Raw genomic sequence first — 144,179 nt, forward strand, 5'->3', positions numbered from 1 at the left:
ATCTGATATCCCTCAAAAATAAAATGATCACTTTCTATTTTCTTACATAGTCAAAGAGTTGCAAAAGACTTTAAGTGGTCATGTAACTCCTTTTTTATGGATAATAATACATTTCATCTATCCTCCTTTCTTTCCCTCTGACCATAATTTGACTTACACTGACATTTCATCTTATCTTCCCAATACTTATCCACACAAAGCCTCCACATCAATTCAATGCCTCTACTCTATATTCCTTCAATATCTTTTGTGCTTTCATGCCTACATGATTTGGCTCAAGGCTTTCCATCTATTTATCCATATTCTACTCAGTCTATCTTACAAAATCCAGTTCATCTCTAATCTTCAGCAAGAGCCCTCAAAGATCCTCCAGATAGTCTTACTCACTTCCAGAATATAATGAGTCTTTTATCTTTTCTGATGACAATTCTCCAAATTACAGAATCAACAAGATATAAAAGACTTTCAAATTCATTTAGTTTAATCCTTTTGTTTTATAAATAAAAAGCTTGAAGCATAAGAGCATTAAGAAATTTGTACAAGTCACATAGCTAAAAAGTTACAAAAAAGAATGTAGGTCTCCTGCCTATTAATGATGGCTTCTTCTACTACACCATGATCTCTTTGTATAGTCACTAATTATGAATAGTGCTTTGTAATATCTATTTTATGACTGTCTTCAATAAATAAATGGAATTTTAAAACATTTATTAAATGTCTACTGGGTATTAAATTTGTCTTCTACACTAAAAGCAAATTAAATGCTTAATGATCTCAGCAATTGACATCTTGTTCAAAACACTGTAATCTACAATGTCAATAACTTTCAAGACCTTAATGAATATTGAAGACCAAGTTGCATGCCTATTGATTTCAATTGGTTCAGAACTACAATTATAAACACTTTTCTGAAAGAAATGCCAGTTAGATTCATTCAAGCATTGGATCCTGTAATGGAATAAAAAGTAATATAATATTTCCTTAGAACCTATTAAAATATAATAATATAATACTCCTCTTCTCCAACAGAGAAGAACATATACTATTTAGAGGAATTGATATAAGATTCCATGAAGAAAACAAAAATGAGATACCATATATTGTGCATTTGATGAGAATAAGGTTAAATGATGAAGAACTGAATCATGGGGTGAGGGGAAAGTATTATTTCTCTGGCAAATTTAATTTGAAGATATAGTCTATGCTATCAAAATCATAATTTATGTAATTCTGGTTTCTCCATTGAAATTTTCAGTTCCAGATATCCAATAAGGAGTTGGCATTATAATATTGTATTCAAGGGGGAAAAAAGAGATTAAAGTTCTCTGTATATAAAGATCTAGAAATCATATGCATAAAGAGGATAGTTAAACCAATAGGAATTAATGAGATCATCAAAAGTGATAATGCAGAGGGAAAAGAGAAAAGGGGTCTATGATTGAGTCATAAAGAAAACCCATAGTTTGGATGAGTAACATAGATGAAGCAAAATAGGAATAATTAGACAAAAAGAACAACTTTTAAAGCAGTGTCATTAAAAACCTAGACAGGAATGTCTAGAAGGAGGCAAGCAACAGTTTCAAATATATAAAGACTTCAAGAATGAGGACTCAGGAAAAAAATCAGTAGATTTGACTATTAAGAGAGAGTTTGTGATGCATGATGAAACTGAAACTAGATCATAGAGGGTTTCAAAAAGAATTAGAGGAAATGAATGAATGGAAATGACTAGAGATAATATTTTTTTCAAATTCAACTTCAAAAGGGAATTGAGATATGGGATGAAAGTTGAATGGAAAGTTAATTCCAAGCAAGTGTTATTAAAGGATAAAGTAATTAGCAGTAACATGTAGAAGAGAAGCCAGTAGATAGGAAGAGAAAAAGCAGAGAGCAAGAATAATAGTATAGACAGATCTGAGTATTTTAATCCTTTTAGGAAATGATCATATAGCTCCGATTCAATTATATTCAATGAAGTTTTATTAATCATTTACTATGCAAAGTACCAGGAAAGCAAAGACAAAACCAAAATATAGTGTGCCCGTAGTCAAGTAATTTACATTGTGCTTAAAGTACATAGGTCAGTCAATGGACAGGTAACTCACAGATATTCCCCAAAGTAGTTTTACCTAGTGTTCCCTTACCAACAAGGCTATAGTTAAAACTGTCTTTGCTTTTTCTGTTTCTTCCCACTCTTAAAAATGTGCTCATTAAGTGATAAATTTGCCTAAATTAAAGCAGCAGGAAGAAAAAAGAAAACTGAAGTATTGAATAATGAAAAAATAGATTATCAGTTCCTGAATATTTGATAGTTGCCTGTGTTTTCATTTCAAAATGCATTCAGACAGTGTGCTTTCTATAATTACAAAAAGGTTTGGTTAGAAAAAATAAGTAATCATAACATGCCTAACTGTGAATTTTGCTCCAAATAAAACTTTGAAATAATAAACAAAAGGCATCTGAGTTTAGGTACTAAATAACAAGATAAAACAGTTTGGTTTCTACTAGTCTTTTTAAGATATGTATCAAATAGATAACAAAAAGTAGGTTTCTGAAGAAGTCTTAAAGCCTTCCAAAGTGGAAGAAGCTAGAAGAATCACCAAAGATGAATAAAAAATGTTTAGGTAGGCTTGAAAAGAGAGAAAAAGAGTCAAAGGCTGTGCCTATGCAGTGCCAAAACAAACAGTTGAAAAGTGAAACCTTTAGTCAATCAACTGGTTGTTTTGTCTACTTTAAACCAAATAACTGGTTTGACCTTATTTTTTCCCACTCAATTGACTGAATGGAGTAATTGTTTTCAAATTGTATTGACACAGCCATAGTGAAGAAAAGAGTAAAGGAAGGAAAGTCAAGAAGATATTTGGCCTCAAAAAAATTATTACATCCTCCAAGCAAGACTAGAGAGATGAGATAACAGTGAGTCATGGATGAAAATAGGAACAAATTTTATAGAAAGAAAAATATCATAAATAAAAAATGAATAAAAATTAAAGATTAAAATAGTAATTGGAGAAAAAGTCAAATAAAATTTTTCCCTAGATTTTGAGAAGCTTTTATTTGACAGAAGAGATTGCTATTAGAGACCTAAGTTGGAAAAAGTTGAATTTTTAAAAATATAAAGCCAAGTTGAAGGGTGAGGATTGAAAGGATCTGTTTCTTGTCTTCTGTACTTTGAAATAAAGACTGAATTTATTCTTGCTTGTCTTACTTACAATGATATCCTAGTGTACTATAGTAATAATCAGTTGCTCATCAGTTGGCCAACAAGACCCCCTCTAGAAAGAAGTGCATTACAATCAGAACATGTAAATAAAGTAATCATGTCTTTTATGACTTAAGTTATTCTTTTTCAGAAGGATGTGCAAGACCTACACAAAAGCACTAAGATAATACATTAATCAGGAAGGTAAAGAATCAGGAAAGCCAGCTTTTATAATATAACTACTTTAAAGAAAACTAATCTGAAGGCATTCTGAGTTCTTTGTCCACTGATCAACAAATACATGTAATTTTAGAGTCAATAAACTATATTAATCTTGACATTGTCTTCATAAATGAAACCAGATAACAAAAAGTAATTACAGCTAAAAAAATTTGATTCCCCCTTGATAAGAATCCAAAAAAAAGTTTATATAGTTGGTTATCATATCTAAATTAAACTAGAAACATAAATACATGTGAGTTGGTTATCTTACATTACATTGTTTGTATTAATTGTGGTTTATAAAGAACATGTACATAGTTATAAGTTTAATTCAGATAATAGGAGGTAAGGGAGTTATATATGAAGAATTTAAACTATGAAAAACAAATAACTTAATAATTCAATATTCAAATACATCAAAAAATAGACATGAAGAGAATAGCAAAAAGTGTTTTGTAAGTAGTTCATGAGTGACAGGTAAAATGTTTGTAGTATATATAGAAGTTTCACACCTATATAATACTTACTTTGAGGAAATAGTAGGGAAGTTTTCAACTTGGCAGTACCAAAGAGCAACTCATCAAAAACAAATTAAAAAAAAACAACAATATTTTAATAGAGAGTAAATGATCGATTATTGAAGTATGAATCTACAATATACAGTCAGAACATCAACTTTTTACAGTAAAAAACACAATTAATACCAAACTAGAGGAAATGTTAAAAAGATACAGTGTGCAATTGATGGAATTCTAATCTGACCTTTTTAAACAAAGTTTTGATTCCTCGAAATGGGAAATGGATAAAATCACAAACAGATTTTGCAGGAAAGTATCCTTGTTTCTACAAAAGTATAACCAATATAAATCAATTGCCACAATAAAGAAAAGAAGAACCTAAAAATCACTTTTAGCTAAATACATTAACACTTGTCAAGTGAAAAGATGAAGCAGTCAAAGACAGCATGTTGAGACTATAAATTGTAAAATACTATAGTGCATTATTATAAGCAGTATTACCTCATAAAATAGCAAGAAGCAGATGGTAAATGACTTTGCAGTATGTTTGGCAAGTATAAAAGGGGTGTAAAGTTTCCCCAGGAATATATTTCTCTATTATTTCTGAAAGACAATTTAATTTACACAATCCCAAAAAAATGAAGTTCTTATTTCCCCATCAATTTAACTATTAACTAATCACTTAGACTTTCTATCATGAATGGATTTGTAAAAAGTTATTTATATATATGTGTGTGTGTGTGTGTGTGTGTGTGTGTGTGTGTGTGTGTGTGTATGCTTATCAGGCACTGTACTTACTAGCATAACAGGAAATATAAATAATTTATTTAAAATATCAATCATTGTGATATGAAGAAAATTCATGGAGGGTAGGGTAGAAAGCAAGATGAATTCATGGAGGGTAGGGTAGAGGCAAGATGATAAAGTAAAAACAGGAACTCAAACTCCCTTCCAAACAACTTAAAAACAACACCTCTAAATAAATTTTGGAGATGTAGGTCTCCTCCATCCCAAGAGCTGAACCAAACATTAAAAATCAAGAAATAGATTGGGAAAAATGAGTAAACAATGACAAAAAACAAAAAAAACAAAAAACCCTGATCATGGAAAAGTAACTATGGTGACAAGAAAGATCAAAAACACAAATGCAGAAAAAGACAATAGTCTGAAAAGCTACAATTAAAAATATGGATTGTTTCAGGCCTAAAAGAAGTCCTAGAAGAGTTCAAATAATATTTTAAATAAAAAAAGGAATAAAAATTGGTGGAAGACATGAGAATATTGTAAAAAATCATGATAAGAAGAGTGGATAGATTGGTCAAGGAGGCACTCCTCCAAAAAAATACTGAGTGAAAAAAACACTTAAAAAATATAATTGGCTAAATGGTAAGAGAGGCACAAAAATGTGAACTCCTTAAAAAGAGAACTCCTTAAAAAGCCAAATTGGTCAAATAGGAAAATGAATGAATGAATAGATAGATAAATAGATGAATAAATGCAAAAAATTCACTGAAGAAAATAGTTTCTTGAAAATTAGAATCAGGTAAGTAGCAATTACTGATTACATAAGAAATCATCAATACATTAAACTAAAAATGAAAAATAGAGAAAAAATGTGAAATATCTCATTGGAAATGCGATTGACCTTTAAAATAAATTGGGGAGAGACAATTTATGAATTATTGGACTATTGAAGCCATAATTAAAACAAACAAACAAAACAAAACAAAAAAAAAAAAACAACTAGACATCATTTTTCAAGAAATTATGAAGGAAAACAGCTCTGATATCCTAGAACCAGAGGGTAAAACACAATTTTTTTTTTTAAATACATTCATCACTTCCTGAAAGAGATGCCAAAATGAAAACTCTTAGGAATATTATAGCCAAATTACAAAACTTCAAGTCAAGAAGAAAATATTGCAAGCGGTAAAAGAAGCAATTCAAATGTCATGAAGACACGCTTGGTATAATACAAGATTTAGCAGCTTCTACTTTAAAGAATCAGAGACTATTTAAAGAAATATGATGTTCTGGAGGGCAAAAGAGCTACAATTACATCTACAAATCACCTAACCAACAAAACTGAGTATACTCCTTCAAGGGGGGGTGGGGAGGATAGATATTTAATGAAATAGAGGACTTCAAGTATTGCTTATTAAAAGACCAGAAGTCAACCTTTGGGATAAGAGAGGCTTTTTTTTTTTTTTTTTTTTTAATTTCAGTATTTTCCTCTAAAGTTGAAAATTGGTCTTATTTATTCCTACAGTAACTTTCTATTGTTGTATTCTTTCTCCTTTGCTTGCTCATTTTGTAGCAGATTGTTAGTATGACCATTTCTTGTCTTGGAGTATAAAAAAAATGCCTCTGGTTTAAAGTCCTCCTTTAATTGTCCTCTCTGGCCTGGAACCAAAAACCAGAAATTCTACTCTCCTGAAATTGTCCTGAAACCAACAACCTTTCTACCCAATTATTTTTACACTGCCTACTTGTGAGCTATCTCCTCCTCATCCAGGATCATGTTTGGCAGCACAGCTGTGCCTGATGTTGCTTATCAGCAGAGTTTCCCTCAATCTTTTCCAAGTCCCAACACTGCAAAGGAGGTGAAAAATTATTCTGGCTATCTGCTTGCTGTTTGTTTGGAATTAACCTTCAGATGTATAGACTTCATAGAGTTCAAATCTTATCCTACCTAGTATTTTTCTTCAGATTTCCTCCAGAAGGATCATTGTTTTGTTAAAACTCTTGTTTATTTTTGTCATTTTACATTAGCCCTGAGATGCTCTTTTTCTTGCTTGGTGGGAAGGATCTGAAGAGTTTGGGATTTCCTGACTTACTCCTCCATTTTCTCAGGATCCCCTCCTCCAAAGGCTATTTTAAAATTAAACCTAACAAATGCAACAGGAATCATATGATGCAGAATTATCTGTTACTTCTGGCCAAACTCATGTGTGTGACCGAGTGCTATGGGAGCTTGATATAATTTAGCTACTGACTCTGTGATGTATTAAAAGGAAGCTATCCCACTCTTGGTTTCTCTTCTCTGTTGTGACCTCATTAGTATCCTGGATATCTTAGAATTAGCAGTAGTCAGGATAAGCAAAAGCCTTTATTCTTGGTCTTTTGGGGTCATTGTTAGGGGATTAGATATAGGAATCTCCACACTTCCTTTCTCTCTCTCCACCTCCAAAGAATGATCCTGTTTGTCCTACTCCACCCTCTGATCTCTCTTCCCCTTCTTTGTCCACACCCATAGATCTAGCCAGCACAGAGTTAAGTAGGGTCATTCTCCAAGCATATGTTAATAGAGAATTGTCCATTGGTAATTAGCTTTAAGTGCTAGGTTATCTTATATTAAGTGCATCTGCTCAGTTCTAGCCCTTTACATCTCCCACTTTCTTTTGTTTTAGAATACAGGTGGTCACACCATCCATGACTTCTCAGAGAGGTGAGAACCCCAAAAAGGAGGTGATCACATCCTCCCGACTTCTCAGGAATGGAGGTGAAAACAATGAAAAGGAGGTGATCACCACTCTTCCTCCCCACCCCACCCCACCCCCGACTTCTCAGGAAGAGAGATGAAAGCACTAGAAGGGAAATAATCACACCCTCCCTGACATCTCAGGAAGGGAGATGAAAACCATCAAAGGGAATTTGGGATTGTTAGCGGGTTTCTGGGCTGAAGGGTCTTATTAGGGACAGGTGTACACAAACCCATCAGCATGGGAGATATTACACAACCACATAGCAATAACACACAGGCTATTAGTGCACAGGCTATTACTGATGACTCTCCCCACAGTCAGTGCATGCTCGATGAGGTGTAACAAACATGAATTGTACATGCAAGTAGTGATATAACAAACAATATAAATCAACATGTTCTTGTAAATGATTTCCAGAAATCCTAAAAGGAGGGTATGCAAACATCAGTCACATATATGCCTTCTTCAACAGCCAAGAGATAGTCCAAAATCAATCTATTGTCCATTGCTTCATGTGTCAGGGAATCCAATGATCCCCACAAGCTTTTGAAGTTCTGTACTTGTCTTACAAATCTTTCTTTGTGTCAGGGATGTTATAAGATCCTTCCTGAGAGGAGCTGGTGAAGTAACTCAATATATCCAACAGCCATCATGAGGACAAAAGAATATGACAAGTTAACACTCATAGCCTGCCTCAGAGACCTTGATCCTCAGTTTTAAGCTCTCTCCTTTGTTTCCTTTTTATCTTGAGTGAATCAGCATCAATTTTAAGATGGACTTAGCCAATCTGGAAGGGCAGAATGAATGTTAGAGGTCTAACATTCAAAACTGAGAAGACTGGATATAAGTTAACATCCCTTGTGGGTTACTGCCTCTTATGCCAGGCTTATCTAATACTATCATTTAGCTAATGATTTGCTTTGTATTTTCATATTTCTCTTATTTATTTGTCAGTGTATATGTTTTTTCTCCTAGGAAAATTTCCTGGGAGAATATTTTTCTCTATTTGGGTCTTCTAGCTCATTCTCTATTTACCCATTTATTGATACATGTTATACCTTCACAGAAGTCATAAGTACTAATTGAATATGGAATAAATGAATAGGTATTTTGTAAAAACCAAAGAAAAAATTCAACTTTCTAATAAAAACAAATAGATATTTGTTAATCATTTGATATATGTCATTGTGCCAGATGTGGGAATATTTGATTCTTGAATATATTGGAACTATGATCTCTATATCAGTGTAAGTATCTTTCCACAATTGCTGATAACCCATCCTGAACTACCTATAAAATGAAACTTTTGCACATAATCACCTGGAAATCCTTCAAAATTTGTTCACTATTATCCAGGGAAACTTCTTCTGGTTTTCTTGATGCTATATGGATGAATATCTGCTTGTCTTTTTTTTTTCTTTTTTGGTTATATATCACTGTTGACTTTTTATACTGCTTTTCTTGCATTTTTTTCTTCTGAAATGTGTTATACCCCCTATGTGACTCTTCATTGCAATTATAAAATATTATAAAACAGCAACATCAATCAACCTCAAAGTTTTGATAAATTCTGTTTTCCACACTTATAAATCCCTCCTCTGCCCCAATCTACATCTACAAAGTAGTGGCAATGGAATCTCCTCATACCTTTCTTCCCCTAATACCCAGCTATCATCCATTTTTTCTTCATTATCTCTGAAATTCCCTGTTTCCAGTTTAACCTTAACCTTGTTCCTTTTCAAATATGCATTATCTGCATAAATCAGTATTGTAAAAAAAATTAATCATTCTCGATAACAAAGATATGCCACTTAAAAGTCCACTGGTTTTTAAGACAAAAAAAAAAAAAAAAAACCCCACCAGGTAATTAAAATGTCAAAAAAACTTAAAAATTAATTTAACTTCCCTTATCTTTAAAAGAAAAAGTTTGTACATGTCATTTTATTTTTTTATTTTTTTATTATAGCTTTTTATTTACAAGATAGATGCATGGATAATTTTTTCAGCATTGACCCTTGCAAAACCTTCCATTCCAGCTTTTCCCCTTCTTCCCCTTACCTCCTCCCCTAGATGGCAGGTATACCAATACATGTTAAATATGTTAAAGTATATGTTAAACACAATATATGTATACCTATTCATTCAGTTATTTTGCTGCACAAGAAAAATCAGACTTAGAAATAAGGTAAAAATAACCTAAGAAGGAAAACAAAAATGCAAGCAGACAAAAATAGAAGTGGAAATGCTATGTTGTAGCTCAAACTCATTTCTCATAGTTCTTTTGCTGAGTGTAACTGGTTCTTCTTCATTATTGAACAAATGGAACTGATTTGATTCATCTCATTGTTGAAGATGGCCACATCCATCAGAATTGATCACCATATAGTATTGTTGTTGAAGTATATAATGATGTCTTGGTTCTGCTCATTTGACTCAGCATCAGTTCATGTAAGTCTCTCCAGGCCTTTCTGAAATTATCCTGTTGGTCATTTCTTACAGAACAATAATATTCCATAACATTCATATACTACAACTTATTTAGCCATTCTCCAATTGATGGGCATCCATTCAATTTCCAGTTTCTAGCCATTACAAAAAGGGCTGCCGCAAACATTCTTGCACATACAGGTCCCTTTCCCTTCTTTAAGATCTCTTTGGAATAAGCCCAATAATAACACTGTTGGATCAAAGAGTATGTACAGTTTGATAACTTTTTAAGCATAGTTCCAAATTGCTCTCCAGAATGGTTAAATGCATTCACAATTCCACCAACAATGTATCAGTGTCCCAGTTTTCCCACATCCCCTCCAACTTCAGCATTATCTTTTCCTGTCATCCTAACCAATTTGAGAACTGTGTAATGATATCTCAGAGCTGTTTTAATTTTAATTTCTCTGATTAATAATGATTTGGAGCATCTTTTCATATGGCTAGAAATAGTTTCCTTTTCTTCATTCAAAAACTGTCTATATCCTTTGACCATTTATCAATTGGAGAATGGCTTGATTTCTCATAAATTAGAAGCATTTGTCTATATATTTTGGAAATGCTGCCTTTATCAGAATCTTTGATTGTAAAAATGTTTTCCCAGTTATAGCTTCCTTTCTAATCTTGTCTGCATAATTTTTGTTTGTACAATTTTTTTAATTTGATATAATCAAAATTTTCTATTTGTGATAAATAATTATCTCTAGTTCTTCTTTGGTCATAAATTCCTTCCTCCTCAACAGGTCTGAGAGGTAAACTCGCCTATGTTCTTCTAATTTATTTATAATCTCATTCTTTATGCCTGGATCATGAACCTATTTTGACCTTACCTTGGTTTACACTGTTAAGTGTGGATCAATGCCTAGTTTCTGCCATACTAATTTCCAATTTTTACAGCAGCTTTTGTCAAACAGTGAAGACCCCCAAAACTGGGGTCTTTGGATTTGTCAAACACTAGAGTATTAGGATTACTAGGTGAGAACTCAGGTTGTCTGGACAGTGACAAGGTGAGAATTCAGGTTGTCTGGACAATTACAAGGTGAGAACTCAGGTTGACTTGATAGAAGGAGCAAGCTCATTGGCTGAAGCGGTTCTTCCCAGAAGCCCTTGCATTATCCCACGCCCATTCTCTGGGAGGATAAAAGAGAGGACAGCCAGAGATAGAAGAAGACTCTGCATTGCATCAGGCTTGACGGGGCTCTCTGCAGGAAGGGAAGTCACTTCTCTGGACAAGAGTTAACAGCAACTGCCTGGAGACAATGGTTCGTTACAGGAAGAAGAATCTGTCGGAGAGATTTGAGTAGAAGACACAGCAGATCTCTTCCCAGAGAGTGATACAGCAGCTTCTGGAGACGACAGCTCGCTACAATTGGCGTCCACACGTGGGGCAAGGACTTTTGCTTATCCTGACAAGAGGAGCTAGACCAGACCTTTGCAATTTGGCGCCCAATGTGGGGCTGTTTTTCATTCCCTGTGGCAAAACTGTCCATTCATATCTTTTATAAGGCTCGGCCAAATTAACACTAGGCACTGAAAAAGCAAATCTTTTCATATCCTCCTTATCTAGAGGAATAGAATAGAAACAATCCTTAATGTCTATAACCCATAGAGGCCATTCTCTTGGCAACTGAGTAGGAGATGGAAGTCCAGGCTGAAGAGTTCCCATAGTTTCCATCTGTTCATTTACTCTTCTTAGATCAGTTATCATCCTCCATTTTCCAGATTTCTTTTTCACCACAAATACTGGGGAATTCCAAGGACTTAGAGAAGGCCACAAGTGTCCTTGGTCAAGTTGTTCTTGCACTATGTCTAATAAGGCCTGAATTTTATCACTTCTTAAGGGCCACTGTTCTACCCACACTGGTGAATCAGTCTTCCACTGAATAGGCTATCTGCCTTTGAATTTCCATCAAAAATGGGACCTGGAAGTCCACTATGTGAGTGGACATGCAAGATATAAATCTTGCCTGGATGTAACCTCGGCTGCCATCATGCCCCACTTGGGGGGCTGAAGCTGGGACCCATCTGTCATTTCCCTGGGTCAATCTACATTCGGAGGCCCAGTGGAGGCCCTTGTGACATTTTGGACATGGAATTTTAGGTCTTATGCTTACTATTTATATAAACCTATGCTTTATATAGGACCTATGCTTTGAGGGGTAAGACAAAGGTATCACTTAAATTTAAAAATCATTTCAATAGCTCAACAATATTTAGGAGATATTGTACATCATTTTATCCCAGTACTCTCTCTGAGAAGTGTTGAGTAGCTGTATGGATGAATATCTACTTGTCTTTTTTTTTCTTCTTTGGTTATACATCATGGGTGACATGTTTTATACTGCTTTTCTTACAATTATTTTTTTCCTTTGAAATGGGCTTATAGTCACTACGTGACTCTTCACTGCATTTATAATATAAAATATTATAAAACAGCAACATCTATCAACCTCAAAATTTTGATAAGTTCTGTTTTCCACACAGGTAAATCCCTCCCTTGCTCCAATGTACATCTGAAATGCAATGGCAATGGAACATTTCTCCTCTTAACTTTCTTCCCTTTATAGCCAGCTACCATCTAATTTTTTTTTTCCTCCATTACTTCTGAAATTACCTGTTCCCAATTTAACCTTGTTCCATTTAAAATATCCATTATCTGCATAAATCAATATTGTGAAAAATTAATCATTCTCAGTAACAAAGATATGCCACTTAAAAATCCACTGGTTTAAAAAAATAGATGTCCTCTGTGGTTCTTTTCAACAATAAGGTAATTCAGACCAATTCCAATGATTTTGGGATAAAAAGAGCCAATTGCACCCAGAGAGAGGACCATGGATGACAATATAGTATTTTCAGTTTTTTTTTCTTGTAGTTTGTTTGCATTTTATTTTCTTTCTCATTTTTTTCTTTTTGATTTGATTTTTCTTGTGCAGCATGATAATTATGGAAATTTGTATAGAAGAATCACACATGTTCAACATGTATTGGGTGATTTGCCATCTAGCGGAGGGATGGGGGAAAGGAAGGGAGGAAAAAAATTGGAACACATATTTTTTCAAGAGTGAATGTTGAAAATTATCTATGCATGTTTTGAAAATTAAAAAGATTTAATAAAAAGAAAAGGAAGGAAAGAAGGAAGGAAGGAAGGAAGGAAGGAAGGAAGGAAGGAAGGAAGGAAGGAAGGAAGGAAGGAAGGAAGGAAGGAAGGAAGGAAGGAAGGAAGGAAGGAAAAAACAATAAAATAAATTAGGTGTCCTCAGAGTGTTGGGCTCTCTTCTTTCCTCTACAATATCTAACTTGATGATTTTATCAGCTTCTTAGGATTTAGTTAACACCTTAATGCAAATTAGGGTTAGATCTATACATTAAGCCCTAATCTCTCTCTTCTATACAGTTATGCATTATCAATTGCCTTATGAACATATCAAAATGGGTGCTTCATTGGTATGTAAAATTCAACTTGTCCAAAACTGTAAACATTATTTTTCATCCTAGCTTCTCCTTCTTACAATTTTTTTGATTGTTGTCAAGGACACCATGTAGTTACTGGGCCTGTAACTTTGTCTTCATTCTTCACTCCTTATTTTTATTCACCTTACATATCCAGAGCAATGCTAAATCTTATCTTTTCTACCTTCACAACATTTCACATATACCTCCCTTTCTGTTCATGAAGTCAATAATAGAAGATATATCAAGGTACTTCTTACCTTGGTTATTACAATGGCCTTCTATTTATTTTCTGTGAATCCAGTCTCTTCTGACTTGAATACATACTCTTCTCAGCTGTCAATATTTGTTCAATGATCTCCAGCAGTATCCTGTTGTTTCAAGGATCCAACCAATATCTTTTATTTGAGATCCTTTTTGTTTGATATTCTTATTTGTCTCCACAAACTTATCTCTTTCTACCATTTCAGTTTTCCTACACTTTGTTCCCCTTGCCTTCCATTCCATTTAGTATGTATGCACACTAACCTACTCCTTGGTTCTAGAACAAGACACTCCATTTCCTATATTCCCATGCCTTTAAATATCCTCTATGCCTAATAATAGCAGTCCTGTCACCTCGGTTTCTTAGTTTTCCTAGGTTCTTTTGAAATTTACCTCAAATCCCACTTTCTTAGGAAATTTTCCCTGGCCATCCTCCAGCTGCCAATGGTGTTCTTCTCTCAGATTACTTTCCACCTAATGTATATACATGGCCACATGAACATATGTATGTATAAATCTGTTTATATATGTGCATATATGTGGGGGATTGCCATTTATATGCTGCTTCTTTCAGAATGTAAGTTATTTTAAGGAGAAAGAAACCATTTTTTCCTTTATATACTCAGCATTCAGTAGAGTACAAATTAAATATATATACTATTGTATATATGTATAATAAATATTTAATTAAAGCCTCTTGACTAACTGATGAATTATTGTTTACAAAAAATCCAGAATATTTGCAATTTTTGCAAATTTTGCAAAATTTGCAAAAAAAAAAAAAAAAAAACCCAACCCTGCAACTTATACCATTTTATGCAGTTATGAATTTCTGAAGACTCCCTAGATATTGTTATATCACTAATTTATACTAAAAAATGCTAGAATCTGGGAACAGTGATTTTTGCTGACATGAGAAATGTTTTTAAGATTCTCTCTGTTCCTACAAAGGCAATAAACTAGATATCAACCAAATCAGTTCTACCAACCTAATGTCTATTGAATAACAAACATTTTTGCTATTGACTGCTAATATCAGTCTTTTTTTCTTGTTAATATTTTCAAATGGATTATGAGAACAAAAAAAATTGAAGAGACCTTAGTAATTACTTAATTAAGACCTTTCATTTTATAGTTGAAGAAAATAAGGCCGAAATAGGTTAAGTGAGTTTACCTGTGATTGTATAGCCCCTATGTGTTAGGAAAATTAAAATCAGAGACTTTGAGTACAAATTTAGAACTCTCTCCACCATACTGAATCATACTGGGTTTCCGTGGGCACCTAATGGATATAAAAGAGTATATTGGTTGATATTTAACAATCAGCTTTCTAGACAAATGTGTGTATGACATAAATTACCTTAAAGTACATTATTAATATTTTCTTCCTAATTTTTTTAGTCAAGAAACAATCAACAAAACAATAAATCAAATGATAAATAGTTGTTGTTGTTCAGTCATTCAGTCGTGTACAACTCCTCATGACCCCATGGACCATATTCTAACTTTAACTGAGTGATGACCCTGTCATCTCTGGATTTAGATGACTTACCATGGCTATTTACTTCCTACTTTCACCCATATTGAAAATTATTTACAATTGTAGAATCACTGAATTGGAGATTTAGAAGAGCTGTCAGTGGTCATCTGGCCCAAACCATACATAAAAGGAATCCTCAATATAAAACAAACAAGTGATTGTGCAGCCTCTAATTGAAGATTTTCAAGGAATGATATGTCTATTTCATTAAAATCACTACATTTCAAATCTACCTCAAGATAACCCATTCCATTTTTAATATTACTATGATTTTTACTTAGTCTTTGAAAGAGATTAGAAATTGCAATTAGAATGACTGGAGGTATGTATGCTCTAGACTTCAGAAATGATCAAATACAGCATTAATCAGATATGAGAATATGAAAGTGATATAATACAGATTCAATGGATTTTCATGGGTAGAAAAATAATATTATTAGTTCATATTTATTGCATTATAGATTATAAAAATAAACTTACTTATAACCATTTTCTCTAGTAAATATTATTTTCTTTACATAGGTAAGAAAACCAAAATATAAAGTGATTCTGGAGATCACACAATTTAAAGCTGGAATGTTGTTATATTACAAATAGAATTAACTGGGGCCCCTAGAAGTGAAATAATTTGCCCCAGGTCATATACAGAAGGTATATGGGATCTTTCCCATATGTCCTAAACTGAGTATATGAGTCCTTTTTAGGACTGCTCATCTACCTTTCATTTCACCCTTACCCAACTCTCATCTGTGGCTTCAATAAGTACCATGACCACAGCCTAGTAAACCATACTAGCAGCTAGACTGAATTAGGTTGAGCATAACAGACAAGCCTCAAAGTTGTTGGTGAGTTGGAAGGATATCTAACCCAGAAATATAAAAGCTGATGAAAGAGGGCTTTTGAAGAGTTTAGAGTTTGGTGAGGCATCAAAGATGACAAGGCCATCCTGGGAAATTGCCAGTAATTTTGACTTTCATCCTGCCACTGGACTTTAATGACTCAGGACAAATAAGGCTTGTGACTTTGCACAACTCTGCCTCTCTTAAATCTATTTCATCTACAAGTCATAACTCATGATATAATTGGTTCTCTTCAAAATGAAGAATGAATAACAATAAAACTAGAATCAAAGTCATTCATCAATGATCATAAGTCTTAATCCCCTCCTTCTGACTTGATTTCAAGGGCTATTTCCATTTGAGCAGAGTAAAATTATCCATCTAAAAGAATTAATGCAGAATTAGTAAGAAGGAAAATTGCACAAAGATATAAGAATATGAGATAATAATGAAAATTTTTCAATGGCTTTCAAATGAGTAGTTTTTTAAAAACACATTCAATTTATAGAACACTCTATTAACCTACCAATTTATCACCATATTTTCCTATATCAGAGTTACAATTATGCACCTTGTAAGTCACCATAAGTGAGTATATGAAGAAAAACAGGGTTAATGGAGTAGGTAATACTCAATATCCCTACTGAAATCATTACTTATTACCTTCTTGTATGGCAGAGGTCTTTAGAGCCTTTTGTCTTCCTGATTCAAAGAGAAAATGGTTAAAATCAATGAAAGAAAAAGGGTTTTAAAGATATCTTTAGAATCTGTATTTAAGATATATTCTAGAAAACTGATGCAGTAGGCAAGATGAGTGAAGACAATCTAACCCAACAATGATCAAGGTCTAAACTAAGATGAGGTTAAAGGAAAAGAGAATAATAGACATTTGTCTTTTTTGTTTTTCAATATGATGCATAATATAGACATTCAATGTCCATTTATCATAATTTTCTTCAAAAATGTTTACTCAATACAGTGAATTAATTTGGCCTGACTTCATTTATTTACTTAGAATTATGTGCTGCCATCTGCCCCTAAGGAGATTGCTTCCTAAACCACAGAAGCCCCTAACCAGGCTATAATGATGAAACAGTCTATGTCTTCAGATCCATATTTGAAGAAAGATCATACAAAAAGGGCCATGAAACAGAATTTATTAACCAGAATGGCCTTTCTGTTCTCAAGACACTTACTTATGAAGTGTGTATAAAAGCTGGGAGAAACAGGACTAGACGGTGATGATACCACATACGGAGACAAAATGACCTACTGGGTTATTTAATAAGATCCCTTTCAACTCCAGTATTACAGAATGATGTTTCATAAAGAAAAAGAATTGCACCAAAGCCAACATTAATTTAATTATTGCCATTTGTTTCTTAAGCATTAATAAATTTATGTAAAAGTACACTCTAATGTTGAAAATTCCAATTCATAACTAAGCTGTTAAAATAAGACCTACCAATACTACAAACAGCACAAAATATAAATATTAACTTACTGATAAGTGGTTTTTTTATCATTCCATAAAGTAAGAACATAATTTGTTGTACTTAATCTAAAAAGGTCCTACTCTCCTATAACAAATTAATAAATAAATAACATTGTAATAATAAATAACATTTGTAATGACCTATATTTATTCATCTTTTAGTGGAGTAGATGGAGTTTCAATGAAGTAAGAGACTCTCAATGATTTCTATTGAAAAATTCAAACTAAACAGAAAATTTTAATCTACAAACATAGGACTCAAGAGAAGTATAGAAAGGTAAACAGGGGAAAATATATATTAAAGGTTAAATTGTTTACATCCCTATATGGGGAAATGATATTTATACTTCTTGAGAACTGTATCTAAAACTAGAGCACACTGAGGGGGGGCATCACTTGGATAGAGGGTATGGTTGTGAATGAATTCTGATGTGATGACATCAGAGAAAAAGACATTAAGATATAGAAAAAATTCTGTATTGGAAAAAGAGCAAAGGGGAGGTATAATGTGATAATTACATCACTTGAAGAAGCAAAAAGACTTATTACAATTGAGGGAAAGCAGGGAAGGGGATAAGCATTACTTGAGTACATGGCATCTATACAAAAATTGATCATGTATTAAGCATAAAAATCTCACAATCAAATGCAGAAAGGCAGCTATAATGAATACTTCCTTTTCAGGCCATAATGCAATAAAAATTATATTAAATAAAGGGGCAGGGAAAGACACAATAAAACTAATTGGAAATTAAATAATTTAATTCTTTAAAAATGACTGAGTCAACAACAAATCACAGAAACAATCCTTAATTTCATCCAAGAGAATGAGCCAATATACCAAAACCTATGGGATGTAGCCAAAGCAGTTCTGGGGGAAATTTTTATCTCTGAATAACTATATGAATAAAATAGAGAAAGAGAAGAGCAATGAATTTGGCATGCAATTTAAAAAGCTAGAAAAAGAACAAATTAAAAACCCCCAATTAAATACCCAACTAGAAATTCTGAAACTCAAAGGAGAGATTAATAAAAGTGAAACTATAAAAAAAAAAAAACTGTTGAACTAATAAATAAAACTAAGAATTGGTTTTATAAAAAAAAATAGATAAGTTTTTGGTATGTTTGATTAGAAAAAGGAAAGAAAAAATCAAATCATTAGCATTAAAAATGGAAAAGGTGAACTTACCACCAATGACAAAGGAATTAAAGCTATTTTGCCCAACTATATGGCAGCAAGTCTGAAAATCTAACCAAAATGGATGAATATTTACAAAAATATAAATTTCCAAAATTAAAAGAAAAGGAAATAAATTATTTAAATAGCCCCATTAAAAAAGAAAAGAAAAGAAAAGAAATTGGAAAAGCCATTAATGAAATCCCTAAAAACAAAACAAAACAAAATCTCCAAGGCCAGAAGGATTTGCAAATGAATTCTAGCAAACATTTAAAAACAATTCCAATACTATGTAACCTATTTGGAAAAATAAATAATAAGGAATACTGCCAAATTCTTTCTATGACACAAACATGGTACTGACACCTACACCAGAAGAGCCAAAATAGAGAAAGAAAATTACAAACCAATCTCCCTAATGAATATTGATGCAAAAATTTTAAATAAAATAATAACAAAGAGACTACAACAACTTATCAGCAGTATAATACACTGTGGCCAACTGGAATTTATACCAGGAATGCAGGGCTGGGTCAATATCAAGAAAACTATTACCATAATTGACCATATCAATAATAAAATCAACATATAATCTCAATAGATGCAGAAAAATCTATTGATAAAACATAGTACCTATTCTTATTAAAAACACTAGAAAGCACAGGGATAAAAAAGAGCTTTTCTCATCTATCTAAAACCAACAGCAAGTATTATTTGGAATGGCAAGAAGCTGAACTCACTCCAAATAAAATCAGGTGAAACAAGGATGCCCATTATTACCACTATTATTCAACATTGTCCTAGAAATGTTGGCTTTAGCTATAAAAAAAAGAAAAAAAAGTAAAGAAATTATAATATGCAATGAGGAAAAAAGCTATCAATCTTTGTAGTGATTCTTAGAGAATCTTAGAAAATTGTCCAAAAATATATTGGAAACAATTAACAGCTTTAGCAAAATTGCAGAATATAAAATAAACCTATACAAATAATCAGCCTTTATATATATTATTTACAAAGCCCATCAGCAAGAAATAGAAAGAGAAATTCCATTTAAAGTTACTATAGACAAAATAAAATATTTGGGGGTCTACCTGCCAAGAAAAACCCAAGTACTACATGAAAACATTTACAAAATACTTCTTACACAAATAAAATTAGATTTAGGCAATTGTAATTTGGAAAATGTCAGTTGCTCATGGGTAGGAAAAGCTAATATAATAAAAATGACAATTCTGTTCAGTGTCATACCAATCAAATTGCCAAAAATAATTTTATATAAGTAGAAAAAAATAATAAAATTCATCTGGAAGAACAAAAGGTGAAGAATATCAAGGGAACTAATGGGGAAAAAAAAACAACAAAGGATGGTGGTTTAGCAGTACTAAACTTAAAACTATTATAAAGCAATGATCATCAAAACCATTTGCTATTGGCTAAGAAGTAAAATGGTAGATCACTGAAATAGATTGGATACATACAATTCTATAATCATGGCATATAGTAATCTAGCATTTGATAAAATTGATGGGAAAACTGGAAAATAATAAGTCAGAAACTCAGCATAGACCTACACTTCACACTTCTTATCAAAATAAGGTCAAAACAGGTACATAATTTGGGCATAAAGGATGATACCATAAACAAATCAGGAAAATAAGGGATAATTTACCTATCAGATCTTTGGAGAAATAAAAAACTCATGACTAAAGAAGGACTAGAGAAAATTATGACAGGCAAAGTAGACAACTTTGATTACATTAAATTAAAAATGTTTTGCAAAAAAAAAAAAAAACAGAAACAAGATTAAAAGGGAAGTACAAAGTTGGAAAAATAATCTTTACAGCCAGTATTTCTGATAAATGTCTCATTTCTAAAATATATAAATAATTGTGTCAGATTCCTCAATTGATAAATAGTCAAGGATATGAACAGACAATTTTTAGATGATATTAAAGTCATTTATAATTATATGAAAAAATGCTGATTAAAAGGCCAGGTAACCAGGGTGGAGCTAAGATGGTGCAGAGGACACATACTTCTTTCTGAGCTCTTTTACTACCCTCACACTAATTATGAAATTCAGCCTCTGAAATAGTGCTGGACTGGTAGAATCCATGAATATTGGGAGTGCAGCAAATTACCAGCAAATGATAATTTCAAAGATCAGCAGAAAAGGTCTGTTTGGGAGGCCAGGTACAGGCAGAGAGGCAGAGAACAGAGGCCAGTGCACACTGAGCAGACTGATGCAGGGTGTGGTCTCCATGGGGTGAAGCTTCTACAGGGAGGACTCTACCACAATGTTGTATACTCTGCTCTGATTGCAAGTCAGTAGATCAGTAGATAATTTATAAAACATACAACACAAATGCAAAAGGTAAAGAGGGTACCCCCAAGCACCAGAGTCTCACGGGACCCAGTCATACCCACTTAGCACCAGGATTGACTCAGCTCAATCCCAACACAGCTGTTGCCACTTACAGGTGTCTGTAGAGAAAGCTTGGAACTTGCCCCAAAAGCAGATCAAAACTTAAAAAAAAATGAGTAAAAAGGCAAAGTGAGCTCTAACTGAAGAAGAATAGATTTCAAACCCTGAAGAGAATAAAAGCAGATTATCTCTATATGAAGCCCCAAAGATGAATATAATCTGGTCCCTACCACACAAGGCTCTCCTAGAAAAAATTAAAAAGGATCTTTAAAGAGAGCTAGAAGAAAAATGGGAAAAAAAATGAAAACTTTGCAAGAGAGTTTGGAAAAGGCATATAACTCATTAAAAGACATATTATAAAAAAAATAAAACAACTCCCTGAAAAACAGAATGTGTGAATTGGAAAAGATAAAGAGCTCCCAGCAAAACAGAATTTGTAAATTGGAAAAAGGAAATAACTCCTTAAAAATTGTGAAATGAAAAAAATTCCATACAACAAAACAACTCATTTAAAATTCAATTGGAGAACTACAAAAAGAAGTGAAAAAAGTAAATGAAGAAAATAATTCATAAAAATCAGAACTGAATAAATGGAAATAAATGACTCAATGAGACATCAAGAATCAGTCAAGCAAAACCAAAAAAATGAAAAAATAGGAAAAAAACTTAAATAACCACTTGGGAAAACTGCAGACCTAGAAAATAAATCTAAGAGAAATAATCTAAGGATTATTGGACTCCTTGAAATTCATGATGAAAAAAAAAAAGCCTAGAAACTATTTCTCAGGAAATCATCAAAGAGAACTGACCTGATGGCATAGAATCAGAAGGTAAAATAGCCATTGAAAGAATTCATCAAACATCTTCTGAAAGAGACCCTAAAATTAAAATTCCAAGAAATATTGTGGCTAAATTTCAGAAATATCAGACCAAGGAAAAATATTAAAAACAGCCAGAAAAAAATTCATATCCTGAGGAGCCACAATAAGGATTACTCAGGATCTAGAGCTTCCATATTAAAGGATCAAAGATTCTTGAATTTGATATTCTGAAAGGCAAAGGAATTTAGAATGCAAATAAGAATAAACTACCCCACTAAAGTGCGCATTTTCTTCCAGGAAAGAAGAGGGGCACTCAATGAAACATGTAAATTCCATTTATTTCTGATGAGAAAACCACAGCTTAACAAAAAAATGTGAACTCCAAATATAGGACTCAAGAAAAGCATAACAAGGTAAAAAGAACTCTTGAGAACATTATTTCTGTTAGGAGTATACATACAGAGTTTATGTATAATTTGATTTTATTGTTATATTATAAAAAAGGGACTAGAAGTAGGAAATGAATTGTACCAGAAAAAGGGAAAAATGGAGGTAAAAAGAGGAAAATTACATCTCATGAAGAGGCAATGGAAAGCTATTGTATCTGAGGGAAAGAAGGGAGGGAGATGAACCTTGTGTGAATATTACTCTCATCAGGTTTGGCTCAAAGAGAAAATATTGGGGGGGGGGGGCGGGGGGAGAGAGCCAAGATGGCAGAGAAGGCATATACGACTTTCTGAGTCTCTCTCATATCCTCACTACCTATTATCAAATTCAGCCTCAAAAATAGTGCTGACTGGTAAAATTCACAAAGATTGGAAGTGCAACAACTTACAAGCTTAAGATAATCTGGAAGATTGCCAGAAAAGATTTGTCCTGAGTCACAGGAACATACCAGCACAGGCAGGGATAGAACGAGAGGCTAGCATTTGGAGAGAACTAGAGGCAGGGGCAGCCTCCTTGGTTGGAAGGTTTACAGAGAATTCTCTGCCATAGGCTGACTGCTTTCCTTTGGTTGCAGAGTAGTGGACCAGCAGAGAAATTAGAGCCTAGGGTAGAGGGTACTCTGAAGGATGCCAAAGCCTAACAGGATCTGGCTGTTCCCACCTAGGACTAGAAGTGACTCAGCACAGACCATAGCACAGCTGTACAGCACCATTCTGCACTAGGGATTTTCACAGGAACAGTCACAAATCTGCAAGGCAGGGAGCACAGCCTGGGGCAATGCGAAGGTCCAGTCTAGCTCTCAGGATAAGCAAAAGTCCTTGCCCCACATTGGGCACCAATATGTAATGTTTTGTTGTCTCCAGAGACTGCTGATTGCTCTCTGGGAGGAAATCTGCTATCTCAATTCAATCTCTCAGCCACCAACTCTGACTAGAGTAGAGACTCTTCTCTATCTCTTGAGTGCCACCCTCTTTTATCCTCCCAGAGAATGGGCATGGGATAATGCAAGGGCTTCTGGGAAAAAATACTTCAACCGATGAACTTGCTCCTCCTAAGCATGCAAGCTGCTCCCCAGAAGTTCAAAGGGGTAAAACTCCCAGTAAAGGACAGAACTAGAGAATTGTTAAGTACCGACTTAGCACTTAGTAAGAACCTAATATCTCATTAGCACTTAGTAAGAATATAACAGGGCAGCCTCTAATCTGCACAGGGGGAGGGATCAGCCTGGGGCAGTGGAATTTTCCCAGCTATGCTCCCCAGGCAGAAAAACTTCCAGTACTATGAGGGATAGGGCAATTGCTAACACCCAAAGCAGGCTTTTGCAAGGGGGGGGGGGTGTGCAGTGATACTTTTTCTGCTCAACCTCTAGCCCCAAGGCAGTCACTAATCCTAACAGAGGGGCTCCTCAAAGGGCACTTCCACAGCTTGACCCATGATAACCCAGGCCTAGTCACTTCCAGTGTGGAGCTTTTCCCAGAGCACTCCTGCAGCTTGGCTGCTCTTTGCAGCCCACTGACAGAAAAGCTACTGTCCATATACCTATCCCTGCTTTGCAGAGGGAGCTGGTAACCTCTTTGCCTTGAAGACAGACCCTAAAGGCTTTAAAAATGAGTAAAAAAAAAAACAAAAGGATGATCAATAGTTTCTATACAGAAAGAGAGCAGATTTTCAATCCTGAGGAGACTAATAGCAGACAGTCTCCAGATAATACCCCAAGGGGGATGTAACCTGGTCCCCAGCACAAAAGGTTCTCCTAGAAGAAACTATAAAAAATCTTAAAAGAGAACTAGAAAAAAATGGGGAAAGGAAAGAGAAACTATGCAAGAGAGTAACAACTTCCTGAAATGTGAATAATTACTTAACTTATATGAATAATAAAATACCTCAATTAAAAAAATTTGGTGAAATGGAAAAAAAATTCCATACAGCAAAACAACTCATTTAAAAACTCAATTGGGACTATACACAAAGAAGTTTAATTAAAAAAAAAAAGCTAATGAAGAAAATAATACATTAAAAATCAGAACTGAACAAATAGAAATGGATGATTCATTGAGACATCAAGAATCAGTCAAGCAAAACCAAAAAAAAATGAAAAACTAAAAAAAAAAAGTTAAATATCTACTTGGAAAAACAACAGACACAGAAAATAGATCTAGGAGGGATAATCTGAGGATAATTGGACTTCCTGAAAATTATGATGAAAAAAAGATCCTCGATACTATTTTACAGGAAATCATCAGAGAGAACTGCCCAGAGGTAATAGAATCAAAAGGTAAAATAGGCATTGAAAGATTCATCAAAAACCTTCTGAAAAAGACCCTAAAATAAAAACTCCAAGGAATAGTATGGCTAAATTTCAGAACTGTCAAACTAAGGAAAAAATATTATAAGCAGCCAGAAAAAACAATTCAAATACTGTGGTGCCACAATAAAGATCACTCAAGATCTGGCTGCTTCCACATTAAAGGATCAAAGGGCCTGGAATCTGATATTCCAAAAGGCAAAAGAACTTGGAATGTAGGCAAGAATAAACTATCCAGCTAAGCTGATCATTTTCTTCCATGGAAGAAGATGGACATTCAATGAAACAGATGAATTCCATTTCTTTCTAAGGAAAAAAAACAGATCTAAACAAAAAATTTTATCTCCAACCATAGGACTTGAGACAAGCAGAAAAAGGTAAAAAGAACTCTTGAGAACTGTACTTATGTTGTGGATATACATAAAGAATACATGTATATATTGATTTTACTGATATAAGATAAAAAAGGGAAATAGAAATGGAAAGGGGTTAGTGTCAGAAAAAGGGAAGAGGGGAGATAAAAAGAAGGAAACTACATCCCATGAAGAGGCAAAGGAAACCTCTCATATCTGAGGGAATTTAGAGAGGGGGAGGAACATTGTGTGAATCTTACTCTCATCAGAGTTGGCTCAAAGAGAAAATTAATGACATATTGGTTTTACAGAGAAACTTCTCTCACTCCATTAAAATTGGGAGAGGAAAAGGGAAAAGGAAAAGAGTAATAAGAGAGTGGTACAACAAAGAGGAAGGGATTCAAAGGGGGGAGGGAGGGATCCTAAAGAGAGCTGCATGATATAAGTGGTGCCCATAAGTTTAATACTAGGAAAGGGGGAAAGGGCGGGGGCAAGAAAAAGAAAAGCATAATCTGGGGATAATAAGATGGCAGGAAATACAGAATTAGTAATTTTAATGGTAAATGTGAATGGGATGAACTCTCCCATAAAGCTGAGGCAGATTGCAGACTGGATCAAAAGTCAGAAATCTACAATATGTTGTTTACAAGAAACACATTTAAAGCAGGGAGATACATACAGCATAAAGATAAAAGGCTGGAGCAGAATCTATTATGCTTCAGGCAAAGTCAAAAAAGCAGGAGTAGCCATACTTATCTTAGGTCAAGCAAAAGCAAAAATTGATCTAATTAAAAGTGATAAGGAATGAAGCTATATTTTGCTAAAGGGTAGCATAGACAATGAAGCAATATCAATACTAAACAAATATGCACCAAGTGGCATAGCATCTAACTTCCTAAAGGAGAAGTTAAGAGAGTTCAAGAAGAAATAGATAGCAAAATTATAATAGTGGGAGATCTCAACCATGCACTGTCAGAATTAGATAAATCAAACCACAAAACAAATAAGATAGAAATTAAAGAGAAAATTGAATATTAGGAAAATTAGGTATGATAGATATTTGGAGAAAACTGAATGGTGACAAAAAAGAATATACTTTCTCTTCAGCAGTTCATGGAACCTACATAAAAATTGACCATATATTAGGACATAAAGATCTCAAAATTAAATGCAGGAAGGAAGAAATAGCAAATGCTTTCTTTTCAGATCATGATGTAATAAAAACTACATTCAACAAAAAGTTAGGGGTAAATAAACCAAAAAGTAATTGGAAACTAAATAATCTCATCTTAAAGAATGATTGGGTGAAACAGCAAATTATAGACACAATTAATAATTTCAGTTAAGATAATGACAACAATGAGATATTATATCAAAATTTGTGGGATACAGCCAAAGCGATAATAAGGGGAAAATTTATATCTTTAGAGGCTTACTTGAATAAAATAGAGAAAGAGAAGATCAATGAATAGGGCTTGCAACTAAAAAGGCTAGGGGAAAAAAAATTAAAAACTACCAATCAAATATTAAACTTGAAGTTCTAAAAATAAAAGGAGAGATTAATAATATTGAAAGTAAAAAAAATTATTGAGTTAATAAATAAACTAAGAATTGGTTTTATGAAAAAAGCAACAACATAGATAAACCTTTGGTAAATTTGATTAGAAAAAGGAAAGAGGAAAATCAAATTGTTAGTCTTAAAAATGAAAAGGGAAAACTTGCCACTAATGAAGAGGAAATTAGAGCAATAATTAATTACTTTGCCCAACTTTATGCCAATAAATTTGATAACCTAAGTGAAATGGATGAATACCTACAAAAATATAGGTTCCCAAATTAACAGAAGAGGAAGTAAATTGCTTAAATAGCTCCATATTAGAAAAAAGAAATAGAACAAGCTATTTATCAACTCCCTAATAAAAAATCCCCAGGGCCACATGGATTTGCATTTGAATTCTATCAAACATTTAAAGAACAATTAACCCAAATACTATTTAAACTATTTGAAAAAATAGGGAAAGAACGAGTCCTACAAAATTCCTTTTATGACACAGACATGATACTGATACCTAAACCAGGTAGGAGCAAAACAGAAAAAGAAAATTATAGACAAATCTCCCTAATGAATATTGATTCAAAAAGCCTAAATAAAATATTAGCAAAGAGATTACAGAAAATCCTCCCCAAGATAATACACCATGACCAAGTAGGTTTTATACCAGGAATGGAGGGCTGGCTCAATATTAAGAAAACTATTAGCATAATTGAATATATCACTTACCAAATTAACAAAAATCATATGATCATCTCAACAGATGCAGAAAAATCATTTGATAAAATCCAACACCCCTTCTTATTAAAAAACACTAGAGAGTATAGGAATAAATGGACTTTTCCTTAAAATAATCATTAGCATCTATTTAAAACTATTATTGAGCATTATATATAATGAGGATCAACTAATTAGATCAGGAGTAAAAAAACTAGGTTGCCCACTATCATCATTACTATTCAATATTGTATTAGAAATGCAAGCTTTGGCAATAAGGAAAGAAAAAAGATTAAAGGAATTAGAGTAGATAATGAGGAAACCAAATTATCACTCTTTGCAGATGATATGATGGTATATTCAGAGAACCCCAGAGAATTCATTAAAAAGCTATTAGAAATAATGCACAATTTTAAGCAAAGTTACAGGATACAAAATAAATCCATATGAGTCATTAGCATTTTTATACATCACTAACAAAATCCAACAGCAAAATATATAAATGCCATTTAAAATAACTGTTGATAGTATAAAATATTTGGGAATTTATCTGCCAAGGGAAAGTCAGGAACTATGTGAGCAAAAGTAGAAAACATTTTTCATACAAATAAAATCAGATCTAAACAACTGGAAAAATGTTAAGTGCTCTTGGATACTTCAAGTGAATATAACAAAGATGACAATAATATCCCAAACTAACTTATTTATTTAGTGCTATACCAATCAAACTCCCAAGAAACTATTTTACTGACCTAGAAAAAAATAACAAAATTCATCTTAAAGAACAAAAGTTCAAAAATTTCAAGTGAATTAATGGAAAAAAATCAAATGAAAGTGGCCTAGCTTTACCAGATCTAAAACTATATTTTAAAGCAGTGGTCATAAAAACTATTTGGTACTGGCTAATAGAAAAGTTGATCTTTGGAAGAGGTTAGGTTCACAGGACAAATTAATGAATAAATATAGCAATCTAGTGTTTGACAAACCCAAAGACCCTAACTTTTGGCTTATGAATTCACTATTTAATAAAGACTGCTGGGAAAATTAGAAACTAGTTTGGCAGAAAGTAGGCATTGACCCACACTTAACAGCATATACCAAAATAAGGTCAAAATAGGTTCATGATTTAGACATAAAGAATGAGCTTCTAAATAAATTCAAAAAACAGGTTAGTTTACCTCTCAGATCTATGGAGGAGGAAGGAATTTGTGACCAAATAAGAACTAGATATTATTATTGATTACAAAATAGAAAATTTTGATTAATTTTTTTTTGTACAAATAATGCACTAATGTAGAAAAGATTAGAAGGGAAGCAATAAACTGGGAAAACATTTTTATATTCAAAGGTTCTGAAAAAGGCCTCATTTCCAAAATATGTAGAGAATTGAATCTAATTTACAAGAAATCAAGCCATTCTCCAATTGATAAATGGTCAAAGGATATGAACAGACAATTTTCACATGAAGGAATTTGAAACTATTTCTAGTCATATGAAAAGGTGCTCCAAATAATTTTTGATCAGAGAAATGCAAATTAAGACAACTCTGAGATACCACTATACATCTCTCAGATTGGCTAAAATAACAGAAAAAGATAATGACAAATGTTGGAAGGGATGTAGGAAAACTGGGAAACTGATACATTGTTGGTGGAATTGTGAATGAATCCAACCATTCTGGAGAAAAATTTGGAACTGCACTTGAAAAGTTATCAAACTGTGCACATGTTCATTAGCATTTTCCTTAGCAAGTTGTTTGATCATTATTCCTTTTGCTGGATTTTTACCAATTGTTCGTATGATAGCAGTTTGCAGACATCCCACAAAATCATCAAAGGATTCATTTGGACCTTGCTCTATTTTCACGAAGGCTTCCTCTTCCTAAGAGATTATTCCATGCTTTTATAGCAACGGCAGCAGCAATTTGCTCATATGCTATCAAATGGTAATTCATCTGTGCTAAAGTGTCTGCATACTGACCTCTACCTGCTAATTGGTCAAAAGTGATTTATATACTAATTCCATTAGTTTCATTAGGCTTGTATCCTACATTGTTCACTATACTCCAAAAGCCACAACAAGTTTTGTCCAGGTTCTAAACATTCTTTACTATAAATTTCCAATCACTAGTGGTTAAAAATGTCATAATTCAAATTCTCTAATATTATCTTAATATAAGACGATGTAGCCCCATAAAGACTGCAACCCTTTTTCAAATCCTTGCTTGTTTCCAGATTAAAAGGGATGTATCTTCTCCTCCCTTGATCAGAAGAATCAAATTCTTCAATCACAGGGTATGCATTTATTTGTAAATCAGATATATTTTGTCCTTTTTTTTAGCTTTAACTAATGCCTTTTATAATGTTGTCACAGGCTGCTTCATAGGTGATGCTGATTGTGTCACTGTCCCTCCTCCTTCTCCCTCCACCCATGAAGGGTTAATTGATGGGGAGGGGTCGGGAGGTGGGGAATGCCCTAATGGCTCCTGCTGTGAAGCACTACACTTTAATTTTATTAGAATTGTACTTAACTTCATACTTGTCTAATTCTTCATCCTTTTCACCTAGTTTGGAAGTATCCTCCCTTTCTTCTTTTTTTCTTATTCTAATATTTATATAATTCCTTAAAGCCAATTGTATTACGTTATATGTATAAATTGTTTCTTTAGGAATTGAATTAGGATCATTATCATTGTAATATTCACATAGTTGGTCTCCTACTAATTTCCAATCATCTGGATCTAATTCTTTTTCCTTAGAGAACCAAAGAGATGTGTATTATAATGCTTGTTTTTTTTTTACTTTATTTTAAAATTAATTTTATATTTATAACTTTTTTTTTTTTTTACAATATATATGCATGGGTAATTTTTTACAACATTATCCCTTGCACTCACTTCTGTTCCGAATTTTTCCCTTGTTCCCTCTACCCCCTCCTCTAGATGGCAGGCAATCCTATACATGTTAAATATGTTATAGTATATCCTAGATACAATATATGTGTGCAGAACCGAATTTCTTATTGCACAGGAAGAATTACATTCAGAAGGTAAAAATAACGGAAGAAAAACAAAAATGCAAACAGTTTACACTTATTTCCCAGTGATCCTTCTCTGGGTATAGCTTATTTGGTCCATCATTAATCAATTGGAACTGAATTAGATCTTCTCTTTGTTGAAGATATCCACTTGCATCAGAATACACCCTCATACAGTATCATTGTTGTGTATAATGATCTCCTGGCTCTGCTCATTTCACTCAGCATCAGTTCATGTAAGTCTCTCCAAGCCTCTCTGTATTCATCCTGCTGGTCATTTCTTACAGAACAATAATATTCCATAACATTCATATACCACAATTTACCCAACCATCCTCCAATTGATGGGCATCCATTCATTTTCCAGTTTCTAGCCACTACAAAAAGGGCTGCCACAAACACTTTGGCACATACAGATCCTTTTCCGTTCTTTAGTATTTCTTTGGGATATAATCCCAGTAGTAGCACTGCTGGATCAAAGGATATGCACAGTTTGATAATTTTTTGGGCATAATTCCAGATTGCTCTTCAGAATGGTTGGATTCTTTCACAACTCCACCAACAATGCATCAGTGTCCCTGTTTTCTCACATCCCCTCCAACATTCATCATTATTTGTTCCTGTCATCTTAGCCAATCTAACAGGTGTGTAGTGGTATCTCAGAGTTGTCTTAATTTGCATTTCTCTGATCAATAGTGATTTGGAAGACTTTCATATGAGTGGAAATAGTTTCAATTTCATCATCTAAAAATTGTCTGTTCATATCCTTTGACCATTTATCAATTGGAGAATGGCTTGATTTTTTATAAATTAGAGTCAGCTCTCTAATATTTTGGAAATGAGGCCTTTATCAGAACCTTTAACTGTAAAAATGTTTTCCCAGTTCATTACTTCCCTTCTAATCTTCCTTGCATTAGTTTTGTTTGTACAAAAGCTTTTTAATTTGATGTAATCAAAATCTTCTATTTTGTGATCAATAATAATCTCTAGTTCTCTTTTGGTCACAAATTCCTTCGTCCTCCACAGGTCTGAGAGGTAAGCTACCCTATGTTCCTCCAATTTATTTATGATCTCGTTCTTTATGCCTAAATCATGGACACATTTTGATCATATCTTCTTATATGGTGTTAAGTGTGGATCCATATCTAATTTCTGCCATACTAATTTCTAGTTTTCCCAGCAGTTTTTGTCAAATAATGAATTCTCATCCCAAAAGTTGGAATCTTTGTGTTTGTCAAAAGATTGCTATAGTTGTTCATTATTTTGTCCTGTGAACCTAACCTATTCCACTTATCTATGGTCTATGGTTTTGGTGACTTCTGCTTTATAATAGTTTTAGATCAGGTACAGGTAGGCCACCTTCAGATTTTTTTTTTCACTAATTCCCTTGAAATTCTCGACCTTTTGTTCTTCCATATGAATTTTGTCGTTATGTTTTCTAGGTCATTAAAATAGTTTCTTGGGAGTCTGACTGGTATAGCACTAAATAAATAGATTAGTTTAGGGAGTAGTGTCATCTTAATTATATTTGCTCGGCCTATCCAAGAGCACTGAATGTCTTTCCAGTTATTTAAATCTGACTTTATTTTTGTGGCAAGTATTTTGTAATTTTACTCATATAATTTCTGACTTTCCTTTGGTAGATATATTCCCAAATTTTTTATACTATCAACCATTATTTTGAATGGAATTTCTCTTTGTATCTCTTGCTGTTGGATTGTGTTGGTAATGTAGAAAAATGCTGATGATTTATGTGGATTTATTTTGTATCCTGCAACTTTGCTAAAATTCTGAATTATTTCTAATAGCTTTTTAGCAGAGTCTTTAGGGTTCTCTAAGTATACCATCATGTCGGGAGTATTGTCATCTTTATTATATTCACTCAGCCTATGCATGAGCACTTAATGTCTTTCCAATTATTTAAATTTGACTTTATTTTTGTGGCAAGTGTTTTGTAATTTTGCTCACATAATTCTTTGACTTTCGTTTGGTATAGAGATTCCCAAATATTTTTATACCATTGACAGTTATTTTGAATGGAATTTCTCTTTGTATCTCTTGCTGTTGGATTTTGTTGGTGATGTATAAAAATGCTGAGGATTTATATGGATTTATTTTGTATCCTGCAACCTTGCTAAAGTTGTGGATTATTTCTAGTAGTTTTTTAGTTGATTATCTAGGGTCTGCCTTCAGGGCCAGGAGGTTACTAGCTTTCTCTGCAGAACAGGGATAAATGTATGGACTGTCTGCCAACAGGCTACAAAGAGTGGCCAGATGTGTGAGTGCTCTGGGAAATAGTTCCCCAAGGAAGTGACTTAGGCCTACAGGGCAGAGCTTCAGAGTTTCCCTATGAAGAACCCTACTGTGCAGATTAACAACTGCCCTGAGGCAAGAGGCTGAGCAGTGAAAGTGTCACTACCCCAATCCAAAACCTGTGTGCTGTGGGTATTAGCAGCTGACCAGTGAATAGTGCAGCAGGGCACTGGAAGTGGCTCTGCCCAGGGAAGCATACTCATGCAGATTAGAGTCTGTTCTGGGCTGCACCCCACCTCCGTATAGATTTGCAGCTGCCCTGGCCATGCTTCAGAGTATAGCAGCTGCAGAGTTGTGCTGGTTTTTGCTGAGTTACTTCCAGTTTGGTGTGGGTATGCCAGATCCTATTAGGTTCTGGCATTTTTAGAGCATTCTATACCTCTGGCTCTAATCTCTCTGCTCCTCCACTACTTTACAATCAAGGCAAAGCAGTCAGCCTATGGCAGAGTCATTTCCACTATTCTTCTAGCCACAGAGGCTACCCATGTCACTGGTACACTCAGAATGCCAGTCTCTCCTATCTCTCTGGCGGTGCAGGTCTGTTCCTGCCCCTCAGGACAAATCAGCTCTGGCACTCCTCCAGATTATTTTCATTGTGCCAATAATCTTCATGAATTTCACTAGTCATGTGCTGTTTTTGAGGCTGAATTCCAAGATTGGTCCTGAGGTATGAGAGGAGCTTAGAATGTCATGTGTGCCTTCTCCACCATCTTGGCTCCACCTCCCCTGTAATGTTTCTAAAAGTAGAATGATCTGCTCTTAAGTTACAATCAAACCTTGGTTTTTTATGAGATTGATTATGTCTTTGACACATTTTCCTTGAGGTGGAAAAGAAAGCTGTTTTCTAAACATTTGTCTCATTTCAGCTGAAACACTATTTTACCCTTAACAAAGTTTCCTTCTTGTCTATGTTTATACTTATTCTAATTTCTGGGTCATAGAGACTTTTCCACTGAACTCAGGATGTGTCAGTCTGGACTACTGATTGTAAATCCTTAGTCCCATGTTCAGGCACCAAAATGTAGTGCTCTTTGTTAGTTTTCTGGAAGTCTTGGGAGCAGTCTTCATTTCAGTAGAGTAATAACTACAACAATAGCCAGGTATTAAAGTCCAAATCTGTAGCGAGCTGTTGTCTCCAGAAGCTGCCGATCGCTCTCTGGGAAGAGATCTGCTGTGTCTACTCAAATCTCTCAGACAGATTCTTCTTCCTGTAGTGAACCGTTGTCTCCAGGCAGTTGCTGTTAACTCTTGTCCAGAGAAGTGACTTCCCTTCCTTCAGAGAGCCGACTTCCCTTCCTGCAGAGAGCTGCATCAAGCCAGATGTAGTGCAGAGTCTTCTTCTCTTCCTGGAGTGCTGTCCTCTTTTATCCTCCCAGAGAATGGGCGTGAGATAATGCAAGGGCTTCTGGGAAGAACCACTTCAGCCAATGAGCTTGCTCCTTCTATCAAGTCAACCTGAGTTCTCACCTTGTAATTGTCCAGACAACCTGAATTCTCACCCTGTCACTGTCCAGACAACCTGAGTTCTCACCTAGTAATCCTAACATCTCCCCCTTTCTTTTGATTTAGAACATAGGACAGTCATGACCTTGAAACATAAATCCATCAATACGGGAATTACATAAGCACATAGTAACATAGTAACATAACACATGCTAGAAGTATATAACAATCAAATAATCATAAATTGAAAATTTATAAATGTCCATAAGTCCATTGTCCATTAGTCTCATCTTGTGTGAGGAAGTCCAATGATTCCTGCTGGTTTTAAAGTTCTTTAACAGTCTTTTTATTAGCCATGCTCTTTCGGTGTAAGATGTTTCTTAGATCTTCTCCTTTATTTTGAGGTCTTTCTCTTTTTCTGTCTCTCTCTGATGGACAAGGCGAATATGACTTGTTGGCACCCATCTGATTCCTTCTCCTGCTGAAGAAATACAAGCAAACCCTCTCCTTCAGGCAGTTAACCTATCTGGTCCCTTCCATTCACCACTTTCTGGATCTCTCCACATCACCTGGCGATTATCTAAGGACAGTGGAGCTGCTCGCACTGGACACTGCCCTTCTGGTGGGTTATAAAACCTCTCTGCCGGAGCCAGTGCATCTTTGTCAAAAATTAGAAAATTAATGGTATAGAGAACTAAATTTAGAAGTTCCCTAGGGCTACCTGTGGCTCCCCCTTTCTTTTGTTTTTGGAGGAGTGTCTTAATATCTCTGTTTCTTCTCTCTACTATTGCCTGCCCTTGAGGATTAAAGAGTATGCCAGTGGTATGTAAAATCTTATACTGTGCACAAAAGTGTGTAAAATATTTGGACGTATATGCAGGTCCATTGTCTGTTTTTATTGCTTGTGGCACACCAATAATTGCAAATGCTTGTATAAGGAATTCAGTGACCACTCGGGCTGTCTCTTTTGCTGCTGGCACTGCAAATGTGAATCCTGAAAAGGTGTCTACCACGACATGAATAAAAGATAGACGACCAAAAGATTTATAATGGGTCACATCCATTTGCCAGATTTCATTGGGTCTCAAACCACGAGGATTCTTCCCTGGAGGGAGTGTAGGAGCGTGGAAAGGAAGACAAGCTGTACAGCTTTTTACTATGCTCCTAGCTTCCTCTCTTGTGATTCCAAATTGTAAACGTAAAGCTTAAGCAGCCTGATGATATTTAGAATGAGATTCTTGTGCTTCCTGAAATAAAGGACTACTGGCTAACATGGTTAGAAGGTTATCTGCCTTTGAATTTCCATCAAAAATGGGACCTGGAAGTCCACTATGTGAGTGGACATGCAAGATATAAATCTTGCCTGGATGTTTTCTCACTTGCTCTTGAAGTTCCTTAAAGAGCTGATAAATATTGGAGGCTGCAAATTTTATTTGGGCTGTGGCAATTTTTTGTACTACATGTACAGAATAAGCTGAATCAGTAATTATATTTACGTCTCCTGGGTAATAAGTAAGAGCTAGCATGATAGCAAATAATTCATTCTGTTGAGTGGATTGAAAAGGAGTCCTGATTACTCTCTTTATGGTTAAATCATGAGAGTATATGGCACAAATATTTTCTTTGGAGGCATCTGTAAAGATTGTTGGTCCTTTAAGAGGAACCTTAGAAACCTTTTCTTCAAAAATCCATCGCCAATTATGTAGTAGCCGGGTAATCTTTAATGGAGATCCATGTGCAAAATTTGGAGCGGTGGCCAATAAAATTTGCGATTCTGGGATGGTCTCACAGCATACATTAATTTGTGCGTTAGTATAGAATGTGTATATTTTTTCAGGACTTATTCCAGATAATTGTGTTACTCTCTTAATAGCCTTTAATAAAATCCTAGCCACAAGCACTGGGTAAGGTGTAAGGCTTTGTTCTAGTTGTGCTGGGAGGTTCACCCACTCAATCACTCTGTCTCCTTGATGAAGGACTGCTGTGGGTGCCTCTTTTGTAGCAAAAACTGATATTTCCAAGGGTTTTTGAGTGACTCTTTCAACCACATTGGATAAAGCCAGTTCAACTTCTCTCAAAGCCTCTTGTGCTTCTTTTGTAAGCTTGCGTGGTGAATTTAAAGCACTGTCTCCCCTTAAAATGTCATATAGAGGTTGTAGTTGATTGGTAGTTAAGCCTAACACTGGACGCATCCATTGGATATCTCCTATTAATTTTTGAAAGTCATTTAAGGTGTTCAACTTCTCTGTTCTTAAAGAAAGCTTTTGTACTTTTGTACAACCTGAATTCTCACCTTGTCACTGTCCAGACAACCTGAGTTCTCACCTAGTAATCCTAACACAAATCTTTTATTACTTCCTTCACAATCTAGTTTCCTTGCCTGCGGCCTGAGCCAGCTTTCTGGAGAGCCTTTCAGACCAGCCTTGGTCTCAGTTGGGGAGGCCAGCCACCAAGGTGGTGTGAGTTGAAGTGAATAAATCTGGCTCTGACTTTGGCTGAGTTTGTCCCAGCTTATATGCTCTGCACTGAGTATAAAGCAATCATCATATTATTAGGAAACCATTATTTGTTGTAAGATTAAATCAATCATACTGAATTTAAAGAACTATTAATCACCATACTAAACTAGATAACCATTATATTATTAATCCCACTGATTTAACACCTTGTAGGAATCCTTGTTTCAAGTTCAGAGTTCTGGCCCATAACATGCACACTCTTTGATCCAGATGTTACTACTGGGCTTATATCCCAAAGAGATCTTAAAAAAAGGAAAGGAACCTACATGTGCAAAAATGTTTGTGGCAGCCCTTTTTTTAGTGGCTAGAAAGTGGACATTAAGTGGATACCCATCAACTGGAGAATGGCTGAATAAATTGTGGTATATGAATGTTATGAATATTATTTTTCTATAAAAATGACCAGCAGGATGATTTCAGAGAGGCTTGGAGAGACTTACATGAATTGATGCTAAGTGAAATAAGCAGAACCAAGAGATCATACACGGCAAGAACAAGATTATACAATGATCGACTCTGATGGATGGGGCTCTCTTCAGTAATGAGAAGATTCAAACAAGTGTTAGTTATTTGGTAATGAAGAGATCAGCTATACCCAGAGAGAGAGAGAACTATGAGAAATGAGTACAGACCACAACATAGCATTTCCATCCTTTCTGTTATTGTTTGCTTGAATTTTTGTTTTCCTTCCCCTGTTTTTTTTTCTTTCTTTCTAGATCTGATTTTTCTTGTGCAGTAAGATAATTGCATAAATATGTATACATATGTTGAACTTAACATATATTTTAACATATTTAATATGTATGGGACTACTTGTCATCTAAGGGAGGGGGGGTCGGGGAAAAGAGGGGAAAAGTTGGAATAGAAGTTTTTCCAAGGATCAATGTTGAAAAATTACCCATGCATATTTTTTTTTTTGTAAATAAGAAATTAAAAAATGCTATAAATCATTCTTGATTAGAGAAATGCAAATTAAAATAACTTTGAGGCACCACCTCACACCTCTTGGATTGACTAAAATGACAAGAAAATATAATGATAAATGTTGGAAAGGATGTGGGAAAACTGGGACACTAATTCATTGTTGGTGGAGTTGAGAAATGATTCAACCATTCTGTAGAGCAATCTGAACTATGCCAAGAAGGCTATAAAACTGTGCATGCTCTTTGACACAGCAGGGCCATTACTGGTTCTTTATGAAATCATAAAGTAGGGAGAAGGATCTACATGGGTAAACACATTTAAGTAGCTCTTTTTGTGGTGTAAAATAATTGGGAAATGAGTAGATGCCCATCAATTGGAAAATTACTGAACAAGTTGTGGTATATGAAGGTAATGGCACATTATTATTCTTTAAAAAATGATGAACAAGCTTATTATATAAAGGTCTGGAAAATTTGCATGAACTGATGCTGAGCAAAACAAACAGAACCAGGAACACATTGTACACAATAACAGAAGGAATCTATGATGATCAACTATGAAAGACAGTTCTTCTCCATAGTTCAATCCAAAGCAATCCCAATAGACTTTCAACAGAAAATTTCACCTGCATCCAGAAAAAGAACTAAGGAGACTGAATGTAAATCAATATATACTAAATTCACTTATTTTTTTCTCTTTTTTTAATCTCTCTTATGTTTTTTTTCCCTTTTGCCCTGATTTTACTCTCCCAACATGATTAATAAAGCAATGTGTATTAAAATAAAATTAAAAATTAAAAAAATGAAGAGAACTAACAAATAAAAATAATAAATTATACTATAAAACTAACCAGCAAAAGTATTTATCTCTGTTTTAAAAAATACAAAAGTATAACTTTGGAACAGACTAGTTAAGAAAGGATCAGAAATAATTAAACATAGTAAGCCAGAGAATATAAAATATTTGGGAAAGAACTCCTTATATGCCAAGATTTCTAAGTAAATTTGAAAGCAGCTTGGAAAAAAAATTGGACAGAGTCCAACATTTTACCAAGGTTAGCTCACAATAGATCTATAATTAGATTAATAAAGATTTTATAATAATAAATATTAAGAATGAATAGAAATCCAAATTAAAGACTTTTCAAGGCAATGGCTAAAGGGAGAATTCTTAACCACATAAGAAATAGGATTTATCAGAAAAGATAAAATACTATACTTTAATTGTAATTAAACTTATGTTTAACTTTTTTGTGTATATACATACACAAAGATATACATACACACACTATTCTGCACTTCTAAATTTAAATGTCATATAAGAAATCATTGAATTAATTAGAAATACATATAGTCTTCTTATTAATGAAAACCAGAGTCAGAGAAATCTAAGTCTTGGTCCCAGTGATATGGCACGTGCTTCCATGTGCAATTAGTCCCTGAATCATTGGCTCTCTTCTATTTTACTGACATTATACTTCATATATATATATTTACATTTGAACCTAATCTTCAACATATTTATTTCTCCTTTCTTTATAATTACATTGCCTTTCTTCCGTGAAAAGTTGTTATGAAGCCTTTCCTCTATATGCTTAAATATTAAAGACTTATTTTTTTCTTGCTAAATTATGGCATCAGAGACTTAGAGTTGGAAGGGACCTCAACAACCATTTAAACTAATTCCCTCATTTTATAGTTAAGGAAACTGAGATAAAAATAATTAATTATCTTGCCCAAATTACACAGCTAACCAGTATCTGAGGCAGTATTTAAATCAAGGTCTTTCTAGGTCTACTATCTAGATTTTTATCCTATTTTCACATCTTGACCAGCTGTTTTGCATGAGTGAGCCAGATGAAGAAATAAATATAAGTTCTTTGAGGGCAGGAATTGCTTCATTTTTGTCTGTGTTTCCCTAATACTAGTTTATGAATAATAGCTGTTGGCTAGATGTCAAGCATGACTGTTGCAGTTTTGAGAAACAGTATTTTGGCCAACAGCTATTATTCATCAATTATGATCTTTGCATACACTTGGGGTTTTGGAATTTTTTGCAGAAGAATTAATGTTTGCATTTCCTGAGACCCCTATAAGTAATCAATCTAGAAGTATCTTTTAAGCACTCATATATGCAAAGCCATTATTTCTGGTATTAGGGATACTGCCTCAGATACTAACTAGCTCTGTAACCTGAGTAAGCCACTTAACCACTTTTTACCTCAGTTTCCTTATCTATAAAATGAGGAGTCTGGTTTGCATGGCCTTTGAGGTCCCTTCCAATTCTAAGTCTCTGATCCTATAATTTAGCAAGAACAAAATAAGTCTTTGTTATTCAGGCATACAGAGCAAAGGGATTATAACTTAGTCTCTTAGAGAAGAAGGGCAGGATATTTATAAACAAAGACAAAATAAATCTGAGTAAATAAATGTACTAAAAATGTCTACTAAATTTGTTTCATAATGAAAATGTTCACACCAATATAGTTATATCCTCAGTACACATATAGAATGTGCATACATGTATGCACACATACAAGCACATCTATAAATATTTCAACACCTCATCATTTTGTAGACTAGGTGCCAAAATATCTTGAGTCTTGATTCTCATGTGATTTCCAACTGTTTTTTGTAAACTTGCAAAGTTTCCTTAAACTGGATCAAGTTCAAACCACCATCCAGACTTTCAGATACCTATCCAAAGTTTTTGAGATCTTCCAACCACTAATAATCATTCAAGCTAAATAAATATGATATAATCCAGCACAATGGATCCCAGTGATAGACTTGTACACAGACAGCTTAGACAGAGTTGGCAAGGATTCTGAATGTCAGAGAAACTACTCCAAACATTGACTTGGTTTTGGATTTTCTGGTCAGAGCAGATGAATTTTCATTTTCATTTCCAGAGAGTAATAAGCAAAGCAGTAGGGTGATTATTTGGCCTATTGGCATTAATGAACTATTTCTGCTTTTATCTTCCCATGTCCCACGGCAAAGATCAATGACATATGAATATGCAAATTTTAAAGTAGAATCTAGTACAGAACATATTACAATTTTATTCCTTTTTTGTCATATTATTTAGTGTGCTGAGTAATTCATAAAGTCATATTTTCAATAGTCCATTAAATAATTTCAGTTGCAAAAGTAATGTGGGCAAATACAACATGTAATGCCAAGAATGGAAAGGAAACTAATGATGAGATAATAAATAATTAATAAACTGTAAAAATGGAGCCCATAGAAAATAATGATTTTCACCCACAAAAATGAGAAATTTTGCTTTGTGAAACACCTAGAGCAGCAGCAACAAAAAATCAACAAGAAAACAAACTTATTTAAGAAATGCTGAGCCACTTTTAGAGCAAAATGCACATGGCTAATCTTAAATTTCATATTTAATGAGAAGGTAATGAGCATTTTATTTTCATTTTTAGACTTAACCTTCTTTCCTAAGGTCTAGTCCCACACAAGATCCAAGTTAAATATATATAAAGGATTTTAGCAATGATTTAGTTCAATTGCTTCAACTGAAAAAATTTAAATTAGTAAAATGAAATGATTTTTTACCCAAAGACTTTCAATGAGAAACAAATCTGGGATTTGATCTGTCTGGCAGATTCTTGTTGTTTGTCCTTCACTTTCCAAGACCATAATATCAGGGAGGTGATAACATACAAGTGAATGGGATTTTAGTGAAAAAGGTTGTGCAAGGTCCAGTGGTCAAATAGATCAGAATGACTGGATGCAATGGGAGACACTGACCTTTTAAAACGCAGGTCTTTAATAGATCTCAGTTTGACAGAGGCAAAGGTAGCAACTGATACAAAGAATAGCCTCTTTTACATAATCAAAAAAAAAAAAAAAAAAACCTAAATATGTAAATCTAGAAGGGGAATCCCCTCAGGGTTTCTGGCCAAACCAGAAATAATTGCCATTTATGTTCTCTCTGAGTCAATCAAGATCCAAACAATGACCTTTTAACCTGCTTTCTTTCCTTCCCTTTTTTCCCTCCTTGCCTCTTTCCTTTCCCTCTTTTTCTCCCTCTGTCCACATAGAGTATCATACCCTTACCTAAACACGTTCTTAAAAACTTTATTTTTGGGCTGTTGAACCCTCCCAAGGTATTTTGAGGTTTACTGGCTAGATTTCTTTTTTAAGGACTATGCCTTAAACCAAAGCCATCCTTATTTTCATTGATTACCCAACAATAGGTCCCAGGCCAAGCCCCACATGATCATTCTTTGAGTCCTGATTGACTCAAAATAAATGTAAATAGCAATCATTTCTCTGGTGGGTAGAAATACCTATCAAGAAAGATAATACAGAAGGAGTGTGGTCAACAGTGACAAATAGATAAAAAATTAAAACTCTTTATTCTACCTTTCTGAGCCCTCCATGATTTAGTACCAAACTATTTTTCCTAGATTCACATAATCTATAATCCTATAAATTGGTTTCCTTTCCTTTCCTCAAATTCGTTCTGCACTTTCACGCTTCTTCCTTTTTATGTCATCACCTATATATGAAATTTCTCCCATCATTCTACACTATCCCTATTTTTATATTTTATAATTTTACCAATACTGAATTGGCAGTATTCAATGCCAATTCTTTCATGAAACTTTCCCTTCTCCTCTCTCATATTAGTACCTTACTCTTCTCAAATTTTCCATGCCATTTTGCTTTTATTTCCCATATAAAATTACCTGCTCATCATTTATATTATGTTTATCTTATATTTCTCATCTCCCCTATACTTTTGTTAGAATGGTGAGAAAAAAACCTTTGTCATTCATTTTATGAATCCTTCAGCACCTAGTATACAGTGTCTCACATATGCCTCTTATCTGATATTTTTTTTAATTGAACTAAACCTAAAAAAGAAAAATTTACTAGATGCCTACTGGGCACTAGAGTAGGTGTTAAATATATTAATATAAAGAATGTCACAATACCTACCTACATGGAGCTTAGATTTTAAGTCAACTAAAACTGCATTTCTGAAGAACAAATGGGTTTTTATATTTACCTAAAAACACAATCTCATCATCCACCAATGAAACTAAAACCAGGTCAAAAATTGCTTTTAAGAAAAGTTGTCTTGCTTAACATTGAAAAACAGTGACTGAAAAAACAGAGATAATGCTTGGGAAAGCAGATTAAAGATAGGGAAAGTAAACCAAGAAAGAAGTATCAGCTCTGGGAGTCCAGAATTCAAGAGTCAAGATAAACTAAAGAATTAAAGCTGAACAAGTAGCAAAGAACCAGTACAGGTTAAGACATGATAGGAAAGTCAACTTGAGGCAAATTATGAAAGAAGCTAGAGCTTCCTCTGATCATTTTGTAGCAAGCACAATATACTTTTCAGTGCCAAATCAGACAAGAACAATTCTGAGAGCAATCATTTTAAAACAAATAATATATGCTCTTTTGATTGATTTAAAAAAATAATTATAGAAAAAAGTAGTATGATATAGAGAGAAGAAAACAGGAAATAGAAACAGAATTGTTATGGGTCCACTGATTACATTGTTTGTGTTTTGGAGATAAAGTTAATACTTTCTAGATTTATCCTTTCCTTATCTTTCAAACAAGAATGATAATACTTGCATATTTTGTTAATAAACCTTGGGATTGAAAAAAATAATTCTTAATTTGAATTCCAAATGAGTACTCCTAGGACAAACAAATAGTAGCTTGGTATATACATATATGTGAATGTATATAAACATAAGGGGCAGCTAGGTGGAACAGTGGATAGAGCACCTCATCTGGAATCAACAAGATCTGCATTTAAATCTGACCTCAAACACTTATTAACTCTGTGATTCTTGGCAAGTTACTTAACTCAATTTGCCTTCTGTGAAATGGGAACATATTAGAGAAGTAAAAGGCAAACCAAATCTAGTACTTGTGTTCAAGAATACCCTATGGACTTCTGTCAAATAGGTTCAGAAAAGACACACACACACACACACACACACACACACACACACAAGTATATGCACATATATAGGCTTTATATATAAACACATGCATATATATTTATACTACTTCAAAGTTACAAAGTATTTTTTAAAATATCACATTTTATATTCACAATAAACCTAGTGGGTAAGTGCCATCATTAATCTCAGTTTACAAAAGAGGCATATAGGATACAAATACATTAAGTAATTTGCCCACTGTAACATAGCAATTGGCTGAGATCACGTTTGAGTTCAGGATTTTTTGACACTAAGCCTGACACTCTACCTTATATCATCTCTTTTATTTGAATTCTTCCATATTTTATCTCTCTGAGGAAGTAAATTTCAAAAATGTAACCTGAGAAAATGGTGCTTTTTCTATTTTTAGATAAAATCAAGAAATAAAACAAGCTATTAATCAACTCCCTAAGAAAGAAAAAAAAATGACCAAGTAGGATTCATACCAGGAATGCATTGCTGGTTCAATATCAGGAAAACTATTAGCATAATTGACTATATCAATGACCAAATTAACAAAAACCATATGATCATCTCAACAGATGCAGAAAAAGCATTTGATAAAAATCAAACATCCATTCCTAATAAAAAAAAAAACACAAGAGTATAGGAATAAATGGTCTTTTCCTTAAAATAGGCAGAAGCATATATATAAAACCATCAGATAGCATCATATGTAATGGGGATAAACTGGAACCATTCCCTGTAAGATCAGGAGTGAAACAAGGTTGCCCACTATCTTCATTATTATTCAATATTGTATTAGAAATGCTAGCCTTGGCAATAAGAGTTGAGAAAGATAAAGGGATTAGAGTAGGTAATAAGGAAGTAAAATTATCACTCTTTGTAGATGATATGATGGTATACTTAGAGAAGCCCAGAGATTCTACTAAAAAGCTATTAGAAATAAGTCACAACTTTAGCAAAGTTGCAGGATACAAATAAATCCTCAGCATTTTTATTACATCACCAACAAATCTAACAGCAAGAAATACAAAGAGAAATTACATTCAAAATTACTGTCAATAGCATAAAATATTTGGAAATCTATCTACCAAAGGAAAGTCAGGAATTATATGAGCAAAATTACAAAACACTTTCCACACAAATAAAAGAAATTTAAATAATTGGAAAAATATTAAGTGCTCTTGGATAGGCCAAGCAAATATAATAAAGATGACAATACTTCCTAATCTAATCTATTTATTTAGTGCTATATCAATCAGACTCCCAGGAAACTATTTTAATGACCTAGAAAAAATAACAAGAAAATTCATATGGAAGAAAAAAGGTCGAGAATTTCAAGGGAATTAATAAAAAAAATCAAATGAAGGTGGCCTAGCTGTATGTGATCTAAAACTATATTATAAAGCAGCAGTCACCAAAACTATTTGATATTGGCTAAGAAACAGATTACTTGATCAGTGGAATAGCTAAAAATCACAGGACAAAATAGTCAATAACTATAGTAATCTAGTGTTTGACAAACCCAAAGATCCCAACTTTGAGGATAAGAATTCACTATTTGGAAAAAAAACAACTGCTGGGAAAACTGGAAATTAGTAAGGCAGAAACTAGTCATGGACCCATTCTTAACAACATACACCAAGATAAGATCAAATTAAAAAGTCTTTGTACAAACAAAATTAATGCAAACAAGATTAGAAGGGAAGCAACAAACTGGGGAAACATTTTTATAGATAAAGGTTCTAATAAAGGCCTTATTTCCAAAATATAGAGAGAATTGACTATAATTTATAAGAAATCAATCCATTCTCCAATTGATAAGTGGTCAAAGGATATGAACAGGCAATTTTCAGATGATGAAATTCAAACTATTTTTACTCATATGAAAGGGTATTCCAAATCACTATTGATCAGAGAAATGCAAATTAAGACAACTCTGAGATATCATTACACACCTGTCAGATTTCCTAAGATGACAGCAAAAAATAATGATGAAGTTGGAGGGGATGTGGGAAAACTGGGAGACTGATACATTGTTGGGGGAGTTGTGAATGAATCCAACCATTCTGAAGAGCAATCTGGAATTATGGCCAAAAAGTTATCAAACTGTGCATACCCTTTGATCCAGCAGTGCTACTACTGGGATTATATCGCAAAGAAATACTAAAGAAGGGAAAGGGACCTGTACATGCCAAAATGTCTGTGGCATCCCTTTTTGTAGTGGCTAGAAACTGGAAAATGAATGGATGCCCATCAATTGGAGAATGGTTGGGTAAATTATGGTATATGAATGTTACAGAATATTATTGTTCTGTAAGAAATGACCAGCAGGATGAATACAGAGAGGCTTGGAGAGACTTACATGAACTGATGCTGAGTGAAATGAGCACAACCAGGAGATCATTATATATTTCAATAACAATACTGTATAAGGATGTATTCTGATGGAAATGGATATCTTCAACAAAGAGAAGAACTATTTCAGTTCCAATTGATCAATGGTGGACAGAGTCAGCTACATCCAGAGAAGGAACACTGGGAAATGAATTTGGACTATTTGCATTTTTGTTTTTCCTTCCAGGTTATTTTTACCTTCTGAATCCAATTCTTCTTGTGCAACAAGAGAACTGTACAGTTCTTCACATATATATTGTATGTAGGATATACTATAACATATTAAACATGTATAAGACTGCCTGCCATCTAGGGGAGAGGGTGAAGGAAAGGAAAGGAAAAGTCGGGACAGAGGTGAATGCAAAGGATAATGTAAAAAGTTACCCATGCATATGTTCCATCAATAAAAAGTTATAATAAAGCATAAATAATAAATAAAATAATTGTAAGATTCCATTCATACATGAAAACTTCTTCAGTCCCAGGTTCTAGATTTTGGATAGTAATAAATCATTAAATTCAAGAAATTAATTGCATTCTAATTTGTAGAATATCATTGCATAATGATATTCTTATAATGACATTGACATTGTTTTAAAAAATTAAAAATTATTTACAAACTAAGAATAGAATGGATATGATCATATCTCATGCTTGTTGTAGAAATGAGGGAAGAGGGAAAAATGTATCATAAAAGGAGCATAACATATTTCAATTTTGCAAAGACAGCTGGCATTCACTGTTATTGATCCTTGGCTCTATTTCTCTCTTTTTTTGTGTTATTGTTTTTTAATTATACTTTTTTTTATTGAAAGAACAGTAATTTTTCAACATTGTCCCTTGAACTCACTTCTGTTCCATCTTTTCCCCTCCCTCCCTCTACCATCTCCCCTAGATGGCAGGCAGTCTCATACAGGTTAAACATGTTAAAGTATATCTTAAATAAAATATATATATACAAGTCCATACAGTTCTCTTGTGGCACAAGAAGAATTGGATTCAGAGGGTAAAAATAACCTGAGAAGAGAAACAAAAATGGAAGTAGTCCACATTCATTTCCCAATGTTCTTTCTCTGGGTGTAGCTGATTCTGTCCATCATTGATCCATTGGAACTGAAATGGATCTGCTCATTGTTGAAGATATCCACTTCCATCAGAATGTATCCTCATATAGTATTGTTGTTGAAGTGTTTAACTATCTACTGGTTCTGCTCATTTCACTTAGCATTAGTTCTCTCCAAGCCTCTCTGTATTCATCCTATGTAGAGGGCTAAAACTCCAAAAAGATATGCTTGAATCAGACAACCAGAGAATTCAAGGCTAATTACCTATTCAATATGAGATAATGATTCTATCACCATATTTGGATAATAGTTCTTCTCACCACTGGTGCTTGCTGAATGTTTGGTGTTAATATGATTGTAAGCAAGGATTGGGGTGGGGAGGGCAGGTGGGGGGGAAGGGAGAGGCCAAAGACACTTGGCAGTGGGATGAGGTGGAGAGAGGTTGGTAACTCAGGACTCCAGAATCCAGGATTTTGCTTGCCTACCTCTTTCACTTCTCCCCCTAGAGACCAAGGACTTTACTTTATACTGACTCTGGCTGATCCCCAGGCCCTCTAGGGAATTAGCCCATACTTTACATTTGGGGCCCAACGTGTAGACCAAGGAACCTAATTTCACTGAAGAAGTCCCTTCCCGGAGGGGATGTGGGAAAACTGGGACAGTGATGCATTGTTGATGGAGTTGTAAAAGAATCCAACCATTCTGGAGAGCAATAAGGGAACCATGCCCCAAAAGTTATCAAACTGTGCATACCCTTTGAACCAGCAGTGCTACTACTTGACTCATATCACAAAGAAATACTAAAGAAGGGAAAGGACCTGTATGTGCCAAAATGTTTGTGGCAGCCCTTTTCCTAGTGGCTAGAAACTGGAAAATGAATGGATGTCCATCAATTGGAGAATGGTTGGGTAAATTATGGTATATAAATGTTATGGAATATTATTATTCTGTAAGAAATGACCAACAGGAGGAATACAGAGAGGTTTGGATGAGACTTACATGAACTGATGCTGAGTGAAACGAGCAGAGCTAGAGGATCATTATACACTTCAACAATGATACTGTATGAGGATGTATTCTGATGGAAGTGGATATCTTCAACACAGAGAAGAGCTAATCCAATTCCAATTGATCAATGATGGACAGAATCAGCTACACACAGAGAAGAAACACTGGGAAATGAGTGTAAACTGTTTGCATTTCTGTTTTTCTTTCCAGGTTATTTTTACTTTCTGAATCCAATTCTTCCTGTGCAACAACAATATCAACAACAACAACAACAAAAATTCTGTTCTGCACACATATATTGTATATAGGATATACTACAACATATTTAACATATATGGGAATACATATACATCTAGGGGAGTAGGTGGAGAGGAGGGGAGAATTCAAAACAGAAGGGAGTGCAAGGGATAATTTTGTAAAAAATTACCCATGCATATGTAATATCAAAAAATGTTATAATTATAAAATTAATTTTAAAAATCAATAAAATAAAATAAACTTAAGAAAAAAGAAGAAGAAGAAGAAGGAGGAGGAGGAGAAGAAGAAGAAGAAGAAGAACAAGAACAAGAAGAAGAAGAAGAAGAAGAAGAACAAGAACAAGAAGAAGAAGAAGAAGAAGAAGAAGAAGAAGAAGAAGAAGTCGCATACTTTACAATTTTGCAGGTCATTTCTTACAGAACAAAAATATTTCATAACATTCATATACCACAATTTACCCAACCATTCAACAATTGTGTATTTTAAGGAAAGTCCATTTATTCCTATAGTCTCAAGTGTTTGTTTTTTTTCCATAGGAATGGATGTTGGATTTTATCAAATTTTTTTCTGCATCTATTGAGATGATCATATGGTTTTTGTTAATTTGGTTATTGATATAATCAATTATGCTAATAGTTTTCCTAATATTGAACCAGCCCTACATTCCTGGTATAAATCCTACTTGGTAATGGTGTATTATCCTGGGGACGATTTTCTGTAGTCATTTTGCTAATATTTTATTTAAGATTTTAGCTTCAATATTCATTAAGGAGATTGGTCTATAATTTTCTTTCTCAGTTTTCAACCTACCTGATTTAGGTATCAGTGCCATATCTGTATCATAAATGGAATTTGGTATAGAACTTCTTCAATCCCTATTTTGTCAAATAGTTTATATAGCATTGGAATTAATTGTTCCTTAAATGTTTGGTAGAATTCACAAGTAAATTCAACTGGTCCTATGTGAAGACAGAGTTAGCACCCTGGATACCATAGAATCAGCCGTAGTCAGGATAAGCAAAAATCCTTGATCTTTATTGTTGGTCTTTTGGGGTTGCCATCAGGGGAATAGATATAGGAATCTCCACACCTTCTTTCTCTCTTTCCACCACCAAAGAGAGATTCCCGCTTAACCTATTCCACTCTTCAATTCCTCTTTCCATTCACTGTATACACCCACAGATCAAGCCAACACAGGATAATGGGCCAGTCCATTCTCCAAGCAAATGCTAATAGAGTATTGTCCAATTGGTAATTAGCCTAAAGTGCTTGATTATTCAAGTGCCTCTCACTTACAGCCCTTTACATCTCCCAGTTTCTTTTGTTTTAGAACACAAGTGGTCCTTCCATCCCTGACTTCTCAGGGATATGAGAACCCCAAAAAGGAGGTGACAATGCCCCCCCATACTTCTCAGGAAGGGAGGTGAAAGCACTAAAAAGAAGATGATCACACCCTCCCTGACATCTCAGGAAGGGAGATGAAAAGCACTAAAGGGAAGTGCAGATTGCTAGTGGGTTTCTGGGCTGAAGGGTCTTAAACAACCACATAGCAATAACGCATAGGCTATTAGTGATGACTCTCCCCATGGCCAGTGCAAGCTCAATGTGGTTTAACAAACATGAATTGTACATGCAAGTAGTGACATAACAAACAATATAAATCAACATGGCCTAGTAAAAGACTTCCAAAAGTCCTAGAAGGAGGATATATAAACATCAATCCCATATACACCTTCTTCAGCAGCCAAAAGATAGTCCAAAACCAATCTATTGTCCATTGCTTTATATGTCAGGGAATCCAATGATCCCCACAATTTTTGAAGTCCTGCAACAGTCTTTTTATATGTTAGGGAATCCAATGGTTTCTTCAGATTTTGAAGTCCTGCAACAGTCTTATTATTTCTCAGAAAATCCAATGATTTCTGAAGGTTTTCAAGTCCTACAACAGTCTTACCATGTCTCAGAGAATCCAATGATTCCTGAGGATTTTGAAGTACAATTTTTGATGTTCATGAGTCAAACGCCATAACTTCCAATGCTCTTTCAATGGTGGGCACAATCAGCATGAAACTATACTGATGTTTCTTGGGTCTTCTCCTTTGTTTCAAGGGTCTGCTCCATCTCTCTCTGATGGACAAGGCGAATACAGCTTTTTGGCACCTATCTGATCCCTTTTCCATCTGTACAGATACAAGCAAACTCTGTCTCCCAAGCAGTCTCTTCCATTCACCATTTTCTGGGTCTCTCCACATCATTTGGAGATTATCTAAAGATAGTGGCACTGGACACACTGGATACTGCCCTTCTGGTAGGTTATAAAACCTGTCTGTCAAGAGCCATGCATCTTTGTCAAAGATCAAAAAGTTAATGGTATAAAGGGCTAGATTTAGAAGTTCTCTAGGGTTACCTGTGGCTACCCCTTTCTTTTGTTTTTGGAGGAGTATCTTACTATCTCTGTTTCTTCTCTCTACTATTGCCTGACCTTGAGGATTAAAAGGTATTCAGGGGTATATGAAATCTTATACTGTGCACAAAAATGTGCAAAATGTCTAGAAATATATGCAGGTCCATTGTCTGTTTTTATTGCTTGTGACACACCCATAATTGCAAATGGTTGCATAAGGAATTCAGTGACCACTCAGGCTGTCTATTTTGCTGTTGGTATTGCAAAAGAGAATCCTGAAAAGGTGTCTACCAAAACATGGATAAAAAACAGACAACCAAAAGATTTATAATGGGTCACATCCATTTGCCAAATTTTGTTAGTTCTCAGACCACAAAGGTTCTTCCCTGGAGGGAGTGTAAGAGCATGAAAAGGAACCCAAGCTGGACAGGCTTTTACTATGCTCCTAGCTTCCTCTCTTGTTATTCCAAATTGTAAATGTAAAGCTTGAGCAGCCTGGTGATATTTAAAATGAGATTCTTGGGCTTCTTGAAATAAAGGAGTATTGCCTAACATGGTTAGAAGGCTATCTGCCTTTGAATTACTATAAAAAATAGGACCTGGAAGTCCACTATGAGAGTGGACATGCAAGATATAAGTCTTACCTGGATGCTTTCTCACTTGCTCTTGAAGTTCCTTAAAGAGCTGATATTTATTGGAGGCTACACATTTTATTTGGGCTGTGGAAATTCTTTGTACTACCCTACTGAACAGGCCAATTCAGATTTATATCTCCTGGATAATAAGCAAGAGCCACAATGATTGCATATGATTCATTCTGCTGAGTAGACTGAAAAGGAGTTCTGAGTACTCTATAATTAAGTCACAAGAGTAAACAGTGCAAATATTATGTTTGGATGTATCTGTAAAGATAGTTGGTCCTTTAAGAGGAACTTTAGAAACTTTTCCTTTACCAATCCATCACCGAGATGGGTGGAGCCAAGATGGTGGAGAAGCCACACTTGACTTTCTAAGCTCTCTCATACCCTCAATACCAACTATTTAACTTGACTGGTAAAACCCATGAAGAGTAGAAGTACAACAACTTACCAGCTAAAGAGAATCTGGAAATTCATCAGAAAAGATCTGTCCTGAGGGGCATAGAAAGACTGGTGCACACAGTGATAGAACGAGGCTAGCATATTGGGCAGATTGGGCTGGGGAGGCTTCTGGGGTTAGAAAAGCTACAGAGACAGATGACTCTGGCATAGACTGATTGTTCTACTCTGCTTGCAAAACAGCAGATCAGTAGAGAAATCAAAGCCACTTTAAAAAACGCCAGAAACTATTGTCTGCCTATAGCTACCCCCAACATGAAGTGACTCAGCACAGATCATGGCACTGCTATGCAGCCCTATTCTGCAGTACAAGAATTTTCCTTGGGGCAGTTAAGAATCTGCAAGGCAGAGGGACACAGCCTGGAACTGCCTCTAATATGCACAGTGAGGGGCTTGGCCTGAGGTATTGGAACTTCCACAGCAGCAAAACTTCTGCAGTAGCAACTGTGCTTCCTGGGGCAGAGACACATCCAGTCTGTGTGCTGGGGCTATTTGCTAATATCCACAGCCCCACGGGGCTTTGACCTGGAGTTTTTTTTTTATTTTATTTATAATTTTTTGACATTATATATGCATGAGTAATTTTTTTATAACATTATCCCTTGTATTCATTTTTTCCAAATTATCCCCCCTCCCTCCACTCCCTTCCCCCCATGACAGGCAATCCCATACATTTGACATGTGTTACAATATAACCTAGATACAATATATGTGTGTAAATACCATTTTCTTGTTGCACATTAAGTATTAGATTCCAAAGGTATAAGTAACCTGGGTAGATAGACAGTAGTGCTAACAATTTACATTCACTTCCCAGTGTTCCTTCTCTGGGTATAGTTATTTCTGTCCATCATTGATCAACTGGAAGTGAGTTGGATCTTCTTTATGTTGAAGATATCCACTTCCATCAGAATACATCTTCATACAACATTGAAGTGTACAGCGATTTTCTGATTCTATTCATTTCACTCAGCATCAGTTGATGTAAGTCTCTCCAAGCCTCTCTGTATTCCTCCTGCTGGTCATTTCTTACAGAGCAATAATATTCCATAACCTTCATATACCATAATTTACCCAACCATTCTCCAATTGATGGACATCCATTCATCTTCCAGTTTCTAGTCACTACAAAAAGAGCTGCCACAAACATTTTGGCACATACAGGTCCCTTTCCCCTCCTCAGTATTTCTTTGGGATATAAGCCCAATAGCAGCAATGCTGGATCAAAGGGTATGCACAGTTTGATAACTTTTTGAGCATAGTTCCAAATTGCTCTCCAGAATGGCTGGATTCTTTCACAGCTTCCAGACCTTGTGGTTTCTATCAGTCCAGCGTTATTTTTGAGGCTGATTTAACTAATTGGTATCTTCTTCGCCGTCTTGGCTCCACCCCCTTTGACCTGGAGTTGTGACACTTTCACTGTTCAGCCTCTAGTCCCAGAGCAGTTGCTAGGCCATACAGCAAGGGTTCTTCACTGGGCACTTCCCCAGTTATCACAGGCCTGTGAGAACCAGCTCTGAATCACTTCTGGTTGGGAGATGGGGAACTCTCTTTCAGAGCACACTCATACCTTTGCAGTCCTTTCACAAGACAGCTGCTGTCCATATACCTATCCCTGTTCTGCAGAGGAAGTTGGTAACCTCCTTAACATGAAGGCAGACCCTATAGGTTTCTAAAACTGAGTAAAAAAATTAAAAGAATGATTGATAGCTTCTATACAGAAAGAGAGCAGGTTTGCAACCCCAAAGAGACTAATAGCAAACAGTCTCCATATAGTAACCTGAAGGGGAAAGTTACCTGGTCACCATCACATAACTCTCTCCTAGATGAGTCTATTAAAAATCTCAAAAGAGTTAGAAGAAAAATGGGGAAAAGAAAGAGGAGCTATGCAAGAGAATAACAACATCTTGCAATGTGAATTAGAAAAGATAAATAATTCACAAGAAGTGCAGGGAAAGAGTATTTGTGAACTGAAAAAGGTTAAAAATGCCTGAAAAGTAGGATTTGTGAATTGGAAAAGATAAAGAATTCCCAAGAAAGTAGGATTTGTGAATTGGAAAAAGAAAATAACTCAATTAAAAAAAAAAAAACCCTTCATACAGCAAAACAACTCTTTTAAAAACTCAATTGGACATATACAAAAAGAAGTTAAAAAAAGCTAATGAAAAAAATAACTCATTAAAAATCAGGACTGAACAAATGAAAATGAATGATTCATTGAGACACCAAGAATCAGTCAAGCAAAACCAAAAAAATGAAAAGCTTGAGAAAAATATCAAATATTTACTTGGAAAATTGGCAGACCTGGAAAATTGATCTAGGAGAAATAATCTAAGGATTATTGAACTTCCTGAAAATTATGATGAAAAAAAGAGCCTGGATTCTATTTTACAGGAAATCAAAGAGAACTGACCAGAGGTAATAGAACCAGAAGGTAAAATAAGCATTGAAAGAATTCAACAAAAACTTTCTGGAAAGCACCCTAAAAACAAAAAACAAAAAAACAAAAAACAAAAAAAAAAAAAAAAAATCAAAAACTCCACGGAATATTGTGGCCAAACTTCAGAACTATCAGACTAAGGAAAAAATATTACAAACAGCCAGGAAAAACAATTCAAACACCAAGGAGCCACAATAAGGGTAACTCAAGATCTGGCTGCCTCCACATTAAAGGATAGAAGGGCCTGGAATCTGATATTCCAAAAGGCAAAAGAACTTGGAATGCTGCCAAGAATAAACCAACCATATAAGTTGAGGATTTTCTTCAGTGGAAGAAGATGGACATTTAATGAAACAGATGAATTCCATATATTTCTAAGGAAAAAGCCAGATTTAATAAAAAAATTTGATCTACAATCATAGGACTCAAGAAAAGCAGAAAAAGGTGAAAGGAACTCTTGAGAATTGTATTTCTGTTGTGGATATACATTAAGACTACATGTATAATTTGATTTTACTCATATAACATAAAAAAGGGAAGTAAAAATGGAAAGGGGATAGTGTAAGAAAACAGGAAAAGGGAAGATAAAAAGAGGGAAACTACATCTCAGGAAGAGGCAAAGAAAACTTATAATATCTGAGAGAATTTAGAGAGGGGGAGGAACATTGTGTGAATCGTACTCTCATCAAATTGGCTCAAAGAGAAAATAATTGACATATTTGTTTTACAAAGAATTCTCTCTCATCTCATTAAAAAGGAGGAGGGGAAAAGGGAAAAGGAAAAGAGCAATAAGGGAAGGGTGCAAGAAAGGGGAAGGGATTTAAAGGCGGGGGAGGGATACCAAAAAGGGAAAGCTGTGTGACGCAAGTGGGGCCCATAAGTTTAATACTGGGAAAGGGGTTTGGGGGGTGGAAAGGAAAAAAAAAAACATAATCTGGGGATAATATGATGACAGGAAATACAGAATTAGTCATTTTAACTGTAAATGTGAATGGGATGGAGGCAAAGAGCAGATTGGTTTAAAAGTCAGAACCCTACAATATGTTGTTTACAGAAAACACATTTAAAGCAGGGAGATACATCAAATTAAAGGTAAAAGGCTGGAGCAGAATCTATTATGCTTCAAGTAAAGTCAAAAAGTTGCCATCCTTACCTCAGGTCAAGCAAAAGCAAAAATTTTTCTAATTAAAAAATATAAGGAAGGAAACTACATCTTGCTAAAGGGTAGCACAGACAATGAAACAATATCAAAACTAAACAAATATGCACCAAGTTGTGTAGCATCTAACTTCCTAAAGGAGAAGTTAAGAGACTTGCAAGAAGAAATAGACAGCAAAATTATAATATTGGGAGATCTCAACCTAGCACTCTCAGAATCAGATAAATCAAACCACAAAACAAATAAGAAAGAAATTAAAGAGACAAATAGAATGTTAGAAAAATTAGGTATGATAAATCTTTGGAGTAAAATGGTAACAGAAAGGAGTATATTTTATTGTCAGTAGTTCATGGAACCTATACAAAAATTAACCATATATTAGGACATAAAGATCTCAAAATTAAATGCAGGAAGGCAGAAATAGTAAAGACTCTTTTCAGATCATGAGGCAGTAAAAATTATATTCAACAAAAAGTTAGGGGTAAATAGACCAAAAAGTAATTGTAAACTAAATAATCTCATCTTCAACAATGGTTGCATAAAACAGCAAATTATAGAAACAATAATTTCATTCAAGATAATGACAATGACGAGACGTGATACCAAAATTTGTGGGATGCAGCTAAAGTGACAATAAGTGGAAATTTTATATCGTTCAAGGCTTACTTGAAAAAAATAGAGAAAGAGATCAATGAATTAGGCGTACAACTTAAAAAGCTAGAAAAAGAAAAAATCAAAAGCCCCCAATCAAATCTTATACTTGAAATTCTAAAATTACAAGGAGAAATTAATAATATTGAAAATAAAAAAACTATTGAATTAATAAATAAAACTAATAGTTGGTTTTATGAAAAAAACCAATAAAAATAGATAAACCTTTGGTAAATCTGATCAGAAAAAGGAGAGAGGAAAATCAAATTGTTAGTCTTAAAAATGAAAAGGGGGAACTTTCCACCAAGGAAGAGGAAATTAGAGCAATAAAAAAAGAATTACTTTGCTCAACTTTATGCCAATAAATTTGATAACCTAATGAAATGGAAAATTACCTCCAAAAATATAGGCTTCCCAGATTAACAGAGGAGGTAGTAAATTGCTTAAATAGTCCAATTTCAGAAAAAGTAATACAACAAGCTATTAATCAATTCCCTGAGAAAAAATCTCCAGTACCAGATGGATTTACAGGTGAATTCTACCAAATATTTAAAGAACAATTAGCCCCAATGTTATATAAACTATTTGAAAAAATAGGGAATGAAGGAGTTCTACCAAATTCCTTTTATGACACAGATATGGCACTGATCCCTAAACCAGGTAGGTTGAAAACTGAGAAAGAAAATTATAGACCAATCTCTTTAATGAATACTGAAGCTAAAATCTTAAATAAGATATTAGCAAAAAGACTATAGAAAATCATCTCCAGGATAATACACCATGATCAAATAAGATTTATACCAGGAATATAGGGCTGGTTTAATATTAGGAAAACTATTAGCACAATTGACCATATTTATAACCAAATTAACAAAAACCATATGATCATCTCAATAGATGCAGAAAAAGCATTTGATAAAATCCAATATCCATTCTTACTAAAAAACACTTGGGATTATAGGAATAAATGAACTATTCCTTAAAATAGTCATGAGCATGAATTTAAAACCGTCAGTAAGCATTATATGTAATGGGGATAAACTGGAACCTTTCCCAGTAAAATCGGGAGAGAAACAAGGTTGTTCACTATCACCATTATTATTCAATATTGCATTAGAAACACTAACCTCGGCAATAAGAGTCGAGAAAGAGATTAAAGAAATTAGAATAGGTAATGAGGAAACCAAACTATAATTCTTTGCAGATAATATGATGATATGATTGGCAAACCCCAGAAATACTAATAAATAGCTACTAGAAATAATCTACAACTTTAGCAAAGTTGCAGGATATAAAATAAATCCACATAAATCCTCAGCATTTTTATACATCACCAACAAAATCCAACAGCAAGAGTTACAAAGATAAATTCCATTCAAAATAACTGTCGATAGTATAAAGTATTTGGGAATCTCTATACCAAAGGAAAGTAAGAAATTATATGAGCAAAATTACAAAAAACTTGCCAGAAAAATAAAGTCAGATTTAAATAATTGGAAAGACATTAAGTGCTCGTGGATAGGCCAAGTGAATATAATAAATATGATAATACTCCTGAAACTAATCTATTTATTAAGTGCTATACCAATCAGACTCTCAAGAAACTATTTTAATGACCTAGAAAAATAACAATAAAATTATATGGAAGAACAAAAGGTTGAGAATTTCAAGGGAATTAATAAAAAAAAAAAATCAAATGAAGGTGGCCTAGCTGTACCTGATCTAAAACTATATTATAAAATAGCAGTCACCAAAACCATTTGATATTGGCTAAGAAATGGAGTAGTTGATCAGTAGAATAGATTAGGTTCACAGGATAAAATAGTGTACAACTATAGCAATCTAGTGTTTGACAAACACAAAGATCCCAACTTTTGGGATAAGAATTCATTATTTGACAAAAACTGCTGGGAAACCTAGAAATTAGTATGGAAGAAATTAGATATGGACCCACACTTAACACCATATACCAAGATAAGATCAAAATGGGTCTACGATTTAGGCATAAAGAATGAGATTATAAATAAATTAGAGGAACATAGGATAGTTTACCTCTCAGACTTGTGGAGGAGGAAGGAACTGTGACCAAAGAAAAACTAGAGATTATTACTGATCACAAAAGAGAAAATTTTGATTATATCAAATTAAAAAGCCTTTGTATAAACAAAACTAATGCAAACAAGATTAGAAGGAAAGCAACAAAATTGGGAAATTTTTTTTTACACTTAAAGGCTCTGATAAAGGCCTCATTTACAAAATATATAGAGAACTGACTCTAATTTATAAAAAAAATCAAGCTATTCTCCAATTGATAAATGGTCAAAGCATATGAACAATTTTCAGATGATAAAATTAGAACTATTTCTGCTCATATGAAAGAGTGTTCCAAATCACTATTGATCAGAGAAATGCTCATTAAGACAACTCTGAGATACCACTACACACCTGTCAGATTGCCTAAGATGACAAGAAAAAGTAATGATGAATGTTGGAGGGGCTGTTAGAAAACTGGTACACTGATACATTGTTGGTGGAGTTGTGAAAGAATCCAACCATTCTGGAGAGCAATCTGGAATTATGCCCAAGAAGTTATCAAACTGTGAATACCCTTTGGTCCAGCAGTGCTGCTCCTGGGCTTATATCCCAAAAAAATACTAAAGAAGAGAAAGGGACCTGTATGTGCCAAAATGTTTGTGGCAGCCCTCTTTGTAGTGGCTAGAAACTGGAAAATGAATGGATGCCCATCAATTGGAGAATGGTTGAGTAAATTATGGTATATGAGTATTATGGAATATTATTTTTCTCTAAGAAATAACCAGCAGAGAGGCTTGGCATGATTTACATGAACTGATGCTAAGTGAAATGAGCAGAAGCAGGAGATCATCAAACAATACTGTATGAGGATGTGTTCTGATTGAAGTGGATATCTTCAACAAAAAGAAGATCTAATTCAGTTCCAATTGATCAATGATGGACAGAATCAGCTACACACAGAGAAGGAACACTGGGAAATGAGTGTAAACTGCTTGCATTTTTGTCTTTCTTCCCAGATTATTTTTATGTTATGAATCCAATTCTTCCGGTACAACAAGAAATTCGGTTCTGCACACATATATTGTATCTAGGATATACTATAACATATTTCATATGTATAGGACTCCCTGCCATCTAGGGGAGGGGGTAGAGGGAAGGAGAGGAAATTCAGAACAGAAATGAGTACAAGGAATAATATTTTAAAAATTTACCCATGCATATATACTGTCAAAAATTATAATTATAAAATTAATTTTAAAAATTCATCGCCAACTATGTAATAGTTTGGTTATCTTTAAAGAACTATATGTAAAATTTGAAGCCATGGCTAATAAAATTTGCCTCTCTCAGATGGTTTCACAACACACATTAACTTGTATTATTAGTATAAAAGGTGTATATCTTGTTGGGTCTTATCCCAGATAATTGTACTGCTCATTTAATGGCCTTTAATAAAGTTTTAGCCACTAGCACTGGGTAAGGAATAAGGCATTGTTATGGTTGTACTGGGAGGTTCACCCACTCTATCACACTGTCTTCTTGATGAATGACTTCTGTGGGTGCCTCTGTGTAGCAAAAAATGATTCCAAGGGTTTTTGAGTGAATCTTTCAACCACATTGGATAAAGCCAGTTCAACTTCTCTCAAAGCCTCTTGAGCTTGTTTTGTAAGCTGGCATAGTGAGTTTAAAGCAATGTCTCCTCTTAAAATGTCATATAATGGTTGCAATTGATAGGTAGTCAAGACTAACACAGGACGCATCCATTGGATATCTCCTATCAATTTCTGGAAGTCATTTAAGGTGTTCTTAAGGAGAGTTTTTATACTGTAAGCACCTTAGAGTATATTTCATATCCTAAATATTGAAAAGGAACATGTCTTTGAATTTTTTCTGGAGCTATGTGCAATTTATAATTCCTTAGTGGTCTTTTGTAGTCCACATCCCAATATATCATCCACGTAATTTAATAACATTACTTTTGGAAATTACTTTTCTTATTGGAGTAAGAGCAGCAGCAACATACATTTGGCACATAGTAGAGCTATTTTTCATTCCTTGTGGCAAAACTGTCCATTTATATCTTTTATAAGGCTCAGCTAAGTTAACGCTAGGCACTAAAAAGGCAAATCTTTTTATCTCCTACTTATTTAGACGGATAGAATAGAAACGATCTTTAATGTCTATAACCCAAAGAGGCAATTGTGTAGGAGATGGAAGTCCAGGTTGAAGAGTTCCCATAGTTTCCATCTGTTCATTTATCTTTCTTAAATCAGTCAACATCCTCCATTTTCCAGATTTCTTTCTTACAACAAATACTGGGGAATTTCAAGGGCTTAGAGAAGGTTGTAAGTGTCCTTGGTCAAGTTGCTCCTGTACTATATCTAATAAGGACTAAATTTTATTGCTACATAAAGGCCATTGTTCATTGGTGTATCAGTTTTCCATTGGATAGGAGCAGGTGAAAGTGTTGGCAGGCCTTCAACAGCAGCCCTGCCTAAAAAAACAAAGTACTCATTTTTAATCCTAATTGTTGTAAAATGTCTCTTCCCCACAGATTAATGGAAATTTTTTTCAACTATAAAAGGAGTAAAAACTCCTGTTTCACCTTCAAAAGTTCATCTCAAAGGGGTAGCGCTAACTTCAGCTGCTATTGATCCTCCTATGCCAGACATATACGTGTCTGTCTTAATCTTTGGCCAGTGACTTGGCCAGTTGGCACCTCTGATGACTGTGCAATCTGCACTTGTGTCTACCAGTCCTTTTAATGGTATGCCATTTATATAGATGGTAAGCATAGGTCAATCAGCTGTCACAGCTGCTGTCCAGTATATTCCTGGGTTTTTCTGCTTGAAGTCAGAACGTGGGTGACTGTCAGCAGGTTGCTTATCAGGGGTCTGTATCAATAAACCCAATGCTACTACTTCCCCTGGTTGATAAGTCACACATTGTCTATCTGTGTTAGTGACTGGGATATTATCTACACATTTCCCAGTTTTCCACATCAGTGTATGAATGAACACTGTTTTGTAAGTACTCTCAGGAGGTGAAATGGTCAAGCCTACTGTGCCTGGAGTCAAGATATCCAGAAGCTGGAGAAGAACAGATTTCACCTCTCCAGGGGGTATCTCAGTTGTCCTGGCTACATACAACTCTATTCTTCCCAACTGTAATTCCTTTCTCCCATCAGGTTGCTTCCTTACTGATGGATTGTGTAATCCCTTTCTCCCATCAGATGGCTTCCTGACTGATTGTTCATGTCTGGGTACTGGACTTCTAGGCACTCTTTGGGTGTAGCATTGGCTACCATCATGCTCCAAATTTTTTTTGCCTGGGGCCCTGGAGCTGGGCCCCTCATCCTATTTCCCTAAAGCAGTCTACATTCTGGTGCCCAATGTAAGGCTCTGTTGCATTTTGGACATGGTGTATTGGATATTGGGTCTTGTTCTCCCACCCTGTTTTCTCATTCTATCTCTATTCCAACATTCAGCTTTCAGATGCTATACTTTACCACACTGAAAGCATTGATGAGTCTCTCTGTAAGTCCCTTGCCAAAAGGGACCCTGTCTTCCCATGTGGGGATCTTGGGAAGTTTGCATCATAGTCTGGCTATAAAAGGCATTTGTTCCCACTGTGGCACAGCATCTTATGATCTCCTCTAAAGAAACATCCTTGTGTAATCCTAGTATAATTCTTCTGCAAACCTCATTAGCATTTTCTTTAGCAAGTTGCCTTATGAAAAAGCCTGTTACTACATTTTCACCATTAGTCCATATGATAGCTTTCTGCAAATATCCCACAAAATCAGCAAAGGGTTCATTTGGTCTTGTGCAATTTTTGTGAAGGTCTTACCCATGTTGTTTTTATTGGGGAGAGAAGCACATGCTTTCATCACAGCAGCAGCAATTTGCTCATATGCTGCTATGAGGTAATTAATTTGTACTGAAATGTCTACATAAGAACCTACACCTATTAATTGGTCACAGGTGATTGAAATATTAACTCCACTTTGACTATTTTGTTGGGCTTGTATCCTTCAGAGCTCACTATATTCAGAAGTTTTGTCCAGGTTCTAAGCATACCCTTGGTATAGATTTCCACTCACTATGGGTTAAGACTTCATAAGCCAGGGGCAGCTAGGTAGCACAGTGGATAGAGAACCAGCCTTGAATTCAGGAGGACCCGAGTTCAAATCTGGTCTCAGACACTTCCTAGCTGTTTGACCCTGGGCAAGTCACTTAACCCTAGCCTCAGGGGAAAAAAAAGATTTCATAAGCCAAATTCTGTAATAACATCTTAACATAAGAGTGCAAGCCTTTTTCAATTCTTTAAGGATGTCTATATCAAAAGGAGTGTATCTTCTACTTTTTTGACCTGAAGAGTTAAACTGTTGAATCACAGGATACATTTGTAGTTCTCAGCTATATCCTTCCCTTCCTCTGTGGCTTTAAGTACTGCCTTTTGCAATGTACTCATAGGAGGGGGTGATTGCTGTGGGGGAGATGCTGGTGGTGTCACTATCCCTCCCACTACTCCTGGCTCCATCCTGGAACTTGGAGTTGATGGGGGCATGTTAATAATCTGCTCCCTAGACAGGGTTGAATCTGCCTCATGGGAGTGAGAATCACCATGCCCTTGAACCTCATTTAAGTCTTTATGCCCTCTGGCTATATGGTCTTTGTCTTCCTTTTTGTCCTCACACTTCTTGCTAAAACTTTTCCTTTTTCTATAACTTGCAGGATTCTTTAAGGCCAATTGTATTCTGTTGTATATATAGAATGCTTCTGTGGAAATTGAAAGGGGATGTTTATCCTAATGTACCCAAGAGTCTAGCAATCTGTTCCCAAGTTATAATTAAGCCTTGTCTCTCAATCAGCTTAACCATGCTTTCTACAGTGCCCCTTCAGGGTGGGGGTGGGGATGGGGCTAGAAACAGGGAAGAATCTTTTCCTAACATCTGCCCCATTTCAGCTAGCAAAGGTTACTAGTTTAGCCCTTAACAAAGTAAATTCCCTGTTTGTGTATTAAAATAGTCATCTAATTTCCTGGTCACCAGGGGACTTCTTCAGTGAAAGTAGGATCCTTGGTCCACACCTTGGGCACCAAATGTGAAGATAGAATTAGCACCCTGGATACCTTAAAATCAGCTGGAGTCAGGATAAGCAAAAGTCCTTGATCTTTATTGTTGGTCTTTTGGGGTCACCCTCAGGGGACTAGATATAGGAATCTCCACACCTTCTCTCTCTCCACCTCCAAAGAGAGATTCCAGCTTGTACCACTCCATTCTCCTATGCCTCTTTCCAATCACTGTATATACCCATAGATTGAGCCAGCACAGGATAGTGCGCCCAGCCATTCTCCAAACATATGCTAATAGAGTATTGTCCATTTAGTAATTAGCCTTAAGTGCTTGATAATATAAGTGCATCTCAGTTTCAGCCATTTACAATCCTGGGGATTTTTTCTTAGGGAGGTTATTCTATTTAGAGTTCAATTCTATTTAGGGAACTTGTTCTATTTCTTTTTCTAAAAGAATTTACTTCTTCCTCTGTTAATCTGGGTAAGTTTATTTTTGAAGGTATTCTTCCATTTCATTTAAGTTATCAAATTTGTTGGCATAAAGTTGGGCAAAGGCACTCCTAATTATTGCTCTAATTTCTTCTTCATTAGTGGCAAGTTCTCCCTTTTCAATTTTAAGAATAACAATTTGATTTTCCTCTTTTCTTTTTCTCATCAAATTTACTAAGAATTTATCTTTGTTAGTTTTTTTCATAGAAACAGGAGATCAGGGTGGCTACCCCTGCTTTTTTGACTTTACCTGAAGCATAGTAGATTCTGTTCTAGCCTTTGACCTTTATTCCGTATGTATTGCCCTGCTTCAGGTGTGTTTCCTATAAACAACATATTGTAGGATTCTGGCTTTTAATCCAGTCTGCTAACTGCTTCTGCTTTATGGGGGCGTTTACCCCATTCACATTTATTGTTAAATTACTAATTATGTTTTACCTGCCATCTTGTTAACCCCAACTTATGCTTTTCTCCTTTCTTTCCCCCTTACTCCCCTCCCCAGTATTACACCTGTGAGCACCACTTGCTTCTCACAGTTGTCCCTTTTCAGGTACCCTCCCCCACCTTAGAATTCCTCCCCTTTTCTTACTCCTTTTCCTCATAATTTTTGTATTCCCTTTTATTTAGCTTACTCCTTCCCTTTTCACTTTTCCCCTCCTACATTTCAATGAGGTGATAGAAGTTTCTCTGTAAATCAAACATGTCTAATATTTTTCTCTTTAAGCCAATTCTGATGAGAGTAAGATACACACTATCTTCATCCCCCTCCCTTCTTTCCCTCAGATATAATAGGTTTCTTTTGCCTCTTCATGAGATGTAGTACCCCCACTTTACCTTTCTCTGGTATAATATCCTTTTCACTTCAATTTTTTTTTTATATTATAACAATAGAACCAAATTATACATGTATTCTTTATGTATACTCATACCAGAAATATAATTCCCAAGACTTCTTTTTACCTTTTTATGTTTCTCTTGAGTCCTATATTTGGAGATCAAACTTTTTGTTAGTTTTTTTCTTTTCTTTTTTTTAATTAATTTTATAATTATAATTTTTTGACAGTACATATGCATGTGTAATTTTTTTATTACATTATACCTTGTATTTATTTTTCCAAATTTTCCCCTCACTCCCTCTACTCCCTCACCTAGATGACATGAAATCCCATACATATTAAATGTGTTACAGTATAAGCTAGATACACTATATGTGTATAATTCCAATTTTCTTGTTGCACGGTAAGAATTGGATTTCAAAGGGAAAGAAATCTGGGTAGAAAGACAGTAGTGCAAACAGTTTACATTCAATTCCCAGTGTTCCTTCTCTGGGTGTAGCTGTTTCTGTCCATCATTGATCAACTGGAAGTAAATTAGATCTTCTTTATGTTGAAGATATCCACTTTAATCAGAATATATGTTCATACAGCCTTATTGTTGAAGTGTATATTGATCTCCTGGTTCTGCTCATTTCAGTCAGCATCAGATCATGTAAGTCTCTCCAAACCTCTCTGTATTAATCCTGCTGGTCATTTCTTACAGAACAATAATATTCGATAACATTCATATACCACAATTTACCCAACCATCCTCCAACTGATGGGCATCCATTCATTTTCCAGTTTCAAGCTGCCACAAACATTTTGGCACATACAGGTCCCTTTCCATCTTTGGTATTTCTTTGGGATATAAGCCTAGTACTAGCACTGCTGGATCAAAGGATATGCACAGTTTGATAACTTTTTGGGCATAGTTCCAAATCGTTTTCCAGAATGACTGGATTCTTTCATAATACCACCAACAGTGTATTAGTGTCTCAGTTTTCCCACATCCCCTCCAACATTCACCATTATTTGTTCCTGTCATCTTAGCCAATCTGACAGGTGTGTAGTGGTATCTCAGAGTTGTTTTAATTTTCATTTCTCTGATCAATAGTAATTTGGAACACTTTCATATGAGTAGATATAGTTTCAATTTCATCATCTGAAAATTGTCTGTTCATATCCTTTGACCATTTATCAATTGGAGAATGGTTTAATTTCTTATAAATTAGAGTCAGTTCTCTATATATTTTGGAAATGAGGCCTTTATCAGAACCTTTAACTGTAAAAATATTTCCCCAATTTGTTACTTTCATTCTAATCTTGTTTCATTAGTTTTACTCATACAAAAGCTTTTTAATTTGATGTAATCAAAGTCTTCTATTTTGTGATGAATAAGGATCTCTAGTTCTCCTTTGGTCATAAATTCCTTCCTCCTCCACAGGTCTCAAAGGTAGACTATCCTCTGTTTCTCTAATCTATTTATGATCTCATTCTTTATGCCTAAATCATGGACCCATTTTGATCTTATCTTGGTATATGGTGTTAAGTGTGGGTCCATATCTAATTTCTGTCATACTAATTTCTAGTTTTCCCAACAGTTTTTTCAAATAATGAATTCTTATCCCAAATGTTGGTATCTTTGAGTTTGTCAAACACTAGATTGCTATAGTTGTACCCTATTTTGTCCTGTGTACCTCATCTGTTCCACTGATCGACTAGTCTATTTCTTAGCCAATACCAAATGGCTTTGGTGACTGCTGCTTTATAATATTGCTTTAGATCAGGTACAGCTAGAACACCTTCATCTGACTTTTTTTTCATTAATTCCCTTTAAATTCTCGACCTTTTATTCTTCTATATGAATTTTGTTGTTATTTTTTCTAGGTCATTAAAATAGTCTCTTGGGAGTCTGATTGGTATAGCACTTAATAAATAGATTAGTTTCAGGAGTATTATCATATTTATTATATTCACTCGGCCTATCTAAGACTACTTAATGTCTTTCCAATTATTTAAATCTGCCTTTATTTTTGTGGCAAGTGTTTTGTAATATTGCTCATATAATTCCTGACTTTTCTTTGGTAGATGGAACCCCAAATATTTTATACTCTCAACAGTTGTTTTGAATGGAATTTCTCTTTGTATCTCTTGTTGTTCCATATTGTTGGTGATGTATAAAAATGCTGAGGATTTATGTGGATTTATTTTGTATCCTGCAACTTTGCTAAAGTTGTAAATTATTTCTAATAACTTTTTATTAGAATCTCTGGGGTTCTCTAAGTATATCATCATATCATCTGCAAAGAGTGATAGTTTGATTTCATCATTACCTACTCTTATTCCTTTAATCTCTTTCTTGACTCTTATTGACAAGGTTAGCATTTGTAATACAATATTGAATAGTAATGGTGATAGTGGGCAACATTGTTTCACTCCTGATCTTATTGGGAAAAGTTCTAGTTTATCTCCATTATATATGATGCGTACTGATGGTCTTAAATATATGCTCCTGACTATTTTAAGGAATAGTCCATTTATTCCTATACTCTCAAGTGTTTTTAGTAGGAATGGATGTTGGATTTTATCAAATGCTTTTTCTGAATCTATTGAGATGATCATATGGTTTTTATTAATTTGATTATTAATATGGTCAATTATACTAATAGTTTTCCTAATATTAAACCAGCCCTGCATTCTGATATAAATCCTACTTGATTATAGTGTATTATCCTGGGGATCAATATTCATTAAGAAGATTGGTCTATAGTTTTCTTTCTGAGTTTTTAACCTACCTGGTTTAGGTACCAATACCATGTCTGTGTCATAAAAGGAGTTTGGTAGGACTCCTTCATCCCCTATTTTTTCAAATAGTTTATATAACACTGGGGCTAATTGTTCTTTAAATGTTTGGTAGAATTCCCATGTAAATCCATCTGGTCCTGGGGATTTTTTCCTAGGGAGTTGATTAATAGCTTGTTCTATTTCTTTTTTCTGGAATTGGGCTATTTAAGCAGTTTACCTCCTCCTCTGTTAATCTAGGAAGCCTATTTTTGGAGGTAATCATCCATTTCACTTAAGTTATCAAATTTATTGGCATAAAGTTGGGCAAAGTAACTCATTATTTCTCTAATTTCCTCTTCATTGGTGGAAAGATGCCCCTTTTCATTTTTAAGACTAACAATTTGATTTTCCTCTTTCCTTTTTCTGATCAGATTTACCAAAGGTTTAGCTACTTTATTGGATTTTTCATAAAGCCAACTCTTAGTTTTATTTATTAATTCAATAGTTTTTTTTTGTTATTGTTATTGTTTTGGTTTTTTTTACTTTCAATATTATTGATTTCTCCTTTTAATTTTAGCATTTCAAGTTTAGTTTTTGGTTGGAGGTTTTTAATTTGGTCTTTTTCTAACTTTTAAAGTTTCAAGCACAATTCATTGATCTCCTCTTTCTCTATTTTATTCAAGTAAGCCTCTAATGATATAAATTCTCCTTATTACCACTTTAGCTGCATCCCACAAATTTTGGTATGATGACTCATCTTTGTCATTATCTTGGGTGAAATTATTAATTGTTTCTATAATTTGCTGTTTTACGCAATCATTCTTGAAAATGAGATTATTTAGTTTCCAATTACTTTTTGGTCTATTTACCCCTAACTTCTTATTGAATATAGTTTTTATTGCATTGTGATCTTAGAAGAAGGCTTTATGACCCAATATATGGTCAATTTTTGTAAAGGTTCCATGAACTGCTGAGAAGGAAGTATACTCCTTTCTATCACCATTCAGTTTTCTCCAAAGATCTATCATACCTAATTTTTCTAATGTTCTATTTACCTTTTTAATTTCTTTCTTATTTTTTTTTGTGGTTTGATTTATCTAATTTCGAGAGTGCAAGGTTGAGATCTCCCACTATTATAGTTTTGCTGTCTATTTCTTCTTGCAACTCACTTAAATTCTCCTTTAGGAAGTTAGATGCTATACCACTTGGTAAACATATATATGTTTAGTATTCATATGGGTTCATTGCCTATGCTATCTTTTAGCAAGATATAGTTTCCTTCCTTATCTCTTTTAATTAGATCAATTTCTGCTTTTGCTTGATCTGAGATAAGGATGGCTACCCCTACTTTTATGGCTTTACCTGAAGCATAATAGATTCTGCTCCAACTTTTTATCTTTACTCTGTATGTATCTCCTTCCTTTAAATGTGTTTCTTGCAAACAACATATTTTAGGGTTCTGACTTTTGATCCAGACTGCTATCCACCTTTGCTTAATGGGAGAGTTCATCCCATTCACATTTACAGTTAAAATTACTAATTCTGTATTTCCTGCCATCATATTATCCCTTGATTATGCTTTTTTCTCTTGTCCCACCGAACCCCTTCCACAGTATTGAATTTATGGACCCCACTTGTGATGCATAGCCCTTCCTTTTTAGTATTCCTCCTCCCTCCTTTCTTGTCCCCTCCCCTTTCTTGTACCCTTCCCTTATTCCTCTTTTCCTCTCTCCCCTCATAATGAGAATTCTCTAAAAAACAAATATGTCAATTATTTACTCTTTGAGCCTACTCTGATGAGAATAAGATTCACACAATGTTTCTTCCCCTCTCTAAATTCCCTCGGATGTGGTAAATGTGGTAAATTTTCTATGCCTCTTGCTGGGATGTAGTTTCCCTCTTTTAAATCTCTCCTTTCCCCTTTTCTGATACTATCCCCTTCCCTTTACTATTTCCCTTTTTTATGTTATATCAGTAAAATCAAATTGTCCATGTGGACTTTCTGTATATCCACAACAGAGATACAGTTCTCAAGAGTTCTTTTTACCTTTTTCTGCTTCTCTTGAGTCTTGTGGATATAGATCAAATTTTTTGTTTAAGTCTGGTTTTTTTCTTAGAAACAAATGGAATGTCTCTGTTTCATTAAATGGCCATCTTCTTCCATGGAAGAAAATGCTAAACTTAGCTGGGTAGTTAATTCTTGGTTGCAATCCTAGTTCTTTTGCCTTTCGGAATATCAGGTGCTAGGCCCTTTGATCCTTTAATGTGGAGGCAGCCAGATCTTGAGTGACCCTTATTGTGGCACCTTGATATTTGAATTGTTTTTTCCTAGCTGCTTGCAATATTTTTTCCTTAGTTTGGTTAGTTCTGCAACTTAGCCACAATGCTCCGCTGAGTTCTTTTTTTAGGATCTTTTTCAGAAGGTGATCGATGAATTTTTTCAACGCCTATTTTCCCTTCTGTTTCTATCATCTTTGGACAGTTCACTTTGATGATTTCCTATAAAATAGAATCTAGGCTCTTCTTTTCATCATAATTTTCGGAAAGTCCAATGATCCTCAGATTATCTCTCCTAGATCTATTTTCCAGGTCTATAGATTTTCCCAGTAAATATTTGATATTATTCTCCACCTTTTCATTTTTTTTTTGTTTGACTGATTTTTGGTTCCTCAATGAATCATTCATTTCTATTTGTTCAGTCCTGAGTTATTTTAATGAGTTATTTTCTTCATTCACATTTTTTAGTTCTTTTTGTATATATTCAATTGAGTTTTTAAAAGAATTATTTTGCTCTGTTGAATTTTTTTTTTCCATTTCACTGTTTGTTTGGTTTTTTTTTTTTTTTTTTTTTTTTTTTTTTAGTGAATTATCTTCTTTTTCCAAATCACAAATCCTACTTTCTTGGGAATTTTTTATCTTTTCCAATTCAGAAATCCTACTTTCCTGTGATTTTTTACCTTTTTTAATTCACAAATTTTATTTTCCTGCACCTTCTGTGAATTCTTTATTTTTTCCAACTCAAATTTCAGTACATTGTTATTCTCTATCATAGCTTCTCTTTCTTTTCCCCATCTTTCTTCAAACTCTCTTAACTTTTTAATAGTCTCTTCTAGAAAAGAGTTATCTGATGAGGGACAGGTATCATTCCCCTTTAGGGTGTTATCTGGATTCTCTGCTGTTAGCCTCCTCGGGGTTGGATACCCACTCTTTCTCTGTATAGAAGGTGTCAATCATTCTCTTCAGTTTCTTAATAATTGTTAAAACTCCATTGGAGGGGTCTGCCCTTGGGTAGGAAATTTACCAGCTTCCTCCCAGACCAGGGATACGATGCAGCAATCCTGTGACTAAGCTAAGAGAGTGCTCTGGGAGAGAGTTCCCCTCCCCCCCCACAGAAATAACTTAGAAGTGTTTAGCACAGCTGCATTGGGAGGAGTGCCCAGTGAAGGACCCCTACTGTGTGTTGTAGTGACTGCTCTGATGCTAGGGGCTGAACAGTAAAAGCATCACAAACCCCAGCCAAAGCCTCCCATGGGGCCCTGGATATTAGCAGCTGGTGTGAAAAGCCCCTGTGCTCAAACTGGAAGTCTCTTCCCAGAAAGCACAGTCGCTGTTGCAGGGGTTCTGCTGCTGTGGGAGTTCTGCTGCTGCTGGAGTTTCACTAATGTGAGAATTCTACTGCCTCAGGCTGAGCCCTGCCTTATGTGGATTAGGGGCTGCCCCGGGCTGTGTCCCCTGCTCTTTAGGTTCTTAACTGCCCCAAGGAAAAGCCCTGGCCAGCAGAAGGTGGCTGCACTGCCATGCCAAGATAGGTGTTAGGTCACTTCTGGTTTGGGGTGATTATATTTTCTGGCTTTTCATTTTAAAGTGGCTTTGATTTATCTCTGCTGTTTTACAAGCAGAGTAGAGCTATCAGCCTATGCCAGATTCCTCTATCTCAGTGGCTTCTCTGATCCTAGAGTTCTCCCCAGCCCATTTGGCACAATGTCCCTAGCTAGCCCCTAGTCCAACCCTGTCTGTTCCGGGTTTTTTTTTCCCTCCCTTTGGAATCGACCTTTTCTGTCGAAATTCCAGATTCTCTTTTGCTGGTAAATTGTGCTTCTAATCCTTGTGATTGCTATCAGTCCAGCATTATTTTTGAGGCTGATTTAACTAGTTTGTATTGAGAGTAGAAAGGAGCTTAGAAATGTGTGTGTATCTTCTCTGCCATCTTGGCTCTGCCTAGTTCCAGTTCTTTTTTTTTTTCATCAGAAATAGATTAAATTCACCTATTTCATTCAATGTCCATCTTCTTCCCTGGGGGGGGGGGAAATTCTCATTTTGGCTGAGTAAGTTATTCTTGTCTGCATACCAAGTTCCTTAGCCTTTCAGATATTAGATTCCAGGCCCTTTGACCCTTTAATGTGGACACTGCTAGATCCTGAGTAATCCTTATTGTGGTTTCTCTGTATTTGAATTTTTTTTCTTTCTGTTTGTAGTATTCTTTCCTTGGTCTGATAGTTCTGGAATTTAGCCACAATGTTTCTTAAAGTTTGGATTTTGGATTTTCCTTCAGTAGGTGAGCGATTAAATCTTTCAATGTCTATTTTACTATCTGTTTCTATAACATCTGGGCAGTTCTCTTTGATGATTTCCTGAAAAATAGTGTCTAGGCTCTTTTTTTTTCATCATAATTTTCAGGAAGTTCAATAATTCCCAGATTATCTCTCATAGATCTATTTTCCAGGTCTGCTGTTTTCCCAAGTAGGTATTTAATTTTTTTTTTCAATTTTTTCATTTTTTTTGGTTTTGCTTGACTGATTTTTGGTGTCTCCTCAAGTCATTCATTTCCATTTATTCAATTCTGATTTTTTATTATTATTTTCTTCATTTAAATTGTTTTTGTAATTGTTCATTTGAGTTTTTAAATGAGTTATTTTGTTCTATGGAATTTTTTTTTCCCATTTCACCAATTTTATTTTTTAGAGAGCTATTTTCTTTTTCCAATTCACTAATTCTATTTTCCAGGGATTTGATTTCTTTATCCACTCATCTTTTAATGAGTGGGATGACTTATCCAGGCCCTCTTGCCAAACTTCCCTTTCCTTTCCCAATTTTTCTTCTAGCTCTTTTGTAAGAGTCTTTTTAATTTCTTCTATGAGAGCCTTGTGTGGTAGGGATCAGATCAGATCCCCTTTTGGGGATTCATCTAGAGACAGTATGTTTTTAGTCTCCTCAGGGTTTGAAGTCCCCTTTTTTTCAGTATAGACGCTATGGATAGTTACAGCCTGCTTTAACTTTTTACTGATTTTGACAAAAAAAAATGAAAACAAACAAACAAACCAACAAAAAAGCAAGTTTTGTCTGCTTTTTGGGCAATATGGTATTACCAAGCTTCCTCTACAGACTATAGGAAGTAGCAGTGAAGCAGCAGCAGGACAGCAATGGCTAGGCTGTGTCTACACAGCAGTTGTGCTTTAAGATTCTGAGAATGTACTGAGTCACTCCCAGTGCTGGGTAGGTGTGGCCAGGTCTGGATAGACCCTAGCACAGTGGTCCTCAAACTTTTAAAATAGGGGGTCAGTTTACTATCCCTTAGACTGTTGGAGGACTGGACTATAGTAAAAACAAAAACTATGAACAAATTCCTATGCACGCTGCATATATCTTATTTTGAAGTGAAGAAACAAAACAGGAACAAATACAATATTTAAAATGAAGTAAAGTTAAATCAACAAACTTACTAGTATTTCAATGGGAACTATGGGCCTGTTTTTGGCTAATGAGATGGTCAATGTCTGGTTCCATATTTGTCACTGCTAATCGTAACAAGTGATGAAAATATGCATCCGTTATTCTGATCTGGTTGGAGAGTTCAAATGTTTCATTCTAGAAAAAGTCTGTTTACAGACATAAGTGCTGCCAAAGATGGTTGCCATTTTGAGTGCATGGTTCCTGATATGAGGATATGTCTCAGTGGGGAGAGATGCATAGAAATTATGAAGGCTGCTTGACTTGAATGAGTCTTTCAGAGAGTTACAATTCTGCAGTTCAGCCAGTTCCATTTGGTAAATTGTATCCACATTTTCAATGGCAATAGAAATTGGGTTATGGAAAAACTGTATGTCCTGTTCATGGAGATGAAGCTCTTTAAATCTTTATTGGAACTCCTTTTGCAATTTTTCCAATTAATTCACACATGTTTTGTTTTGTAATGCAATCAGCTGTTTTTCTGCTAACACATTTTGAGTTGCGGGGAGATGGCTGAAGTTTTCCTCCTTCACTTGTTTGATGAGGAAGCCTAATTTTACTTCAAATGCTTTGCCATGTGATTGCATAGCACAGATGAGCTTTCCCTTTCCTTGAAGTTGCATATTGGAATTGTTGAGTTGCTCTGTTACATCTGTCAGAAAGGCAAGGTGCCATTTCCATTCTGCATCACTGAGCTCTGGTACTTCTTTGTTTCTTGAAAGCAGAAAAGTTAAAATCTGTGGAAGTAAGTCATAGAAATATTTCAAAATTCCCCCTCAACTCAGCCAACAGACTTCTATGTGATATAGAACATCTTCATACTCAACATTTAGCTCAGACAGAAATTCCTGAAACTGTCTGTGATTTATTGCATTAGCTCTAATGAAGTTAACACAAGATACCACAATTTTCAGAACAGAGTCCCACTTCAGTGATTTACTACACAGTGCTTGTTGGTGGATTAGGCAGTGTATGTCTATTGGATGATAATGGTTATGTTTGTCCATCTCTTGGTTAATGCGAGCAATTACTCTTTTCTTAGACCCCATCATGCTAGGGGCACCATCAGTTGTCACACTGGCTAGTTTAGCCCAGCCCAGATCCAAATGATTCATAGTTTGGCAAACCTTTTCATAGACATCCTCTCCTTTAGTTATTCCTTTGATGCTTTGCAGCTCAGCAAGTTCTTCTATGACTTCAAAATAATCATTCATCCCACTAATAAAAATTAGAAGTTGTACAAAATCATGAACATCATTGCTTTTGTTGAATGCCAAGGAAAAATATGATTTTTTTTTTTTTGTGGAGTTTTGCAAATGCTGATGCAGATCGTCTCCCATTTCCTCAATCCTCAGTGTAATTGTAGGTCCTGAAAGACTCACTGTACTAAATAAATCAGCCTTCTCTGGACACATCTCTTTGGCAACAGAAAGAAGGCATTCTTTAACAAAGTCTCCCTCCACGAATGATATGTCAGTGCATGTTATTAGCTTGGCAACTTGAAAACTTGATGAAATATTTAGCTGCTTCTGCTTCACAAAAATATTTTGCTGAGTTGTCAATATATTTTTCAGTTTTAATATTTTATCTTTTCTCACTTCTCCAACCAAACGATCATATTTATCTTTATGTTGAGTTTCATAGTGTCGCCACAAATTATATTCTTTGAACACAGACACTATATTCTGGCATATCAGACATACAGCTCTTTCCTTGTACTGCATGAAAAAGTAATCATAAGTCCACTATTCTTTGAATATCCTACACTCCAAGTCAATTTTTCTTTTTCTTGACATCATTATTTCTAAGGGATTCCAAATTGCTATTAGTAAAATACCTATATACACACACACACACACACACACACACATATATGTATATCATGTATATATATATATATATATATATATATATATATATACACACACACACACATATATATATATATATATATATATATATATATATATATATATATATATATATATATATATATATATATATATGTGTGTGTGTGTGTGTGTGTGTGTAGTGCTACAAAAACAATATACCAGCAATAACTTTGCCCACACAGAGACATACAGACTGCAATGCCCAACTTCCTCCAAGGTGCCTCTGTGCTGTGATGCCTCCGTTTCCCACTCTCTTTCTCCCACTTCAGACCTTTACTGCACACAAGTCACTGCTCAGGCAGCCCTCCCAAATTCCTCTGAATCCAGAGATCAATTCTCATGATCCAGCGCTGCATGATTGTACGTGCTACACTCAGAATTTATCATAATTGCAGGCAAGACTGTGCATATATGTATATAACAGTGTGATGTATTGTATGTGCAGAATGAGCTTCAGTGAGAAATTGTACATTGGGGCTTGCAGGGGAGGTCATCATGTGACTTGAAGCTGCACAAGTGTAGGGGACCTTAAGAATCTAGAGGGGGATGAAGCAGTATACCAGCTCTGCACCCTCTTATACTCAGGATAAGTTGGGGGGCATTAAGGTCAGACCCGCAGTGATTATAAGGTGATGACATATGTTAGCAATATTCTATATCTTTTTGAAACTACAGAACATACGCACAATGATAAAAATGGTGACCACAACAGCCAGACATGAGGTCACTATGGATACAGGGCCACGGCCTGATTCCAGGAGCCTCATTCTGGGCAACAATAGCAGTCAGTACCACAACATGCACTAGAGAGGAAGCCATTACATTGTCATCACAGCATAATGACAATGACAGAGTCAAGCTGGGACTTGTAGTACTAACTGTTACTATACTTGCTCCATGTACTGCACATCCCTCGAGCCTGGCTGTTATGGTGGCTTCTGTTACTTTACAAGGCCGCGGGTCATCAGTTCTCCCTCTTCTGCATTTCTCTCCCTTCCCCACACCATACACCCCGACCTGGGAACTCACCTCACCTAGGTATTGCCTCACACTCTGTCTCTGCTGCCTCAGCCCAATGCTAGAAGTGTATGCTGCTAATGGGAGTTTAGGTCAAATGTCACTTCTGGTCTGATTTTGCCATAACCCAACAGGCTGCATAAACATCCTCAGTGGTCCACATCTCTGGCCCGCGCAGTAGTTTGAGGACCCCTGCCTTAGCATTTTGGGGTTAGTCTTTACCCCCTGTATTTATAGCTTCTCTGTTGATCTACTGGCTTGCTCCCAGGGCAAAGTAGCTCACATTATGGTAAAGTTCTCCATGTATATTTTCCACCTATTGAGACCATACCCCGCCCCAACCCCCCAGCCCGGTGTTCAGCATTAGCTGCCTTCCATGCTCCCGTTGCCTGCCTGAGGTCTGCACCTGGTCTAATTGTCCTGCCCATGAGCAAAAACAGACCTTTTCTGGTGAATTTCGAGGATATCTTCTGTTGGTAATGTGTTGTACTCCCAATATTTGTGGGTTTTTTCAGTCAAGCACTAATTCTAAGGCTGTATCATGAAAGAAGTAATCTGAGGGCAAGGAAGAGTTTACATAGAAGCACATGTCCTCTCCACCATCTTGGCTCCTCTTTCTCTCTCTCTCTCTCTCTCTCTCTCTCTCTCTCTCTCTCTCTCTCTCTCTCTCTCTCTCTCTCTTCTTAACATTCTACTTGTTTTCACAATTACTTAAAGAGGATTAATCTATAGTTTAGACCTAATAATTTCAGGTCCTTTGATCTCTTTGCTTAAGTTCTATACTTCCTATTACTCTTAAAGTCATTTATCTAGGAAAGCTATACATTTTTAATCCCGTGTTTTCTCCAGTGAATATTAAAAAAAAAAAAAAAAAAAAAAAAAAAAAAAACAAAAACAAAAACACAGGTGAACTAATTTATTTCTTGTTGGGCAAGAGGAACTACAAAAATCAAATCAAGCAGCAGTCAACTTTCACACTCTAAAATAGTGAAGATGCTCAAAAACTTTTAAAATATGTTTTCAAGTGAAAATGTCTTTGATTCAGTTAGCTTTTACTATCATCAGACCAATTTCTGTCACTTCCTTATATATCTTAATCCCCACATTCAATAATCTTTTATTGGTCTTGAACCTCCTTGACTACTTCAAAGTATATGATATAATTAATACCATTCATCCATTCTAGATACATTTTCCCCCTTTATCTCTAATTTTTCCTTTCTATTTTTTTCCCTGACTTCTCTTTTCTATAATATAAACAGTCCCAAAAGTTTAGTGTTTGGGCTTTTACTTCTCTAGATATACTCCCTTTCTTAACATATCATTAATTCCTATACATTTAACAATTGTTATAAATCATATAACTGAAACTATTATATTCAGTCTTTATAATTCTCCAATTCAGTTACATATACTCTCCTTCCTTCTTCCACATTCCCAACACTATCTACTATTCAACTCTACCTGGATGACTTAAAGACAACTCAAACCCAAACAAATGATAGTGCCCTCAAAAATCTATTCTCATTGTTTCAAGAATCAACTAGCCAAATCATTTGAGACCTAAACCTCATTATTTCATCATGTTATATTACTTTGCCAAATATAACCCATTAATGCTTTATCATTTAATAAAACTCATCTCTGTATTTCCATAAAAGTCTTGTAATATTGCAAAAGACCATAATCCAATTAGCAAAGTAAATAGTTTAGAATTTACTATGAAAAGCTATTACTGGGCGATTCAAAGGATCCCAAAGTGTCAATAAATATACTAGCATAGATAGGCTATTAAAGACATATTCAAGCTAACTCAGTAGTGAGAATTTAACAGAGTCTACTGAATTAAGAGAGTTTCAAGGACATTTTTGGTGCTCACCAAAGGTCCACTAGGTTTGAGAAGGAGAATGGAACAAAATTATATAATGCAGCTGCACAGATGAGATAAGGACACCTGTGAGTCTGTATGTAGGGGAACAAATCTGAGAGGGAGAAAGTCATGTCTGACAGATAGGTTCAAGTTATCTATGAGAATTCAATTAAAAGACAGACAATGTCCTTGGGCATTTGAGAAAACCTGTTCTGCCAGTTTTGCAAGTTTTCATATAATAATTTATTTGTCTTTATTATAAAGTAAACCAAATAAACTCTCATTTCTAATGTAGGGAAAACAATTTAAGTTAAACTATGGTCAATATTTACAATCCTAAACAATAAATACAATGAGAAAATAGATGTCAAATTTTAAATAAGATTTTATCATTCTCCCCTACAAATCCTCCACTGTGTTAAGAAAATTTTTGTTTCTGCCTTTGCTACTTCATAATAAAGAGACCTAGAAAAAAATTCTTACTTAGCATTTTGGGTGGGCTTCATGTAATGGATTTATGGGAAGATGTGGGATGAAAATTTTATAGAAAGAGGACTGCAAAAGCTGTAGTCTATTTGTGACTATCATTTCCCTTTGAGGGCTCTTTGATTTTTATTTTTTTGAAGATGAGCGTATTCTATGATTAATATACATATAGCATCTCTCAAAGAATACTGGTATTAAGATGATTTTATGTTTCCAAATGAAATTTCTTCCATTCTTTTTCTTCTTTTTAATTTCAGGCCCTCATTGTCCTTAGGCTGTACCCATTCAAGATCTATGTACTAACAGGCCAACTGCATAAGCTGTGCACCCAACTTCATATTAGTCAAGAAAACAAGCAATCTCCATCCAACTTTTTTGTATAGATTCTCAGGACAAACTATTTTGAACAATTGTATGTCATTTAGTTTTGAATATAAAGAATTAAGTAGTTCTCTAACGATCTATGATTAGTTTGTCAGAACAATGTCTTCTACAAATAGGAGCATCTGGAAGAACTAAATATCTCTATGTAATTTTGCAAAGAACAGTGATAAACACATGTAGTATAAGTAAACCCAGGTTTTCTTTTTATATGCTTCATTTGATATTCATTTTCAGAGTCATTGAACAAAGGCATGTCTGTTTTGCCTCTTCTGTATTCAGCAAATATAAGGAAGAAATCATGGTGTGAGGAGTTCTTATAGTTAAATTATTTTGTCAAAGAGACAGAGAGACAAAGAGAGAACATTCAAAGCAGGATCATATTCTCTATTTTCCAGTTATTTTTGTGATTGTTGAGTTGTGGTCAGCTTATATCTTTTTAAAGCATGGCCTTAATAGTTCATGATTCTCATTGAGAAGTCTTTAGATATGAGAAAGTTGGTCACTACAGATAATTATGCTTTTTTTTAATCCCTTGGTATCAATCCTTTTAAAATATCTTGAGAGAGAATGCTTCAATGTTTTAAAAAATCTGTTGCCAAATGCATGAATTTTCTCTATGTATCCTTACCTTTATCCATCTTGGGTTTTTTTTAGTGTTGTTCTGGCTTATGTACCACATTGAAAACCATGATGTTTGAGTCCAAATTTGATAAGTTTATTGTAATGAATATATAAGGTAGTTTATTTATTAATATGATAAAAGTTTTTTTTCATTTGTAAATTGTCTTTCTTACAGATTCATTATTAAATACATTGGGGTTTATATGTTCTTTATACCAAACTTTTGGGAAATTCCTTTTTGGTTAATATAGTGAGTTTCTTTCTGCAATAATACAAGAATCAAAATTTTTATGTACTAGACAAAGCTTTTAAATAACATTTATATTTCTCTCCTTCCATCATCTTTGTTTCACTCCATGAAAGTACAAGATTTGAAGTCAGAGAGCTTGAACTCAAGTTCCACCCACTATCTAAGGAGCTAAGAGGAGAATAAAATGGATGACAGTGAATTGAAGGGAAGAGCATACTAGAGCTGATGAGACAATTGTGGTCTGGCCCACAATTCCTCCTCATTCCTATATTATTTGAAATTACCAACAGAGGGTATGGGCATTTACCACAATTATAGACCAAAATGGCACATAGAGATTAAAAGATGGAAGCCTATGCAAAAAAGAGGAAATATTTTCCTCAGTTCAAGATTAAATAGAAGAAAGTCAGAGAATGAACTTCTGAAATTTAAAAAAAATTGAGATATCTATATTCCAGACTGCTTTTGAACCCAGAAATAACTTTAATAAGGAATGAGCCAAGAGCAGGGAGAAGTGGATATTGGCAGGTTTATTTAAATAATAACAAATCTTGATTGACCATAGCAGAGTCAAATGTTACTTGGCTGCAAATAGATGAAAATATCAGTTCAGTGGTGATAGGATTACAACTGTTTCAATATCTTCAAAGTCTTATACTATATCATCAAAATTAATGGATTTTTTAAGGATTCCATTCAAATGAAAGTAAACTAAAATTTGACAATTAATCAACATTTCACCTTGTTTCTCAGATCATAGAATCTCAAAATTGGTAGATAATTCAAAAGTCATCTAATGCAATATTTAATTGAGTATAAATCTTAAAAATTATGTTTCCATCATCATAACCTGACTCAAGTAAAATTATTTCAATTTCATGTATGGGTGGAGGTTTGTTTGGAATGGTTTGGTTTTATTTTTGGAGGCAATGGATTTAAATGACTTGCTTAAGTTCACACAACTAGTAAGTTCTTAGGCAGGATTTGAACTTAGGTCCACCTGCTTCCAGGACCAGTATATTATTCACTGAACCACCTAGTTGCCCCAGTTATTTCAATTTTGAACAACTCTAATTATTAATATTTTTTCCTAAGAAGCTTACTTTATGACTTCTTTCCTTGAACATGTCCAATACCTCTTTCACATGACAGAGCATCAAATACTGGTACAGCCCTATCATGAAAGGAAGCCTGGTAAAGAAGGAACACTGATTCTAGAAATCAGAACACTGACTCTGGGTTCAATATAGCAAATTAAAGTGTCAATAATTGCTTATTAATAACTTCCCCATATGTTAATGAGAGGGTTGTTCAGTCCCCTCTAGGTTCCAAATGTCCAGTTTCTCTAACGATTCTCTTTTATTATTGTTTCTAATTTTCTTACTGTTTTGCTCGTCCCCATCCAGAAACATTCTGTTCAGTCAGAATATTTTCTAAGTTGTGGTATCCAGAATTAAACACAATATTACAGATGTGGTAAAGTCTAGATAAGAGTACAAAAAAAGTCATTCCTTGTTTAAAATGTAATGATATGATTGATATGCCTGAAAATCTCATTGATTCATGAAATATTATCATTTTGTGTTATTTTATTCACTGTGATATGAAGCTACACTAAAGGCCTTTAGATATTTTTCACACATATCCCATATCCAATATCTGTGCAAATGATTTTTAAATAGTAAAACATTTATTGTTTCTAGGTGAAAATAGCAACATTTTTATAATTTTTTAGATTTTTCTTTTCATTTTTTCAATTTAAATTTATTTTATTTGAAAAAAAGTAGAGTAAGAAAAGCAAGAAAAACCAAAAAGGAATACAAAACAAATAAAACAAAACAAAGAGAACATTATCATGTGTCTAGCAGAACATCAGAGAAGATTCAAAATATATAACAATAAATTACTATATGAAGAAAATATATATGCTTATAGAAGAAATTATATTCATGTATGTCTAGTTTTTCTTTACTTCCTTGTAAACTGTTCTTTTGTTCTCTGCTATGCATCTTATTTACTTTATTCTTTTTTCCCCCTTTCATTTTCCCCTATCAACCCCAAACAAGCTACAATTAAGAATAGATATATTGAGGTAGCTAAATGGCACAATGGAGAGAGCACTGGCCCTGAAGTCAGGAGAACTTGAGTTCAAACTGGGTCTCAGGCACTTAACACTCCCTAGTATTGTGACCCTGGGCAAGTCACTTAACCCCAATTGTCTCAGCAAAATGTGTGTGTGTGTGTGTGTGTGTGTGTGTGTTTGTATTTATGTGTGTGTATATATGTATACACACACACAAATACACAAACATCTTTCCTATCCCTGCTGACTCATAACTTGCCTTGCTATTACTTAAACCTCATTCCATTCAAGGATCCCTCCCTTATCTTATTCCTTCAACCTTTGGCTCCTCATACACTCATCCCTCTCCTCTTATTTAATTTATAGATTTTGTAAGGTACTATACCCTTCATAGTATATCTGCAGTGTTGCCTGTTGAACCTGATGTATGTTTTCAGAACTACAAGTTTTTCCCCCCTCTAATGCCTCTGTGACCATTCTTCTTCTGCTCCTCATTTTATAACATGATTACTAACATTACCTTAACTCTGCCAGTCTTTTTTTGAACTACCCTATTGTTGATGAGAATTTTAAAGATAAAGTATAGATTTCTAATGTAAAAAAGGCATAAACAATTGTCCATGTTGGAAAAGTTTGTCCATGTTTAGTTCTTTAAAATTGATCTTTGATATTGGCTCTCATATGTTAAATTTTCTGTTAAGTTCAGGTTTGGTTGATAGAAAGTCCTGAAAAATCTTCAAGTTCATTGAAGGTACATCTTTTCCTCATTTAAAATTAAAGAGAATTTTGCTGGATATAATATTTTTGGCCACAGGCTTAGTTATTTTGATCATCAGTAGATATGATTCCAGGACCTGTGGTCTTTCATTATGGCTGCTGATATGTTTTGTACAATTCAAATTGTTGCTTAAGCAATTTTATTTTTTATTTATTTTTTGTGAGGGTGAGGCAATTAGTCTTAAGTAACTTGCCCAAGGTCACATATCTAGTAACTGTTAAATATCTGAGGCCAAATTTGAACACAGGTCCTTCTGACTCCAGGGCTGGTGGTCTATTCACTGTGTTATTTAGCTGCCCCAAAATGTAGTAATTTTGTGATAGATGTTTTATAGATATGGGATATCTTGTCACTTGGCCACTTTCTTTTAGCAACTTCAACTATCACAACTGCTAAGCTATATCCAATATCTAAGTGTCCAACCTTCATTTTTCCTCAAAACATATACTGCAATTCAAATGGCCTATAAGACATCTCCCTTAGATATTTCAATAGCAGCTACAACTAATCGTATCCAAAATTGAGATGACAAGGTATTAGGTAATGTTTTGTTTTTCTGCCAAAGAGTAGTTTATATTTTATCCTAAAGGTATTAAGGAGTCCTTGGAGTTTATTGAATGATGTATTAAATTGGATCTATAGATCTATATCAAAGGTAGAAAGAATTGGGTACAAATTTGAATCAGGAAAACCATTTAGGAGCCATTGCAATAATACAAGCAAAAGTGACAAGCACCTTAACTAGGGAAGTGACCATTTTAGTTAAAAAAAAATGGATGAATGAAGATTTTTTTGGTGGCATAAATGATGTTTGGCAACTAAATAAGATTATTGTCAAAGCTGTTATAGCTGGTATTCAGGAAAATGATGGTAGCTTCAAAAGAAATAAATAATGGAAGTAAGTTTGGAGAAAAATGGAAAAACTGTTTTGGCTTCAGTTTTTTAACAGGATAATTTTGAGATTTTGTATCAGCCAGTTTTAAATGTCCAATAGTCAATTGTTAAGATGACAAAATAGCAACAAATAAACTTGTTCTGTATATATATAAATCTTACATCATCTACTTAAAGATAAGAATTAAACTCATGTGGGCTAAATAAGCCACCAGTGAGAGAATATACAGAAATGGAATAAAAGGATTTATTATATGCATGAGATGGATAATGAACTAGCAAAGAAGACTAAAAGGAAATGAAGCAATGAATATAGATAGACTTTGTTAGAAGAGTAAGCTTTGGAAATGAGGAGATATATAGTAAAATAGTTTAAGGGGATTGTAGACTCTAGTGAATTTGTTTGTTTGTTTGTTTGTTTTCTTTTGTTTTGTTAAATATGGCCAAGATTTAGACATGTGTAGGTAGATTTCATGTTGAGGATTACCTACTGAAAAAGATGGGGAATGGAATCAAAGTTACAAAAGTATAAATTGTCTAAACAATCAAAACAAGTAATAGAAATCTTATATTGATATATATATATATATACATATGTATAATACATATGTATATATATACATATACATATGAATATATGTATATATATATATATTATTTCTAACTGTCTTGGGGAAAAAAGGAAATGATCAAAATTACTAAGGAAAAGAAATTGCATGGGTGTTTTGGAAATGTTTAAATTAATAAAGAAGTTCAAATATTAAATGTGGGAGAAATTTGGAGAATCAGAGAAAATTTCTAGAAGAACAATATCCATATTCAGGCCTTTTATTATTTTTTAGTTTCTTCTAACTGAGCTGGTTTTCCCTTGTCCAATTCTAATTTTCAAGGAGTTGTTTTCTTCCTTAAGATTTTGAATGTCCATTTTCAGATAAAGAAAGTAAAACCATTTCTAGTCATTTGAAAAGGTGATCTCCATCACCATTGATCAGAAAAATGCAGATGGAGACAACTCTGAGATACCACTATATAACTTTCAGATTGGCAAAAGATAATGACAAATGCCTCGGCAATAAGAGCCAAGAAAGAGATTTAAGGAATTAGAGTAGGAAATCAAATTATCACTCTTTGCAGATGACATGATGGTATACTTAGAGAACCCCAAAGACTCTGCTAAAAAGCTATTAGAAATAATTCAGAATTTTAGCAAAGTGTCAGGATACAAAATAAATCCACATAAATCCTCAGCATTTTTGTACATTACCAACACAATCCAACAGCAAGAGATACAAAGAGAAATTCCATTCAAAATAACGGTCGATAGTATAAAATATTTGGGAATATATCTACCAAAGGAGAGTCAGGAATTATATGAGCAAAATTACAAAACACTTGCCACAAAAATAAAGTCAGATTTAAATAATTGGAAAGACATTCAGTGCTTTTGGATAGGCCGAGCGAATATAATTAAGATGGCAATACTCCCTAAACTAATCATTTATTTAGTGCTATACCAATCAGACTTCCAAGAAACTATTTTAATAACCTAGAAAAAATAACAACAGAATTCATATGGAACAACAAAAGGTCAAGAATTTCAAGGGAAGTAATGAAAAAAAAAGTAAGTGAAGGTGGTCTAACGGTACCTGATCTAGAACTGTATTATAAAGCAACAGTCACCAAAACCATTTGGTATTGGCTAAGAAATAGACTAGTTGATCAGTGGCATAGGTTAGGTTCACAGGGCAAGATAGTGAATAAAAATAGCAATCTAGTGTTTGACAAACCCAAAGATCCCAAATTTGGGGATAAGAATTCATTATTTGACAAAAACTGCTGGGAAAACTGGAAATTAGTATGGCAGAAACTAGGCATGGACCCACATTTAACACCACATACTAAGATTAGATCAAAATGGGTCCAAGATTTAGGCATAAAGAACGAAATCATAAATAAATTGGAGGAACATGGGATGGTTTACCTCTCAGACTTGTGGAAGAGGAAGGAGTTTGTGTCCAAGAGAGAACTAGAGAGCATTATTGATCACAAAATAGAACATTTTGATTACACCAAATTAAAAAGTTTCTGCACAAACAAAACTAATGCAAACAAGATTAGAAGGGAAGTAACAAATTGGGAAAACATTTTTACAGTTAAAGGTTCTGATAAAGGCCTCATCTCCAAAATATACAGAGAATTGACTTTAATTTATAAGAAATCAAGCCATTCTCCAATTGATATGAACAAAGCATATGAACAGACAATTTTCAGATGATGAAATTAAAACTATTTCCACTCATATGAAAGAGTGTTCCAAATCACTATTGATCAGAGAAATTCAAATTAAGACAACTCTGAGATATCATTACACACCTGTCAGATTGGCTAAGATGACAGGAACAAATAACGATGAATGTTGGAGGGGCTGTGGGAAAACTGGGACACTGATGCATTGTTGGTGGAGTTGTGAAAGAATCCAACCATTCTGGAGAGCAATCTGGAATTATACCCAAAAAGTTATCAAAATGTGCATACCCTTTGACCCAGCCATACTACTACTGGGCTTATATCCCAAGGAAATACTAAAGAAGGGAAAGGCACCTGTATGTGCCAAAATGTTTGTGGCAGCCCTTTTCATAGTGGCTAGAAGCTGGAAGATGAATGGATGTCCATCAATTGGAGAATGGTTGGGTAAATTATGGTATATGAATGTTATGGGATATTATTGTTCTGTAAGAAATGACCAACAGGAGAAATACAGAGAGGCTTGGAGAGACTTACATCAACTGATGCTAAGTAAAATGAGCAGAACCAGAAGATCATTATACACTTCAACAATGATACTGTATGAGGATGTATGCCGATGGAAGTGGATATCTTCAACATAGAGAAGAGCTAATCCAATTCCAATTGACAGAATCAGCTACATCCAGAAAAAGGAACACTGGAAAATGAGTGTAAACTGTGAGCATTGTTTTTTTGTTTTGTTTTGTTTTGATTTGATTCTCTTCCCAGATTATTTTTACCTTGTGAATACAATCCTTCCTTTGCAACAACAAGAACAACAAAATTTGGTTCTGCACATATATATATTGTACCTAGGATATACTATAAGATATTTAATATGTATGGGAATGCCTGCCATCTATGGGAGGGGGTGGAGGGAAAGAGGGGAAAAACTCGGAACAGAAGGGAATACATGGGATAATGTTGTAAAAAAAATACCTATGCATATATACTGTCAAAGAAAGTGTTGTAATTATAAAAATTAATAAAAAAATTAAAAAAAGAGAAACCCATATGTAGACAACAACAACAATTAGCAAAAGAAAATTCAACTGCATGGCAGATGGAAATGTCTAAAAGTCTAAAGAGTTGGGGTGGGGCAGAAACAGAAAAGAAGAAGGGTATTCTCTGTAATAGTAACAAGTATATTAATTTAGGAGGAATGATTCCATTTTTTAAAAACCTTCATTGTGAGAAAAAAAAAAAGAAAAAAAGTTTTGTGCAAGTTGTTTTTCCATAAGGTGGCAAACATCTTTGTATAGTCTGGCAAGGATATATGTTTCTCCTAAATTAGGTAAACAACCATGATTATGTTGTTTCCCCAAATATTGTAAATGACTATTAATAATTAGTGTTTCTTCCCAAATTGATAAATATATACCAATAATGTGTGTTCTCCAAATTTGATAAAGAATTACTGATATTTGTCTGTCTCCCAAATCTTATAAACCATCAATCATGTTTGTACCCCAAAAATCTGTGTACATAATTAGTAAACTGTTTTAATGATATTAGAAAAGTAAAGATGTGATAGTTTCCTTTCATCATAATTTAGTAAATAGATCACCATTCAGAACTAAAATGTAACTTTTAAATACCATTAGCCAGAATCACAAAACTCTCCCAGAAGCTCCATCTTTTAGCTTGACCTTATATCTTAGTCAAGACAAAACATGAATATCCTGTGATCACTTGATGGAGATTTACCAGAATACCATGTTGGCAGAAAACAGATGTCTTCCTTGTGGACAGAGAAGGAACCTTATCATAACAATTAGTTTAAAATATGTTTACTATGCTTTAGGAAATGGGTTGGTAATTTGTTCCTAGAGGACTTGATATTTGTATTGTTGAACAGTTAATAAAGTTTGAATGCATGTACTTATAAGTATAAATTTTAAAAGCATACTTCAGTCCTAATAAGTATATGTAACAATAAATCAGTTTAACATACATACTTCTTGATGTAAAGGTTTTTCTTCCAACATTATACATAAGGAAGCCTACCAAGAACACTATACTTAAGGCAGTATGGTAAAACAGAAAGAACACTGATTGTAAAAACAGAGTATCTGAGTTCAATTTCTGCCTTTAACTCTCATTCACAACAGGTATGACTTTGGGTAAATTATTTAACTTCCTTGGACCCCAGTTTTGGACTTGATGGATTCTTAGTTTCCGTTGTCAACCAGATCAGAATTGATCTCTAACCTGTGGGTGGTTGAATCTGAACAAAGCAGGCCAGGGATAGAAGATTCAACATTCAAATAGATTCAAAGTGAAGAAAACATTACAAGGAGAAGTTCTCCTGAGAAGGAGGGCTTATGGCAGAGATAGGGTTTTTAAGCATGAAAACCACAAAATTGTAGAATCTAATAATCATTCTTAGGTCTTTAATAAACAGTTCCTATGGTTGGTATTTTGAAGGGCAATACAGGCATTCTTGTGTCCTGTGGAAATAGTCTTTAAATTGTAGTTAAAGATTAAAAATAGTCCTTATATTGAATCTTGTGATTATCTCAAGTCCAGCATCACTGAGTAGTGTGATCATTCAGCAGTGTTTAGAACCAAAATTAACATGATAGGAATAAAAGTGCAGCACCTGGTTTAGTTTACTTAGCATTAATATATACCATGACAGCATTTGACAGAGAGTAAGATCATCCAGAAGGTGACTATAAGGAATTGTTCCTATGCCAACCTCAAGGTTTCTGGGCCTTAGCTTTAGAAAACAGCATGTCGCCTAACATTTGAACTCTTTCAAAATCTAATCAATCAACAAACACAATGTTTCAGCATAGCCCAGGGAAAATAGTAAGACTCCAAAGACTAGCCCACCACATGCTATAGAGTAGCCCAGGAGAAATGCAGAAACACTCAATCAGATAATACCACATACAAAACACAAACATCATGGTCCCAATTCAACACCAGGTAAGCTGCCAGATACCTATGGCACCATACATTCATTACTGTACCCTTCAGTACAGCAACAGAAATAAGGGACCCCTTGGGAACGCAGAACAGTATCAGTGCAGCACCAAATAAACTACCAGCATCTGTAACCTCTGTCACAAGAAGTTTTCTTTTTCCTTCCACTCTAAGAGCAGAATTAAATGTAAAAAGGAAAATATTTTAGGAGAAAAAAACAACAAAAACAAAACATCATCTTGCATATGGTGACAGGGAAAACCAAGACAAAAATTCAGAAGAGAAAAACAATGTCAAAAAAAAAAATCACTAAGAGCAAAATCCCAGAGTAAAATGGTAAGTAGTCTCAAGACAAGAAGGAAATCATGAAAAACTCAAAAAGGAGCCTAAAATTAAAAAGAACAGAAATTGAAAAAAGTAATAAAATAATAAAGAAAACAAATGAAGCAGAATCTATTATGTTTAAGATGAAGTTAAAAAAAAAAAAGCAGGGGTAACAATATTGATCTCAAAGCAAAAGCAAGAATAAACCTAATTGAAAAAGATAAGAAAAGAAACTACATATTGCTAAAAGGCATGTTAGACAATGTAATAATATCAATACTAATTATATAGTTAAGATATATATATATATATATGGATATATATATATATATATATATATATATGGATATATATATGGATATACTAAGTAGCATAGCATTCAAATTCTTAAAAGAGAAGTTCTGTGAATCAGAGGTTTATGACCAAAAATGAGATAGAAAAGGTCACAAAATAAAAACTAGATACTTTTGATTATATTAAATTTAAAAGCTTTTTAAAATTAATTAATTTATTTATAAAGCATATGCATGAGTAATTTTTCCAACACTGACCTTTGCAAAAGCTTTTGTTGCAAATTTCCCCACCTTCCCACAATATTCTCCCCTAGCTGGCAGGTAGTCCAATACATGTTTAATATACATGCTTATGTTGAAATATATGTTAAATCCAACACATGTATCCATATTTATATAGTTATCTTGCTGCACAAGAAAATTCAGATCAAGAAGAAAGAAAAAGAAAAAAATGAGAAAGAAAACAAAATGCAAGCAAATAACAACAGAGAGAGGGAGAATGCTATGTGTGTTCCACCCTCTGTTCCCATGATTCTCTCTCTCTCTCTCTGGATGTAGATGGCTCTCTTCATCACTGAACAAGTGGAACTGGTTTGAATCCTTTTATTGTTGAATAGAGCCACGTTCGTCAGAATTGATTGTCACATACTCTTTCTGTTGGCATGTAAAATGATCTTGTTTTGCTTATTTCATTTAGCATTAGATCATTATGCCTCTCTAAGCATCTCTGAAGTCATCCTGCTGGTGATTTCTTACAGAATAATAGTATTCCATAGCATTCATATGCCAAAATTTGTTTAGCCATTCTCCAATTGGTGAGTGTCCATTTCCAGTTTCTTGCCACTACAAAAAAGGCTGCAAACATTTTTGCATGTGTGGGTCCCTTTCCCTTCTTTAAGATCTCTTTGGAATATAAGCCCAGTAGTAACACTGCTGGGTCAAAGAGTATGCACAGTTTGATAGTCCTTTGGGCATAGTTCGAAGTTGCTCTCCAGAATGGTTGGATCCATTCACAGGTCCACCAATCAGTGTCCCAATTTTCCCACATGCCCTCCAACATTTTTCATTATCTTTTCCTGTCGTCTTAGCCAATCTGACAGGTGTATAGTGGTATCACAGAGTTGTCTTAATTTGCATTTCTGTGATTAATAATGACTTAGAGCATATTTTCATATGACTAGACATAGTTTCAATTTCTTCATCCAAGAACTGTCTGTTCATATCCTTTAACCATTTATCAATTGGAGATTGGCTTGAATTCTTATAAATTAGAGTCAATTCTCTATATATTTTGGAAATGAGACCTTTATCTAAACTTTTGACTGTAAAAATGTTTTCCCAGTTTATTGTTTCCCTTCTAATCTTATCTGCATTAGTTTTGTTTATACAAAAACTTTTCAATTTAATATAATCAAAATTTTCTACTTTGTGATCAATAATGATCTCTAGTTCTTCTTCAGACATAAATTCATTCCTCTTCCACAGGTCTGAGAGGTAAACTTTTAGGTTCTTACTAAGTGCTAAGTCGGTACTTAACAATTCTCTAGTTCTGGCCTTTACTGAGAGTTTTACTTGTGAATTCCTGGGGGTGGAGCTTGCATGCTTAGGAGGAGCAAGTTCATTGGTTGAAGTAATTTTCCCAGAAGCCCTTGCTTTTTACCACGCCCATTCTCTGGGAAGATAAAAGAGAGTGGCACTTGAGAGATAGAGGTTCTCTGTTCTAGGTCAGAGTTGAGGCGGCTCTCTGGAGGAAGAAGTCTCTCCTCTAGACCAGAGAGTGATCGGCAGTTTCTGGAGATAACAGGACGTTACAGTAAACTATCCTATGTTCCTCTAATTTATTTATAATCTCATTCTTTATTCCTAAGTCATGAACCCATTTTGACCTGACCTTGGTGTATGGTATTAAATGTGGGTCAATGCCTAGTTTCTGCCATATTAATTTCCAATTTTCCAAGCAATTTTTGTCAAATATAGATTTCTTATCCCAAAGGCTGGGGTCCTTGGGTTTGCCAAACACTAGGTTATTACAGTTATTGATTATTTATTCTTTGGACCTAAACCTGTTCCACTGATCAACTAGTCTATTTCTTAGCCAATGCCAAATGGTTTTGGTAACCACTGCTTTATAATATAATTTTAGATCTGGTACAGATCTAACCTTCATTTGATTTTTTTTCATTAATTCCCTTAAAATTCTTGAGCTTTTGTTTTTCCATATGAACTTTGTTGTTATTTTTTCTAGGTCATTAAAATAATTTTTGGGAGTCTGATTGGTATAGCGCTAAATAAATAGATTAGTTTAGGTAGTATTGTCATCTTTATTATATTTGCTCTCCCTAACTAAGACCATTTACTATTTTTCCAATTGGTTAGATCTGACTTTATTTGTGTGGAAAGTGTTTTGTAGTTTTGCTCAGAGAATTTATGATTTTACCTTGGCAAATAAATTCCTAAATATTTTATACTATTGGTAGTTACTTTAAATGGGATTTCTCTTTGTGACTCTAACTGTTGGATTTTGTTAGTGACATATAAGAATGCTGATAATTTATGTGGGTTTATTTTGTATCCTGCAACTTAGCTAAACGTGTGGATTATATCTAATAGCTTTTTAGTTGAATCTTTGATGTTCTTTCAGTATATCATCATAACATCAGCAACATGTGGTAATTTGATTTTCTCATTAACTACTCTAATTCCTTTAATCTCTTTCTCCACTCTTATTGCCAAAGCTAGCATTTCTAATACAATATTGAATAGTAATGATGGTAGTGGACAACCTTGTTTCACCCCTGATCTTAATGGAAATGGTTACAATCTTTCCCCATTATGATGCTTATTGATGGTTTTAAATAGATGCTACTGATTATTTTAAGAAAAAGTCCATTTATTCCTATACTCTCAGTGTTTTTAGTAGGAATGGATGTTGGATTTTATCAAATGCTTTTTCTGCATCTATTGAGATGATTATATGATTTTTGTTAATTTGGTTATTAATATGGCCAATTATACTGATTGTTTTCCTAATATTAAACCAGCCCTGCATTCCTGATATAAATCCTACTTGATAATGATGTATTATCCTAGAGCTGATTTTCTGTAGTCTTTTTGCAAATATCTTATTTAAGATTTTAGCATCAATATTCATTGAGGAGATTGGTCTATAGTTTTCTTTCTCCATTTTCAATCTACCTGGTTTGGGTATCAGTACCATGTCTGTGTCATAAAAGGAATTTTGTAGGACTCCTTCATTCCCTATTTTTTCAAATAGTTTATATAACATTGGAGCTAATTGTTCTTTGAATGTTTGGTAGAATTCACCTGTGAATCCATCTGGTCCTGAAGATTTTTTCTTAGGAAGTTGGTTAATAGCTTGTTCTATTTCTTTTTTCTGAAATGGGACTATTTAAGCAATTTACTTCTTCCTCTGTTAATCTTGAAAGCCTATATTTTTGAAGGTAGTCATCCATTTCACTTAGGTTATCAAATTTATTGGCATAAAGTTGGGCAAAGTAACTCCTTCTCATTGCTCTAATTTCCTCCTCATTGGTGGAAACTTCCCCCTTTTCATTTTTAAGACTAACAATTTGATTTTCCTCTCTCCTTTTTCTGATCAGATTTGCCAAAGGTTTATCTATTTTATTGGTTTTTCCATAGAATCAACTCTTAGTTTTATTTATTAGTTCAATAGTTTTTACTTTCAATATTACTTTTTACTTTCAATATTATTAATTTCTCATTTAATTTTAGAATTTCAAGTTTAGTATTTGATTGGGAGTTTTTAATTTGGTCTGTTTCTAGCTTTTTAAGTTGCAAGCCCAATTCATTGATCTTCTCTGTCTCTATTTTCAAGTAAGCCTCTAAAGATATAAAATTTCCCCTTATTACCACTTTAGCTGCATCCCACAAATTTTGGTATGATGTCTCATCATTGTCATTATCTTCAGTGAAATTATTAATTGTGTCTATAATTTGCTGTTTCACCCAATCATTATTTAAGTTTCCAATTCATTTTCCAATTACTTTTTGATCTATTTATCTCTATCTTCTTGTTGAATGTAGTTTTTATTGCATCATGATCTGAAAAGAAAGCCTTTACTATTTCTGCCTTCCTGCATTTAATTTTGAGGTCTTTATGTCCTAATATATGGTCAATTTTTGTATAGGTTCCATGAACTGCTGAGAAGAAAGTATACTCCTTTCTGTTACCATTCGGTTTTCTCCAAAGATCCATCATACCTAATTTTCCTAATAATCAATTTATATCTTTAATTCTTTCTTATTTGTTTTGTGATTTGGTTTATCTAATTCTGAAAGTGCAAGGTTGAGATCTCCCACTATTATAGTTTTGTTGTTTATTTCTTCTTGCAACTCTCTTAACTCCTCCTTTAGGAAGTTAGATGCTATACCAGTTGATGCATATATATTTAGTATTGAAATTGCTTCATTGTCTATGCTACCCTTTAGCAAGATATAGTTTCCTTCCTTATCTCTTTTGATTAGATCAATTTTTGCTTTTCCTTGATCTGAGATAAAGATGGCTATCCCTGCTTTTTTTTACTTCACCTGAAGCATAATAGATTCTGTTCCAGCTTTTTACCTTTACTCTATATGCATCTCCCTGCTTTAAATGTGTTTCCTGTAAACAATATATTTCAGGGGTTCTGACTTTTGATCCAGTCTGCTATTTTCCTCTACTTAATAGGACAGTTCATCCCATTCATATTTACAGTTAAAATTACTATTTCTGTATTCCTTGCCATCATATCATCCCCAGATTATGCTTTTTTCCCTTGCCCCCCGAACCCGTTCCCCAGTATTAAATTTATGAGCCCCACTTGCATCACATAGCCCTCCCTCTTTAGGATCCCTCCCTCCTCCCTTTAAATCTTTTTCCCTTTGTTGTTCCCTTTCCTTATTACTCTTTTCCTTTTCCCTTTTCCTCTCCCCCTTTTTAATGAGGTGAGAGAGAATTTTCTGTAAAGCAATATATCAATTATTCTCTCAACCAATTCTGATGAGAGTAAGGTTCACACAATGTTCCTCCCCCTCTCTAACTTCCCTCAGATATGATATGTTTTCTTTGTCTCTTTGTGGCATGTAGTTTCCCTCTTTTTATCTCCCCTTTTCCCTTTTTCTGACACTATCCCCTTTCCATTTCTACTTCCCTTTTTTTTTTGTTATATCACTAAAATCAAATTATACATGTAGTCTTAATGTATATCCACAACAGAAATACAATTCTCAAGAGTTCCTTTTACCTTTTTCTGCTTTTCTTGAGTCCTGAGATTGTAGATCAAATTTTTTGATTAAATCTGGTTTTTCCTTCAAAATATATGGAATTCATCTGTTTCATTAAATGTCCATCTTCTTCCATGGAAGAAAATCCTCAACTTAGATGGGTGGTTTATTCTTGGCAGCATTCCAAGTTCTTTTGCCTTTTGGAATATCATATTCCAGACCCTTTGATCCTTTAATGTAGAGGAAGCCAGATCTGGAGTGACCCTTATTGTGGCACATTGGTATTTGAATTGTTTTTTTTCCTGTCTGCTTGTAATATTTTTTTCTTAGTCTGATAGTTCTGAAATTTGGCCACAATGTTCTGTGGAGTTTTTTTTTTGTTTTTTTTTTAGGGTCTTTTTCACAAGGTGTTCGATGAATTCTTTCAATGCCTATTTTACCTTCTGGTTCTATTACCTCTTTGGCAGTTCTCTTTGATGATTTCTTGTAAAATAGTGTCTAGGCTCTTTTTTTTTCATCAAAATTTTCAGGAAGTCCAATAATCCTCAGATTGTCTCTCCTAGATCTATTTTCCAGGTCTGTTGTTTTGGCAAATAGATAGTTGGCATTTTTCTCCAGATTTTTGTTTTTTTGGTTTTGCTTGACTGATTCTTGGTACTTCAATGAATCATACATTTCTATTTGTTCAGTTATGATTTTTAATGAGTTACTTTATTAGCTTTTTTTACTTCTTTTTGTATGTGTCCAATTGAGTTTTTAAATGAGTTGTTTTGCTCTATGGAATTTTTTTCTATTTCATTAAATTTGTTTTTTAGTGAGTTATTTTCTTTTTCTAATTCACAAATCCTACTTTCTTGGGAATTGTTTTATCTTTTCCAATTCACAGATCCTACTTTCCTGTGATTTCTTTACTTTTTCCAATTCCCTAATTCTGTTTCCCTGCACTTTCTGTGAATTCTTTACATTTTCAAATTCACATTTCAGGAAGTTGTTTACCTTTTCTAATTCACATTTCAGGACATTGTTATTCTCTTGCATAGCTTTTCTTTCTTTTCCCCGTTTTTCTTCTAATTTTCTTTTTAGATTTTTAATAGTATCTTCTAGGAGAGCGTTATTTGGGGTATTGTCTAGAGGCTGTCTGTTGTTAGTCTCCTTGCGGTTGGAAACCCGCTCTTTTTCTGCACAGAAGCTGTCAATCGTTTTCTTCATTTTTTTACTCTTTTTTTTTTTTTTTTTTTTTTTAAGCCTTCAAGTCTGCATTCAGTGCAAGGGGGTTACCAGCTTCCTCTGCAGAGCAAGGATGGGTTTATGAACAATATCTGTCCTCTCAATGGGCTGTTAAGAATGGAAAAGCTGTGGGAGAGCTCTGGGAAGAGCTCCACGTGGAAGTGAGGATGCCTGAGTATCACAGGCCGGCTGTGTAAGTTCCCTGCGAGCAGCCCTGCTGTGAGGATTAGTGACCGCCTTGGGGCTAGAGGTTAAGGAGCAAAGATATTACTGCCCCCCAACAAACGCCCACTTTGAATATTAGCAGTCATCACTTGGGGAGTGCAGTCAAGCTGGGGAAATTCCACTATCCCAGGACAAGCCCCTTATTGTGCAGATAAGAGGCTGCTCCAAGCTGTATCCCTGCTGTGTGACTGCCCCCCAACAAGAGCCCCTTGCTGCAGAATGCCACAAAGAGCTATGTTATGGTCTTCACTGAGTCACTTCTGGTCCTGGGTGGGCACAGCCAGATCCTCTCAGGCTTTGGTGTCCCTCAGAGTACCCACTACCCTAGGCTCCAACTTCTCTGCTGGTCTACTACTCCACCACCAAAGCAAAGCAGTCAGGATATGGCAGAGAGCTCTATGTAAACCTTCCAACCACAGAGGCCACCCTGCTCCCATTTCTATCTCTGCTCTGTACTGGTTTACTCCCACCACCTCAGGTCAAACCTTTTTCTGGAGATATTCCAGATTCTCTTCCACTGGTAAGTTGTACTTCCAAACTTTGTGGGTTTTACCAGTCAAGCACTGTTTTTGAGGCTGAATAAAATCGTTGGTAGAAAGGGAATTAGAAAGCTTAAAAAGTTCTGTTTGACTTCTCTGCCATCTTGGCTCCGCCTCAATTTGTTCTTTTTCTAGCTTTTTTAGTTGCAAGCCCAATTTATTGTTTTCTCTTTCTCTATTTTATGTAAGTGAGCTTCTAGAGCTTCTAGAGATATAAAATGTACCCCTTATTACATGTTGCTTACATCCCATAAAATTTGGTATGTTGTTTCATTATTGTCATTCTCTTGGATAAAATTATTGATTGTGTTTATGATTTGCTGTTTTACCCATTCATTCCTTAAAATGAGATTATTTAGGGTCCAATTACTTTTTTGGTCTATTTTCCCTTGGCCTTTTATTGAATGTAATTTTTATTGCATCGTGATCTGAAAAAAATGTATTTACTATTTCTGTCTTTCTGCATTTAATTTTGAGGTCTTTATGTACTAATATATGGACAGTTTTTGTATAGGTTCCATGAACTGCAGAGAAGAAAATGCACTCCTTTCTGTCTCATCCAATTTTCTCCAAAGATCTCATATCTACCTTTTGTAGTATTCTATTTACCTCTTTAACTTCTTTCTTAATGTATTTTGTGATTTGATTTATCTAGTTCTGAAAGAGGAAGTTTGAAATCTCCCACTATTATAACTTTTTTTTATCTATTTCTTCTTGCAACTCTCTTAACTTCTCTTTTAGGAATTTAGATGCTACATCACTTAGTGCATATATGTTTTAATATTGATATTCATTATCTATGGTACCCTTTATCAAGATATAATTTTCTTCATTATCTGTTTTAATTAGATCAATTTTTGCTTTTGCTTCATCTGAGATCAGGATGGCTACCCCTGCTTTTTTTTTTTTTTTTTTTTTTTTTTTTTTTTACTTCACCTGAAGCATAATAAATTTTGCTCCAGCCTTTTTTACCTTTACTCTACATGTACTACTCTGCTTTAAATGTGTTTCTTGTAAACAGCATATTGTAGGATTCTGGATTTTAATTCAATATGCTGTCCACTTACTGTTATGGGCCAGAACTCTGAACTTGAAACAAGATACTAAGTGGAATTGATGAGACAATGGTTATCTAGTTTAGCATAATCTTCTCTCTAAGTTCAGTATGATTGATTTAATCTTACAATAAATAATGGTTTCCTAGTTATATAGTGATTGGTTTACACTCAGTATAGAGCATACAAGGTAGGAGCCTCAGCCAGGATTCTTGTGGAGAGATTCAGAGGGCAGAGAAGACAAAGGACTAGAGGCAGGACTTAAGCTCTCAGTACCAAGGGGAGAAATTCAATTCGATCTTTGATCTTCCTGGTGGCTAGCCTGGCCTCCTGAACTTCCCCCACTAAGAACAAGACCAGACTGAAAGGCCCTCCAGAAAGCTGCCCAGCATCAGGCAAAGAGATAATAAAGGATTTGGACTTTAACACCTGGCTGTTCTTGTGGTGATTACTGAATGGAAATGAAGGCTGTCCCAGAGACCTCCAAGAAAACCGAACCAAAGAGAACATTATAGCTTACACTTTATGGGAGTGTTCACCTCATTCACATTTATAGTTAAAAGTACTAATTCTGTATTTCCTGATATCTTATTAATCCCAAATTATTCTTTTCTCTTTTTCCCCTTTCCCTCCTTCACAGTATTTTACTTATGATCTTTGCCTTAAGCAGTCCTCCCCCTTTCTTATACCTTTTCCCCTAGTATTTCTGTTTTCCTTTCTATTTAGCCTACCCCTTCCCTTTTTGCCTCCCTACCTTCTTTCCTTCAATTATAATAGATTTTCTTTGCCTCTTCCTAAGATGTAATTTTCCTCATTTTACATCACTTTCCCTTTTTTTTTCTGTTACAAGCCCCTTTCCACCTCTTGTTTCTTTTTTATATTATAACAGTAAAGTCACATATACATGTATTCTCTATGTTTACTCATTACAGAAATAGTTCTCAAGTTTTATTTTTCTTTTTATCTTTCTATGTTTCTCTTGAGTTCTATATTTGGAGGTCAAATATTTTTTAACTCTGTTTTTTACATCAAAAATAACTGGAATTCACCAGTTTCATTGAATGTCCATATTCTTCCCTGAAAGAAAATGCTCAATTTAGCCGGGTAATTTATTCTTGGCTGCATTCCAAGTTCCTTTGCCTTTCAGAAAATCAGATTCCAGGCTCTTTGATCCTTTAAAGTAGAAGCTGCTAGGTCATGAGTAATCTTTTTTTTTGTGGCTCCTCAGTAATTGAATTGTTTCTTTCTGGCTGCTTATAATAGGTTTTGGTCCAATAGTTCTGAAATTTAGCCAAATATTCCTTGGAATTTTAAATTTGGGGTCTCTTTCAGGAGATGTTTAGTGGATTCTTTCAATGGTCATTTTACCTTCTGATTCTATGACATCTGGGCAGTACTCTTTGATGATTTTCTGAAAAATAGTGTCTAGCCTCTTTTTTTTTTTATTATGGATTTCAGAGAGTCCAATAATCCTTAGATTGTCTCTCATAGATCTATTTTCTAGGTAGTTGTTTTCCTAATTAAGCATTTTACATTTTTTAAATTTTTTTTCAATTTTTTTTTTTGTTTTGCTTGGCAGATTCTTGTTGTCTCATAGACTCATTCATTTCCATTTGTTCAGTTCTGAATTTTAGTATATTATTTTCTTCATTTATTTTTAATTACTTTTTGTTATTATCCAATTGAATTTTTAAATGAGTTGTTTTCTTCTATGGATTTTTTTCCATTTTACAAATTCTGTTTTTTAAAGAGTTATTTTCTTTTTCCATTTCACAAATTCTTTTTTAAAGGAATTATTTTCATTTTCTGTTTCACAAATTCTGCTTTTCTGGAACTTCTTTTTTTTTCCATTTCATCAAATCTATCTTTTAATGAGTTATATGCCTTTTCCAAATCTTATTGCAAAGTTTTTATTTCCTTTCCTCATTTCTCTTCTAGCTCTCTTTTCATATCCTTTTTAAGTTCTTCTAGGAGAGCCTTGTGTAATGAGGACCAGGTTATATCACATTTTGGAGCTTCATCTGGAGACAATCTGCCTTTAGTCCCCTTAGGGTTTGAAATCTGTTCTTCTCTTTCACCATAGAAGCTGTTTACTTTTTTTCCTCATTAAAAAAAAAAAAAAAAAAAAAAAACTTAAGGTCTGCCTTTAGGGCAGGGGAGGTTTTCCAAGCTTCTTCTACAAGCAGAGACTTCCTCTATGAAGGGCCACAGCTGCTCTGGGTCAGTGATGACTCACTCCCAGTGCTGGGTGGGTATGTCCAGGTCCCATGAGATTCTGATGTTCTGGGGTTCACTATTAACCTTTATGTTTGAGTTGGATGCTTTATAACTTCTCTGCTAATCTACTGGCTTGCAATTATGGCAGAGTGCCAACACTGATGCTGTAGATTCTTCCCCATAGATTCTCCACCACATGGAGTCCACACTGTCTGTGGAGTCTATACTGACCTGGACTCTGTGCTATCTGTGCTGATGTTTGTACTCAGCTGCTTGTGGCTGACTGTATCCCTCCTGTTTTGTGCTGGCTGCCTCCCTCCTGTTTCCAATTTAAACAGACCTTTTCTGGCAATCTTCAAAATTATCTTCTGCTGGTAATTTGTTGCACTCTCAATATTTGTGAGTTCAGTCAGTCCAGAGCTAATTCAAAGGCTGGATTTGCTTAATTAGTCTGAGGGATATATGAGAAGGTCAGAGAGAAATGTGTGTTGTCTCTACCTTCTTGGCTCCACACCCAGAAGTCAAAGTAAAAAGCTTTTGCATAAACACAAACAATGTTATCAAGATTAAAAGGAAAGCATAAAGCTGTGAAACAATCTTTACAAGTGTCTGATAAATATCATATTTCTAAAATATTTAGAGAATTAAGTCAAATTAATAAAAAATACAAGTCATTCTTTGTGGTGGCTGCATTAGCACCCTGGACACCTCAGAATTAGCCAGAGTCAGAATAAGCAAAAGGCTTTATTCTTGGTCTCTAGCATCAGAAGCCAAGGGGGAATGGATGCATAGGATCTCTGTGACTTCACTCCCTCTTCTCCCGCCCAGTGTTGTCCAATCAATAATTAGCTTCAAGTGCTCAATTGTCCCACCTCAGTGCATGGACTAAAGAGTTTCAGCCCCTTACAATTCTTCAAGTGATAAATGATCAAAGGAAATGAAGGCAGTTTTCATATGAAGAAATAAAAGCTCTTTATGGGGATATGAAGACATACTCTATATCTCTTTTGATCAGAGAAATACAAATAAAAATAATTCTGAGATATCATTTTACACCTATCAGATCAGCTATATAATTTAAAAAATGATGCAGAGTATGCAAGAATATTGGGACACTAATTTTCTTTTGGTGGAGTTATGAGCTGATCCAACCATTCTGGGGAGCAATTAAGAACTATGTTCAAAAGGCAATGAAACTGCATATCCTTTGATGCAGCAATACCACTACTAGCTAAGTCTGTATCCCTCGATCATTTAAAAAGGGAAAATGACTTAGATGTGCAAAAATATTTACAGCAGCCCTTTACATAGTAGTAAAATGTTGGAAATTGAGGGGATTTCCATCAGTGGAGAATGCATAAACAAGCTACAATATGTGAGTGTAATGAAATACTTTTGTGCTATAAAAAATAATGAATGAACAGAAAATACCTGAAAGACTCATGCATACTGATGTAAAGTGAAATGAATAGAACCAAAAAGCGTTATATACAGTATCAACAGCATTATCAACTATGAATGTTCTTCTCAGCAATATAATAATAAAAGATTCATATAAAAGATTCATAATGCTATCCACATCCAGTTAAAGAATTGATGAACTCAGAATGCCGATCAAAGAATATTTTTTCACTTCATTCTTTCTCATGTTATTTTTTCCTTTTGATCTGTTTGTTGTTTCATAACTGTGATGAATATGCAAAAATGTTTTATATGATAACATATGCATAACCTATATCAAATTGCCTATCATTTTAGGAAGATGGTAGGGGAAATTTGGAAAGATAGAGAAACATTTTCAATTCCAAATCTTGTAAAAGTAAATTCTAAAAAATTGTGTGGACATATAATTTGGGAGAAAATGAAAATAATATTGATTGGTTTTGAAAAGAATTTATATAGAGCATAGGAACAAATTAGAAGTACACTAAGGTTTTGTGTGACATGTTGAATCAAAATTTGCAACTGATAATGAAATAACACATTTGGAATATAATTCAATAATTATCCAAAAAATTAACGAACATAGGAACTGTTGACATCAGCACCTGACCTAGTACTCTGCACATCAATATCTTAATAAAAATTATTTCCACCAGAAACAATAATCATCCACATTTAGGAATCATTGAGTACAACTTTCATATATGTTCAAGAGACCTGAAGTCCAAGGAATGTAACTTGTCCAAAATCATAATTAGTGACAGCATCAGGATAGTAGATGAAATGTAACTTAAAATATTCTCAAGTCAAAACCTTTGTTAAGCCCCTACCATATGCCAACCACTGTGCAAGGCAAGATATGGAAAAAGACATAAATAGTCACAGCTTTCAAGGAGCTTACAGTTTGATGGGGGAGACAACATGTATACAACTCTATACATAAAAGATATATATCAGTCAATTTTAAGGTAATCACAGAGGGAAGGCATTAGAATCATGAAAACTAAGAAAAGCTTCCTGCTGTTGGCATTTCAACTGAACCTTGAAGGAAGCCAGAGAAGCCAGGAGAGAAACACAAAAACAAAGACTATTTAAGATGGGCTCAGAGGATGGAGCCAAGATGGTGGAGAATAGACAGGAGTTTGCCTGAATTCTTCCTGCCTTCCCTCAGAATCAACACTAGATAAAGCCTTTGGATGGAATTTGTAGTGACAGAACCCACAAATATTTGGAGTGTAACGAATTTCTAGAAGATATCTTGAAAGGACTTCAGGAAAGGTCTGACTCAAATAAGTAGGGGATGAGGTAGTCCAGTACAGATTCAGCACAGAGAAACCCAGGGTAGAGAGGTCCCTCATGGGGAATATAATGGGAGGCTCTTAGTCAAAAGCAGCATTGGCCACTTTGTCTTGGTTCAGAAGGCCAGTATATCATTGTACTAGCTGTGAAACTTTCAAAGCAACTACAGAAGGCAAATAGTGAGCCCCTGAACCCCAGGATAACAGGCGGGACTTGATCAGACTTACCCAGCGCAGGGAGGAAACCTACAGTAACACCAGCCCCAGGGCAGTGTGTAGATCCTGTCACCCATTAGAGGAAGCTTGAGACAATCTCCTCTGTGGCCTAGGATCAAACCTCAACCTTTAAAAATGAGTAAAAAAGCAAAAAGAACTCTGACCATAGAGAGGTTTTATGAAGACAGAGAAAAATAGAACCCAAATACTCAGGACACTAAAGGCAAAACATCTCTAGATAAAGCCTCAAAGAAGAACGTGAACTAGTCTCCAACTCAAAAGGCTCGCTTGGAAGAATACAAAAGGATTTTAAAAGAGAATTAAAAGAAAAATGTGGAAAGAAAATGAGAGGTTTGCAGGAGAGATTGGAAAAGGAAACAGAAATTGACTGAAGATAACCCACTTTTTAAAAAAATAGATTTGGCAAAATGGAAAAAGAAAACAACTCATTAAAAATTGGTGATTTGGGGTGAGAAGGAAATCCAATAAACAAAGAATATTTAAGACATGCTGTATCTCTCAATTACATTCAATAATTCACTATTTATAAGAAAAATTTTTATCTCTTTAGTCTTATATTTTTAGACTCTAGCATCTAACTATTCTCTACTATTTCAGTCTCATCTCACACTGCTCTCTTTCAAGTACTTGATGCTTCAGTCACAGTGCACTACTCCTGTTTCTCTGTTGATAAAAATAATATTCTTTACATTGAAAATCAGGTATCAAGGAAAATCTATTAAAGAATAATCTTAAGGAATTTAGTGAGCCCCACTCTTTTTCTGGAAGAGGGAGGCTGAGTATAGAAGTGAGGGAACCTTTACACGTGGTAGTATGATACAGCTCCTCCCTTCAAAAAATGGATTGGTTGCTTTTATCCAGGTTAAAGTCTTTCTGATAGGCCCGCTACATGTTTCCCCTTAATATGTATAAAACTTCCCCTTCAACATACACCCCATGTTAAAAAATGGAAAACTCCTCCTCTGGCGTGTGTTGTTTAATATTCAATTAGCCTATTAAGCAGGTGAAGTAGATCAAGTCAGATCATTGATCCCCAACTAATTTGGGCTCAGCTATAATCTTAAATTTTTGGTTTTCTCAAAACCACAAGATTTTTTCTGATTGGCAGATTGCCTTCCTAGCCCCTCCCTCAGTTACTTGTTGCATCAAGGTTTCTATTGATCACTTAATTGTTCTGTAAATCCTAACCTTCCTTAACCTCTCACATTCTTAAAACCTCTTGGTCAGTGGTATCCACTATCCCATACTATCTCAAAGCTTGCAACCAACTTTTCAGCATTTCTCACACTAAGAATTCCTGGTACTTTTGGAATGTCCTCTTTGAAATAAATTTCCACCTATTTAAATCTAACCCTGTCCTTAAGACCCCATCCAAATGCTACTTCCTCCATGAACTTTCTCTAATTTCATTCACTCTTAAATGGTTTTCCTTTCCTTAGATCTGACATATAAATTCAACAAGCAATTATTAAGTGCTTACTATGTTCCAGATATGCAAAGCACTTGGGATAGAAAGAAAAATTACAAATAACCCTTATCTTTAAATCTTCAAATGCTCTTCTGCGTCTGTCAGTTTATTTTTAAATTCTATTTATTGCTGTATGTTTTATAACCTATTTGTCATTTTGTAAAGTTCATGAAGGTAGTGTGTGATTGAGAGCAAATCATTTTAAGCTCTCAGGCAACATTCTAAGAGAAAAATTGAAAATAGCTTGCCACAACAATAAAATCACAGGTTCAGGGCAGCAAGTCTTTTTTCTGCACTTGGCATAGTCTTCAGCTTAAGAGTTCACTAAAAAAAAATCTAGTAATGATAATATTAACATGTTTATATAGGACTAGTTTGATGAAATATTTCAATTATACTATATCTATGGGATAGGCAGTATAAATTGTGTTATAGTCATTCTTCAGATGACAAAATTAAGTATTGAAGAAATAAAGTGACACCCCCAGTTGGCTAAGCTACATTGAATGTGGTTATTGAATTAATTTTCCTCAACTTTAATTGTATTAAATATATCTTAAGTAAATGAGGGAAAATTAAAATACAGTCTGAATTTTTTTAATAAGAACATTCCAAACTTATGAGTCTGATTAGAAAGCCTAATAAGTATTAACATTTTACTGAAGGGTAGTATGCTAAATGCTGTGGAGAGAATATTTATAAAAGTAGTTATTTGATATGCCATTTTTCTGTTTCTACCAATACGTGTTATTCTAAGCAAAAAGGCTTTTAAAATATTCTTCCAATATTTTGATACTTCTACAGAGTGATACATAATTTCAGACTGAATTAACTGTTCATTAAATATAGCCTTATTAAAACTAAATAAATATATTTAAACATGTCAAAAAAGTTATTCAGATTACACAGTTTAAAACATAATAAATGCCCAATTAAATCAGTTTCAATGACATATTTTATTAAATGGATGACATTGATATATAACATTACAAACATTTTCTTATTTTTATGATTTTTATCAGCTTTTTTTTAGATCAGATTTTATCAGGAGTATCTGTACTCCTGGTAAGAAATTCCCTTTACCAATTTTTATATTTTTATAACCTTCTTTTGGAAATTTCATATTTTCTAGGCTGCTCTGTTCACATTGCTTGCTGTCAAGTAAATGTTAGATGATTCAACATTTACAAATAGTACAAATATTATAAATAATTATCAGGGAAAAAATATGTGTATTGCTCTTATTACCAGGGATTTATATTAAATATCTCAAATAATAGTTTCACAATATGATTGTATTTTGGCCAAGTAGATTCAGTGAAAATGCCTTCTAAATAAATGTTAATTAACTGTGACATTTTCATATTCCTTACACAATGTTCATTCCTAACTTTAAAGTGGGGCAGTGAATTGAATGCTGGACTTAAAGTCCACAAGATGTAAGTCCTAATCCTATCTCAGACAGGCACTGGAAGAGATTCCCAAATAAAAATCTCAAAGAATATTATAGTAAAACTACAGAACTATCAGGCAAGGAGAAAATACTGCAAGTAAACATAAAGAAACAATGCAAATATGAGTATATCACAATGAGGATTATACAGATTGTGGCAGATGCAATATTAAAGAATTTCTCTTGGGCAAATCATTTAACTTCTTTCAGCCTCAATTTCACCAACTGTAAAGCAGAAATAATAAAAACACAGGATTGTTGTAAGGATCAGGTGAGACAACATATTTAAACTACTTTATAAATCTTAAAGTACTGTATAAAATACTGTATAAAATATTAATAACAATTTTCTAACTCTGGCCCTCTTACCTTGAATGCCCTCCTTCCTCCCATATGCATATCTAAATACCTTTCATAGTTCATGTTAGATCTTAGGTATTCTATAAAGCCTCTGAATACTCTAGCCTTGCTGATGACCAATGTGATGGACACAGAATCAAACAGCAGGACACGAATAACTTGGATCACATGTGAAAAATCATTGTGATGCTTTCAAAGATTTCCAAACTATCTCTGTCTCTGTTTCTGTCTCTGTCATCATCTATCTTTCTCATCCTCTTTATCACACACATATAAAATACATCTTTTTTTATTTTTAATTTCTATTTATTCCAAACTTGATACCTAGTAAAATGTCTATTTCTGTTTAAGAAATAGAAACAAAAAGAAGAATCTAAATGAAACTACAAACCTCCATTATATAAAACTTAAATGTCATTCTTTTAACTCCAATATATTAGAAAATCTATATGATAATAAATTACAATACTAAATGATTTCCAAGAATCAAAACTATGGATTCCAGAGCAACAGAGAGATGTCCACTGTGTCCCAAAAGTCTTAGTTCATATACACCCTGTATACTTGGTTAAGCAAAAAAAAAAAAAAAAAAAAAAATATATATATATATATATATATATACATATATATATATATATATGTATATATATATATACATATATATATGGCACAATATATTACAAATAATGATCTGCAATACAAGTAATGACAGTAAAGATGTGGTCAAGGAAATATATGATCAGAAAAACAAGTAGTCACATAGAGAGAGTAGACTGGCAGAAGTATGAGTATGATAGTAAGGTTATCCTTGAAAAGACTACATTGTGTCAAGTTGTTCCTCTCTGGAGGATTTACTGGGCAAAAACAAGAATTGTAAGAACCTAAGGATGGGTTGTGATATGTTCCAATAGAAAGAATAAGTTGAATAGATTGTGGATTCATTCAAACATCAATCAAACATACAATGTAAGTATTGAGGTATGTTATTATCTAGAGTCACTATCTCCTTTGGTAAGTATTTATATTGGATTGGTGCTGTTGTTGTTAGTTGGTTGATTTGTGCTTTTTTTTAATCCAATCAGAAAATGTTGTGCTTAATAACTGTCACAAAGCAGAATGCATTTTTATTTAATGACTATAGGGACTTTTTTTTTTTTTTGCTTTGGCACAATCAGCAAGGCCTAATTTCAAATCTTGCCTTTGATACATGCCATCTGTGCAATCTTGGGCAAGTTAGTTGATCTTTGAATTCTCCAAACAAATCCTTAAAACTATGATTTGCAGAAAGAGTACAAATCTGCATTGGTAAAGGGAATTACTTACCAGGAGTACAGATACTCCTGATAAAATCTGATCTAAAAAAAAGCTGATAAAAATCATAGAAATAAAAAAAAATGTTTTTAATTCCTTTAGGCAGAGCACCCATAGGTAAGGGTATTAAAATAGGAAGGAAGGAAGGAAGGAAGGAAGGAAGGAAGGAAGGAAGGAAGGAAGGAAGGAAGGAAGGAAGGAAGGAAGGAAGGAAGGGAAGGGAGGGAGGGGGGAAGGAAGAAAGGAAAGGAAAGGAAAGGAAGGAAGGAAGAAAGAAAGGAAAGGAAGGAAGGAAAGGAAGGAAGGAAGGAAGGAAAGGAAGGAAGGAAGGAAGGAAGGAAGGAAGGAAGGAAGGAAGGAAGGAAGGAAGGAAGGAAGGAAGGAAGGAAGGAAGGAAGGAAGGAAGGAAGGAAGGAAGGAGGAAGGAAGGAAGGAAGGAAGGAAGGAAGGAAGGAAGGAAGGAAGGAAGGAAGGAAGGAAGGAAGGAAGGAAGGAAGGAAGGAAGGAAAGGAAAGGAAGGAAGGAAGGAAAGGAAAGGAAGGAAGGAAAGGAAAGGAAGGAAGGAAGGAAGGAAGGAAGGAAGGAAGGAAGGAAGGAAGGAAGGAAGGAAGGAAGGAAGGAAGGAAGGAAGGAAGGAAGGAAGGAAGGAAGGAAGGAAGGAAGGAAGGAAGGAAGGAAAGGAAGGAAAGGAAGGAAGGAAAGGAAGGAAGGAGGGAAGAAAAGAAGAAAGGGAAGGAAGGAAGGAAAGAAGAAAGGAAGGAGGAAGCTACCTTCAGTGGGGCAGCTCAACTCATGAGGTTGTTTTTAATCCTTTCTTCTCAAAAAGGACCATGAAAGCAAGGAGATAATGCCATGACATACAAGTAAACTGGATTTTAGTGAGAATGAGCAGTGCAAAAGCAAAGCCTCACTTTATCTTCTGAAGCCATCAGGGTGCAGTGGCAAAATATACATCAAGACACCTGGAGATGGGTCTTTCATGGTATGCAATATATTAGCTATTTTCTTTTGTTACCTATATAGTATATATCACCTCCTGTCCTTCTAGGACAGTACTAGAACTGTCTCCTCCATAAAATGTTATCTGATTCCTGGAACTAAGAACAATATCACAAACTCTCAACTCCTTTAGCAATTATCATTCATTTAACAATGATCTTACATTTGACTCAAAATTATAAGGTTGAGGATTTTTAGTTGGAAGGGACCTCAAATCATCCAGTGCAATATTTTGTTTTACACATGAGGAAACAAAGGCTCAAAGAAATAAAATGACCAAGTCATAAGTTACGGTTTTTTGCCTCTTTTTGTATTACCAATAATTAAGAAAGTGCCTGCCACATAAAGAAGCTCAATAAATGTTAATTGACTGAATAATATTCCCAGTCCCCAATATCCCCATACATGCTTAGGGATTATTTGATTACATGTGTCTTTCAGCTAAATTTCCCAAAAGAAGTCAACATATGTTATATTATTGTGTGTATTCAGTAAATAATAATGAAGTAAGCTATTATGTATGTAAAAAATATATTATTACTGTTAATGATTTAGGTATTCTTTTTCTTTTAATTATCTTAATTTAGAAGAATAAAGAATCAAAGAATAATGTTATTGTGTTTTCTATTAGCATTATTGTTCCTAAGAGCAAATTCTAGTAATACATACCACCCTAAGATTATTGTCTTTATGTCTGAAAAATTCCTTATATGATCAGTGAGACGAAGTGTGGAATTATGGGAATAACCACAGACAAAGAAAAATTAGAATGCTAAGGTTCTGCTTATGATTCTGACGATTGTTATCTGTACACTTAGGTGGGCTACCTCACCTCTCACAGATATTTCTTAATCTATAAAATAGAGATAGCAATGTCTACTTCCTAAGCATGTGCTCCAGCTTTAAAACTCTAGACCATTGTTTGATTAATGAAACTACTCTGGGGTTTTTTTGGAGCTCTTTATATCAGGGAGGCAGAAAAGAAAGGAGAGAGGGAAAATAAATATTACAAAAATGAATGTTGAAAACTATCTTTACTTGTAATTGGAAAAAATAATATAATATCAAGTACACAAAAATTAGATTTCTCTATCATTGCCCTTTTGTAAGAATGTGAAAACTTAGTTGAGAACATGGGTACAAAATAAAAAGCATAATATTAGATCATAATATTATATAATATTAGAGCAGAAAGTGACCTGAATATCCATGTAATTTAACTTCATCATTCTAAAAATAAGGAAACAAGTCTAGAGAAATAAAATAATTTATTAGTCCAGGATCAAACAGCCAAAATTAAACCTAGAAATCACATTTCCTACCTTGCAAGCCTTTCTTCTAGCGTTCTCTACTTCTAGGACCCAATAGAAACTCATCTGCAAAGAATGCTAAAAGTCTATTGAAAAAAAAATTCAGGTTATTGAAAGTGTTTGTATGAGACAGACCAATATCATACAAACTCAATTTTAATTTTGGTAGGTGGGATGTAATTTATGAAAGACTGAACATTTGGTTGCACTCTCAAATGAAACCATAAATGTTTCAGCTTCCTTTCTCCTTTAACATTAAGTGAAAAGTCTCCACTTTTATGCTCATTGAAGCTGAAGAAATTTAATAAAAAAGACTATTTACTTTAAATTTTTGCCTTAGTCAGTTGGTAAGTATTTATTGAGTGGCCACAGGGAGCATATTACCAAACTGAGTATTTGATGTATTAAATGATATTTTACCATGTCTATTTCACCATATTGCTGCATGTGCAACTATATTGTAACTCTTAGTAAAAATCTAACTATAAGAGAAAAAGGGAGGAAAATCTATCTAGTACTTTGTGAAAACAAAATAGTTTCTTTGTCCCCATTATTTTATAACTAGGCATATTGTAGAGAAGGAATGGCTCATCTACACTCTTAGACTAAAAAGGTGTTGACCTTCTCTAGAGTCTTGATCCAGAGGAAAAAATACAGACTTTAGAGTCAGAAAACATGGATTAAAATTCTGTGTGACTTTGGGTAAGTCATCTAATTTCTCTAAGCCATTGTTTCCTAAGATAAGGGGAAAGAAAAACTCATAAAGGAGAAGGGAGAAGAGAAAGGGAACAAGCATTTATTAAACACCTATTAAGTTCCAGGCACTGTACTTAGGATTTTATAAATATTATTTCAAAAGATATATATATATATATGTATATATATATATATACATATATATAATAAAATATAAGTTGAATCTTTCACTTCAGTTTTTAAATAAAGTGAAATAGATGATTATATTTGGACTTAATGATTTATGAAGTTTTTTTTTTTTTTTTTTTTTTACTGGATAAAGTCTGAGCTTCCTTCCAGATCAAAATACACGATCTCTTTTATGTCCACATCTTTGGTTCTTTGGATTTTGGACATCTCTGACCTTTATTATGCCCTGAATTTTGATCTTCTATAACAGTCCTTGCCTTTGCTCAGTGGATATTTCTTGTGTGACTATATGATGTGCCCCCCCCTGGATCTTTGTCATTTATATCACAATTCCCATATTTTTATTCAGCAAAGATATCTTTCATAGTAACCAAGGTCCTACAAGACAATGAATTCCTTTGGCTCTAATACCATCTTGACAACTGCTGATCTAGAAGTGGACAATCTTGCCCAAAGCCATTCTCTCAATAATCTATGACCAGCTTTCTGGATATTAGGAAAATCATTCTGATTCTATTAAGCTTTTAATGTAAAGATACAATCTGAGACTATTGAGATAGCCTAAAAGGAAGATAAGGGGAAAGAAAAACTCATAAAGGAGAAGGGAGAAGAGAAAGGGAACAAGCATTTATTAAACACCTATGCACTGTACTTAGGATTTTATAAATATTATTTCAAAAGATATATATATATGTATATACATATACATATATATATAATAAAATATAAGTTGAATCTTTCACTTCAGTTTTTAAATAAAGTGAAATAGATGATTATATTTGGACTTAATGATTTATGAAGGTTTTTTTTTGTTTTTGTTTTTTTGTTTTTGTTTTTGTTTTTTTTTTTTTTGCAGATCCAAATCTCTGATCCAAAGTCTTTGCTCCAACTAGTTGTGTGAACTGGATAAGTCATTTAACCTTCATAATCTATGCATCTATCTAAGATTATAAATTGCAGAGTTGTTGGTCTGCATGAATAAAGAGAATTTCCAGTTTGTATTCCCCACAACAATGAAATTACTTAGCCCCAACTAAATAGTACCTGATGCATTTGAAGTGATACATATATGTGGTTCCAAAATGGGCTGAGAAAAGGTGTTGTAGTAAACTACCTGTTCTAATCTTTTATTGAGACCTTAACTTTGTATTGTTCTAATGATAAATCCCTGTTTTTCTCAAAATAATGAGTCCTAGAGGCTTCATGTCATTGAGAGAGAGAGAGAGAAACAGAAAGAAAGAGAGAGAGAAATGGAAAAAGAAAGAGAGAAACAGAAAGAGAAAGTGAGAGAGAGAGAGAGAGAGAGAGAGAGAGAGAGAGAGAGATACAGAGATACAGAGATGGACAGAGACACAGAAATAGAGACAGACAGAGAAAGAGAAAGTGATAGAGAGTTGAAGAGGAAGATGGAAGGTGTGGAGACCAGAGAGAAGGAAGTAAACTAAAAGAAACTAATCATAGCCTACCCATCCCCCCAGTCCCCAGTCCATTTCACCACAAACTAAATAAGTGGGTAAGTAACATTTGCAAGTTGGATAAAAAGCCTCAACAACTTAGCCAACTTGGCCAAGGAAAAGTCAAAACTTTCCCTTCTCAAAAAAATAAAAAATGAAATAGTTAAGATTTTGGTGAGTTCATTTCAGGTTTTTTTTTTTTTTTTCTTACCTCAAACCCAAATCAACAACTCCTTCATGTAATACTCCAATTCCCTGATTTCATTTCACACTCAGAGCATAGCCCAGAATTGTTTCCAGTCCCTTCAAGAAGCAACACCCTCAATACCAGCAACATACCCTGTACCACAGCACGTTATTAATGTCTAGGAAGGATTTATAACTCCAAAATGAAAGACATTTCCGATCTGCTGACTGACTCTAATGTGGTATTTATTTATTTAATTTTTTTGATCCAAAAAGACTTGCCCTTTTTTTACCCCCAGGATCCCAGGTCTAATTTATTTTGATTTAAACAAAGACAGCTAATTTTTTTTTTCCTTATTAAAGGGTGGCAGGGAAGGAATAGAGGAAGTAGGGAGGGGAACCTTCACAGCCCAAATGAAAACCAAAATACATAGTCTTTGTGCACTTAAGAAACTCTGAAAATATCTATAGTTCTAGTCTGAGCCTCCACAGGGCTTTACTCATATCTAGTCAATTTATTATTATTATTTTTTTTATTGCTACTGAATAAAGTGTTCCTGACTTAAGTATTTGACCTCTAGCCTTAGCAAGATTCTTTCTTGGTGGCCATTAGAATATAAATCATCCTATATGTCAGTTTGTTTTAAATGATTCACTATCTCCTATTTGTCAGGAAAAATCAGAGGAATACACAATATATTTGATGGTAAATAGCATCTGAGATACAGAAGTAACTGGATTGCATCTAGGGGAGCTGAAGTATATTTGAACACCTGCAAGGTGAATAGACAGCTCAATCACTTTTTAGAGAGTTGTGTGGCTCTTTATCTTATCATTCTGAGACAACTTTCAAAGAAAAAGTGTACTCCCTCTTATAATTTTTAAATTTTCCCCTGATTTTTAGGAATCACTTATAGAGATTACAAAATTTTATTAAAAAATTATTATGTTATTCCTTCTTCTGTAGTATTTTCCACAATAGCATAATAATCTGTTGACAGGTCTTCTTAATGTGACAGAAATCATAACTATCAGCAGCAGCATCATAGTTAGTATTTATATAGTACATTAAGGATTATGAAGTGGTTTATATGCTATTGCCTTTTATCTTCAAAACATGGATGAGATATTATTGTTATCATCCCCTTAGCTTCTTTTATTGTTTAGGCAGTGGTCCTCAGACTTTTTAAATAGGGTGCCAGTTCACTGTCCCTCAGACTGTTGGAGGGCCAGACTATAGTAAAAACAAAAACTCACACTCTGTCTCTGCCCCTCAGCCCATTTGCCATAACCTGGCAGGCCGCAAAAACATCCTCAGCAGGCCACATGTGGCCCGCAGGCAGTAGTTTGAGAACCCCTGGTAGAGATAAGGAAGCCAAGTTTGAGAGAAATTAAATGACTTCCCCAGAAGTAAATATAGTGTCTGAAGCCACATTCAACCTCATCCCTACTTGACTTCCAGAGATACATTACTCTATCCATCCTCTCTACAAATACACATTAAGAAAACTTCAAAAAAGAGGTCCACATCTCATTTTATTCTTTTTCTTTCTTTGGTTTAAAATGAAACACTCCACTATAGGCCTTTAAAAAACTAAGGTATTTTTTAAATTACTTCTTCCACCAGTAATTGTTCTACATCCCTCCCTTGCCTCTTCTAAGGTCTGGAAGTTATAATAGCATTGTATATGGGAATATTAAGCCCATATGATAAGAAGATGTGCTATCCTAAATTCACTTTCCATCCTAAAGTTTGTAATTTTTTCTGGGCTCTTATTTCCATGAAATTCATAAAGTATGGCAATATGAGGGAAGATTATTGAAATCCCAAAGTAAGATTTAGAATATAGCATGACGCCCACACCCACCTACTATACCTACTCCATAAATGTTTTCATGAAGAATCTTTCAGTGAAGAACCTTTTTAATTGGTTGATAAATAAGAAAAGAATATTCTCCTAGAGGTGTCATAGAACATCAATCAGTTTTGGTGTCAGTACTATTTTCTTTCTTGAGTGTCCTCAAAAAGCTTAAAAGTCAATGGGGGAGAGAAAATTTTCTTAATGTAGGTGCTTAATTGTTAATTGATTGTAATTTGATGTGCCCATATTGTCTCTCCAGATAGAATATTAGATCTTTGGGGGCAAGGCTAGGTTCACATATGCTTGTTGACTTAATATTTTCAAGAAGCTTGTTACAACCCACTGAGTGGAAAAAGAGATTAATAAATATTTTTCAGATAATTAATTCATAATAGTTTCTTATATGTGTAATTGCTGTTTCTCCAGATAGATATAAGCTGTTTGAGAAACTAATTCTTTTTTTTTTCATTTGTATTAGGGGAGAAACTCACATATACCAGTTACTAAATAAATGTTTGTTGACTGATCTAATTTTATTGAAGGATCTTGGAGGGAAGAGTGAAAGGGCAGAATGATATATATCTATAGACACATATTCATGAAAAGAAAGAATGGAAACTAATAATTAAACCTATGAGAGTCTGAGATAGTACAGCTTAATAGAAAGAATCCAGGAAAGAATTAGAATCTAAAGAAATCTGGGTTCAAATCCCATCTCTGATATATACTAGATTTATGACTAACAAGTTATAGGATCACAGAGCTGGAAGGGACTTTAGAGCTATCTAGTCCAAACTCCACATTATATATATAAGGAGGCTGATAAGAGAGAAATGACTTAACCAATACTACACTATGAAGGACAGAGGCAAAATTTGAATTCAGTTCCTTGATTGTAAAGCTGGTGCTATTTTTATGGTATCACATGTCTCTAGACTTAAGTTTCCTCATTTGTGTATATGGGATAAAAATCATATATTTGCCAAGGATTTTACAAGCCATCAAGCACTGGTTGCATTTCAGTTCTTAAGACCAATAGACAAAGATGAGACAGCAATAGACTCGGCATCAAGAGTTTTGTCTTGGAATCCTACAATGCAATTATGAATGGAACAAATAGCCTATGGAAACCATGAGTACTTCCTTATCTTTTGGTCCACAGCACAAGTCAAGGCCCACCAAGCCTTTTTTCCCCCTAATCCCCACTGAAACTTACTCTACTCAGGGGATCATGTTTGTGCAATCTGTGTGAGCTTCTGAATAGTTATAGCAATATGTCAACTAACAATATTCCATGTCATGGCTGAGTGGAGAGAGTAAGACAAAGGAGCTCTTGCAATGGAGCAAACAAGGAAGATAGATTGTTTAGACTGATGTTCAATTTGGTTTATTACTGGGCTGCTGTTGACAGGGCTGCAAGCAGCTCACCTCCCAGAGAGATAGGCATGCAGGCCTTTCTTAAATTTCATAAATCGCCTGAGAACATACCCAGTGTGTTGACCTTTCATGGGGAGAGAGCTCTGAGCACACAGCATAATTTAACACCAGCAAGTCGAATGGTGTCCAACACAATTTAACACTCCTTAACCTTCGCCTCATTAGGCATCTGTCCCATCATTTATCTTTCTGTTTATTTTCCAAATGTTATATTTTTGGTAATAACTAAGGAATGGGCACCCAAGCTATACCATGGAGCTCCTATCAATTGGTGTGCAGACAGGAGCAAAGTCACTGTTGTGTAAAGTAGACAGCCTTACAGACATACTGATTGCCCCATCTGTCCACTTATTAAGATCAAAGAATATAGTGGAACATATGACTTGTTTCTTCTTTGATTGGTTTAAGTTCTCTGCCTCTGATTGGACTTTATGAGTATCTTTACCCTAGTAAATTTAAGCATTAGAATAAATGCCTACCTTAATTCACCTTAATAGCACAGAGAATCAGCTGATGTCTAAAAGCCAAAAATTTAAAAAAAAAATTAAAAATAAGAGGAAATGGCAGATGTTCATTTTGTTTCAGGTCCAAACTTCAATCTAATTCAAAGTAATGGTCCAATCTATCAATTGTTTTCTCACTTATTTATTATACCTTACTCCTACAAAATTACTGAATGGCAAGGAAGCAATTTATGATTGGTGGTTTTGATTAGATTCTTAGCCTTTTCTGGAAATAGTACACTACTGCCTAGAAATAACAAATAAAACTGAGACGGTGAAATAGTCTTTTTTTTTTCCATTCCAAAGCTAACAATCATGGATCTGGTGATAAGAGCCCTCTTGATCCAAAATAAAATTGCTAAAGTATTTCTAAGGAAATGGGCCACTGCTTAAGAATCAAAGATGTGCCATCAAATTGAATACATATCAAAAAATAAATTCATATAATAGTGCTGATGTATGGTGTATACAGTGTTCTTACCTTAATTTTAATTGTATCCCAAGAATAAGAAAGGTAAAGCAATTTATAAGTCCAGAAGGAGTCATAAGAGTGAGGAAGGCATTCAATGTCTGTTTATAAAACATATATGGAAATATTCATGATATAATGGTTAGAATAACATTAAAATGGAGACCACATTTTTCTAAACAGAAGAGCAATATTTTTGTTTTAAATCCATCATCACATGAAACATAATGAAATTTTAAGCAATAACATTTTAGTAAATGGCATTATTATTGTTATTGAAAAGCAGACTGAAACAGTTAGGAGACTGTTGGCTGACCTGAATCACTTTCTACAAGAAAGAGATCTAAGCAGCACAGTTACAATGACTTCAATTTGTGCTCAGTGTGACTGAATTATTTGCATTATAGAGGGTTTCTTTCAAATAGAAGACCTACCTGAAGAGGTAGTAAGATGACTTCTACAAAACTGCTGGACTGAATGGAATCCCAAACAGAAATCTTGGCAGTCACATTGAAATAGTACCAATCAAACATATGCCAGACATTTCACTGTTCAGAAGCAATAATGTTGAAAACACACATCAAGCTATCCTGGGCACCATAAGTTGGATAATTAAGATGGTCTTCTCTTCCAGTTTATTCCCTAAGCAGTCATCTGGGTAAATTCCCACAAATACACATGGTCATTTTTCACTGCTGGACTTGATTTGTAGGTGCGGTATTTATTCAGCATCCAATTTCAGAACAACACTTTAGAAGCCCCACTGTTATTGCACCATTTGTAACAGGATGTGACTGAATCAGAAATGCCAAACCCTGAATAACAGGGTTGGTGTCTCAAATAAACAATTGTGTCTTTGCCAGGTCTCCCTCTCCAGCAGTGAGCATTCTAGGTGTTGGACTCTACAAATTTTGAGGAATGGTGTTACATTTGGGTCTTGACAGACTGAGTGCTATGCTAGCTGGTAAGAGCTATGAATACAAATGGTATTTAATGGCTTTCTATAATATAAACCCTAGATAAGCTGTAAACACATCCTTTGCTCAGGGTTTCCTTCAAAGTGGGTCCCCAAATTTCTGTCCAACCTCAGAAACTTTGGTCAGTTTTCCTCTTACTAAATCTTTCCAAATACATAAGAAGATATTGTCTAAATTTAAACATTAGTTTGTTATTATCAAGATTCACATGCTGAATATGTGTAGAAGAAGTTTGATAGGACTTTTTTTAAAAGAAAAATTTAAAAATATTAAGACATGTTTTGTAAAGGACAGATTAATATTCCCTCTTGACCCATTTTCTACTGATAGCTACTAAATAGTTATTCAGAATTTTATCTTAAGAACAGGAAAGGCAAAGTAATTTATTGCCTTTTAATACCAACCTATTAATTTTAGATCAGAAGTTCCAAAAAGTATTTAAGAACTTCTTTGTGTTTTTTAATATTTAATTTATATTTCAACTTAAGTGTCTTCCTATTTAAATATATATTTAAAGGAACATTATATAGATATAAATAGACAGATTAGACATGCAATATTGGGTCTGGAGTGAGGAAGATTCCCTCATTTATAAAATGGACATAACAGCTACTTCTCCCCAAGGTTGTTTTGGAGATCAAATGGGATAAAAGTAAAGTACTTTGTAAATCTTAAAGCATGATACAAATGTTAATGTTTAAGCTTTTAAGAACATTATTCTGAACCATATCAATAGTTTTCCCTTCAATGCAAAAAATGTTCTATGACACAAAAATAGTTAAGATTTTCAGTTTTAAGTTTTGTACAATATACAAATGGTGAAGGGTCTTCCAGTTTGAACTTATGATAAATAGCCATGAAACAAATTAAGACAGATTTTGAACCAAGTTCCTCTGAAACTAAAGCCAATATTCTTGTCACTGTATGATACTGTCTACAAACATCTTTATCTAGATAAGAAGCATAATACATAAGACCATCCAGGAGAAAACTAAGATTGCATATGTTAAAAGACTGGTTGGCATCCTAATATCAACATTTATGATTTATTGTAATAGTAACAGTAACCTTGACATAAATATTTGGCATGATAAACATGGATGTAGATGTATGTAGATAGTTTCCAAACAAAACCCTGTCATTTAAAATGGGAATAATAAAAGGACCCATCTAACAAGATTGATATGGGGGTTAAACGAAATAATTTGTAAAATCCTTGCAAACCTTAAGGCTTTATATAAATGCAATTTTTTATTATTATGGCAAACAGGTAAAAATATACAGTCATGCTTTTGTAACAAATAGACTTCATTCTACAAAATAATAAAGGCTGACCACAGGATTTGTTGAATGAAACCAAAAACGATTTATCTCCAGTAGCAGCTTATGAAATGGAGATCTTTTGGGGGAATCAAAAGACTCTCCCTAGCCAAAATTCACACAAATTCAAATAATAAAATGTCAACAAAGAGGCACTAAACAAATGAGTTAGTGATGAGGAACAGATAGATTTATGATAACTATTCAGGATTAGGCCATTGTTTCCAAAAATTATAGAAAAGAGATTTTAATGGTTTCTAGATTTATTAGTAAAAAAAATTGCAATGAAATGCCAAAAACATGACAGAAGTAGGCTACAAAAAATTGGCATCTACCAGATGCTCAGAAAGATATGATCTAGTGCCCATAAGTATATACCAGAGAGCTGGTATCTTTGAAAACTAATTGATGACAAATTCTTATTCTCTAAATTCAACACCTGCATACCAACTTATTTATAAGAATTCTATTTCTTCTTCAGTAACTATCTTTGATATTAGATATAGATGAAGCCTCAGAACTACACATGCACAAAAATGACCTTACGCCAATCACTGAGTTTCCTAATGTCTCAGATTACTTATTTTAAAGAGGAGAGATTTTAAGTAATTGAGTTTTAAGCTCCTAAATTAAGATTAGTCATTATGGGAAAGAAAAGATCTCATCACTAGATTTTACAGGCATCATAACGCATTTGAGAGTCAGCTCTCCTGTAGGTACAACAATTGTAGACTGTATGCAGTCATTCACAAACTCTTTAGCTGGCTACTTATAAATTATTTCTATTGCTAAGAAGTTAGCAGTATTAATTGATAATTCAATCTTACAACTAGACTATTACAATATCTTCTTCAATGATCTCTCTGCTTTAAGAATCTCTCTTCCACTATCTAGTTTCCATACAACTGCCAAAGTCATTCTCTTAGCATAGATGTCTTATCACGTAACCCTTCCATTCAGTAAATTCCATTCTTGCCCTAAAAATAAATTTCTCTGTCTAACATGTAAAGTACTTCACATCATGGCCCTGTTCTATCTCTTCTGCCTTATTGATCCTCTGAAATCATTCTCTACCCTAAATTTCTTGTTATTCCTTACATATGAAGTTTTGTGTGCAATCTTCTTCTTTACAAAGGTTGTCTCCTATGCTTGAAATTCAGTCCTTCCTCACTTCTGACTACTTTAACATTCAGCTCATTCCACCTTATACATAATAGTAGTCATATTCTCCCTCGATGCTACTCTCTTCTATCCTAAGGTTATCTTGCATTTGTTTTGTAAATGTCCTATATATCACTAAAGATGAACATTTGTTCTTCTGTTAGATTGTAAATTCCCTGAGGGACATAATTTTGTCTTTGTACCCCAGTACTCAGAACAATTCTTAGCATCTATTAGTCACATAATGAATATTGATTGATTGATTGAATTCAGCAAATTCTATTTGAATTAGAACATTATAATGAAGCTATTATATATTATATACAAATATAAGATTGATCACAAAAGTTTAAAAACAATAATTTTAATGGATTTCTCTATCAAATATATATATATATATATATATATATATATATATATATATGTATAATCTCAAAATTACATAGAATGAAAAACTCTAAATCAAAATCAAATGGGAACAGGACAAAGTATATATTATCCCCATCATCCTTTCTGCTTCTAGAGGTGTCCCAAAGATAGTTTCAATGACTTCACAGAAATGAGCTTTCATCCCAATACCCATCTTTCAAAGCAAATATCCATTTTATTCATCTGTACAATAGTACCTAGAAAATTACATATAAAATAAAAATAGCAGGAAAGAGGTGGCATAGAGTATTGGATTGAGACCCCAAAATACCTATATTCAAGTCCTAACACTGACATATTAGCTGTGTGACCCAGGACAAGTTACTTCTCAATGCTTTATACACCTGTCAAGGTTTTTAAATTGCAAAGAAGGCCAACCTACTTTGCTAAAAAAAATGTTTCTTCATCTGGGAATTCCTTATGCTACTACAATCATAGATATAACCTTCATCCTATAATAGTAAGATAGCAATTTCTCCTTGGACAGTTTCTACTTGACTTTCATTAAAAAAAAAATAAGTGAGAAGAATCAGGGAGTGAAAACACAGCTGCGATTTTATAATATTGTGAAGTTTTGTAAAACATTTTGCATATATTGTCCCATTTGATACTTCCAACTTTTTGAGATAGGAATTATAGGTATTATAATTCCCATTTTATACATGGGAAGATTGAGTCTTAATGAGATTAAAATAAGTATTCATATCATATAACTAGTGCTAAAGACAGGATTCAAACTCAAATGTTCCAATGTTTTTCCAAAATGTTTTTTCCACTGTACTAAGCGGTAACTTTGTCCCATTTGGAGACACCTGGACCCCAGATGGGAGTCCCTAACCCACAATTACTTATGAGGTGATATTTTCATGTTTCTCATGTCTCATCATTATGAAATCTCTGGATATAGCAGTGCTGGTTGGTGACTTCCTATGTTTAGTTATGGAAGTGGACATATGTTGGTATGATTGACTAGGAGGTGTTCTATCCTGAAAATATGTGCATCCAAGATGTGAGGGACAGCTTGCCAAACCCTATGACATCCATTTACCATTATCCAATTTTGTGGGTTTATCTGGGAATGTTTGATACAGCCAAAACCTAGGAATGCATCATTATTTAATCAATATGCTCTCTCTTTACCACTATATCTTAAAATCTGTCATAATACTTCAAAATCCACATGAAGCCTTTTTTAATCACTCCCAGTTGACAATATTCCTTCATCCTCTAATGTATCCTATATTGATTTTTTTGATGTTTTTGTACAAAAGTGAGATAATTCTTGTCTTCTTGGAGCTTATGCTCTACTTTTGAATTTAAAATATTTGGTGGAGAACTAAATAAACTGGGACAGTAATGTTTTCATAGTTTTTCTAACAGAATGTCCTAGATTTATAAGAGAAGTTGACCTCACTGCATAATATCTTGCCATCTTATATCTTACATCAAAAAAATAGGATGATACCACTCCTAAGTTTGTATTACAAAGAGATGATTTTTAAAAAAACTTGAGAAAAAGACTCACATCTACAAAAATATTAATAAAATATTTTTAGTAATAATTAATTGAAATTTGAAGAGATGTCCATCAGTTGGGGAATACTTGAACAAATTGCTGTATATTAATGTAATGAAATACCACTGTGCTATAAGAAACAATGAGCAGACAGATTTCAGAAAAAAAAAAAAACTAGAAAGACGTAAATAAACTGATGCTGAGTGAAGTGAACAGAATCAGGAGCCATATCAACAACATTGTGTGATGATGAACTATCATAGACATAGCTTTTCTCAGCATAGATAATCTCTTTTCAGCAATACAATGATCCAAAACAATTCCAAAAGACTTGAGATTAAAAATGCTATGCACATCCAGAGAAAGAACTTTGAAGTCTGAATGCAGATCAAAGCATACTATTTTAATTGTTAATTTTTTTTCTTTCTTGCAGTTTTCTCCTTTTGTTCTGACTCTTCTTTCACAACATGACTAATGTGGAAATATATTTAACATGATTGTACATGTATAACCTACATCAGATTGCTTGCTATCTTGGGGAAAAGGAAGGCAGAGGAGGGAGAAAAAATTGGAATTCAAAATCTTACAAAAATGAATGTTGAAAACTATTCTTACATGAAAAAAAAAAATAAAATTCTATTGAGAGAAAAAAATAGGGTTATGTTGTGAAGTCCGGGTTAGGAACCTGAATGCCTTAGAATCAGCCAGAGTCAGAATAAGCAAAAGTCCTTGGTCTTTATTCTTGGTCTTTAGGGGGAGAAGTGAAGGGAATGGATGCAAGCTCTCCATGACCTCTCTTCTCCTCATCCACAGCCAAAGTGACTCTGGCTTGTCGTATTCCACCCCCTAATTCCTCCTACAATTATTTGTATCCACCAAAAGATCAAGCAAGCACAGAATAGTGGGAAGGGCCACTTTCCAAGCATATGCTAATAGAATATTGGCCAATCGGTAATTAGCCTTAAGTGCTCTCTTGTCTGATTCCAGTGCACCAACTCAAGAGTTTCAACCCTTTATAGTACGTCTTCTGGATTGTGGCTTTTGAAGACAGTAAGTACAGAAAGCAATCAGTACCAAAATAAATACCAAAGATATCTCTCCCTCTTCCAAAGAAGCATGTTTTCTTAAGTGTGAGACAAGCATAAAAATAACTGGAAATATACAATTTATCTAAGACAAATGTAAGGGAATTTCAGAGGTGAAGATACAAGTATTTGGGAAGACTAAGACAGGTGTCCTTAAGAAAATAGGATCTGAAAGTGAGTCTTTCAGGAAGCCAATGAAACTGAGACAGAGTCTATTTCAGGCATGAGGGACAACCAGGGAATGATGTGTCCTGTGTGAGGAACAGTAAGTAAACTAGTGTGGCTGGATCATAGAGTTTAATTGGAGAAAACTATAAGAAAATTGGGAAAGTAGGAAGTAATCAGATTAATACCTTTAAATGACAGAGGAGTAGGGGCAGCTAGGTGGCACAGTAGATAGAACACCAGTCCTGAAGTCAGGAGAACCTGAGTTCCAGTATGGCCTCAGATGCTTAAAGCTTCCTACCTGTGTGACTCTGGGCAGAGTTACTTAACCCCAATTGCCTCAGGAAAAAAAATACTCTCAATGGGAACAGTAATGTTGGGAAGAAGAGATAGGTTAACAGAAAGAAAAATGAATTATATTTTGGACATGATGAATGCCAGTTCTGACTGATTTTTATTACGTTTTCAGTGAGAGCATTTATACTTCATTAATCATAACATACAAATCAGGGCTCCGTTTATTTGGGGGGTGCTGTTTAGATTTTTAAAAGTGTTAATAATGCAGATTGAGTTGAAAAGTGAGTGTGCCTACATTATCCCCCCTAGAGAGATGGTTGTTCAACATTTAACAATAAACCCCTTGTATTATTGAATAAATTGCTTGAACTCAGCAGGAGTATAGTAGGATGCTCAGAGAAAGAAGTCATTATTAAATAGGATCTTGTGACTGTAGGCTAACAATAATAATTATTACCATAACAACAATTATTATTTTAATATTGCTATGTTAGCATTTATATAGTACTTTAAGTTTGGTAAAGTCCTTTTCATTGATTATTTCATTTGAACCTTGTATAGACAAGGGGAAGCTCTCATTGTTTTCAGTAAAGTATAATTCAAGGTCCTCAGCAAAAATGATTATGGTGAAACAGAGTACCATGAAATGGTATAGGAGAGACAGGGAGGCTTAGAAAAGGTATTGTTAAAACTAGGTAGTTAAAAGATTATGTAAGAGTAGAATGATAGCTTTGCTGCAATGAGGATCCATTTGAGATTAAAAGACATAAATTGGTGGGAGAAAACAGATAAATCAATAGCTATGACAGAAGTCCAAGTCCATTGACAAATAAAGAGAGGGAATTTTAAAAGGTTCATGGCCTCCATGGCTTCCGTCTAGGAGTTCCTCTTTAGGCTCTGTGTGAAATCTAAAAACAATACCAACAAGAAAGGGAAAAAAAGGAGGGAAAAAACCTAAAATACAACTGGGGACAGGATTTGGAATATGGGGATGGAAGCGAAAGCTGAAGAATTGTGCTGCGCATGAAAACCCAGCAAAGCTGGTATTTTAAGAAAAGTTTAGTTGAGTGTTAGGATGAGATATATTAACTTTTAGAAATTATTATTCAAACCTAACCTTTAAACCTGTTTAAGTTTGATAATGATATTTTTCTTGCCAACCCTCATTCTCATCAAGAAGCAGCAAGAATAACAACCAAATAGACACAATGTACTCAAGTGCAAACAAGAAGGCTGGTAATGTTTTTTTAGCAAAGATGAATTTTCCTAAGTTTGTTTATTAACTGAGCAAACAGGTCACCAGCCATTTTAAGATTGCATTCTGGGAAATCAAAAGCTCATTTTTAGCTGACAGAGTTTATTGTGTATCCAGTATGGTCTACTCTTAATCCGGCAGTATTCATAATACCTGGGCAATAATCCAAATGCAGTTTTGGTTCATATCTCAATTTAACTGAGTAAAATATAGATAGAGATTATTATATATACATATATATTTAAGTAATGAAAACAAAGAATATACTGAATCATTTTGTTTGATAAACATACAAGTGAAAAAAGGAATGGATGTTTATATATGCTATGCATATATGTTTTATGACCCACAGTTTCCACTCAAACAAGGGTACTTCCATATATAAAATATGACTGGGAAGGATAGTATTTTCATAAAAAGAAAATGGTCTAACATCAGAATCCCTTTTTCCTTCTATAATAATAATACTCAGGTACAAGTCTGCCAAAACAAATTTATTTTGAAAATATTTTTCAATTGCTACTCATTCAACATGCACCTAACAAAATACAAGACTGCTATTAACAGTATAATCCCGAGGATGTCATATATAATAACAAAGACAAAGAAAATCACATCACGCCATCCTAACATTGGCATCCATGTTGGTAACCTAGAGTACAGTGGCTCCGATCAGTCTCATTGTTTTTAATCTTTAGTAGAACAAGAGAATTTCTGAATGCAGCAATATCATGCATTGTAGAATGACTGGATCTTTTTTTATCAGTGATATAAGATTCCTTCAAAACAGATATGTGCTACTAATACTGTAAAATATGACACTTTCTGTAAGAGTTGAAAAAAGCAGGTTTTAACTGGCCATTCAAAAAAAATGCTCCACTGTATGTCTATTTCTAAAAAATTAATACTAATTTTAACAAGGGGAATTAAATTACTTTTCTTGGATGATTCTTAATGTATTGTTTGAAGAGTCTTAGATTACTCTACTAGACGAATACATGACATTAGTAACCTTATGATGCCCTTTACTACAAAGAAAAATATCCTTCTGCAATATACAATAAAAACAAGAGGCTCACTTAAAGCAATCTGGAAAACTTTCAAAATAAGAAGGAAAGGGAAAAGGAAAGCAAGCAAGCAAGCATTTATTAAGCACCTATTATTTGCCATATACAGTGTTAAGTGTTTCACAAATATTATCTTATTCAATCAAGAGAATTTCATAGCTAGAAGGAACCTTAAAGATCATCTAATCAAATTCCTTGATTTCAGTGACCAAGGAACTCACTAAACACTTAAATAACCTAAAATATATCAAGACCTGTGGGAGCCATATTCCCCCACCTCTCCCTTCAAATCACCCTGTAGTATGTCAGCTTCAGGGTCATTATTCTCAGGGGATGGACTTCCCACTCTCCCAACATGATTACATTCATGGTCAAACTGTCCTTAAAACTCCTCTCTTTTGCTGACTTTCACCTCTCCCTCCCCTTGCATCCTTGATCCCCGAATATAAACACAACCCACACTCAACTGAATTTGCCCCAGACACAAGAATTCCTTACTTAGCTCAGAACACTGAGTCCCAGAGAAGTTAACTGACTTGGACACAATCCAAAAGTTAACTGGTAATCTACAGATTCCAAGTCTAGTTCTATTGATATTAAATGCACTCAAAGTTTTGCCAAGAAAGGTTAATATATAGTTTTATTTTTACTTGAAAATAAAGCATATTAAGAACCATAATTTCCCTGAATATTGAATTAGAACTCAATTACAGGTTTTAATAACATAGCAAGCAGTGTTGGTGATATAGTTCTACTTATATTGCACTGGTATTTTTTGTACTTTAGAGCTATGCTTAACAAATCCTTACTCTTACTTTCTGCCTTCTACACATAGTAATGAGCAACCACAATATTAATTCATGCATTCATTTGGTCAAGTGGCATGTAATTTGAACAAGAGGTAGTATTGCCCTCAGGCTACCAATGCAGTGGCAAGATGAAAGGGCAAACATTGCATATACTTGGTCTTTTCCCATGGGTACAATCTCCTTCACTGATTACCAGATGGTGCTTCAACTATTTAGGAATAAGATCCTCCCTCTTCCCACTCATCTACACCCCTGAACCTGTTAGCTGCTACAATAATCAACATCAGGTTTCTCTATGAATCTAGAGATATAATGTGTGATATTCTTAAGAATGGAAAGTCTCTCTCACATCTCTGATCCAAAACATTATTTCAATTGAATTTTAAACTTTTAGGGTGTTTTTGTTTGTTTGTTTGTTTGTTTTTAATCTGGGCCACAAGGAGTGTTACCAATCTTCTCAGTGCATCATTAGAAGTTTCTCTTGTTTCCATTCAGTGACAGAAGTGCTATAACCCCAAACTAACAGAAATTTCTTTCTTCAGGCATATTGGCTACTAACAATGGCCCTCATACTATTATATTATTGGGTTATTTAAGAAATTTTGCATTCTATTTTAGGAAAATCTCCTGGTTTAACCATAACTTTGCCTTGGACTTTTTTCTTGACTATTTTAAATGTTTCAGGCATACAAAGTAAATCCTTATTAATATTATTCAATCAATCATTGAACATTTATTAAATATCTACCATATGCCAAGAATTATACTACATGCTAGAAATTAAAAAAAAAAAAAAAAAAAAAAAAGCAAACAACAATCTGGTCCCTCATAGAACTTCTAGTCAAATGGGCAAAATAGCATATGGATAAATATATAATAAGCATGATATATGTAGGATAAACACAAAATTGGTAAATGTGGGAAAATACTAGAATTCAGAAGAATTGAGAAAGTCACTTAGCCCTTTTTGCCTCAATGTTCCTTATCTGTAAAATGAGCTGGAAAAGGAAATGTCAAACCACTCCAGTATCTTTGCCAACAAAACTTCAAATTAAGTCACAAAGAATTGGAAATTAATGAAACAACTGAACAAGAAGTTGGAATAAAGCAAAAATTGTGTTCCAGGAATGGGGGACAGTCCAAGAAAAAGTCCAGAACCAAGAAATATTGTTTTGTTCATGGAATAGCCAAGAGGCCAGATACACTGAATTAAAGAGGATGTGTTTAGGACCAAAGTATAAAGAAGTAGAAGAGTAAGAGGGGACTAGTTTTTAAAAGGCTCTAAATACCAAATAGCATTTTGTGTTTGATTCTGGAGGTAATAAGCCAATGGAGTTTATTGAGTGAGGAAGTGACATAATTAGATTTGTGCTTTAGAATTTTGGTGGCTTAATGGAGGATAGATTATGGGGATGAAGAAGGAAGGGATGAGGAAAAACATTAAAACCGGCAAACTCACTATCAGTCTATTGCAAAAATCCAGGCATGAGGGGATGAAAACCTGCATTAGAATGATAGCAACATCACAAAAGATAAGGAGACACAATAAAAAAGATATTGCAAAGATAAAATTGACAGGATTTGGCAATACCTTGGTAATGACGAATGGCATTAAGGAATTCAAGATGACTCCAAGGTTGTGAACCTGAGGTACTGTAAATTCAGTGTTGCCCCCTACTGTAATAGGTAAGATAGGAAGGGGAAAAAATTTTGTGAGAAAAATAGCAAATTACATTTGGACATATTGAATATAAGCTGTCTACTCTACCTTCATTTTGAGATGTCTGAGAGGCAGGTGGAGATGTGAGATTAAAAGTCAGCAGAGAATTTGGGGCAGAATAAATTTAAGAAACATCAGCATAGAGGGGGTAAATAATTCCAAAGGGGCTAATAATATTGAAGAAAAAGAGAAGGCGGCTCAGAACGGAATGCTGAGGGACAGCTATGGTTGGAGGTCAAGATTTGGAAGAGGACACAGCAAAGGAGATAAAGATAGAGAATCAGATTGGTTAGAAAAGAAGTGAGGGAGGATGCATGATTTGTGCATAAAAAATGATACCATAAACAAATAAAGAGAGCAAGATCTTTGCAGAAAAGAGGAATTTATGACCAAAGAAAAACTAGAGAACAATATGAAAGGGAAAATGGACAACTTTGACCACATTAGATTAAAAAGATTTTCCACAAAGAAAACAAACAGAAACAAGATTAAAAGGGAAGTACATAGCTGGGGAAAAATCTGTATAGTCAATGTTTCTGATCAAGGTCTCATTTCTAAAATATATACAGAACTGTATCAAATTTATAAGAATACAAGTCATTCCCTAGTTGATGAGTGGTTAAAGAATATGAACAACTTTCAAATGATGAAATTAAAGCCATCTATAAGCATAAGAAGAAATGCTCTAAATCACTATTGTTTAGAAAAATGCAAATTAAAACAACTCTGAGGTACCTCCTCTTACCTCTCAGACTGGCTAAGAAGGCAGGAAAAGATAATAAGAAATGTTGGAGGGGATGTGGGAAAACTGGGTCATTAATGCATTGTTGGTGGAGTTGTAAAATGATCCAACCATTCTGGAGAGCAATCTGGAATTATACCTAAAGAACTATAAAACTGTGAATACCTTTTGACCCAGTAGTGACATTACTGGGTCTGTGTCCCAAGGAAATCATAAATGAGGGGAAAGGATCCATATGTGCAAAAATATTTATAGCCAGCAAAGAATTGGAAAATTAATAGATGCCCATCAGTTGGGGAATGGCTGAATAAGCTGTGATATATGAAGTTAATAGCATATTATTGTTCTATAAAAACATTATAAACAATCAGATTTTAGAAAGACTTGTAAAAATTTACATGAACTGATGCTGAGTGAAACAAGGAGAACCAGGCATACACAATAGCAGCAAGAATATGCAATGATCAACTATGAAAGCCTTGGCTCTTCTCAATGGTTGAGTGATCCACAGCAATCCCAATAAGATTTTGGAAAGAAAATGCCATCTGCATCCAGAAAAAGAACTATGGAATGTGAATCAACACATGTTATGTTCATTTCTTTCTTCTGTTATTTTTCCCCCTCTCCCTTTTGCTCTCATTTTTGTCTCCCAACATGATTCATAAAGCAAAGTGTATTAAAATCAATTAAATAAAGAAGAAGTGAAAGAATGGTATCTTGAAAACCTAGAGAAAAAAGATTATTAAGGGGTATTAATATTGTCAAAGGCTGCAGAGAGTTCAAGGAGAATGGGCATTGGGAAAGCTATTTAATTTGAGATTAGTAACTTTGTAGAGAGAAGTTGCAAGGAAATGATAAAAGTCAAAAGCTAGATATTCCTGGTTATAAACTCCTTATCCTTTTTCATCCAAAATTTCATTTTAAGCAAAGCATTGACTACATTCATACTATGCAAAAGACTATATGACTGATGAATGGATTATTTTATTTTAATTTATGTTCATAACTCCCAAGTGAAGTATCAGGGAAGAGTGGATAGAATACTGACTTTAGAATTAGGGATATCTGAGTTCTAGCCCTACCATGGATATACATTACTTGTGGACTATGAGAACAAATCACCTAATCTCCTAGGACCCAAGTCTCTATATTTTCTAACTATAAAAATTAAAGTGACTTGATGATCTACAGTCATAAAAGGCATTTCCAGATAGGTGGTTTCCTCCAATTATAAAATCACAAGCATCACAATAATAACAGTCACATCAATAACTACTTTATCTATCTCTACAGTAGTCCATAGAACATCAAACATTAGAGAACATGAAAGTGACTTATTCACAGATTACTTTTATTTAAACTATCTGGAATGATACTACCTAGGAAATTTACTACTTGAATGATTTTGGGCAAGTCACAACTTTCTTGGGCTTCAGTTTCCTCATCTATAGAATGAAAATTTAGAATAGATGACCTCCAAGATTCCTTTCAACTCTAGATCTGTGATCTTAAAACCAGGAGAGTAAGATAACAGTTCACATAAATGCAGTATTTTTAAAGCTCACTGAATACAGCCCTTACAACATTATGAGTTAGGTAGGATAAGTGTTATTACCCACATTTTCAGAAGAAGAAATTAAGTCTCTGAGAGGTTGAATGAATTACCCTAAGTCACACAGTTAAGATCACAATTAGAATTATAAGCCAGGTCTTTTTCATGTCATATCCTGTGTTTATACTATTCTGCATTCAATAAAATATTATGGGCCTTCAGACCTCTGAACTTGAAACAAAGCATTCTTACAAAGTGCTAAATCAATGGAATTGATAGAGACAATAGTTATCTACTTTAGCATGGTTCAGTATGATAGATTTAATCTTACAATAAATAATGGTTTCCCAGCGATATAATGATTGGTTTATACTCAGTGTAGAGCATATAAGCTAGAAGCTCTCAGGGCCAGAATAGACAAGCTCACTAGAAGGTCTAGGAGGCTGAGACAGATTCATTCCATGTCCACCTTTGTGGTGGCTGGAGGCTGAAGCATAAACCTTTGGATTCAGAGAGATTCATAGGGCAGAGAAGGAGGCAGGAGCTCAAGCTCACAGAACCAAGTGAGAGAGATAGGCCTTTAAGAAAGCTAACCAGGCCTCAGGAAAGGAGACAAGACAAGGATTTTGACTTTAACACCTGGCTATACTTGTAGTGATTACTGAATTGAAACGAAGGCTGCCTCCAGAGACCCCAACAAAACCTCAACAGAGAATATTACATTTTAGAGAAAACATTACAATAAAATATAAACATTACATGGGCATCTCATCAAAAAGCTGAAGGTCCACTCTGCTTAAAAGTTAAACCTATTTTTGCAATCTTTCACCTATACCAAGACAGAATCTAAGTAGGGGCTAATGGGAGCTACTGAGATGAGTATTTGTTAAAAAAATTTTGGAAATCACTGACCCTTGATATTTTTATCTTAAATATATAGAATTATTGTAATATATACATACAAAAGTATATACAGGAGAGAAAATAAGATGGAAGGAAATACAGAGATGGTAATCTTAACTATTAATGTGAATGGGATAAACTCTCCCATAAAATGGAAGCAAATAGCATAGTGGATTAAAAAACAGAATCTTACAATTTGTTGTTTATAAGAAACACATTTGACACAGAGAAATACATATAGAGTAAAGATAAAAGGCTGGAAGAGAATTTATTATGCTTCAGCTGAAGTAAAAAAAAAAAGCAGAAGTAGCAATTCTGATATCAAATAAGAAAAAAGTAAAAAATAAATATTATTTTAAAAGATAAGGAAGTTGATAAAGGGTACAGTAAATAATGAAATAATAGTGATATTAAATGTGTATGGACCAAGTAGCAGAGCAGGCAAATTTCTAGAGTAGAATTTAAGTCAATTATAAGAAGAAATAGAACTATTCTAGTGGGGGACTTCAACCTTTCCCTGTCAGAATCAGACAAATGTAATCACAAAATAAACAAGAAAGAAATTAGGGAGATAAATAGGACCCTAGAGAACCTAGAAGTAGAAAACATTGAATAGGGATAGAAAAAAATATGCCTTTTTTTTTCAGGCAGTACATAGCACTACACAAAAAGTGACCATGTGTAAAAACCTCACAATCAAATGCAAAAAGGCAGATATAATAAATGCTTCCTTTTCAGAGCAAATTGCATTAAAAATTATATTCAAAATAAGGACCAGGGAAAGATAGACTAAAAACCAATAGGAAATTAAATAATCTAATTCTAAAAAATGAGTGAGTCAAACAGCAAATCACAGAAACAATCCATAATTTCATCCAAGAAAATGACAATGAGAAAACATGCCAAAAATCTATGGGATGCAGCCAAAGCAGTTCTTAAGAGAAACTTTATTTCTTTATATAGCTATATAAATAAAAAAGAGAAAGAGGAGATCAATGAATTAAGCATATAGCTAAAAAAGCTAAAAAAAGAACAATTAAAAATAATTAAATACCAAATTAAAAATTTTGAAATTCAAAGGAGAGATTGATAAAATAGAGATTAAGAAAACTATGGAATTAATATACAAAACTAAGAATTATTTATATGAAAAAGTTAACAAAATAGATAAATCTTTGGTTAATTTGATCAGAAAAAGGAAAGAAAAAATGAATCACCAGCACCAAAACTGAAAGGTGTGAATTCACTACTAAAGAAAAAGGAATTAAAGCAATAATTAGGAGTTACTTTCAATGGCTATGCAGCAAGTCTGAAAATCTAACTGAAATGGATGAATTTTTACAAAAATATAAATTGCCCAAATAAACAGAAAAGGAAATAAAATACTTAAATAGTCCAATTTTAGAAAAAGAAATTAAACAAGTCATTAATGAACTCCTTAAGAAAAAATCTCCTGGACCAAGTGGATTCACAAGTGAATTCTATCAAACATTTAAAAAATTAATTCCAATACTATGTATTGGAAAAATAGATAAAGAAGGAGTCCTGCCAAATTCCTTCTATGACACAAATATGTCACTGATACTTAAACCAGGAAGGGCCAAAATAGAGAAAAAAAATTACAGACCAATCTCACTAATAAATATTAATTCAAAAATTTTAAATAGAATAATAACAGACTACAACTTAGCCATATTTGTAATGGAGAAAAGCTAGACACATTCCCAATTGATAAGGGGTAAAACAAGGATGCCCATTATGATCACTATTATTCAACATTGTACTAGAAATGTTGGCTTCAGCAATAAGAAAAGAAAAAGAATTAAAGGAATTACAACAGGTAATGAAGAAATAAAACTATCTCTCTTTGCAGATGATATGATTATATACTTAGAGAATCCTAGATAATAATGCAAAAAAATCTACTAGAAACAATTCAAAGCTTTAGCAAAGTTGCAGGATATAAAATAAACCTATACAAATCATAAGCATTTCTGTTTGTTACTGACAATGCCCATCAGCGAGAGATACAGAAATTCCATTTAAAATTATTGTAGACAAAAATATAAAAACTTGGGGGTCTACCTGTCAAGATAACCCAAGAACTATATGAACACAATTACATAACACTGATCACATAAATAAAGTCAGATCTGAATAATTGGAAAAATATCAATTGTTCATGGCTAGGCTGAGCTAATATAATAAAAATGTTGATTCTGCCTAAATTGGTTTACTTGTTCAATGCCATACCAATCAAACTGTGAAAACATTATTTTATGAAACTAGAAAAAGTAATAATAAAGTTCATCTGGAAGAACAAAAAGTCAAGAATATCAAGGGAATTAATGAAAAAAATACAAAGGATGGTAGCTTAACAATATCAAATCTAAAACTATATTATAAAGCAGCCATTTGGTACTAGACTGTTGGATCAGTGGAATAAATTAGATACACACAACACTAGGGCTCTATCAATTTAGTATTTGATAACCCCCAAAATACAGCTACTGGGATAAGAACTCACTATTTGACAAAAATTGCTGAGAAAACTGGAAAATATTATGTCAGAAAATTGGCAAAGACCTACATCTCACACCCTATACCAAAATAAGGTCAAGATGATTACATGATTTCAATATAAAGGATGATACCAAATTGCTAGAAAAGGAACAAATTAAAAACCCCCAGACAAACACAAAACTTGAAATTCAAAAAATAAAAGGTGATATTAATAAAATTGAAAGTAAAAAAAACTATTGAATTAATTAATAAAACTAAGAGTTGGTTCTATGAAAAAACCAACAAAATAGACAAACCCTTAGTAAACCTGATTAAAAAAAGGAAAGAGAAAAAGCAAATTGTTAGTCTTGAAAATGAAAAGGGTGAACTCACCACTAATGAAGAGGAAATTAGAACAATAGTTAGGAGCTACTTTGCTCAACTTTATGCCGATAAATTCGATAACTTAATTGAAATGGAAGAATACCTTCAAAAATATAGCTTGCCCAGATTAAGAGAGGAAGAAGTAAGTAATCTAAATAGTCCCATCTGAGAAAAAGAAATAGAACAAGCTATTAACCAACTTCCTAAGAAAAAGTCCCCAGGACCAGATAGATTTACATGTGAATTCTACCAAACATTTAAAGAACAACTAACTCCAATGCTATGTAAACTATTTGAAAAAATAGGGATTGAAGGAGTCCTACCAAATTCCTTCTATGACACAGACATGGTACTGATACCTAAACCAGGTAGATCGAAATCTGAGAAAGAAAACTATAGACCAATCTCCTTAATGAATATTGATGCTAAAATCTTAAATATTAGCAGAAAGACTTCAGAAAATCATCCCCAGGATAATACACTATGATCAAGTAGGATTTATACCAGAAATGCAGGGCTAGTTTAATATTAGGAAAACTATTAGTTTAATTGATCATATTAATAATCAAATTAATAAAAACCACATGATCATCTCAATAGATGCAGAAAAAGCATTTGATAAAATCCAACATCCATTCCTACTAAAAACGCTTGAGAGTATAGGAATAAATGGACTATTCCTTAAAATAATAAGGAGCATATATTTAAAACCTTCAGTAAACATCATATGTAATGGCGATAAACTAGAACCTTTCCCTGTAAGATCAGGAGTGAAACAAGGTTGTCCATTATACCATTACTATTCAATATAGTACTAGAAACTCTAGCCTCGGCAATAAGAGCCAAGAAAGAGATTTAAGGAATAGAGTAGGAAATGAGGAAATCAAATTATCACCCTTTGCAGATGACATGATGGTATACTTAGAGAACCCCAAAGACTCTGCTAAAAAGCTATTAGAAATAATTCAGAATTTTAGCAAAGTCTCAGGATACAAAATAAATCCACATAAATCCTCAGCATTTTTATACATTACCAACATAATCCAACAACAAGAGATACAAAGAGAAATTCCATTCAAAATAATGGTCGATAGTATAAAATATTTGGGAATATATCTACCAAAGGAGAGTTAGGAATTATATGAGCAAAATTACAAAACACTTGCCACAAAAATAAAGTCAGATTTAAATAATTGGAAAGACATTCAGTGCTCTTGGATAGGCCGAGCAAATATAATTAAGATGACAATACTCCCTAAACTAATCTATTTATTTAGTGCTATACCAATCAGACTTCCAAGAAACTATTTTAATAACCTAGAAAAAATAACAACAGAATTCATATGGAACAACAAAAGGTCAAGAATTTCAAGGAAAGTAATGAAAAAAAAAATTAAGTGAAAGTGGTCTATCGGTACCTGATCTAGAACCTAGATCTAGAATAGATCTGTATTATAAAGCAACAGTCACCAAAACCATTTGGTATTGGCTAAGAAATAAACTAGTTGATCAGTGGCATAGGTTAGGTTCACAGGGCAAGGTAGTGAATAAAAATAGCAATCTAGTGTTTGACAAACCTAAAGATCCCAAATTTTGGGATAAGAATTCATTATTTGACAAAAACTGCTGGGAAAACTGGAAATTAGTATGGCAGAAACTAGGCATGGACCCACATTTAACACCACATACTAAGATTAGATCAAAATGCATCCAAGATTTAGGCATAAAGAACGAAATCATAAATAAATTGGAGGAACATGGGATGGTTTACCTCTCAGACTTGTGGAGGAGGAAGGAGTTTGTGTCCAAGGGAGAACTAGAGACCATTATTGATCACAAAATAGAACATTTTGATTACACCAAATTAAAAAGTTTCTGCACAAACAAAACTAATGCAAACAAGATTAGAAGGGAAGTAACAAATTGGGAAAACATTTTTACAGTTAAAGGTTCGGATAAAGGCCTCATCTCCAAAATATACAGAGAATTGACTTTAATTTATAAGAAATCAAGCCATTCTCCAATTGATAAATGGTCAAAGCATATGAACAGACAATTTTCAGATGATGAAATTAAAACTATTTCCACTCATATGAAAGTGTTCCAAATCACTATTGATCAGAGAAATGCAAATTAAGACAACTCTGAGATATCATTACACACCTGTCAGATTGGCTAAGATGACAGGAACAAATAACAATGAATGTTGGAGGGGCTGTGGGAAAACTGGGACACTGATGCATGGTTGGTGGAGTTGTGAAAGAATCCAACCATTCTGGAGAGCAATTTGGAATTATGCCCAAAAAGTTATCAAACTGTGCATATCCTTTGACCCAGCCATACTACTACTGGGTTTATATCCCAAGGAAATACTAAAGAAGGGAAAGGGACCTGTATGTGCCAAAATGTTTGTGGCAGCCCTTTTCATAGTGGCTAGAAGCTGGAAGATGAATGGATGTCCATCAATTGGAGAATGGTTGGGTAAATTATGGTATATCAATGTTATGGAATATTATTGTTCTGTAAGAAATGACCAACAGGAGGAATACAGAGAAGCTTGGAGAGATTTACATCAACTGATGCTAAGTGAAACAAGCAGAACCAGAAGATTATTATACACTTCAACAATGATACTGTATGAGGATGTATTCTGATGGAAGTGGATATCTTCAACATAGAGAAGAGCTAATCTAATTCCAATTGATCAATGATGGACAGAATCAGCTACATCCAGAAAAGGAACACTGGGAAATGAGTGTAAACTGTGAGCATTGTGTTTTTTTTTGTTTGTTTGTTTGTTTGTTTGTTTTTGTTTTGTTTTTGTTTTTGTTTTGTTTCTCTTCCCAGATTATTTTTACCTTGTGAATACAATCCTTCCTTTGCAACAACAACAACAACTAAAATTTGGTTCTGCACATATATATTGTACTTAAGATATACTATAAGATATTTAATATGTATGGGAATGCCTGCCATCCAGGGGAGGGGGTGGAAGGAAGGAGGGGAAAAACTCAGAACTGAAGGGAGTACAAGGGATAATGTTGTTTAAAAAAAAAAATTACTTATGCATATGTACTGCCAAAGAAAATGTTATAATTATAAAAATTAATAAAAAATGCTTAATAAAAAAAAGGATGATACCATAAACAAATTAAGAGAACAAGGGAAAAAATTACCTATCAGATCTTTGGAGAAGGGAGGAATTTATGACCCAAAAGAACTAGAAAACATTATGACAGATAAAATGGACAACTTTGATTACATTAAATTAAAAAGGTTTTGCAAAAACAAAGTGGCCCTCTTCAACAATGAGATGAACCAAATCAGTTCCAATAGAGCAGTAATGAACTGAACCAGCTACACCCAGCAAAAGAACTCTGGGAAATGAGTATGAACCACAACATAGAATTCTCAAACCCTCTGTTTTGTTCACCTGCACTGTTGATTTCCTTCACAGGTTAATTGTACACTATTTCAAAATCTGATTATTTTTATACAGCAAAATAACTGTATAGACATGCATACATATATTCTATTTAACATATACTTCACATATTTAACATGTATTGGTCCACCTGCCATCTGGGGAAAGAGGTGGGGAAAGAGGGGAAAAATTGGAACAAAATTTTTTGCAATTGTCAATGCTGAAAAATTATCCATGCATATATCTTGTAAATAAAAAGCTATTTAAAAAATAACAAAGATAACAAAAACAAGATTAAAAGGGAAGTACAAAGCTGAGGGAAAATCTTTCAGACAGCATTTCTGATAAAGGTCTAATTTCTAAAATATATGAACTGTGACAAATTTATCAAGTCATTCCCCGATTGATAAATGATCAAAGGTTATAAACAATTTTCAGATGACAAAATTAAAGCCATTTGTAATTATATAAAAAAAGTTCTACATCACTATTGATTAGAGAAATACAAATTAAAAAAAAAACTCCGAGGTAGCACTTCACACCTCTCAGATTGGCTAAGATGTCAGAAAAAGATAATGATAAATGTTGGAGTGGATATGCAAAACTGCAATATTTATGCATTGTTATTGGAGTGGTGAAATGATCCAACCATTCTGAAGAGCAATCTGATACTATGCTCAAAGGGCTATAAAATTGTGCATACCCTTTGACCCAACAGTGTCATTACTGGGTCTGTATCCCAGGGAAATAATGAAGGAGGGAAAAGGACCCACATGTGCAAAAACGTATGTAGCAATTATTTTTGTGATAGCAAAGAATTGGAAAATGAGTAGTTGCCCATTAATTGGGAATGGCCAAACAAGTTGTGATATATGAAGGTCATGGAATATTATTGTTCTATAAAAAATGAGGAACAAACTGATGATAGAAAGGCCTAGGAAGATTTACATGAACTGATACTGAACAAAACAAGCAAAACCAGGAATACATTGCACACAATAACAACAAGAGTTTGTGATGATCAACTAGGAAAAGCTTGGTTCAATCTCAAGGTGATCCAAAACAATACCAAAATACCATCTGCTTACAGAAAAATATCTAAGAAGACTAAATGGAAATTAATACTTGTTATGTTCACTTCTGTTTTGTTTTTTTTTAATCTGTCCCATAGTTTTTCCCTTTTTATTCTGATTTTCTCTCCCAACAGGATTCATAAAGCAATGAGTATTAAAATTAAATAAACTTACTACAATAAAAAAACAAATAAAAATAAAAATACTTAAGCTTTCAAAATAGAATAATTATTTTGCTTTTAGTAGGATATAAATGGAAAATTTTATGTGGTATGTAAAGGTAAATGATCATGGTATTTAAAGTTTCTACACAGTCATATGTGAAAAAAAGTCATCAGATTGTCTAAGGAGGGGTGAACAAATCTAGGACTAGAAAACTTGGTCAGGTTAAATTTCTTGTGCCAGTCAGTATTGTGATTAGGCCTGTGAGTGACAGATGCACTTTCAGCTTTGGCGACATAAATAAATAAGTAAACATATACAAATCCATTGTGATAAATTTTTAGAAGGAATAATTTATTTATAATGTGGTTTTAATATTGATTCAATCTGCTGAAGTCTGAAGAAAAGGTAATTAACTTAGATGGGAAGCATAAGAAATTTAGGTTAGATATAAACAAGAATTTCATGATAATAAATAAAATTTAATAATACATGAAAATGTATTACTAAGAAAAAGAAAATGCAGAATTTCTTGCTTTAAAGATTTTTCTTAGCCAGAGGAAATTTTTGTCTATCTGGAATGTTTTTTTAATTATGGTTAACTGGAGGCAAGTGCATGGGCTAAATTATCAATGATCTGGGAGTTTAACTATGTATGAGTTTTGAGATTAACAAACTTATAACTACTGAAATATCAGTGCAAATTAATGTTTTTGGAAAACATATAATTACATCCTGCTTGATAAACAATGACTTATCAAATGTTGGAGAGGAGATAAAAGGATGATCAGATCATAGTACCAGAATAAACCTCCCTTTTCACAGATAATGAAACTAAGGCTCATAAAGCTTAAGTGACAGATATAACTAAGAAAATGTATATTCTACCCCAGCTATTAGTATCAAAATGGATGATTAAACTTGGTGCCTTTCCAGGTGACAAAAAATTCCCAAAAGATTTCTTTCAGATATAATGTTACATAATGTATCCATGACCTTGCCAATAGGTTCCAATATGACATAGTTTGTAGGCATATTATAATCAGTCTTGGTTTTTATCTCAAAGATAATTTTAAGCAGCTGGAGTAAGGAAATTATGTGACGAGATCTGTGAATGAGAAAATTTATTTTGACAGAAGTATTAAGAATGGACTACAGAGAGAAGAAGATGGAGTCAAGGACGCTAATTAGAAAGATATTCTAGTAGTATTGACAAGAAGTAATGAAAATTCAATCTATGTTAACAATAATTGAAATATAAAGGAAAGGAGAGATATGAGAGATATTATCCCTAAATGGCCCAATAGATTTTAAGGTTCTGGACTTGGAATCAGGAAGAATTGAGATTAAATTAATCCTCAGGAAGAGAGCTATCTTCACTCAGAGAGGAATGTGGGGACTAAGTGTGGATCACAACATAGTATTTTCACTTTTTTACTGTTATTTGATTACTTTTGTTTTCTTTTTCATTTTTTTCCTTTTTAAATATGTTTTTTTCTTGTGTATCAATGTAATTATGGAAATATATATAGAAGAATTACACATATTTAACATATATTGGATTACTTGCAATCTAGGATAGAGGGTGGGGGGAAGGAAGGGAAAAAATTTGGACAACAATGTTTTGCAAGGATGAATGTTGAAAATTATCTATGCCTATGTTTTGAAAATAAAAACCTTTAATAAAAAAGAAAGAAAAATAAATGAAAGGACCAATAAATATAAAAAAGAGAATAACTAAAAATTTAGTCCTCAGATGTAATGTCCTTTTCTCTAAATTGTGAATAGTTCTCTGTGAACAGGTTTCTTGGGGAGCTTCTGGAGGCAGCCTTAGTTTCAGTACAGTTCAATAATCCAAAATGCAGCCAGGAGTTGAAGTCCAGATCCTTTATTGTGTCCTTCAAAGTCCTGAATCTTTTCCTGGGCCCAGTTAGCTTTAATAGAAGCCATCTCTTTCCTGGTTCCAAAAGCTCCCTCTGAATCTCTCCAGCCAGCTTCAGCCTCTCGTCCTCCCAATGTCTCCAGCCAACATAAAGGTGGAAGTTGGAATGAATCTTGACTCTGAAACTCCCAAAGTCCTCCCAAAGTTCTCCTGATGTCCTCTCTGACCCTGAGAGCTTCCTGAATCTTTCAAAGTCCTCCTGAAGTCCTCCTGAAGCCCTCCTGGCCCTGAGAGCTTCTTGCTTATATGCTACACACCAATCATTTAATCATTAGGAAACCATTATTTGTTGTAGGATTAAATCAATGCTAAATTAGATTTAACCATTGTCTCCTCAATTCCACTCAGTACTTTGTTTCAAGTTCTGGTCCATAACATCTCCTGTAGGATCAGATTAATTATACTGAATTAAATAATTATTGTCTCTATCCATTCCAGTGACTTAGCACCTTGTAAGAATCCTAACACTCAGACACTTATTGGCTATGTGTGCCTATAGCACTTACCTTTGAGGGATGTTGTAAAAATAAGATCAGATAATATTCATAAAGTACCACAAAGTTTCTGGCACATAATAAATGTACACTAATTTCAGTTTTTAATAGCAGAGATAAAATTGGACAAGATTTGGTGAATTAAATGTGAATGTGGGACGAGAGAATAGTCTCAAGTCACTCCAAAGATATGAGAGATGACTGAGAGATACTATTAATAATCTGAAACACTGTAATTGATGGAAATGTAACAGAAGATGCAAAGGAAGCATAATGGATTAAATTGTAGATGGTTTTCATGAGGGGAAAGAATATTGACAAAAGTAAAAGGAACAAATGCCAAAGATCAGGGAAATTCATGGAACATCTATGATCTCTTCAATATAGGCATTCTTCCCATGGGTTCAGATTACAATCCATCTGTACACTCTTTACTCAAAGGCAGTCCATTTCATTCTATATAATTATTATAGAATGTAGAATATTTAGATCTTAGAGAGCATCTAGTCTGAACATGTTACTTTATAAATGAAGAAAGTGAAATTCAGAGAGTTTAAGAAATTCATGTAAGATCATGCAGAGAGCAAGTGCCAGAAGTAGGATTTGAACCTGGATTATATGATTGTTAATTTATTACTGTTTCCATTGTACCACATTTCCTCTATTTGCTGCATCATCCCAGAAATTCTTTATAAGGAATCTGTCCAAAGCTGTGGATATTTTATAGTATTTAATAATAAATTAAATTAATTACCTTTCAATTCAATTCACAAGCAATTATTGCTTACCACTATGTTCAAAGTAGGTGTTAAGCAATAGGGATTTTTTGAGGATGATGGAATGGGGGAGAAAATTGAACACAATTATGATTTTATTTATGTAGGAAGTTTAAGATGTTTGTTCTCCCTCCACCACTTCCATTCAATTTTTTGTCTATAAGTACTGAGAGCTATTCTAAACATTGAGAAATTGAATTGCCTAGAACTGTGCAGCTAGTAAATTCAAGAGTCAGGGCTTGAATCAAGATCTTCCTGACACCAAGATTGGGCCTTTAATAGTCTTGTTATGATTCCTTTATATGTTGAGATAATGTGTAGATAAATATATACCAGACTTGACTTGTCAGAGTCCAAGTAACCCTGTGTTTAAATCACACCTATAACACCTATAAGAAATATGATACTGAGCAAGTTACTTAAACTTTATTCACCAGATGATTCTCAATTACTAAAAATTGCACACTGGTATCATGCTGATTTCATTGGTAGATTAAATTTATTTCTCAAGGGATCTCTCTACCTTGATGAACTCGTAAGTCCAAGTTTTTTTTTTTTTTTTTTTTTTTTTTAATCATCTATATTATTTATATCTCTAACTCTTTCTTCTTTGGTCCTTAATTTCCATGGCAATAAAGTCAGAATAATGCTGGCCTTGTTTCCAGGATATAGGCCATGAGATCCAGGAAATATGAATAAAAATATGAAAAGTATTTTTCTCACAATAATATTATTAGAAGGTAAAATAAGTATTATTATCCCCATTTTATAGATAAGAAAAATGAAGTTCTAAGCAGTTAAATAACATACTAGTAGTAGTTGCAATTTTTAAAATCTTGGAATGAGATTTGAACCCAGATTTCCTGATTCTCTAACACTCCTGTATTATACTGCACATTAGCTCTCAAGAAGGGGCAAGAAGGAATTATTTAATTAATTATTTATTTAATTGAATAAAAAATATTTCATTAAATAAATAGAATTAGCATTTTTATTATTATTTGGTATACATTGTATTTCCTCTGTACTGCCACTTTCAACCAAGTTGCAATATAAATGCTGGAAAATTCTAACAAGAGAGATGTTTATCCAACTTTCTGTAGCTAAATCTTTGCCTTCCACTATGATACAGGTGTCTAAAGTCTGTTGAGGATCTGGGAAGTATAGCATAATAGAGATAGTTTCTATTTCTTACCTCAAAACTCATTGGTAGCTATTTTTGTCTCTGGGTAGAGTACCACATGACCTATAAAAATCATAATTTAGGAGCAGACTCAACCAACATGTTCTAGTTTGCAGATAGATGTCCTTTGAAAAATAATTTGAAAATGTAAAAAGATCAGGAAATATTTGATCCCCCAACCATTTTTTTTTTTCACAGTGAGAAAACAGAATGGAAAAAACCCTTATATTTTCCTAAGTAATTTGATTACTTTGCAGCTTGTATTATGAAGAAAATAAATAATAAAACCATTTTAAGCACAGCTGTTCTGGCTGTAACGTTCTCCTGGGATTAGACCCATATGGGCCTCATCAGGCAGGCAGTCAGAAGGTTCCTTTGAGAGAGCTGAGTAAATTCTGTTGGTTTCCCCCTCTTCTCTCTTCCATGTCTCCTCCTTTCTCTGGTGTCTTTCCACTCCAGTATACCTAAATCTTGGTCAGATTCCATATTGTCTTCATCATTAAAAATATTATCTCTCACCCTTTCAGGTATATTTATGGATTATGAAGGCTTAGGAAGTTTTCTCACTGATCTCACCTCTGGGTTTTTGGTTTTTTGGGGGGGGTTTTTTGTTGTTGTTTTTTTTTTTTTTTTTTTTGCCAGTTTTATTTAGATGCCTAAAGCAGTTTCTCCCAATCTGGGGCCTCCTCAAAACTTACTCTTTGTTCTTCTTATTGTGCTGTGGCATTTATGTACTCACCAGTTTTTAATATTATCCTTCTGTTTTCCAAAGCTAAAGTTACAAAAAGGTCACATAGGAAGGGACTAGGAAATTTCAGAATTGTTATCCCTTGATATAGTTCATTCATTCCTTTAAATGCGCGCACACGCACACACACACACACACACACACACACACACAAATACACACTTATTTGAATACATAGTATGTGCAAGACAGTGTACAGGATGTGATTTGTAAGTAGTATCAAATTTGATCCATTGAAAATTCTTTAAATAACACATAAAGTATTGTTTGGTTTGCTTTAATTATTGTAGCTGAAAAAAG

This window comes from Sminthopsis crassicaudata, chromosome 4, assembly GCF_048593235.1.
Source record: "Sminthopsis crassicaudata isolate SCR6 chromosome 4, ASM4859323v1, whole genome shotgun sequence".
In the NCBI taxonomy this organism is placed as follows: Eukaryota; Metazoa; Chordata; class Mammalia; order Dasyuromorphia; family Dasyuridae; genus Sminthopsis; species Sminthopsis crassicaudata.